At 34.5% G+C, this 130,669-nt stretch overlaps 1 protein-coding gene across 3 annotated transcripts; it reads left to right on the top strand.

The window, feature by feature from the left end:
- Positions 1 to 19,004: 19,004 nt before the first annotated feature.
- On the top strand, positions 19,005 to 125,265 carry Micu2 (mitochondrial calcium uptake 2). Of its 3 annotated transcripts, none has more exons than XM_076872488.2 (12): positions 19,005 to 19,232; positions 56,690 to 56,831; positions 76,244 to 76,275; positions 76,516 to 76,591; positions 83,883 to 83,930; positions 85,031 to 85,074; positions 98,726 to 98,791; positions 115,747 to 115,844; positions 119,139 to 119,310; positions 122,695 to 122,803; positions 123,393 to 123,550; positions 124,439 to 125,265. In XM_076872488.2, the coding sequence occupies exons 1-12, from the start codon at positions 19,023 to 19,025 to the stop codon at positions 124,541 to 124,543; spliced, it is 1,260 nt and encodes a 419-aa protein (XP_076728603.1). In that variant the 5' UTR covers positions 19,005 to 19,022; the 3' UTR covers positions 124,544 to 125,265. The 3 variants fall into 3 exon arrangements, with proteins under 3 accessions (XP_076728603.1, XP_076728602.1, XP_076728604.1); XM_076872487.2 differs by having other exon boundaries at positions 84,992 to 85,074; XM_076872489.2 differs by lacking the exon at positions 83,883 to 83,930 and having other exon boundaries at positions 84,992 to 85,074.
- Positions 125,266 to 130,669: the final 5,404 nt, after the last annotated feature.

Here is a 130,669-nt window from a genome sequence, read left to right as displayed (position 1 = left end):
TCCTTCCTATTTTCTTCGCTTGTTTTTATGTCTATATACTGATAATAACTTGTCATACATTCTACTGTGTGTTATGGAAATGAATAAGACAGAATGGAGGATTTGAGAAAACTGGTTCAAGCAAAATTTGGCTGGCATCAGACAAAAGAACTTGACAAAATCTGCCCCTCGGTGAGTTCTAAGAATGCTTTATGAAGTTTGCTGTGTTTATAAATGATAAAATTTCATGAAGTTCCAGAACCCTAATAGTGATATGCAGATGTCTTTTGGAAGCCCTTTGATTGCATAATATATTTCTTGCTTGCTTTGAGGCACAAAGAATGAGGATGACAGAAAGTTAGAACAGAAAAACAGAAGGGAAGAGGACAGAGAAAAGAAGAAGTTGTAGGGAAAGGCAGTACAAGAAAATAAAAGGCAGAAGAAGCAACTTAAAAGCACTAGAAGTGATTTATAATCTGCTGGGTGTCCAGCATGTGCATCACTCTGCCCTCAGGCCCCAGGTTGTCTTTGATCTTCCTCACAGCTTGTCTCATCTGTTGCCTGGAGGAGATGGAAGGACCAAGAGTCGGATGTTATTTCTTCTCTTGTTAAACCACAGGGTCTCTCGGCAGTCCTGCTTCCTTACTACTGGAATCCGAGCTAAAATTGATGGCCTGCATATACATGTTTGTGTGTATAGATTTAAGGTGACTGGGAAAGTAGCTTAGTGACAGAATGCTTGCTTAGCATGTACAAGACTCTGGGTTCAATTCCTAGCACTGCAAAAATATATGGAGAAGGAGATTTGAAGGAACTGTTGCAGGTTGACTTATCTCCTCCAAAAAGGCATGTTCAAATCACAACCCCCAGTACTAGTCAGTGTGGTCTTATTTGGAAATGGGTCAAATGTCATAAATTTTGCAGATGTAATCAAGTTAAGATGAGATCATACTAAAGTGGACCCTAATCCAGTGATCAATATCTTTATAAGAAAAGGGAGAAGGAGATTTTACCATACACACACACACACACACACACACACACACACACACACACACACACACACAGTCATGTAATGATGGGGACAGAGATCAGGGTGATGCAGTTGTAAGCCAAAGAGCATCCAAGGACTGCCAGACATCACTGGGAATGAGAACCAGCAAGAAGGATTCCTCCCTAGAGCCCTCAGAACCAGCTCTGCCCTTACTTTCAGACTCCAGAACTATGAGAGAATATACTTCAGTTATTTTAAGCCACCCAGTTTGTGGTAATTTGTACAGCAGCCCTAGGAAACTGATATAGGGACTAAGGGTGTTGAGTAATCAGAGATCTTAGACCAGAGAAGAAAACTATACAAGTTCTCTCCTTCTGAGATAGAAGTTAATCCCCTTTGGCCCGGAACACTAAACAATGTGGTCTGCTCTACTTAGAAAATATTTTGTAATATTAAGTTCTGGCTGGGCAATTTTGTTTTATTAATGTTTGAAATCCTAACCAGAACAAAGAAGCTATCACTGAAGAGAAGAAAGTAGAAGAGTCAGCCAATGCTTGGCATCCAGTAGGTGTATAATAAATACTTGTTGAATGAATACATGGAAATAGAATTATCAGAAAATGTCATAAGACTTAAAAACAGAACCTCTGATCCCGATCCCCAGAGTATGAGGCATCCATAGTCGGAGCTGAGTAACTCAAGAACATAGGCCTACCACAGAGGAGCCACGAAATTCAAGACACAATGTGTATGAAGCAATATTGTATGTGGCATTGGAGCAAGCACTATATGCTCAGGTAAATAAAGAATTTTCCTAAGCAGGTGGGTTCTAGGTTGGATCTGTGTGGTAACATAGTGTGTACCCTGTGCTCATTGAAAACAAAAAGTAATGAAGTGAAAGAACTGGTTATGATATGAGTAAATAATATTCCATATCTTTGTTCCCACACTTCACCTCTTCGGTATTCATGTGTTGCCTCTCTAAAGAGAAAGTATGTATTTAATTGTCAGAAGGCTCTGTATGAGATGCTAGGACATTCATTATACCTCACTGGCAGGCCTTTGAGTTCTCCTCTTCCCTGTACTCAAAGATCTGCACCACCATGGCTATATTTGCCCATTCCATTTCTTTCTCCTCCTGTTTAAATACTATCATAGAGCAATCACAGTTTAAAGATTCTCCTTTGATTCCAGCCATCACTGGAATCAAGCTTACACTTTTTCTATAACTATTGAGTAGCACTGTCCCACAGAGTTTTCTGAAATGATGGAAATGTTCTGTCTATATTGTTCAATGCAGTAGACACTAGCCACGTGTCACCAAACACTCAAAATGTAGCAAATGCAGCTATAGAACTTGATTTAAACTTTTTACTTAATTGTAATTAATTCCAATTTAAATAGTCACAAGAGAGTCTTGCCTACTGGATTGGACAGCACTGCGCTAGACTATTTTTGAGAAAAGTCCAGACTTTTTCATTGTCCCTTCACCTTCTGTTTCCTTTCCTGCAGATATCAATGTGACCAAAGATAGTTTAGAGACATCAATCTACACATACTCAGTCCATTGGTCTTGAAATCTGCAGAATGTCCCAGGTGTTGAAGCATTGTTGCCCCTACTCTACCTAGTGGAAAATATTTGGGGAATTTATAAAGTTGCAAAAAAAAAAAAAAAAAAAAAAAACACCATCAAACCATTTGGATAATCCATTGCTGAAAGGAATTTTATCACAAGTATGAATTATCCTGACTCCACCTGGAATTTTCATCTGATATTCCAGTGGCCTATGATAATGTCAGTCAGTTGGCATTTCTTAACAGCCACTGTGTACAGAGTAGATTTCTAAATTCTAAAAAGAAAAAAAAGTACTGATCAGGAGGGGCTTCCTCTAATTGGGAAAAAAATCCATCACTCACAAAGACATAAAAATGAAATATTCAGAGTGTATTTATTTGTCATCTTACTTTTGCTCATTAATTTCATCCCCATAAACTAAGCTTTAGGTTAGGAGGCAGACTCCATGCCTTTATAGAATCTTCTATTCTCAGTCTAAACCCCTGCTACATTTGTCGGAGCTTCTTAGAAATTCAATCTCCACCTTATTCTTACAGAACCTGAATTTGTATTTGAACAAGGTGCCAAATCACATGTATGTATATTACATTATTAAAAAAAACTGATCTAAACTCTTCAGAATTGTCCACAATGATTCCAGTAAGTATGTGTGCTTGTTAGAAAGGTAGTGATAAACTGGTCTTCAGCTTGTATTATATTTTATGGAATATTTAAATTATTTGTAAAAAGCTCATCAATTAACTGATTAGTTATAACTTAAATTTTAGAAGTAATGTATTGGATGGAAAGAAAGCTAAATTGAGACTAGTAAAACCTGAATTTTCTAGGGGACTTAATCATTATCTATTCATGTAACTTTTGAGCATGCCATTCATTTTGTTAGGTTTCAGTTATTTTTTTAAATTTCTATTAATTCATGAATATAAAATGAGGGTTTTCTACTAGTTTCTCTCAAACTAGGTTCCACGACATTTTAGAATTTCACAAAAGTTATGATAATTCCTCAAATCATCTTTTGTATATAAAAAAAGCCCAACATTGGAATTATACATTTAACCATGATGAAGTTACCCAGAATTGTCTTTTTTCTTTTTGTGGTGCTAGGGATTGAACCCAGGACATTTTTTTATTGTTCTAATTTGTTATATATGACATCAAAATGCATTACAATCCATATTACACTATAGAGCACAATTTTTCATATCTCTGAGCCCAGGGCCTTATGCATGCAAGGCAAGCACACTCCCAACTGAGCTATATCCCCAGCCCAAATTGTCTTTTTAACTCCCACGTTTTCATTGCTTCACCAGATTCAAATAAAGTTTACATTGTTTCAGACATAGGAGAAATTCTCTCATTTTAAGACTTGTAGAATTAATATGGAACTGATATTTAATAGTCCTGATTGTAAATGAACCTAAATCCCTGGATTGTTAAACTGTTGTTTGAGCCTGAGTCCTCTCAGTCAGTAGAGATTAGGAACAGCAAGTCACCCTTTTCTGAAAAGAGTCTTTTATACAGACTTTACCATGGATTTGTTATCAGTCAGCTCCAGAGAAGACCCTCCAGGAATGGTACACAGGCTACTTGCAGGGAATGTAATAGAAGAAGAAAGTAAAATATAACTAAAAACAAAGGCAATCCACTTCACAGTATTGCCTAGAGTCAAAGTCCTTTCCAGTCAGACAAAAAAAAAGGAAAATGGATAGTTTTTCCTCTGCTTACATCTTTGCCTAGCTTATTTCTTTCTCGTAATCTGCTTATGAATGTGAAGCTTTTTTTTTTTTTTAAGTTTACCAATGCTGAGGATGCAACCCAGGGCTTCATGCTTGGCTCTGTACCCTGAGCTATGCCCTCAGCCCCCAACCTCCTTTTTCTGTTTGACTTCAGTGACTTCATACAGTCACTATTTTGTAAAATCAAAAACATATTTGTCTCCACTAGGAATACCTGAAAACATTCCAGTCCCTCAATGTTCTAAGGTCTTAGTAAAGACTATATTTAAATACCACACTGCATTTCATAGAAAATGTGACTTTCCTTTAAGAGTTTGTTCCCACATCCCCTACTTACACCAAACATACTTTCAAGTTTAATAAAAGCTTTACCTGCCAAGGCAGCAAATCTGGCTATAATTAAAAGGGAAGAAACATTTTATGCAAGAAAATGTGTTATTTGGTTAAAGCACAAATATGAAAAACCATGAAAGGTGATAACAAGATATAATTTGTGTTCCTGTTTTTTATTTACTGAACAAGCTGTTAGAAGAAAAATTGTTTTAACTATGAACTTACTGTATTTGAATACATTTTTAATGTTTCACATAGTGACTGCTGTGGAGCCTGTAAAAATAACTTCAAATTCCCATGTCAAGTGGAGCGTGAAGATTTGGTTTCATTTTCAAAACTGCTCTGTTGAGAAAAATGCCCTAAAAAGCAATTCTCATTTTACTCCCAACAGCTGCCGGACGAATTATAAAATGTATTTAACTCAATCTGAAATTTAGAATTTTGATCTCTGAAGAAAGTGTTTGGAAGAGTCTCACACATGCTAGGAAAAGGATTTAAAACTTAGATAAAGCTTCAGAAAGTGAGAAGCTCTGTGAAATTTTAACAAAGGGTCACTTCCCCCACCACCACCAAGAATGCTTCAGATCTATACTATACAATTTAATTCTTTATATACTGTCTTATACATGGAAGATCAGTCCTTTATTTCTGAATTTTAAATCTAGGATCATGACAAAAAGATACTTAATACAAACAAATTCAAGTAAATATTTATTTTTCCACACATATGCAAATGTTACAAACATACATATATGGGGCCATATATATTTACCCATTATAATCAAGCTTTTGAACATAGTGTGTCTTTCTGAAGTTGCTGACAGCCCTTTAGGAGTTATTGGCTAATAAGGACCCAGAGCCATAGTGATTTTTCAAAGCCTATCCCAGGGAGACATCACAGATCCACAGGAAAGTATGCAAATGATCTAGTCTAACAGCACCTTCTGTCTGAACTGGTGGCCTGTAGGATACATAGCTACCTTCCCATCTAATACTGCCAGGCTTCAGATAGGGCTAATGCCACAGCCTTATCTGCACTTAGAGTGAGCTGTAATTCATCACTGTCACATCTCTGAAAAAAAATCACAATACAGTGTTGCAGTAGTATCTTTTTTCTGCAGCGTTGATAATTTTGGTATTTGCACCAGGGAAAAATGATAATTTGTATATTAATAAAATATGTTCCATGTGCTATCTCTCTGACCTATCTCCTTTCACTTCATCAAAGATTTTCAATGAAATTGGTAAAAACTATACATTTTTGGAAAGAGAACTAAATTGAATATCTACAGGGGATTGACTGCAGGTTTTCTTTTCTCCACAGAAATAAATGTCTGCAAACGCCCATGTCTCATAAAAAATGACAAAGTATTTGCCTATAGCCTTTGCATATCTTTCCAAATACTCCAATTATCTCTAAATCGCTTATATTACCTAGTACAATATAATATAAATAATAATAATAATAATAATAATAATAATATAAATAGTTGTTATAGTATGTGGTTTAAGGAATATTGTCCAAAAAAGTCTATATGTTCAATATAGTTACAATTAAAAAAATTTTTGATTTATGGTTGGTTGGATTTGTGGGTTCAGAACCCACAATATAGACAACCAACAGTATTCTGCCTAAATAATAACATAGGTTATTATGCTTCTCAATATCTGTGTTTGAGTGAGATATAAAATGTTTCTTTCAGTCAGGAATGGTAGTGTGAGCCTGTACAGAAGTGATATGTATTCACTAGACACTGTACTTGGGATTTTGAGTTTGGGTCTTTTCCAGAGCTAGTGCTGTGTGGTCTGATCTTCCAGTCTCTTGATACTTGGTAGCAGCAGTGATTGTCAGCGCTATAATCATGAGGGAAAGCCACTGACACTCTACAGTATGCTGTGCTGCTAATCTGTGAGGTTCCTTAGATTAGGTGCATTAAGTACAATTTTGAATTAATGATATTTTCAATGTATGAAGGTTTTATTGGCATATAATCCTACTGCAAGTCAAAAAGCACCTGTATATTATAAAGCTTATCTGGTTACTAGACATGAGCCACAAAGTTGGCCCTGAGGAAAACATAATTGGTTACAAGATTCAGAGTGTCCATGAGATAAGAGCAGATCAAGAACATAAGTAAGTGATTTTTTATTATTAATAGAACTAAGAGAAATTTCTTCTCTGAATTCTTAATAGGGATACAATACAATTTACCAAGCTACAATCTCTATGATAATCTTTTCAAATATATAATATTGAGTTTCATTTTGCTGTACAACATTCTTCAGAATAATAACAATGAAATACAATAAATAACTGAGCACTATACATTGGAGAATTTAGATAAGACATATTAATAGATTACCAATATATCATGGTAATTCATGACAGCTGCTATAACAACCAAACACAAAGTTTTAGTCTCTTAAAGCCAGAAAAAACAGTAAAATGCAGGCTGCGTGTTTCTCCTTGGAAGTTCTCCTCCTGTAGGCAGCTTCTACTCCAGCTATACTGTCTGGTACACATGGCTACCCGATATCAATGCAGCAGATGAAGAAGCAAAAGTTGGAGGAAGTTACACTGGCTCTTGACTCAAGGATGGTTACCAACCAATTGTCCATACACACCATTGGCCAGCAGCACATGATGACATGGCTACTCATTACTTTAAGGGAAGCTGAAAAATGTCATTTATGTGTGCCCTGGCAAAGGTAAATAAAATGGGATTTGACAGGCTTATATTATTTTCTCATTAGCCAGGCATGGTGGCGCATGCCTATAATCCCAGAGACTCTGGAGATTGAGGCAGGAAGATCACAAGTTTGAGGTCAGCCTCAGCAACTTCACAAGGCCTTGTTTTAACATAAAAAAGTAAAAAGGACTAGGGATATAGCTCAATAGTAAAGTGCTCATGAGTTTAATCACAGGTACCTAAATAAATAAACATTGCCTCTGCAACAACTAAGAATGCCAGTCTGAGAAGACTGGATGTGATCCACTATACACTAGCTCTGTGGTTCTCAAAGAGGAGTGTACATACCACACAGAATGCACTAGATGTGATACAGGAACAGTATGTTAGAATTTGTATGGTTATATTTGAATACAACAAAAGGAAAAAAATACACCTGGATAAGATGGCCTCATGTCACAAGAAGCAAAGTGTTTGGACCAAAGAGTTCTATGACCCAAAGGAGTTGCAAGAGATCTTCTTACTTGATTGTGAGCTTTCAATGTATTGACAGGCGTAGTAGTTTCTGAGGGTCTGGTAAAGTGGATTCACTGGTTATATTATCCAGTATTCATGAAAATAAGGCTGACAATGATGGATAACTGGTTTTGAAAAGAGTCCTGCAAAAGCACTGCAGACTGAAAATGATACTAAAATATCACTGAGCAAGGATAAAATTGCAGGGCTCCTGCTTCATTCTCTAGTTTTATTATGAGATGAAGTCAATTAGCTAATCAGACAAAGTTCATTTAAAAAAGATAATTCTCAGGATTATTTGAAAAAAACTGGAGAATTTAGATCCACTATCATTAACAATGAAAAAATGCTAACTGTATATTGTGCTTTTAGATATTAGCTATTAATGAAATAGAGCCATGACAAGAATTCAAGGTAAACAATCCACAATACAAAGATAAAGGCTCTTCAAATAAATTTTCAGCAATACTCAATCCAGTGTTTGATAAAATTTTACTAAACTTTAAATTTTCACAAGCTGCCTTTTATATTTGTTACTAAATTACAAAGACAAAAGCCATTGCTTTTCCTATCATATTAAAAATGATAAAAGGTAATATTTACATTCACTCATTCTTCATTCACTCATTCAAGAAGCATTTAATTAAGTGTCTTTATGGGTTGGGCATAGTTCTAAGCATCAGGAATTTAAAGCACACACAAAACAGGCAAAATCCACTGCCTTCATGGAGATGACTTTTCAGTATTGCAGTTCTCAATTGGGACTGATTCTGTCCCTGGGGCCTATTTGGCAACAGCTGGAGACCCTTTCACTTTTCACAGGTGAGATGTGGCAGGGTTGGGAGATAATATCAGTAGCTAGTATCTACTGGGTAGAAGCAAGATACTCTTTCAAAAAGCCTTTTTGTACATAGGGCAGCCCCTTACCAAATAATAATGAATATTTACATATATGTTCTGGCTCAAAATGCCAATAGTGCTGAGAATAAGAAATCACCAATGCTTAATTTCATAAGAAAAAGATATTTAAAGATATTTAATTTATTGTAGAAGCTTTAATATACTATACAATGAGATAGAATGTGACCATGAAACTTCTTTGGAACATACAGTAATTACCCAGTCAACAACTGTCCCATTGAAAAGTGAGTTCTGTGACTTTCTTTTACAAAATAAGTGGCTTGTATATGTTGCCCATTTCTATGACAAGTAGCTGTTAGTAATATACTTACTGAAAAAAATGACTATCTCTTCAAGGCCAAGGTGATGTTTCACTAATGGTTAAGAAAGTTACTGCTTTTTGAAGGAATTTGTGTTTGTGTGTATCTTTGAGATATTTGGATCCCTACAAGGTTTCATTGCCAAAAAATGATGTAATTACGTGATCTAAAAAAGCTCTTATTCTATACTTTTATAAAATCTGACCATGATCTTACCAGATTGCAGGCTGGACTCCAGGGCTCAAGTGATCCTCTCGCTTGAACCTCAATTTGGATTACAGATGTGCACCACCACACCCACTTAGAAAATATTCAAAAGAAAGATCTTGGGTGAGTTTTAAGTCTAATCAGTCTAAAAGAACAAATGGATGATGTCAATTAACCTGGAGACTTTAGGAAACAAATTCCAACAAAAATGTCTCCCAACTGGTAGATGGAACTGTTAATACAGTAGCTCCTCCTTATTCTTAGGGGACACATTCCAAGAACAGATGTCTAAAACTTCGGATAATACTGAACCTATTACTTAATGCCTTTTCCATATTGACTCAGCAGTTATAATACACTGTGGTCATAACTTTGCAATTTGGGGTGTGACAGCAAAACTATCATTATTTTCTTTTTCCTTCTTCACAATTTCACATATAGAAGATTCTGTCTTAGCAACTTCAGTGTTAAATATTTTCATTCATTATTAATTCAAGAACTTTCACCTGTTCACTTAAAGGAAGCATTTTATATCTTTGATATATCTGCATTTCTAGATCTCAAATGATATAGTTTCTATGCAACTTCTCTTTGTCTCTGTCAAAAATGTCCTGGTTGATAGGTCTTTTCTCTCATCTGAAACTTCTCATTCTCACCCTTCAACATCCCAAAGTTGCATTTGAAGCCCTCACAACTGAAAGAGGTCACCATGGTCATGACCAGAGGATGTGGTCCTTTGATGAGCCAGACTGAATCAAAGCTACTTGCATCATTTATCTGCAAGCTAAGTAGGTAGCAGTAATCAACACCCCCAGCCACCGACTTGCTTATACACAAGGTACAGACTACTTTGTGAGTTATTAGAGGGTCACCTGTTGCACTGAGACCTCATCTTCCTTGTCTGGTGTTCAACATCCTTCCTACCTTGTAATCATTGTCATTTCTGTGACAACCAGTAAATGGTGACCATTTCAGCATATTTCTCTGAGTCTCTGAAGCACAAAACAAAATTAGGACAACCAAGTCAATTGGAGAGTAATTTCTGTGGGAATTCAGATTCTGCTGTCAGATACCAGCATCTTTCCCTGTCCGCCTCCATCAGACAAATAAACTCAGGGCAGTGGTACTACCTTAGAGGAAGCCAAAAGATAACTAAATGGTGGACCTGCTTTGGGGAGGAAAGGAATGAACAATGACATGCAATTTTTTTTCTTTTAGGGAATGATAAACAACATAATACCAAAGCTTTTGCACTAACTAAATAACTTAGTTTTTTGCACAGTTAAGAATAGCCTATGATATTCTGGATGTCCTGATACTACGAATACATATCATGGACTTGAAATTTTATGCTGAAATCTTGGCAAGGAACACTTTGTTAGATTTTTTTTAGTTCTGATCCCCTCTCTTCCCCTTGCTCACCTGGATATGCTATCTTCCCTAACTCTTCTCTGGTCACCATCATTGATTTGCTTGAGATATTTCTTTTACTTGGAAAAGAAACAAAGAAAAGAAATTTCTTTCTTGGTGAGCTATCCAGAACTTTGGAGATATTATGACTGACTTGAAAATAATCAAGTTCTCCTGAAATACACATTTGTTTCTTAAATGTTTTTTCAAAAACATCTTTTTGCAACTTCAAACATTATGCTTTTACTATTTTTTGTAATTATACTTAATTACAAAACAGATCCCTCTCTCCCTGAAATGTGGAAATGTTATGCAACATTTATACAATAAACTTTTAATCTCCTTCCCACAACTTTGGTGTTACTCTAACTTCCTAGCATTTTATTCAATTTATATAATTTTTTCGTGAATAAAGTTTTATGTGTCTATTTAAGAAATACAAAAGCCAAAAAAATGGTATATAAGTTTTCTTTTTTTGAGTTCTCATCTTGTAAAAATGCATGATGAAATATGTCAAATAAGATTATGTGATTCTGGAGATTGCTTCAATATCATCTAGTTGAGGTAAAAAGGAGAAGGTCTAGATGGAAGATTAGCCATGAGTTGGTGATTGTGGAAGTTGGGTTAGATGTATAATGCATAGATTTTCAACATTTTTATCTTTCTAATTTTGTCTATATTCAGCATTTTTCATAATAAAAAGCAGAAATTATTCCCTATTATGATTTCATTACTTCAGTTAACAATTTACTCCTTGCATTTGGATTAATGTATTTTGAGCTATGACAGTCATTCGAAACTAATGTCTAAGTTAATTGAACATAATATGAGACCGCTGTTTAACTATCTCAGAAAATGTTTCCAAGCAAAAGAAGCCAATTTGATCACATTGATCTCACCATAATAGTATTAACATCGTTAAAGAGAACAAAACATTAATTGAACCTCTAATGACAAATTTAAATTTTATTTTGTGAAAACAATTTCATCTTCATATAAAATTTAAATTTTTGTGCTGAGAGCACTTGCCCTGGATTCAATTCCCAGAACTAAAAAATACATAAATAAATTTTTACTATGTTTTAACATTTAGTTGTAAATGTATAGATTTGAGGAACAAATAAACATATATAAATAGAGACTACATAATTTTGGGGACAAGCAATGCTGGGGATTTAACACTAAGCAAGTACTCTACGACCCAGCTATATTCCCAACCTGAGACTATGTACTTTTTAATGTTTTAAACAAAGGGAGCACATTTCAACATGTGGGACCGCATCCTAGAACTGGGCACCATGAGGGGAACTCAATCTTATTTCTCTTTGCATCTTCAAGGCATGGCACCATGCCTAGCACATATTTCACACTCAATACAGTTTGTCAAATGAAAAAAGAAAAAGCAAAGCCTCTTTGGAGTGGCCCAGAATAAGAATTTTAGAACTGGAAAAATAAACCGAAACCAATCCTCATTTTCTGACAAGAAGACAGAGACTTAGGAAGGTGAAATCACACAGTTAATGGATGTGTGGTGAAAGAAATGTTTTAAGAAGACTGAGCTGACATCCACCTATGGAATGCTTGGGAGGAGAAAAAGACAGGAAGTAAAGGCACCTGTTAAGAAACACTTGCAATCATCACAGTGCAAGGTAATGAGAGTGTAAACTGGGATGATGGGAAGGGAATGAGAACCAGAGGAGGATCTGAAAGACACAGAAAAGCCTCCTCTGGGCAATTCTGTTTGACTGTCAGTGAGATTTCATCTTGACCTATTTCTACACATGCTGGTATCAATCATGATCCCCAGATATTTTTACCCATGGCCCCAAACTGCACAGAAAGACATAATTAGCAATTCTTTTGACTCATCTAGGGCCTCTGAGAGTGATTCATACCTTCCACTACACAATTATCCACCACAAATATAGTTTAACCTCTGTCTATTCTAAGCAGTGGCTCTTTATAGTGTCCATTCATGTGCTGATTACTCCATTAATTCAGGACTGAATTCAATCTCCAAAACATATCTTTCTGAGATTTTTTTTCCTCCTCCACCAAAGATGATCAATCTTAATGTACACTCTTCCATACTATAACAGTAAGCAATCTTTCAGAATCAGACTATAAATTTGTTTATCTTCCCCACATATGCTAAGATAAAAACACATTTGAATTCATAACTTCTTTTAAAATGGAAATACAAAAATACTGTCTTAGTAAGAACTAGTTTATCTCTGTTGTTTAAAACCAGTAATCCTCAGGGAATCAAAGTGTTGGTTGCCCAAAGATGGGAAGATAATTTAGAGAAGCCCATGAATAGTGTATAAGAAAGGCCAACATAAAGTCTGGGTAGGCAGAAGACAAACATGGAACAGAATGTGTGAGATGCAAAGGAGCTCAGCCACAGGTGGATGGGAATGCAGGAAAGGAGACATCAAGAGTCCAAAGTCAAATGTGCAAAGTGTCAAAGGAACTGACACCTGTTCCATATACAGTCATGTACATGGATATTTCAATAATGGACCACACGTACAACAATGGTCCTATAAGATTGTAATGGAAAAATTCCTATCACCTAGTGATGTTGTAGCCAAATGATGCTATATTGCCCCACATTATCCACATGTTCATGGTGATGCTAGTGTGAACAAGCCTACATGCTGCTGGTAGTATAAAAGTATAACACACACAATTATGTACAGTACACATTTGATAATAAAGTCAACTATGTTACTGGTTTATGTATTCATTTTTTAAAATTTTTTAGTTGTTGATAGACATTTATTTTATTTATTTATTTTTATGTGGTGCTGAGGATCAAACCCAGTGCCTCACACATGCTAGGCAAGCGCTCTACCACTGAGCCACAGCCCTAGCTCCTATGTATTTATTTTATTATATTTTCATTGTTATTTTAGAGTGCTACTCCTACTTAGAGAAAATTTACTGTAAACAGTATGCCCTATTACACTGGCAGAAGCTTCAAATATCTTGTACTTCACACATCTCTTCATTGAATCATTTTCTCTTGCATATGATTTAATCTCATTTTGTTTTGTTCATCATGACATTGGGAGCAACAGGCTATACCCTGTATATATTATATAGCCCAGGTATGTAGAAGACTAAACTATCTGACACTCTTGATGCTCACATGATAAAATCGCCTAACAATGCATTTCTCAGAATGTGTCTCATTTTTAAGTGGTGCATGACTGTCCCTGCTGTGAAAAATCACTGCACGGCACCTTCTGGCTACCAAGACACTCCAAGCCTGGTAAACACACACCATAACTAGCCCTCCCCACACTCTCAGCCCTATCTCTCCTCCTGTCTTGGAACCTCCCATGAACTCCACTAAGACCCGCATCAGATTTGCTCTTTTCCCTACATGCTTTTTTCCACTGCTCTAGCCTTCCACACCCTTCCTCCTTTGTGCAGCCCAATAGTTAAAGACTACCTGGCATTGTTTCGAAATTCAGACCTAGTCCCTCCAATAGGAATAAAGCTCCTTGAGGGTAGTTTTCTTGACATATCACTTTTGTCCTCCTTTCACAGAAAAGGGCACAGAGTCAGTGAATTAAGACTGATATTTTGAAATTATCCATGTTTCCATTCTGGTTTTCTTTAATTAATATTTAAAACAGCCTAGATAGATCTTATAGCTTTCTTGAGAAGCAGCAGCTCCTTATTTGGGAATTAGTTTATAAACTGCATGGTTGAAAATACATCCCAGCCCAGGACTTTCTCTACAGCTGGTAAGGAAGAAATGAACAAAGCCAGAGCCCCAAAAGACCAATATAGTCAATGTGCTTAGACAAATGTCAGCAGCTGTCAGGGAAATTTTCATACTTAGAATGGTTAGCTGGCTAGAGATTGGTTCTATTAAAAGATTTATTTCCTCTGCAGAAGAAAAGTTTGAAAAAATTAAATTTTAAGTGGGACTTATAGAAGAAGCCTGGGCACATAACATGAAAATAAATTACAAAGCAGTTTTCCAAGTAAGTTCAAAGATTTTCAGCAAAAGACAATGATTTAAAATGAGGCTTTGGTCTTGAAAAATAAATTGCACCAAAGGAATAATATATTTCTTTACATATGATGCCAAAAATTTGGAAATGAGTACCACAGAGTTTCTCTTGTGCTATATGTTTATTCATATAGTCATTCATTGGATATCTAACATGTGCTGGGCATTGTGCTTGGTAGGTGCTAGAAAAAAAGAAAAAGACATTATCATCCACAAGTATGTCAAACTGAGGGAGAATGTATGTCAAATGAGCTAATAGGAATATTCATCTATTTTGAGCTTGGGATCATGACTGAATGTTAGATGTTGGGACTCATTAAGTGGGTAGAGGAACTGTGAATTACACAGTTTGAATTAAATAGGTAAAGACTGTAGTTTCTGGAAGCCAAGAATAAACTACAAGATAAGACATCCACAAGGTATCAAAACATATCCAGAAGTCCTATAATCACCAGAGGACAGAAACAAGCTAGATTTCAATAATCCAGAAAAACAGAACATATGCCAACAATTACCAAAGTCAGCAGAGATGAAAACAGACCAAAGTCTACACAGTCAGGATAGATAAGATACAGCAGGGGGCTGGGGATGTGGCTCAAGGGGTGGGGCTCACATGCCACCCGGGTTCGATCCTCAGCACCACATACAAACAAAGATGTTGTGTCCGCCGAAAACTAAAAAATAAATATTAAAAATTCTCTCTCTCTCTCTCTCTCTCTCTCTCTCTCTCTCTCTCTTTAAAAAAAGAAAGAAACAGCAGGAAGTGTCAAGTAAAGGTGGGCTAGCAGCCTGGAATCCTGAATATTCACTCAAGCTCATCTGTGAGCACAGAGAAGTAAGCCAAACCTTGAAAAAGATAAACTTTTATCTGTCATGAGCACCACCACGTCTCAGGTATTTGGCTAGTCACTTCATATAAATTATGCCATTTAATCGCCTCACTCCTAACTCTGAGAGGGTTGTTTACAGATGAGAAAATTGAGACTCAGAGATTAAATGCCTTGCCCCAAATCAGTGATCATCTCCCAAATTGTGAGAGAGCTGTTTACAGATGAAACAATTGGGACTCAGAGAGATTAACCTGCCCCAGATCACAGTGATCATCCTGGTAGAGCCAGGATTCAAATCTGGAAGTTTGCTTTACAAGTCTGCACACTGCAAGTTGAGTCCATCTACATCCTGGCTGGAAAGAAACACTGAGAGTAGTTTCATCAGCTGGGAAAAAAGTGAGGCATCTCTGACTCCAGATAAATTTAGATAAGCTGGCCAAAAAGAAGGCAGCAATGATTCAGGATAGAAAATAACGATGTGATCCAAGGAACTTCCATTAAGTGGTCAAATTAGATTTAGTGTGGCAGCCTTTTGTTGTCATGTTGTTGTTATTTTTGCTTTGCAAGACTTCAAGATGGCAGTGATTATATGACCGGAAGTCTTGGCACCTTTGACTTGGGTGGGCTCCACGTTACTACATTTCCTAGTAGGGACTGTAATAGCCTGGAACCTTTAAAAGACTGAACAAGGAGTTAATTAAATTTCCTCAGGAAAAGTGAAGAGCAAAGAATAAAGGATCAGACGCTACAAAATGAAGCCAAGTTGTCTGTCTCACCAAAAGAACAAACAAGACTGAGGTATTCATCCACACCTGCAGTAAGGAAAACATCTGGGTTCCTGGTGATAAAAACATGGAGAAGGTGTGCTGCTGCATCTGATGCCAGCTTTCAGGCCAAAGTGGGATAATAGCTACCATCAAGCACCGTTGGAACAAAATTTAAATTGAGCATTTGGCAAATAGTGATTGTCTGAAATCAAGTTCTTTGTCAGGGAGTTCATAAGAAAATCAAAGTTAAAAGGCCAGGATAGGATTTGATTTAGCAGAAATGAAAGAACAGTTAGGACTATGAGTATAGGAAGGAGTGAACAAGACAGATGGGGAAGAGATCATTTTTAAAAATGTTTACCAGTTTTGCAAGATGAAATAAGTCCTAGAGATGGAGTTGCACAATGAAGTGATTGGAACTTACTGACCCTGATCTTAAAATGCTTAAAATGATAAAGTTTTGTATATTTTATTGTAGTTAAAAATAATTTTTTTTAAAGAGAGAGGTGAGAAAGACAGACAGACAGAGAGAATTTTTAATATTTATTTTTTAGTTTTTGGAGGACACAACATCTTTGTTTGCATGTGGTGCTGAGGATCGAACCCGGGCCGCACGCATGCCAGGCAAGCGCGCTACCGCTTGAGCCACATCCCCAGCCCGTTAAAAATAAATTTTAAAATTTGATTGCTACAAAAGTGGCATAAATAGAACACATTTTTAAAAAGTAAGCGCAATAGCCAGGCACAGTGGCACACCTCCTACCAATGGCTTGGGAGGCTAAGACTAGGGGATCCAGAGTTCAAAGCCAGCCTCAGCAAAAGTGAGGCTACTAAACAATGCACTGAGACCCTGTCTCTAAATAAAATACAAAATAGGGCTAAGGATGTGGTTCAATAGTTGAGTGCCCCTGAATTCAATCCCCGATACAAAAAAAAAAAAAAATAGTAAGTATAGTTTATCAGAGGCTAGGCAAGCTGATTGATATTACTTAAAATGGGCTTTAAAAAGGTATCTGCAGGGGCTGAGGCTGTAGCTCAGTGCTAAAGTGCTTGCCTTATATGTGTGAGGCACTGGGTTCAATTCTCAGCACTACATAAAAATAAATAAATAAAGATACTGTGTGTTCATCTACAACTAAATAAATATTTTTAAAGAGGTATCTGCAGCTCATGTAAATTTCTGAATAGCATGATATAAATCCTGATTGTCAAGAAATTCTTAAGCTACTATGGAAATAAGTATGAAAGTTCCTCAAAAAATTAGAACTATCATATGATCCAGGTATACCACTCCTGGGTATATACCTAAAGAAAATATAATCAGCACCCCAAAGAGAGATACCTGCATACCTATCTTTATTGCAGCACTATTCAAAATAGCCAAGTTTTGAAATCTGCCTTAGTAACCATAAACAGATGAATGGATAAAGAAAATAGTGTGTATATACCAAATGGAATATTATGCATCTATAAAGAAGAATGAAATTATGTTATTTGCAGGAAATGGATAAAACTGGAAATCATCATGTTAACTGAAATATGCCAGACACAGAAAGACAAATATCCTATGTTTTCTCTCATATGTGGAGACTCCAAGAAAGGCCTGCAAACAGAAGAGAGACTACTATTATTAGAGAAGGGGGGGGGGGCTGAGTGGATGGTATTAAAGCACAATATATGGGCTGGGGATGTGGCTCAAGCTGTAGCGTGCTGGCCTGGCGTGCGTGTGGCCTGGGTTAGATCCTCAGCACCACATACAAACAAAGATGTTGTGTCTGCTGAAAACTAAAAACTAAAAAATATATAAAAAAAGCACAATATATGCGTGTATAAAAATGTCATAGTGAAATCCACTGATTTGTACAATAAATATGAGTTAATACTTAAAAAGAAGTTGTTCTTGGGCTGGGACTGTAGCTCAGTGGCAGAGCACTTGCCTAGCATGTGTGAGGCACTGGATTCGATCACCTTAGCACCACACATAAATAAATAAATAAAATAAAGGCATGCTGTCCATCTACAACTATAAATTTTTTTTTAAGTTGTTCTTAACATAGGCAGGTTTGTGGAGTTGGAACAAATAGTGTTATGAAAGGTGCAGAATTTTTCAGTTCCACAACCCAACCACATCAATGTGATTCTACTATAAAGATTATGCCCGTCGTTGATCACAAATCACTTACTGTCATAAGTGCCTATCTTATACTGCAAATAAATGTCCTCTCCAACTTCCACAGTGCCCAGCAAACACAGCATTCTCCTGGGACCAAAGGATGACTAGCTTTCCTTTAAGTAGGTCAAAGGTGCCAAGTCTATGGCCATTTAATCACCGCCATCTTCAAGTTTTGCAAACAAACAAAAAAGGTCACACTCTACATCAGAATGACTACTTAATGGAAGTTCCTTCACTGTAATTATCAACCCTTAGTCCTTGATTCATTTTCTCTTAGCCAGATTATCTAATCTACACAATGATGGTATTACCTTGTTTTGCTTGGATTAGGAAAGCCTGTCAGAACTGTTTTGACATTTTGAGCCAAAGAATGCGGCCCCTGTACCCAGGACTGCCTCTCGCTGCTCCCAGCGTTGCTTCCCTAGGTGCACCCAAGGGTCAGAACCCAGAGACGAGGCTGAGGCCGCCTACATCTCGCGATAGCTAAGCAACGCGAGAGTTCGCAGGTCATCAGAGGTGGGGGGGTGGTACGGTGCGCAGCGCTCTAGTGCTTCCGCAAAGATGGCGGCGGCTGCGGGGAAAAGCGCTCGGCTAGCGGCCTGGGGCGGAAGATTGCGGCGGGGACTCGCTGCCAGCCGCCGAGCCGTGCCAAGCCCTGGCCCCTTGGCAGCAGCGGTGGCCGGCGTGACCCTGGCAGGGGCAGGAGCGGCCTGGCATCACGGCCGCCTGAATGTCGCGGCACGAGACAGCAGCCTCCCCGCCTTAGCACAGGTATGCGACGGGCCTTTTCAGCTAGGCTACCTAGGCTCTTCCCTCTGACATCCCCGCGGGGTCCCTCGATAGGTGGGACTTGCTCCTTTCTGGCCATGGCCCTAGAGAACATTCGAGGCCGGTGGCAAGCTATACACAGCCATGCTGGGGAGGATTCCAGGGAAGGTGAAGACAACCGACTTCAAATCCATCACCTTCAAACCCATGAATTTGGTGAATAGAAGTGTGGGCGTGTCTTAAGTCCAAGGTTCTTATAGCAGGATTTCTGGGTGCGTCGCGCCCTTCACTCCCTCCCTGGTCAGTGAAATGACATTCGAATTTGCAGGTGGTGTGTTTGTCATATACCCCACCCGAACATAGCTTATAACTTTATAACTAAAAATTTTAGGGTCGCTCTTTTGTAAAGCATGAAGTTGTCTTAGTAGATGACTTTTTTCAAATATTAACCCTAAAGATTAGCTGGTTAACAATTTCCAGGTTTCATTATCAACTCTTAAGAAATCCTATTATATTTTTATAAAACTTAATGTTTTAGTGGACCGTGAATGTTAAGCAGAAAAGACCTCCATCTGTTAAAGGTAAAGATCAAGTTCCCTACTTGAAGGTAAATGATATTGCTGTGTAAAACATTTGAAACACTACTATTTTGCTGATACCATATAAAGTGTAAGTGTATATATGTGAAATTTTTGGAAATTAAAAGTACTGTTTTATTTTTGTTATGTTTACATTGTGCCTTTCTAATGAAAATCTTAAGGAACAAATATAACAAAAAGAGGAAAGCAGAACTTGTAAACTAGAATTAATTATTGGCTGATAATATATTTAAGATACCAAATAGCAGGGCTAGGGTTGTGGCTCACTTGCCTAGCATTTGTGAGGCCCTGAGTTCTACCCTCAGCAGCACATTGAAGGTTGAAGAATCCGTCTTGTAGTTTATCATAGACTTCTTGTCAGCTAATCTTGTGTCAAGCAGTTCTGTTTATGATTCATCCTTGGGTTCTCTGCTTCCCTTCTCAATCTCTTAATTCACCCTATTTAGAACCCTTGGATTAATCTTCCCCACAGTTTAATCCTACAATGTATCCTTCTTCAAACCATTATTCCCCCTTTTTGCCTAGAATAAAATCTGCATTTTTTTCTAGTGCTGAACATTGAACCCAGGGCCTCATGCCTGGTAGGCAAGTGTCTCCCTCTGAGCTACATCCCCAGCCTTCAACATTTCTAAACTTGATTGCTTAGAACCCCTAGAGTCATATTCTGACCTATTACTACTTAGATACCTTCCAACCAAAGTGATTCAGACTGTCCCCAGAAGATGAGTTGAATTCTCCTCCCCCTTTTAGCATTTGTACACTGATTTCACTCCATTTATCTTGTATTGTTTTCTGACACACTTCTAGCCTATTTTTGTTTTAAATTCCTGACTTGACCCTAAAAGTTCATGCCATCATCCATAGTACTTTGTATTCTTTCTCTTTCTCTCACCCCTGCACCTTTGTGTCTTTCAGCTTAGCTAAAGTGATACAGAAACCACTTTTATCAATTGTCTTGTAAAGTCTTGTGGCAGAACATTTTTGCCTTTTTTTAAAAAAAATATTTTTTTAGTTGTTGGGGACCTTTTATTCTGTTTATTTTTTTATTTATGTGTGGTGCTAAGAATCAAACCCAATGCCTCACACATGCCAGACAAGCACTCTACCACTGAGCCACAACCCAGCCCCAAGAACATTTACTTAATGTGCTTATTGGATCAGTTTAAAACAATGGCTCTCATCCTTTGATTGCCACAGTAGACATTTCCTCTCAACAACAGTGACTGAATAATGGGATATTCAGTATATCTATAACGAAAACTCTATCTACCTCACTGATTTTGATAGATATCCCTAAGGGAGAGTCCTCTTAATTAATCCTTCACCACCACAACTTTGGGAGCATATGTGCATAGTTGAGATAGATATTTTTGGTTTTGATTAATAATCTTTCATTTCTTGATACAATTTTATTTATCAGTATTATTATTGATTGTTATTTTATTATCATATAGGGATCTGTAATAATAGTGATAATGTTCTTAACTTTCAATCATCATACTAAATAATTTTTCCAGTATAAATTGTGAATATATAGAAATAGAGTACTACACTTTTTTGATTCCCATGCAACCAGCAGCTTGCACTTGTGAAGGTCAAACAGAAATTAAGGGTATAATTCCAGGTCAGAAAAAGTAAATAAGTTGGAATTTCCTTCCTTTCTTCTTTCCACAATTATTGAAATCCTACTATGTGCCAGGCTATATGAAAGAAGTAGGAATTAGACAGCTTATGTGTTTTCAGTTAATGGGAGAGGACAATTTTATTTATTTATTTTAATTGGTTCGTGTTATACATGATAGTATAATCCATTTTAATATAATTATACAGGATGGAATATATTTTATTCTAATTATGACCCCAGGCTTGTGGATGTACACAATGGTGAAATTCACTGTGGTGTATTCATACATGTGCATAGGAAAATTATGTCTGATTCATTCCACTGTCTTTCCTTTTCCTATCCTTTCATTCCCTTGCCTACTCCACTCTACTTTTTCTTCGCCCTCCCCCACATGTGTCTCTGATAATGTTAGTTTCCACATATATACACACACATAATGGAGTATTACTCAGCCATAAGAGAAATTACTTTATAACATTTGCCAGTAAATGGCAACACATATCACATTTTCTTTATCCATTCATCTGTTGAAGGGCACTTAGGTTTGTTCCATAGCTTAGCTATTGTAAATTATGGTACTATAAACATTGATATGGCTGTATAACTATAGTATGCTGACTTTAACTTCTTTGGATATATATTGAGGAGTGGAATAACTAGGTCAAATGGTGATTCCATTCCTAATTTTTTGAGGAATATCCATACTGCTTTCCAAAGTATTTGCACCAGTTTGCAGTCCCATCAACCATGTCTGAATGTACCCTTTCCCCACATCCTCACCAACATTTATTATTACTTGTATTGATAAATACTATTCTGGCTGGAGTGAGATGAAATCTTAGTATAGTTTTAATTTTCATTTCTCTAATTGCTAGAGATGTTGAACATTTTTTTTTCATATATTTGTTGGCCATTTTTATTTCTTCTTTTGAGAATTGTCTGTTTAGTTCTTTGGGAGAGGGTGGTTTTAATACAGTGTCATAAATGCTGTGGTATGTATAAGTGCTGGATGCTGTGGGTATGTACTAGGAAAGCACCTAAAAGTCTTGGTTTCCTGAAGGAATGATATGTAAATGGTTACCTGAAGGATGATTGGGAATTTGCCAGGAAGAAAAGAGAAAGAGTGTTGCTAGCACAGGGGATAGCTTTCCAGAGGTCTGAAAGAAAACCTAACTCAGCAGGAAGTGAGCTGCAAAAGATGGATATGAGTAATAACTGGGAATCGCCATGTGACGATTCCCAGTTATTTTTTACCTTTAGAACAGTAGGGAACTATTTCAGTAGTTTTAAAGCCTGATGGAGCCCCACCACTACCATCTCCACCTCAGATCCAGGCATAGAATGGAAGGGATCTAGGAGCTTTAAAAAAAATTGCATTTTTGTTTTTCATTCACCTATAATTTAAAGTTTTCTTTAATAATGAATGTAGGCAACAAACTACCATAGTATTATAGTGACCAACTTTGTCATCAATAGAAGTGTCAGATATCTCAAAGTATCACTTCTAAATTATTTTAAAACTGCCACCATACCATGTTATTTAATGCATGAAGAAGTGGTGTACACCTTTGATCCCAGCGGCTTGGGAGACTGAGGCAGGAGGATCCTGAGTTCAAAGCCAACCTCACCAAAAGCAATGAACTAAGCAACTCAGTGAGACCTTGTCTCTAAATAAAATACAAAATAGGGTTGGGGATGTGGCTCAGTGGTCGAGTTCCCCTGAATGCAATACCCAGTAACCCCCCACTCAAAAAAAAAAGAGAGAGAAGTACATGTATTACAAATTTGTTTTTGACCTTTGGAAACAGTATCAAGACTTTAGGAAAAGGAATGAATTAAGAACTGGAGTTACAGAGCTATTGGAATAATACAGGAAAGTTGATGGAAGATGAGTAGATGAATTCAAAAAGATAAATTTATAAGAAGTCTGAGTTACAGAAGTCTTATACAAAATGTATTGTTTCAGAAAAATATAGTGGGCAATAAACTGCCTCCTATAAAAAAAATCCTTATTGGAACTTACTTTAGAGCTCATCAGCATTTCAATTACTCTGTGTAAACCACCTCTAAAACATGTAATAATGTTTGAAAATTATTTTAAGATTTTAATATACTGTTATTACAATATTGTCATATGTGATTCATGCTTAGTAAAATCTAATAAAAATGGCAGAAGGGATGAGACAAAGAAAGTATCATTTAATCCATTCTGCTATGAAAAGATAGCATCATTCTTGACAAACTATGTTATATTAAAAAGATAAAAAAATTATTTCAGTAGGGGAAGGATTACAATAGAAAGTTACAACAAAGTTGTTATGGCTATCATTGTATTTTGTTGTTGCAAGCTAGAAAAAATACATTGGTAAACCAAAACTAAGGAAAACAAACAAAGCTCCTTGTCATTAAATAAACCTTCAACAGCATTTAAGGTCAGAGTAAAAATACAGTTTTTCTGAACCATTTGTGTTACATATAAATCATTGTAATAATAGGGCCCAAAACTGGGGGGATGGGGGAGAAAAGAAGAAAATAAGGCCAAAGTAAAGTATAATATAGTTCACAGTTGATGTAGTTTATAGTTGACAGCAGTGATAATATTTTATTTGTTCTTATTCACTTGTTAATTTCATTTATTCCCCAAATTCTTTCATTTTGGGCATTAGTTTATATGTACTATTGAATACTGTAACTTCATGATTTCATGAGAGGTTTTTGTTTATTTGCCTTTCTACAGAAAATTGGTTGACTGCTATTAAAAAGGTAAAAATATTTTGCATATCTTAGTGTATAATGCTGTATTCCATGTTCTTAATAAGTCCAAATTCCTTATTATATAAATTCATTTGTATTCAATTCCCTTTGATAGGTTTATTTACACTTGTATGTATAACTCCTTAACATTTTTTGTTGTTATTTAGTTGGGCTCATTGGTTGGTTGGTTGGTTCGTTAGTTCCTTCTTTCCTTCCTTCCTCCCTTCCCTCCCCCTTACTATTCTTCGGAATTATTTTAGCTACTCTTCTATTTTGTCTTCCCCAGAATGAACTCTCATCTCTTTTTCATGCCAGTATTTTGGTGTCTGGAACAGTTGCCGTCACATAATGGCACATAATAAATGTTTAGTAAAATAAATGAACTGGACTTATTATTTAACAAAATGACCTTGTCTATCTTCAGTTTGTTTGGCATTTATGGAACTACTAAACAATCAGTATATAAGATCATTTAAAATCAGCTAAGCTATTAACTGTCTTAAATATACTCAGTTACACACTTGGAACTAGACACACCATGCCCAGTAAAAAAACAAAAGAGAGAGAGACCATGCCCTTTTCTGCTGTATTCCAAAGGACTACTATGTATTTGCTACATAGAAGGTATAGTAAATATTTACTAAATGAGTAAATGAGTTAATGAAATCTTAATTTTAATAGTAGTTATTACTGTTGTCTCAAAAGTTTAAAGATGGGTCTATTTCCCTGGGTGCCATGGCGCAAGCCTGTAATCCCAGTGGCTCAGGAGGCTGAGGCAAGAGGATCCTGAGTTCAAAGCCAGCCTCAGCAAAAGCAAGGTCCTAAGAAACTCAGTGACACCCTGTCTCTAAATAAAATACAAAATAGCTGGGGATATGGCTCAGTGGTCAAGTGCCCCTAAGTTCAATTCCCAGTACCAAAAAAAAAAAAAAAAAAGATGGGCATATTTCACATATTAACTCCAGGTGAGGCTGAATTTTTAATTAATATTATTAACATTTACATGTATCTTTATATAGCAAGCCTTGTCCTTGACTATCATTAAAAATACTAAATATCAGTTTTAGAGCATTAATAAAATCAGTTGCATTTTTATTCCAATTATTGAGATGCTTCAACTGGTAAACCTCTGACTGATTTATTTTTAAATTTGGAGAATAGTCCCAACATATGGCAAAAACCAACTGCACTAATAAATACTGTATTTTCATGTTGTAGTTAAATTCATGGTACATACTTTGTATAATATTGCTTACACCAACTGAAGATATAAATATAACAAGGTCTGTGCCTTAGCAATTCACTATAAATTCTCTTAGGGAGAGAAGGATTTTGATTTACTATGAAAAGTATTTTTTAGGTAAAGAGTGAGCCACATTAGAATCTGAATGTGGCTGACTCAGGCTTTAAAGGTAAGGAAGTGAATTGTAAGAGTGGAGACAGGAAAGAGAGGCAAGATTGGAAAGGCAGAGGAAAGAAGGGTGGATTAAGGGCTGAGAGTTAATACACGGATAATTAGTATAGTCCAAGAGAGTTTCACCTTGTGGAACAGGGAAATCCCCACTTGACTACTTACATATAATAAAGGGAATAAAGTAAGCTTTTTTCATATTTGCATTATACGAAGAATTAGAGATAGGTGGGCACTTGATATGATCCAATTTGTCCCTTGTATTTCTGCAGTTATCAAATAATTCTTTTACAGCCCAATAAAAGGAACTTTTGCTGGGTGTGGTAGCATGCATCTGTAATCCCAGCAACTTGGGAGGCTGAGATAGGAGGATCACAAGTTCAAAGCCAGCCTCAGCAACTTAGTGAGACCCTGACTTAAAATAAAAAATTTAAGAAAGGGCTAGGAATCTGATTCAGTGGTAAAGTGTTTCTGGGTTCAATCCCTGGTACCAAAATAAATAAATATATAAAAGGAACTTTTCTTTAGTTCAACACTTTAACATTTGGACCTTTAGGGAGCATTCAGGATCCAAATTATAGCAATATTGATGAAATTATGAATTTTTATGGTTATGAGACATATCTTTATTGATGGCAGGAAAGTCGGTAAGTTCAGTGTGATAGCTAATGTTAAGTGTCAGCATGGCCAGGCTATGGTATCTTATTGTATGATCAATCACTAGTTTAAATTTAATAACTGTAAGAATACTTTTTAGTTTGATTAGCATTTAATCAGTAGACTTTGATTAAAGCAGATTGCCCTCCATAATGTAGGTGGGTCTCATCCAATTATTAGAAGGCTTTATGAGCAAAGACTGGGGTTTCCTGAGGAAAAATGTATTTGACCTCCAAAACTGCAACATAGAAACCCTGACTGGATTCCCAGCCTTCCCTGCCTGCACTGCAGATTTTAGATTCAGTACTGTAACATCATTTCTTACTCAAGTTTTAACCTGCCAGCCTGCCTCACAAATTTCGAATTTGCCTATCTCCACAATCATATAAGCCAGTTCCTTAAATATCTCTTTCCTTTATTCCCCCCCACACACTCCCTGCTCTACCATATGTCTCCTCTTGGGTTGTTGTTTTTTCCCCTGGGGTGGGGGGTGGGCAAGACTATACGTATCTATCTATCCTAAGGGTTCTATTTCTTTGGAGAACCTTTACTAAAACAGATTTTGGTACTAGGAAGTAGTATGCTGCTGTAACTGACTATTATTAGGGGTTTCTGGTGAGATCTCAGATGGAAATGAGGAACAATTATTGGAAACGGGGAAAGACAGTCCTTGTTATAAAGTAGTCAACAACCTACTTGCATTATTTCTTGTTGTGTAAAAAATATAACTTGTAAGTGGTTGAATTAGATATTTAGCAGAGGAAATTTCTGCCTATTTTTATCCTTGCTCAATGTAGTAAAATGTGAGCAGAGAGAGAGATTAAAGAATTGTTACACAAAAAAGGTAACAACTTGAATATTTGGAAAATTATTGACTTGTACAAATTATTTAAAAATGAGAAAAGTGTGACCTACACATACTATAGATGTGTTTGGATACCTTTTTTTCTGTAGAGATTAAATGTGTGATTCACAGATTCAACCAGCTCAGCAGAAATGCTGCCAGATATAACTAAAGGGACACAGAAGAGATGAAATATGAAAGAGTGCAACTTCAAAAATTCTATAGAAAGAAAAAGGAAGAATGACTGAGGGCAGGCCACCACCCTGATGAACCCTCAAGGAAATATAGAGCCACAAGAGTTGTTTGTTATCAAGCCTTAAAATAATGAAATTTGCCCTTCTGGATTTCAGACTTGTGTGAATCTTGTGACTCCCTTTTTTCCTTTCAAGTGTCTCCTTTTGAGATGGGAATGTCTTTACAGTGTGTTTTGCCATTGTATTTTGGAAGCATAGAACCTGCTCTTTGGTTTCACAGGTTGACAAAAAGGAATAGAATTTTCCCTATAGCTAATTTGGATGATGTAGATTATGAGATTTGAGACTCAGTTGATTATAAGTAGCTAAGGTTTTGAACTTCAGATGCTGGAATAATTAAGACTTTGGGGGATATTGGGATGGGATGAATGTATTTTGCATGTGAGAAAGACATGAATTTGGAGCACAGCAGAGAATAAACTGTCATGAATTTGTGTTCCCCCAGAATTTTTATGTTGAAATCTTAACCCTTATTACCTCAGAATGAGACTTATTTGGAAATAAGATCATTGCAAATGCTTTAGTTAAGATGGAGTTATTCTGGAATATATTGGGCCCCTGATTAATTATGCCTGGTGTCCTTAAAAGGGCAGTTTAGGCATAAACATGCATACATAAGGAAAACACCCTGAAAAGATTGAAATTGTGCTACCACAAGCCAAGAACTATCAGAAGCTAGGTGAGTGGTCTAAGTCAGAGTCAGAGAGTCTTCAGCCCTTTCTTAGACCCTTCAGAGGAAACATGTTCATGGGGATACCTTAATGTTAGACTTGTAGCCTACAGAAATGTGAGATGCTAAATTTCTGTTGATAAACCACTCAGTTTGTGGGTTTGTTGTTGTTGTTGTTTGTTTTTTTAAATGGCAGATCTAAAAAACTCATAGGGTCAGCTGTGGTTTCCAGGTCTATTCTATCGAAGAGTTTTCTTAAAATCTAGAACAAAATTGAATAGTCACCCTTTAAGAAATCCCATTTTTATATGTTTTACATATAGAAAATGCTAATAAAACTTGAAAATAATATTAGATTATAAACTAGTGATCTTTGCCCCAAAGTTCAGTACACATCAGGTATTACAATAAAATATAGTACAATATCATCTTCTAGCCACTGTCTCAATTTTCAGTAAAACTTAGTGAGAAAATTTAGTAAATCACTAATTCTTTTATGACCAGAAAGCATTTCAGAAAACATGCTTTAAAACAATACTTCGCAAAACTTACACTTTCATACTTTATGAAAATGTGGCTTGTTGTGGGAGAATCACTTTTGATATCCTAAGAGAAGGTTACTTTGTAAATTGAGGTATTGTGTTTTTTTCTGAAGTAAATAAAATTATTTTTGTCTGTAACTGCAATTCCACTTTAGTTATCAAGTTTAATTTTAATGTTTGGCATGTAATCTTTGTTGGCATTTTATGTTTGCGTGTTTTTTGATGTTTTAATTTTGCTCGCTTTTATTTAAATAAGAAGAAAGAAGAAAAATATTTTTAAAGTGAATCTATGTAAATATTCTATATGCATAATAAAATGCCTTCCATGTGAACATACCTACTAACATACCTAATGTGTGTTAGTGTAATTTTTGTTTTTATATTTTTATATTTAGATCACATATTTCCAAATTGACATTTTTGCCCTTTAATCCCATCTCATCTTTTATTATAATTATTTTTAGTAGACTTAAAATATCTCATCTTTTATTAAACATTTTAATAGGTTTGAGGCAGACTGTAGCAATATTAGATTATTTATTAGAACCTTGTATTACAGCAACAGTCATAACTCTTAGAAACGTTCTAATGTTTTCATCTCAGAACAACTTCATTTTTCTTACTTTTAAGACTGACATCCATGTTGACTTTTGGTTTCTGTTGTTCTCAATTACTGCTTATCAGCCCTCTCTGAAGAGAGTCATCATCCCCTTCTGACCATCCTAATCACATCCATGGATCTGATCTCCATGAAGCCTTCTTAATCCTCTTTAACTTTTATTAGTATTTTGATTTGTGCCATTAATTAGCATTTTTGTTTTTCTTATGAGGATATCTAGTGTCTCTACCAGCATTACTAGCCTTTCAAAACTATTTCTAATATTCTGACCCATAGCATTTTGCTGAATGTTTAAATACTATTTATAAAAATACCAAATAACTCTTAAATATTGTTTTAAAAGTAGATTTCATTAGAGTGTCACAGTTTTACATTTCCATTCATTTTAGGATATTTCTACCAAACACATAACATTTTAAACATATCTGAAATCTCAATACATTACTGCCCAGTGGCAGGCATGACCTTGTTCTCATTGTCTGAGAATGTGAGAACTCAATTATAATTTTTTTTTATTTTACTAATATTGATATACATTCGTTGTTTAACAAAATCTTCATCCTTAGGAGAAGGGAAATCACGAGCATGGACATAGCTCTCAAAAAAGGAACAGCATCTCCCTTAGAGCAAAAGGAGAATTCCTCAGTGCCCAGGAGAAAGAAAAGTGAAGATGGCCAAGAGTAGTCAAGAAAAAGTGCTATTTTTTCATGATGGTCACATCATGGTAGATAAAATACCATAATTAGAGGATTAATAAATAGTATTGAGCTCTTTCTGATTATCAAGACTGACTTAAAAGTCTATTGAGTCTTCTTATATTTTACTTATTTTTATAACCTGCCTAGCTTTTGGATCTGAGGCTTTTATAAAGGAAAAAAATATAGTAGAATATCATCTTCTAGCCACTGTCTCACATCATTAATTGACATGTTTAGATTAATTTTTAGTGATAATTTATTTAGTTAATTCTGTTATAGAAATCAATTGTAAATGCTGAATTTTATATTATCATATTTGAGTTAAATGTCTTCATACTGAGAGAAAATCAGTTGTCTCCCAACTATACAGTTCTAAGTCTGGCTTCATTATATCTGTCAAAAAGGAAAGTCAAGATCCAGGACTCATTGAAATCCCATCTACCTTAATCCCACATTTAGTTATGAATATCTTACAACTACCATTGTAAAATTCTTACACATCACTATTTGGCTTTTTTATTTTTTTATTTTATTAATAACACTTAGAATACTTCCTGATATGAGGTACTCAGTAAATAATTGTTAAATGAGTAAGTGAATGGATGAATGAATGAGTGGAGTGCTTAGCTAAAGTTGTGCTTAAAATGACTAAATTCGGTTCAAATCCAATGTACCTTTCCTCCATTTGTAAATCTTATGCATGCTTACAGTTTTAAAGAATTTTCACCTATCGAACAGTGGCTAGTTAGTTTGTAGAATGTCTCAATTTAGGATTAGGTGATGTTTTCTTGTGGTTTATGTATTTTACTGTATTCTTTTAAATGCATTGTATCAGGAGGCACACAATGTAAATTTCTACTGGTGATATTTACTATTATCACATGATAAGATGGTATCTGCCAAGTTTCTTTTTTATAAAGTTAATAAGTATTTCAGAATCATTGATTAGTAAGAATTCTTGTAGAAATACTTTGAGCCTTTTTTTCTGCACTGTTTATTCATTTATATCTGTTTAGACTCATGGATTGCAGTTTTACCCATAGTGCTTCAATCCATTACCATCACGATGTATTTTAATATTTGATCTCTACATGCAACCACACTTCTGCGCTGTGCCCTGCTCCCCTTGTCTTTGGCAAAGGGGATTTAGGAAGGGAGGGTACAGCCAACACTTTATTAGCTGAGCTGAAAGAAGAGGGATTTTGGCTTAGGTAACACAAAATGACAGATATAGTAATAAGATTCAGTAAATCATAGTCTCTGAAACATCAAACAAATAATTGGAAAGAGGAGAAAAGATGCCTGGAAGAATAGCTACTGGGAAGACAAAAGTAAATATCATCCCTACTAACTACTAATGCTGGCATTTCCCTTTTACTATGTTTGAATGTTTGTATATTTATGCAGACCTTAGTATTAGAAAAATTTAGAATGTCTTGAAAAATTTCTGATTACACTTCTTAAATGGGAAAATGAGAGTAAAAATATAGGCCATACAGAAGATTAGAATATATGCTGTAATATTCTGATTATGCTTGAAGCAAGTCATAATTTGATTTTAAATTTAGCAGCAGGTTCAAAAAGGGGAACACACTCTTTGCATGCTTCCTAGTAGCCAGTTGCTCAGAAACATAACTGATTCTGTGAATAAATTCTGTGATTCTATTTCATATAATGAGTATGTTGTAGCAACTTTGAAATAAATATAGAAAAAGTCGTATATAGCAAATGTCTCATCTCTTAAAGTGTGATATTTGCCTAACCAAAAAACATTAGATAGGGGCAAAATGATGTGTGTAATATTATCATATGGTCATGGGAAAACTTGAATGAGGGAGTGTTCACATCTGCTGCCACTCAGATGGTGATAGGAAAAATTGAGCTTTGGGTATGGCAGTGGGAAATTGTTGGTGACCTTGACAAGACAGGGGCCCATAAAATGCTGGCAGCAGAAATCTAATTTGAATATTTTGAGGAGAGACTGTGAAGTAAGCAAAGTAAGTGAGTAGAGATATTTCTTTATAAGAAGTATTGCTGTAAAGGATTTTTAAAGCAAAAATGGGCAAGAGGTAAGAGACCAAGGACAGGTTATGTTTTGTTTTTATTTCAAGTTAACAGATAAAAAAGAACATTTGAATGCTGATAAAGTGATGTCAAAAGAAGACAAATTATTACAAGACAAGGGAGAATAATAACAGGTTGCTTTGTTTGAGAAAGGAGATATATGGAGTCAAGGCCACAAGTAGAAAGGTTTGATATTTCTTAGCAGCAAGGATACTTCTTCCATTTCAGTGGGAATGAAAGTAGAAGGTATAGTTAGTTAATCCTAGAAGCTGTCTGTAGACCCATTCCATATTTTCCTTCTATTAAAAACAAAACGTAATTGTGAATTGCTATGGAAAATAAGGCAGTAGAATCAGGGAAATTTGGCCATTTCAGAGGAATCTGTAATAACTGCTAATGGAGAGTGACCCATAAAGTTAGGGAACAGGGGATAACTTAGGAGCATTCATGAGTTATAGAAGCTTGGATGCAACAAGTATGATAAATGTAGTGCAACTGTCACAACTTCTGATGGCTTTTTTGTAGTACGAGTCAGCTGGTTTGGGCTTTTTTTGGTGAGCTGGGGTTTTTATATTTGTTGGGATGTTGTTGTTTTGTTTTACAGTGCTGGGGATTAAACCAGGAGCCTCACACATGCCAACAAGCACTTGAGCCATATCCCCAGCTCCTATTGTTTTTGTTTGTTTGTTTTTAAATAAGAGTTTTAGTTGTAGCCATCTACACAATACCTTTATTTTGTCTATTTTTATGTAGTGCTGAGGTTCAAACCCAGTGCCTTATATGTGTAAGGCAAGTTCTGAGTCACACCCCCAGCCCTGTTTTTTTTTTTTAAATATTACTGTAAAGTATTAATATAACCCATTATTTTTCAGTAATCTTGGTATTATGAATTTAATGCAAGTAATATATTGAGGCATTAAATTTTAAAATTATTAAAATTCTGAAATATTAAGAGAATACCAAAGATGATTTTTTTTCTTTGATGTTATTTAAATTCCTATTTTGAATTCATATTTTGCATTTTGTGACTAAAATAAATTGTCACAAATTTTGAATAAAAGCAAGGAAGGCTGACCATCATGTTTAAACAGTCAAAACAAAAATGTATTCACTTAGGAAATTCTCTTTTTCTATTACATTTCAGTGAATATTTAAAAATTCTAATTAGTAAGGTGGAACTTTTAATCTTCTGTAAGAACCCTAAACGTTATATGGCATTGCTTTCTTTTATTTCAAGCTGCCTATATTTGTGGTGATTATTTTGGGGAAAAAGATGTTAAAACATAAACAGTAGGTAAAACTTAGGTACTTATTGGGGCATACTGCTAGGGTATTTGTGTGCAGTGCACTGGGTTTAATGATACTATATTTAAAAGTGGTATGCCAAGGGCAATAAACTTTATAGCAACATACAGAAGTTTAATAACCATGAAACATTGTAAGCCAAATGAAGACCAAAGCTTTCTTACAACACTAAAGCAAGAATGCAGAGGAGTTATTTTTTTAGCTTTATTGCCTCAGGTAAAAATGTCTTTGGAAACAGATAAGTGATGACAAAGCTTTGATGTTAATAAACCCAAATGGAAGTTAAAAATCAAAGTGTATAAATGGCTAGATTATGAAAAAGTTATACCTTGTAATTAGACGTAATTTGTGCTTTTGGCATAACTATTTGTCCTGCATGAATGAGAGACTGTCTTACTTTCCTTCCTTATATAATAGGAGAGTACTAATATATCCAATTGTAAATCTGTGGAGGTACTTTTCAGAGGGGACAAGGAGAAAAGAAAAACAAACTGTCATGTAAAAGCTGGAGAATATTTAATCTTCCTTTTGCAATGATATTTATTTAGTTGAACCCAAGTAAAAATTTATTATTATTTTATCTTATTCTATAAACCATTTGTTTAAGTAGATAATATATCCAAATAAGTGCTTTTGTTACTCTGAACTTTGGGATTTTATGAATTACAACTGTATAAATATTACCTAAACTATTAATAGTAATCACATGTAAAATTTAAATTTATATTCATAGTATAAATTGAGTAAATAAATACCAAATATATTCTCCTAATAAGATTATTAAATGTTTTCAGCTTTCAAGACCATTGCAATATAAAAGTAATATTTAATGAATTATATTTTTACTATAGCCTAATCATTGGTATTCATGAAAGTTCCATGAATGTGTGGTATGTAGAGTAAAAGTTGGAATTATTATTAAGAAATAAGGCCTTATAAAATCTTAAAACTCTCCCCATATATATTATATATGTTATGTGTTATTTACTAGAAGTCTCATATCTTAAGATTTCAAGCATCTTTGTCCTCATCATTTGACTAGTGTGTATCCTGGAAACGCAAACAATTTTTAAAATTAGGAATAATGAACCTTAAATTTGAAAGCACAGGATTTTTTCACAAGCTGTTCTAGATATTATTCTAAATTCTCTGGATTCTAAAACAAAACATAGATGATTTAATATATCTATTGTTTGGGATTATCACATCATTTCCTCATTCCCTAGTATATACAATTAAAACATAGTACCTAACAGGAAGCTATTCATGGGTTGGTTCCTGTGTTTTTATTGTGTAGTGTAAATGCCAAGAGATTGAATCACACTGTTGGATGTTTTAAAGACAAAATCATTTTCAGTTTAATTTGGTCATAATTGCCCAGTTAAGAACTACCTTAAGCCAGGCTCAGTGGCACATGCCTGTAATCCCAGCAGCACAGGAGACTGAGGCAGGAAGATTGCAAGTTCAAAGCCAACCTCAGCAATTCAGCAAGGCCATAAGCAACTTAGTGAGACCCTGCTTTAAAATAAAAAGGGTTGAGGATGTGGCTCAGCTCAGTGATTGAGCACCTTTGGATTCAATCCCTAGTACAAATAAAAAAAGAGAGAGAGCGAGAACAACAAGAACCAGCTTAAATCAGAAGCAGATCCTTAGTAAGGCTTCTCTGCCTCTGTTCAAACCCATGGTCCTGTGAATTTCTAGAATTGCTCCAGGACTGAAGAACAAGTCAAAAGAACTTCTCTTTGTACCTAGCCTCAGTGGGTGCCCATAGATGGAGCTGAAACTGCCATACTGCAAAGGAAAAAGATAACAGCAAACAGCTGAGCTCCTCCTAAAGGCTCATTTAATTATCACAAAATAAGTGATCTAGTGTCCTGTGCAAGTTGAGATATATGTGAAAGGCTTATTGATAAGTGTAAGATACTTTGACAGCAAGTCAGAAAAGAGTGATAATAAGAAAGCATTGGAATTTAACAATGAAACCATTGTAATAGAATGAAGACAATCATTAGTCTGTACCAGAGACAGGCTTTTTCAAAAACTCATTTCTCACTAATCATATTTTATCAGTGATAGAAGCTTGAATTATTTATTTAATACTACTTTTTTGTCTTTTTTTTTTAATTTGGTCTTTTTTTTTAATTTGTTCTTTTTAGTTGTACATGACAGTATAATGTACTTTGATAAATCATATATACCTGGAGTGTAACTTCCCATTCTGATGGTTGTACATGATGTGGAGTTACACTAATCATGTATTCCTATATGAATATAGGAAAGTTATAATTTATTCATTCTATTGTCTTTTCCAATCCCATCTGCCCTCACTTCTGCCCATTTCCCCATCCAATCCAGTGAACCTCCCTCCCCTGCCTATTGTGAGTCAGCATCCAAATATCAGAGAGAACATTCAGCCTTTGGTTTTGGCTTATTTCACTTAGTATGACAGTATTCAGTTCCAGCCATGTACTGGCAAATGCCATAATTTCATTCTTCTTATGGCTGAGTAGTATTCCATTGTGTATATATACCACATTTTCTTTATCCATTTATCTATAGAAGGGCACCTAGGTTGGTTCCATAGCTTAGCTATTGTGAATTGAGCTGCTATGAACATTGATGTGGCCACATCACTATAGTATGTTGATTTTAAGTCCTTTGGGTATATGTCAAGGAGTGAGATAACTGGGGCAAATGGTAGTCCATTCAAAGTTTTATGAGGAATTGCCATACTGCTTTCCAGAGTGGTTGTACCAATTTGCAGTCCCACCAGCAATGAATGAATGTACCTTTCCCCCCACATCCTCACCAACATTTATTGTTACTTGTATTCTTGATAATTGCCATTCTGAATGGAGTGAGATGAAATCTCAGTGTAGTTTTAACTTGTATTTCTCTAATTGCTAGAGATGTTAAACTTTTTTTTCATATATTTTTTTGACCATTCATACTTCTTCTGTGAAGTGTCTGTTTGGTCCCTTGCCCATTTATTGAGTTATTTGGTTTTTCAGTGTTAAGTTTTTTTATATATCCTGGAGATTAATACAGTATTGAAGGTACAGTAGCAAAGATTTTCTCATATTCTGTAGGCTCTCTCTTCATGTTCTTGATTGTTTCCCTTCTGTTAAAAGCCTTTTTAGTTTGATAAAGAACTGCTCTTTGGTGGTGTAACACTCCTTTGTACCTAGCCTCAGTGGGTGCCCATAGGTGGAGCTGTAATTGCCGTACTGCAAAGGATACAAGTTTGATACAAGCCCGTTTATTGATTCTTGATTTTACTTCTTCGCTTTAGGAGTCTTGTTGAGGAATTTGGCTCCTAAGCCAACATGATGGAGATTTTGGCCTACTTTTTTGTCTAGTAGGTGCAGGCTCTCTGATATAATGTCTAGGTCCTTGATCCACTTTGAGTTCAGTTTTTGAATTCAGGGTGAGAGATAGGGGTCTAAATTCGTTTTATTACATATGATTTCCAGTTTTCTCATCAACATTTGTTGAAGAGACTGTCTTTTCTCCAATGTATGTTTATGGTACATTTGTCTAATATGAGATAACTGTATTTATGTGAGTTTGTCTCTGTGTCTTTTGTTCTGTCTTCATATCTGTTTTGGTGCCAATACCATGCCATTTTTGTTACTATAACTCTTTAGTATAATTTAAGATCTGGTATTGTGATTCCTCCTGCTTCAGTTTTCTTGCTGAGGATTGCATTGGCTCTTCAGGGCCTCTGATTTTTACAAATGAATTTCATGACTGCATTTTTTATTCTTTGAAGAACATCATCAGAACCTTAATAGGAATTGCATTAAATCTATATAGCACTTTTGGCCATTTTGACAATATTAATTCTGCCTATCCAAGAAAAATGGGGTATCTTTCCATCTTCTAAGGTCTTTCTTCAATTTCTTTCTTTAGTGTTCTGTAGTTTTCATTGTAGAGATCTTACCTCTTTTGTTAGATTGATTCCCAAATCTATTTGACAGGATATTGTGAATGGGATAGTTTTCCTAATTTCTCTTTCAGTTAATTCATCACTGATGTATAGGAATGCAGTTGATTCATGGGTGTTGATTTTTATATCCTGCTACTTTGCTGAATTATTTATGAGTTCTAGAAGCTCTCTGGTGGAGTTTTTTTGGGTTTTCTAAATATAGAACCATGTTGTCAGCAAATAGGGATAGTTTGCTTTCTTCTTTTCCTATCCGTATCCCTTTAATTTCTTTCTTCTAATTGCTCTGGCTAGAGTTTCCAGGACTGTGTTTAATAGAAGTAGTGAAGGAGGACAACTTGTCTTATTCCAGTTTTTAGAGGGAATGCTTTCAGTTTTTCTTCATTTAGGAATTATGTTGGCCTTGGGTTTAGTATATGTAACTTTCATAATATTTAGGTATTTTCCTACTGTCCCTAGTTTTTCTACTGCTCTGAACATGAAGGGGTGCTGTATTTTGTAAAATGCTTTTTCTGCAGGTATTGAGATAATCATGTGGTCTTGTTTTAAGTCTGTTGATGTGATGAATTATGTTTATTGATTTCCGTATATTGAACCAACCTTGCATCCCTCGGATGAACCCCACTTGATCATGGTGCACTTTCCTTTTTTTTCTTTTTTAGTTGTAGTTGGACACAACACATCTATTTATTTATTTATCTGTATCTATCTATCTATCTATCTTTATGTGGTGCTGAGGATCCAACCCAATGCCTCACACATGGTAAGCAAGCTCTCTACCACTGAGCCACAACTCCAGCCCAATGCATCTTTTTAATGTGTTTTTATATGCGATTTGCCAATATTTTATTAAGAATTTTTCTGTGTATGTTCATTAGGGATTTTGGTCTGAAATTTTCTTTCCTTGATGTCTTTGTCTGGTTTTGATATCAAGGTGATGCTAGCTTCATAGAATGAGTTTGGGAGGGTTCCCTTCTTTTCTATTTTATGTAATAATTTGAGGAGGATTGGTGTTAGTTGTTTTTTCAAAATCTGGTAGGAATCAGCTGAGAATCTGTCAGGCTTGAACTTTTCTTTCTTGGTAGGCTTTTGATAGCATCTTCAATTACATTGCTTGGAATTGATCTGTTTAAATTTTGTATGTCCTCCTGATTCAGTTTGGGTAGGTCATATGTCTCTAGAATTTTGTTGATGTCTTCAAGATTTTCTATTTTATTAGAGTATAAATTTTCAAAGTAGGTTCTGAGTAGCATCTGTATTTCAATAGTGTCCATTGTGATATTTCCTTTTTCATTGTGAATTTTAGTAATTTGAGTTTTCTCTTTTTCTTTGTTAGCTTGGTTAATGGTTTATTAATTTTATTGATTTTTTTTTCAAAGAACCAACAATTTGGGCTGGGAATATAGCTCAGTTGATAGAGTGCTTGCCTCACATGCACAAGACTCTGGGTTCAATCCCCAACACCAAAAAAAAAAAAAAAATTGTCAATTTTTTGGATTTTTTTTTTTTTTTTTTGGTTCAATTTCATTGATTTCCACTCTGATTTTCATTATTTTTTGTCTTCTACTCCTTTGGTGTTGATTTGTTCTTCTCTTTCTAGGGCTTTGAGATGTAATGTTAAGTCATTTATTTGTTGACTTTCTCTTCTTTTAATGAATAAGCTCAATGCAGTGAACTTTCCTCTTAGCACTGCATTTAGAGGGTCCCAGGGATTTTTATATGTTGTATCACTGTTCTCATTTACCTGTGTTTTTTTTTTTTTTAATTTCATCCCTGATTTCTTTTGCTATCCATTCATTATTCAGTAGTGTATTAGTCTCCAGGTGTTAAGAGTAGCTTCTATTTTTTATTTTATTGTTGATTTCTAATTCCATTCCTTTATGATCTGATAGGATACAAGGTATTATATCTTCTTTTATTGTTGTTGTTTTGTATTTTTTGAGTTACTTTGTGGCCTAAGATAAGGTCTGTTTTAGAGAAGGTTCCATGTGCTGCTGAGAAGAAATTATATTCAGTCACTGATGGATGAAATATTCTATATATATCTGTTAAGTCTAAATTATTATTATTATTATTATTATTATTATTATTATTATTATTATTATTCTATAGCTTCTTTATTTAGTTTTTGTGTGGAGGAACTATCCAGTGGTGAGAGAGTTGTCTTAAAATCACCTAGTAGTATTATGTTGTGCTCCATTTGCTTCTTGAAATTGAGAAGTGTTTGTTGATGTACGTAGATGCTTCCTTGTTTGGAGCATAAATATTTATGATTGTTATGTCTTGTTGATGTATATTTCCCTTAAGCAGTGTGAAATGTCCTCCTTTGTCCCTTCTGATTAACTTTGGCTTAAAATCACTTTATCTGATACGACCATAGAAACCCCTACTTGTTTGCAAGACTCATGTGAATGATATGTTTTTTCCCATCCTTTTACCTTCAGTCTGTGGATGTCTTTGCCTGTGAGATAGCATATTGTTGAGTCTGCTAGTCTGTGTCTTTTGATTGATGAGTTTAGGCCATGTACATTCAGTGGTATTATTGAGATATGATTTCTGTTCCCTGTCCTTTTGATTTATTTCTGATTTTTAATTTGTTTGTTCAGTATAGTTTCTCCCTTTGCTGATTTTTACTTTAAGTTTTCATTTCTTCTTCATTAAATATCTTATTGAGTAGATTTTGTAGTACAGGCTTTCTAGTTGCAAATTCTTTAACTTGTATTTATCATGGAAGGATTTTATTTCAACTTCAAATCTGAAGCTTAATTTTATTGGGTATAGTATTATTGACTGGTATCCAATTCTTTCAGAAGTTTGTATATATTATTCCAAGACCTCCTAGCTTTGAGGGTTTGGCTTAAGAGATCAGCTGAGATCTGGATTGGTTTCTCTCTAAATGTTACCTGTTGTTTTTCTCTGGCAGCCTTTAAAATTCTATCCTTATTCTGTAAGGCATTTTCATTGTAATGTGCCTTGGTTGTGGGTCTGTTGTAATTTTGTATATTTGTGTTCTTATAAGCCTCCTGTACTTGATTTTTTTTTCCATTTCATTTTTTAGTTTGGGGAAATTGTGTGATATTATTATTTCATTGAAAAAATTGCATTCTTTCGGTTTGTGTCTCAGAGCCTTCATCTATCCCAGTAAATCTTAAATTTGGTCTTTTCAAGTTATCCTGTATTCTCTGAAGTTTTATTGATGGTCTCTTAACATCTTTTCTCCACAGTCGACTTTGTTTTCAAGATTATATATTTTGTCTTCATTGTCTGAAACGCTATGTCTTCCAAGTGATCTAGTCCGTGATGATGTTTTCAAATGAATTTTTAATTTGGTTTTTTGATTCCTTCATTTCAAGGATTCCTCCTTTTTTCTCTCCAGAATCTCTTATCTCTTTATTGAAGTGATCTTTCACTTCCTGTATTTTCTTTCTGATTTCACTCCTTATACCATCCTTTACTTCACAAATCAGTTTAACTATGTACGTTCAAAACTCCTTCTGACATTTCTTCCACTGTGATGTTGAGGCCTTCTGTTATTGGAGTATCTTGGTTAGTTTGGGGCATTTTGTTCCCTTACTTTTATGTTATTTATTTACTATATTGATTGATTTCATTTGTTGTTTCATTTCTTATTTTTATTTATTTATTTGGTGCTGAGGATTCAATCTAGGTCCTCTGAGCCACACTCCCAGCCCTTGAAATTATTATGTAGCAGTGATTTCCTTTAGCATTTTGCTTTATTCTGGCTAAACAGTAGTTGTATTTATTCTTAATTTTAATTAACCTGCTTTAGCTGGTGGAAAATATAAAACAATTTTAGAAGACCTGAAATGAATAGATTTCACATTTCCTACTTAGTCATGTTGGAAGCTTTTTAATATTTTAAAAGAGATCTCTACTATTACAAATCTAAAAGGGTTTGGGTCTAATATTTATCTGTTATTTAAAGCTATATACAGTATTCAGATATGCCCAGTGTTTAAAATTGAGGCATTTTATTTTACTAATCATTATTGTATTTTACTATGCTGTCACTCATATTGCCTGATTCATTTTGTCATCTTTCTTAATCATTGAATAGGTAGTAAATCTGTTTGATAATATAATAAAAGTTATATGTCCTCTCTTCAAAAAAATGCATATATGTTTCCCATATGATTTCATAAGGTTGTGAACACTAGAAGTACAATTATATAGTGTAAGGTTGAGAGTCTCTGAACTTAATTGTTAGAATACATCCTTGTCCCTTCCTGGTTCTTAATATTTATCTTTCTTATATGAAATTATTTTCCACTTCACTGTTTTGATCACATCACTGTGTTACTCCTAGGTTTTGGATGGTATTTCCTTCAGATCAGATAATTTGTTATGTTTGCCTTTTATCCCTTAGCAGTTCTTCTCTTCTATTCTGACTGTACATTCACTATTCTAGCCCAGTGCACATTCTGTGAGCCTTATTTTACTAGCTTGTTCTGTTTACACCTTAATAAATAAAAGACATCTTTGTTTGTTAAAACCAAGCCTCATTATTCAAGTGAACTTTTTCAGGTTTTATCTTGTTTTCAGTTTAGCGTCTGAGTTGGGTTATTCAAGTTCTCACAGCCTAAGGAGTAAGTCTGCCTATATTATACATTCTCAGAATCATTGTTGATATTGGCCATGTGTATGTACATATACATATACTACTTTCATAAAGTTTTATACAAATTATAAATTAAGAAAATATCTAAATAGTAGCTCATAAATGTTTAGAAACTAATTTAAACTACACAAAGTGATAAAATCTATCCAAACTTGCAAATATTCAAGTTACCTTTTGATGCTTCCCTGGCAATTCAGATTTGGAGCATTGAGTTGCCTGAATTATTTCAGAAGTGACTCTACTAAGCTACAGATATGTGTTCTACTCTCTTCGCAAACTCTTGGATTATTCTCTTGATTATATAAAACCACAGGAGTAGATTCACAAAATAAATTTTAAAAGAAAAATACTAGCTGTCTGTGCTTACCTCTAACATAAGTATATAACAACTTACAAATTACAGGTTTTCACTGATTTTTTTCTTGTATAAGAAGATTTTAATATTCAAGGGGGTCAAAATAAAGATTTTTATTTAACATACACCTAAAGAACATTATATTTGGTACAGACCTCATGCTGCCTGGGAACATGCTTAACTTGGTATGTGATTCACAGAGTTGTTAACATATAGAACTCGCATTTCCCCATTTTATACCAACTATTATAAAAGACAAAAGGGCAGAGACAGTTGAAGAGAATAAGTGACTCAGGGAATTAGTAGTGGGAGCAGTTAAAAGCTATAAAGTAGAAAATTCTATTTCACTGAGTCAGTAGTTGTACTTGGTGCTACCTTATTAAAGCAAGCAAACAAAAAAACCCATCTGTCTGGATTTTCAGTGATTATACAGCAAATGCTGATATGGAATTTTAAAAATTTTCATTCTTACAAATTCTTTAGAAACTACTAAATGAGAGTATGGGCATCTTATCATGAAATACTTTGTGAAGAATAAAGTATCAGGCTGGGATTGTGGCTCAGTGGTAGAGCGCTTGCCTAGCATGTGTGATGCACTGGGTTCAATTCTCCACACTGTATATAAATAAATGAATAAAATAAAGGTCTACCAACATCTTAAAAAATATATATATATATATTTTAGATGTATATATTTATATATGAATAAAGTAAAATATATATATATATATATGAATAAAGTAAAAGCAGACAGGATTTGGCAAATGGTTACCAGGTCTTAAATGATTTCTCTACGTTTGTTCATAAAAACAGATAAAAAACAGAGCTTGCTTGAACAAAAAATTAATTTTCCTAAATATTATATAATCCTATCTGTGCGTTACTCTTTGAATTATGTATTTATAGTATGTAATCTTTGTATTACTTCATTTACTAGTGATTTAATTTACAAAAGAATATGAATGGCACCCATCTTAGCATATTTTTTTTTGCTGGTATACTGTGTATTTTGGTAAAATACTTGTCACATCTATTGCTCATTTCCTACAAATATATTTTGATAGCAAAATTTTATCTTAGCAATATTGTATTTCAGTCTTTCAATGAACTCCAAAATGAAGCTGGGAAAAAAATCTCTTAAAACCTAAACCAGCCATGGTAGAAGGCCTGAAATCCATCAGATAATTCATTCAGATTTACAGGAGAGTGTGAAACAGCTGGTGTAATCTAGTTTCAGAGCAGATTCTGTTTCTGAAAGGTTCATGCCAGGCGAAAAACAAGGCAATATCCTTTAGTACAGTTAACACAGCCACCTGTCGATAGATTTACCTCTTTCCTCTTCTTATGAAGGCATTTTTTAAACTCTAAAATAATTAGCAGTGTGCAGTAATTTGTGGTTGCAATAAAGGGAAATAAAGGGTCTTTGTGTTCATGTGTGTACTTCTTGGTGAAATTGCACATAACAGAGGATGTAGCTAGGTATCTGAAGATTTTTAATGTTATTGATGAAATTTAAAATATAGAAGCAACAAAACTTGCCATTGTTTTATAATATCACACTATGAGTTTGGAGTTGATTCCCTTTTCATTTGTCCATTCATTTGTGGCACACTTTTTAAGAACTGTTTGATAGTGTTAACCATGGGGACCAAAAAAAAAAAAAGATACTTTCTGTTCTTGAGTAATTCAGTATAGTAAGGGACAGACAATTCCAGCAGAGTGTCATTAGAGTGGATAAAAATTTACTGAGATTCTGTATCTTCAAGGGAAGCAGCTAACTCAAATGGGTATTTCCAGGAAGGTCTCCTAGAGAAGATAACTATCAGAATTATCTTTTTAAAATAAGTCTAATTGAAAAGGGGACAAGAAGCAACTAACTATTTACATGTTTGTTGTAGCCTTGTAAAGTGTCATAATTGCAATGAGAAGCAAGTAAGTGGTTAATCTGTCTTCTGGAAAAGTTTACTAAAGTTGATCAAAGTTAGCCAAGTGAATCCTGAAGCTAAGGACACCCCAGAAATTCAGATCCATTTCAGGAAATGAGCAATAATCAGAACTAAGACTGTCACTTTAAATTAGCGTAATGTTTATTTTGTATAAAGACCAGTTGAAAAATAATATTACCAACGAAATTTTTTTAAAAATAGTTTTTGTTTTTAATAAGAATTTGCAGATCTGCCTCTGCATTCAAACTTTAAGTATCTTTCCATTTATCTGAAAGTTTTATAAAAGTGTGTTCTGTTTGTTTCAGATAAAATTCTCATTTATATATAATCAACATACATTGCAGATTTATCAAAACAATCAGTCTTTAACCAAATTTTGTGTAGGATTATTGCAAAAGGCTTGGAGATTCGTTTTAAGAGGGACAAACTGCCATTACTATTCAACAAGCTTTAAAAAGCCATTTTTCTATGCATTTCCTTTAGGCTGAGGGAGTAATTGAGGTGCCAACCATTTTCTGAGGATAGGGATATGACAGTCTGAGTAAGTCACAGAATGTGAGATCATGGGGGAAAGCAGGACAAAATAACCTGTGAATAAATTGCTTTCTCTCTATAGTACCTATGAAAGACAGCTATAGACTGTAGCTGTTCCTCAAGAAGAGATGGGAGGAAAAGAGGGATCCTTTAAGGCATCCCTTCTTTGCTTCATACTGTGTCATACTGTATGATATAATGTACTAAATGTTGTTATTCCTAGTACAGCCTCCATTTATGAAGTCAGCCCTCTAATAGTAGCTCTTTTTCCAGGCTTCCTTAAAGTTCTGTTTCCTGGAAGTCTTTTTGCTTGGGTTATATAGATTCCTGAAATTAGATCATAGCTTCTATCACAAAAGTTCCTTGTTACTTCTCTGTATCTACTTCTCAGTTGCCCAAAGAGGGGAGATTATAATCCAGATAAGTTGATTGATTCCAGATCTGTTATTCAAATTTAATTATATAATCTTGAAAGGTATTGGTCTGGAGCACATCTCATTGTGAAAACTAAGAAATCAGAATGTCATGGTTGATAAATAGCATAGAAAAATAATTATCAGAGTTAAGCATTTATCCTTCTGGGATATACACATTTGCTAAATGCTCCTTGCTTCTTTTATACTTCTACTCTTAACACCACCTTCTGTAATGCCTTTCCAGAAAGCAAATGCTCTTTATTTATCATTTTATCTCTATAGGATTCTTGGTCATAGGAGAACACATAATGTTTATTAAGTAAGTTAATGTTGGATAATTGCAGAAAGAATTCACAAAGTAGTATTTACCTTCTCCTGTATAGGGAAACCAGCTAAAGTAACTGAAACCATTTCTTAAGAAAACTTAGTTAAGTTTGCAGTAAATGATACTGATGATGCTTTTGGGGGAAAGGGATGTTGAGAGACTTTAAATTAAAGCTCTAGGTTTTTTGTTTGTTTGTTTGTAATCACTTAAAACCTAATTCTAACTTTTCATTTAGAGCATAAACAAAAACATGTAATTATGACATATCTTTTGGTAGCAATGCAGGAAGGGAAAATGAGTCTTCTGCCTAGTGAGCTAGTTAGGAAAGAAAAAGCAGTTACTAAAAGAGTGGATATTTATTTCCTAATTCATCAGCATCTTCTGACAGTGGCCACCCTTCTAGAGAAAGAAGCTCTATGGGATTTTTGAAAAATACTGTATATAAGCATATACCGTTTCATCTTACCATACTTATCTAAGAAAAGCCACCCTTCCTCCCTTCCAGCCTCTGGAAAGATGTCTAGAATGGACCATCACTATATCAGACAGCATTCATAAGTCAAGAGAGAATAGTTTCCAGAGCTGCCAGGTTTCCCAGGAAATCTTTGTCTCCTTAGCTAATACTGTGACATTTTGTAGAATTTATCATAAGGCATAGTATATGCAGTGAATATTTCTAATTTAGTCTAGCAGTCTTTTGTTTCATATAGAATAAATCTCCCTCGGTCAGAAAAAAAGTTGGAAAGTTCTGTCTAATGAGTGAAAATTTCCATTTATAAAGTTTTCTTTAAGAAGAAAAGATATTCTTTCAATCACACCACAGAAAGTTCAAAAACAAAGCAATTATATTTTATCCAGAGTATTAGAAATTCCAAAATAAAGACCACAAATGTGAAGGTCTTACTATATTTTGTCTATATGTAGTGAACATTTTGAAGCCATAATATAAAGAAAGCCCTTTCTTTTTCCCACTTTCTTCCTGAGAAATGCAGAGACAAAAGAATGTTCAACAAAGAACAGAGAACTAATTTTTTCCAATTTGTCACTTCATGGATAAAAAGTAGAGACAGAATGGTGAAGCACCTGTTGCTTTAAAGGCAATAAACTAGTGAAATGTTTTAACAGAAGTCATCAGCTTTCAAAGATCTCTTTTATCCAATTCACATCACTCACTGCTCTTAATTCCTTTGTCACATTTTTTACTGCATTACAAGTAATCCTTGAAATCCATGGAGCATTTTATATATAACTAGAACCATGTGGATGGTTCTCACATGTTCAGTGTAGCCTCAAATCCCAACATTTCTTCTGTTCCTCCTTTCCCACATATTAGATGCAGGTTTGAGAAGCATATCGTTGTCGTAATAGGAGGACTTCATCCCCCAGTCACCACTTTCCACCTAGGAAGGCTCTAAATGCAGTTTTGGGTAGGCTTAAGGTAACAGAGCCATCAACAGTCCCTTGGCTGCTCTTTGATCTCAGCCACTGCATTCCATACCCTTCCTCTCTTCCTGAGGAGCTAGTTCCTCAAGCAGCTGCTTCTCATGCCAGTCCATTGGTTATTTATATGTAACTGTATACACTAGCCAACAGAAAAGATTTGTAGAAATATTTTATGAAATCTTATTCAGATAAAAGTTAAGATTAATAGTGTTTATTTCATTCCTTCTGGAATAGTACTGTTTACCACAAACAGGTTGGAGTGAGAGACAAAAAATTTCTCTCCCAGTCTTTTAAGTTGAATAGCTTTAATGCTGTTACCTCTCAACCCACACTACTTTTATTTCCCCACATAATATATAAGGATAAATCTTCAAGTAAAATCTAATTCTCTACTGTTTATTTATTGGTATTAACTCCTGAGAGAACAGGTTTTTTAAAGGTTGAATACAGCAATATGAGCAGCATTGTCCAAAACTAAAAAGAGACTAAAATTGATTGGTCTCTCCTGAGGTTCAGGATTACCCAAACCTAAGATGCGTACACATAGGGCAGTGACAAATTAATAGATGTTTTATTTGCTTTCTCTTTCTAAAGCACAGCAGTTACTCATATATTGAGTCTTTAGGGTCAGTTACACGGTGAATGTTCTCCCTAATTGCTTTTCTTATGCAAGTATATATTTTCAGATGGTACATATATTTTCAGATATATATTTCAGATGGTACATATATTTTCTGTAGTGTTGATTCTAATCTTTACAGTTTATTTAGAGTTTTATAGTGGTATTTATCTTGGACAGCTCCCTATTCAAATATTTCTCTTGCATCTTTGCTCTCTGGTGTTAAAAAAATCCATTGTCTCTTTGATTTTTTTTAATTTTTCCCATTTTCTTTTAGAATGTGGTTTTTATTGTTATTTGTTGCATCTTGTTCTTGCCTTTGTTTTCCCCAGAAAATTTTGCATAGGCTTTTAAACACACATTCTAGCCAAAAAATAATGTGAATATATATTCTTTACTCTTTTCAGTTTTAATCTGAGTGCTCTTTTTTTATCTATTAAAATATTAACTAAAGAAGAAAGTGTTATATCAACTGTTCAGTCATTCAGCTGCCTAAAGGATTTGAGAGAGTTGGGAAGAAGTCTGTGGCCTACATCTACTGTTTGGAAATTCTGTCTGTTCTACAAAGTTAAGATTTATCCCATCCCATGGGGATGGGCTTTTAGTTTCATTTTGTTCCTCCGTTTGGGGGTACCTTCAAGTTCAGGGAAATATCCTTACAGTTTTAGGTTTATATAGTCATAAATACAGTATTTTGCACTGCCCAATCAAGATATAACTTGCTGATGCTGGTCAGCAAGTTTAATGAATGATAAAAACTTCAAGTAAGACATTTTTTTACTTTTCTGTGGCTTACCCAGCCCCTGCACATTAGGAGGTATCAGTAACAGCGCTACCTTAACCCATATGGTCCCTTTGTACAAATTAGAAACAAATACTCATTCCTCAGTACATCCTACTGCCATTTGCTAGATGATCATAATCACTACAGTCTCAGTGGTGCTCCTTAGAATCATGCAGTGCACACCACTGTACATGGTAGCCCTAACCACTAAGGCATTTCAGAATTTTATCTTCCCTTTCATTATACCACATTGTTCTCTCTGGAAGAAGAAACTGGTTTTCAGTCTGGGTGTTGTCTTACAGTTTGGTCCAAATTTTCAGTACCCAAAAAATCCTCTAGAACAAGTTTAAAATTTCAGCATGACTTTTTAGTTCTTTTGGATTTTGTTGTTTTTTATTGTTTTTTTCTTGTTGTTTTTGCCAGGTTGTGGTAAGAGGGTATGTTTTAAAAACTTTCAGTTACTGCTCTCATACATTTGTTGAGAGCTGGCACTTACCTGTCATCCTAGGAGACTGAGGCAGGAGGATGACAAGTTCAAAATCTAGCCTCAGCAGTTTAGCAAGGCCCTAAGCAACTTGGTGAGACCTTGTCTCAAAAAATAAAAAGGGCTGGGGATGTGTTTTAATGATTAAGTGCCCCTGGGTTCAGTCCCTGTAACCCCCCACCCCACCCCACCCCCCCAAAAAATAAATAAATAAATATATATATATATATATGTATGATCTTTTGATTTAATTAAGAGATAACTCTCTTCAGGAAGGTACATAATGTTGTTTATTTATTTACTTATTTTTGAGAAACCCAGCATAGAAAAAAGTTTTTCCAAGATTTTATTTCCAAGTGAGTTTTTATATATTCTTATATAAATTAAGAGTAAAAAACAAAAATCCAAAGGGCCAATGGGATAAACTAAAAACTTGGTTTATGCAGCAAATCTTATAATACCTGGAGATTCCAGCTTCTTCTAGTGTTGATACATTCTTCATAGCCTTGAAACAATCCTTGGTACTTAACAAGGATTTTAAACATAAGTAGCAACATTTATACTGAAATTTGTATCCTTGATGTATTGCTTAAAATTGCAGTTTGCCTTATGGTACTTTTTAGTCTTTGTAAGCAACTGATTTAACCCTAGAAGATAAAAGATAACAACAATCATTTTTCTTGAAGTCCTGAAATAACCAAATCTGTGTCAGCACATTGAATATAGATGCTTTTCCTATGGTGTCTCATTATGACTAGGATTAAACTAGTGGTAAGCTCTTTAAAAAGTGTGTGTTGATGTTATTGGAAAGATGAAAGCATTTGCATCTTGTGTTTTAGTTTTATTTGACATGTAATAGTGTTTATAACAACTCCAAACTATTTAAATAAAATCTTGGGGAGGACTTCTTGTGAAGTTCTGGTCTTAGGAATCAGTAATAGGACACTGGATAACATTTGTTTCATTTTTCTTTCTGCGTCTCCTTTTATAGAAACCTAAATTGTTATTTTTTTGAACCATATATAAGTTTTCTCTGCCTACACCCTTTATTAGTGATGAACTGAGACAAGGAAATATTTCACTATTTTGTGGCTTGGTTCAATGTACCATACAGGATTCCCAGTTTTCAAAATGTGTGAGTCTGACTCTCAGGACATGGAGGTCAATATCCTGGAATATTGCAGGAGATAATGAACCTCTAGATATAAAAGCCGTGCTTTCCAAAAAAACATGTTCTGACCAGAAGAGAATAAGCATTTATAATTTAATGTTTTAATATGCTGGGTTTTTAAACTAAATAACCAAGTTAATATAGATTGAGTAAGTGCTGAACTGTGGTGTCAGATATCCTATTTCTGTATTTCTTACATATATTGTGGCAGTTGTATGGATTAACAAGAGAAAAGGTCAAAATCCCTGATGATCTCTGCAGTATTCTACAGTTCACTTCCATCCATTTTTGTCTTACACCCCAAAGACTGTCTACATCATGAATGTGGCTACTCACATCTCAGAACTAATTTTAGTATAGTTTGCTCTACTATTATTCTCTATCTTAGCAGACTCCTATTTATCCTTTGAAATCCTGTAATGATACTATTCTCATAGAATTTTTTAAAATATTTTTTTAGTTGTAGTTGGACACAATACCTTTATTTTATTTGTTTATGTGTTGCTGAGGATCGAACCCAGGACTTCGCACATGCTCGGTGAGCACTCTAATGCTAAGCCACAACCCCAGCCCTCTCATAGAATTTTATACACACACACACACACACACACACACTATATATATATATATATATACATACATACATATATACACACATACACTTTTTGTATATATCTTTTGTAGAACTTTTGTTAATGTTGTTAATGATCAACTTAATGTGCTGGCATTATGCAAGGGTTGTGGGTATTATTTTGTTGAAGGCTTTTTTCAAAAAAAAAAAAAAAAACACTCTGAGATAGATACTATTTATTTTCTCCATTCTACAAATCACTTAACTGAAGGTAATAGGACTTGCCCAAGTGAGAGAGCTAGAATTTAAATCTAAGCAGTTTTATTCCAGCTTACTCATTTTTCATGAGTCAACCGATGTAGAGAATCATTGATCCAAGGTTGCATACCTAGTAAATGACAGAAGTAAATTTTAATCCCAAGCAATTTGACCTCAGAGCTAGGGTTCTTAACAGTTTATTTGTTGTCCAACTCTCTTTTTGTAATTTCCACAAGAGCTGATACTTCCTGGTATCCATCTAATGATTCCCAGAACAATAACACATGATAGATTCTTAAATGTTTGAAACTGAATCAATGAACTTCTCTGCCTAAGTTAGGCATTTGTATTTGTTTTAGATATATCTGATGTTTTGACATTTGATATGCCTTCTCATCGTCTCCAAACTACTTTCTGATTGTATTAAGACTACAAACAGTTTGGTTGTTGTTTTTGTTTTTGTTTTGCCTAGCTCAATTTACCAAACCCAGCCTACCACAAATATGCCACTTTAAGAAAGAGAAGGCAGGGGTGGAGTTATAGCTTAGTGGTAGAGCACTTGCCTAGCATGTGTGAGGTACTAGGTTCGATTCTCAGCACTACATATAAATAAAATAAAGGTACATTGACAACTAAAAAAAATTTTAAAAAAGAAAAAGAAGGCAAGAAAAGGCAGAAATTAGAAAAAAAAGGAAAGCAGTATCCCCAAAAACGATATGATTAGTTTACAGAATATGAAAACAGCAGCAGCAATAATGAAAAAAAAGTCACCTGAAACCTATGAGCAAAGGAAGGAATGAAACAACAGAAAATTAAAAAAGGAGAGTGTGCACACATGTCATCAGGAAAAGCCTACAGATGAAAGGAAAGAAGAAACAGAGAAAGGAAAAGAAAAGGCTAAGACAAAGTTTACATTTTCCACCAAAGGCTGGTTGTAAACTGTGCTTTTTAATTTTGCATTCATTACTGTGTGCCATAAACTCGCAGCATTTGGACATAGCCACTTGTTGTAAACTAGTTAACTCAAGCATAGAGTGGAACTCAACTGACTTCTGATCCTTTGCCTAGAGCTATTGAGTAGAAGATCTCCTCCCTTTTAACTCTTAAAATCCCATGTTAGTATCACTTACACTCCATTGTGTGCAAAGCACAGTATGATGAAACCAAAATGTAATGTATGCTCTAAGGGTTTACAGTCTATTTGAAAAATAGACAAAAATGACTTGGTTTTTATTACAGTACATTCCTAGAGATGATATAATACAGCATCTTTTTTCCTTTAAGGAATAATGTCAGGGTTATTGCATTCTTGACCATTAGATTCATCCAGTATATCTAAGATTTGATAAAAATGGTTATTAAAATGAAGTAAAGCAAGATAAGGCCTACAAAGGATTTTAAATATCATTGGCAAATTAATTTGCCAAATTCTATAAACCATAGGTATGTGATAAGCATAAATATATAAATACATATTGACTATTCTTATTGTCCTTTAATATACACTTTTAAAATTCAAGTTCTGTGTGATAAAGATGACCCAAATAAAACTATGTTGGTTCATTAGCCTGGAATTAGAAAGGTTTTGGTAATTTCAGAACAATGCTTTTTTCCTCTACATAAATTTTGTTGTGGTGGCAAAGAAACATATTCAGAACATCCTACTTATCCTAAATTTGAATGGGAGAAATAATGCATACTGTTTAGGAAATGGACAACACTTAGTCCAGGACCTAAATAATAGCTAATTCTGATTCTACTCTTTGTTATTTATTCTCTAGAGTCTAGCTTAAATCCTCCTATTTTCACGAAAACATCCTCAACTGTCAATACCCACACTGCTTTTTCTGTTTTTCGAATTTATATCTTTCTTAGAAACACTAGGGTAAGAAGTGGACGAGACTGGGGTTAATGTTATACTACCTGTTCTGTCATTTGGTTTGGTGTCGTGTACTTGCTATGTTAATCTGGCAAGCTAGTTAACCTTAATAATCTTTATAAAATGAGGTTGATAAAAACAGTGTCTGCTCCTAGGGCCATTGTGAAGATTGAGAACATTTGTATACAGCTGTTAGCAATTTGTATTATGTATACTATATACTTAATAAACATTACCTATTACTGTATGTATTTACTACCATACAGTTGCCTCCTTAATTCATATGTTTTGTCTCTGCCTAGAGTGTTCTGAAATTTGTAAATAGTTAAGTACACATGTTTTACTACTGAGGATGGAGGTTAAAGAGGGAAAGGTAGTATGGTGACATGAGGCATCTACTACATATTTCATAAGGGAAGTGGTATGATTAAAATCAACTATGGAAATAACCTCTGGGGGATTATTTTGTATTCAGTAATAAGAGTGTGAGGAACAGTGGAGAGGATTAGGAAAAGGTGAGATATTATTGATGCTGGCAATGGAAGTCAGAAGGTTTTAAGGTAGTAGAAAAGGTTTGTTTATACCAGGGAGCAGGAGGAATTAAAAGCTGCCCTATTAAATGGAATTGAGAGAGTACTGGTAGAAGGGTTGAAGTTAAGGTTTTATACCACACCATCTACTAATGGTATAGTAGATGCAGACTACAAATTCATGGTCTTCAATTCTGACAGGATTCATCTTAGAAATTAACCAGTGAAAGGGAGCTTTAATTTCACCTTCTCCACCTTCTCTTATTCACTAGAGAAGAAATTGAAAAGGATGACATACCACCCAATCATCTAAATCAATAAAATGACAATTTGCTGAACTGTTTACTCTTTTCATGACTCCTCAAGAATATAATCCTACATGAGTTACAAATTCCTATATATAGGCATATAGGAAATAACAGGAGATAGAGGAATTTTTAGGGCCTAAACCTTCTAGAAGGAAATAAAAGGATTTCTTTCAGAATAGTTTTTATATGTGACATCTATATACACATATATGTAGATAGATACATCTATATATATACATACATGTAATTGAGTAGTATTCAGTTATAAAGAAGAATGAAATCTTGTCATTTGTAGCAAAATGGATAGAACTAGAGAACATTATGTTAAATGAAGTAAGTCAGACACAGAAAGACAAGGACTTTGTGTTCTCTCTCATATGGAAACCAAAAAAAGTTGTCTTAAAGATAAAATAGTGATTACTGGAGATTGTGCTGGCAGGGGAGAGGCTGGATGCAATCACTGTACTCTGAATTCATATGTGAAATGCACATTTGTTAAATAAAATGGTATATCTGTGAGTATGTACAGTTAACATGTATTAATTTTAAAATGTTTTAATGCTGTGTCATAAAGCTTTCCCCTGTTTTCTTCTTCAGTTCTATACTTTTAGCTTTTATGGTAACTTCTTTGATCTACTTTATATTAATTTTTGAAAAGAAAGAAAACAATTTTCATGTCTTGGTTTAAGAGAATGAGAGGGGGCTGGGGTTGTGGCTTAGTGGTAAAGCACTTGCCCTTGTGTAAGGCACTGGGTTCAATCTTCAGCACTACATTAAATTAATTAATTAATGTTAGGTTTTTTTAAAAAATGAGAGATGAGAGATTTGTGTGTTTACTTCTTGGTGGGGGTGATATATTAAGACCAGGAAAGAGTAAGATTAGTACAAGGTAGAGGACCGTGTGAAAACCAAACAACAACAACAAAAAAAACAGAGTCAGTGATTCATCTTGTTATGAGACCACTAGAAGAGGGGTCTCAAATGAGTAGTTGATCCCTTTAGTTGGTTGAGGTTTGGAAAGAAGAATTTATTTATACAAAAAGAATTCCGTTCTTTTTTTTTTTTTTTTTTTTTTTTTTTAAAGTCTTGAACTTCAACATTAGAAAGTATATAAGAGCCAACCTTTAAGAATTTGAGATAGATTTGCATAGATTTTCAATTTTGTTAATCTCTTAATAAGCTGTATATTAACATTAGTATAATAAATATAAACAGTCTCTAAGCTAATAATGTTCATATAATAATGCCCATGTTCATCCTCTTTAATTTTTTCTAATATCTAGGACTTTGCACATTCTATGACCTTTACTGAAAACACTCTAACCCACTCTTTCTTCACTATCTTAGCCATATATGTTCTGTAAATTCACTGCTAAAGCACTAAGTACTTTCTCATAGGAATTAATTTTTGTCTTATTTACCATTGTTATTCTGCAGATGCTTAATAACGATTAAAATACAATCTTTTGTTTCTTTGTGCAGATATCAATTTTTACTATGTACATATCTACCTCATGTGTAAAATATTCAGAAAATATTAATAAAATTCAGTTTTCCAATTGTTGGGATGAGTATCGACTCTTATAATTAAAACGTGCCTCTTTAGTTGTTTTCTAGTGATTTTTCCCCCCAAAGGGACACAGGGAATTGATCAGGGGCACTTAACCACTGAGCCACATCCCGTAGACGTTTTATGATAAATTTAAGGGGAAAAAGAAACAAAAGCTAAAGATTTTGAGTTTGGGTACAGATCTTTGCAATATTATGAAATAACCTGTATTTGTCCTATATCCTGGTAGAGAATGTGTATTCACAGAATGCAAAAAGGTATTAAAAAATGACTGCCAACCTATTGTCTAATTCAGAAGAGAATTAATATTAATTAAAAGACTTAGATCAGCCCAAAAGGAGCTGTTGATGGCTTTGAATTTGAAGAGCTTTACGCAACTGAAATTCATCTTTTTCTCAATTTTATTTAATTAGCAATCACTAAATATTGCATGTGTCAGGGTAGATCATAGGATTAGTTCTAAATGTGAGAAGTAGGTCCAGGAAGAATGTGTGGTCCAATTTAGAGCAAGCATTGCCTTAGGAAAGCAACCCATGATGAAAGTCTGCTTTTGGATTTCACAGACATTTCATAATACATTCTTGTGTCAGGATTCCTGCACTGACATTGGTTTCCATGTTAACTGCTGTATCATCTTCCTCCAGTCTGTCTAGCCACAGTGCCCAGTCATGTTTGGGAGGATAGTGTGGTGGCTCAAGAGATTGAAACCCCTTTGAGTCAAACAGACCTGATATTTTAGCATGGCTCTGCTATATCTACTGTATCAGTTTACATATCTACTATATATCTATTGTCAGAGTTATTATGAAGATTAACTAATAATCTGTATAAAATGCTTAATTAGTAAAAGTGCCTAGCACGTAATAAGTGCTCAATGAAAGGTTAGCAAGAAAGATTTCATTATTGTTCCTTTCAGTAGTTGGTCAAGATCTATGTCCTATTGCCTCAGATAGACTCTAATACTAACAATATTTTATACATCTTTGGTCTTCTAGCATTTTCTGTGTATGGTTTCTCCCTTGTATTTCTGAAAGCAGAGTTGTTTATTACAAATGATATAGTTTTTCCTTATGAAAACACAACTTTACATGATCTGTTGCCTTACTGTTTCTCTGAACTTACCTTTTGCCATTCCCTTTTTTCCTCTGGTAACATTGGTCCCCCTGCTGTTTCTTGAGCACACCAAGTATATGCCTACCTCGTGGACTTTTGCTTAGAATGTTCTCCCTCAAGAGAGACCCATGAAACTCATGATTCACGAATCCCACATCATTTAGCCTCTTTAAATGTCCATCACTTCAGAAAGAGCTTCTATCTAAAGTATTACCTTTACACCTACTTTACCTCTTTGTTTCTTCATATCACTTTTCACCATCTTAACATTATTTTTTGCATTTATTCCCTGTCATTCTCCCTTTCTGTAATGTAACTTTCCTTAAATTAGTCTGTTCACTGCTCTACCTCCAGTGCCTAAAACAGTACAAAGTAGGCACTTAGTGTTTGTTAAATGAATGATTTAAAGGTTTGGGGGTTGTCAAACCTACACATGAAAATTACTCTGTAAAGATTATTCTAGAAGTAACTGAATTATTTCTTTTAACTAAAAAAAATCTTAAAAGTTTTTTTTTTTTTTTCCTTTAGAAAAATGTTGACTGTGGAGCAATAGAAAAACTGTCTCTTCGTAAACAGCGGTTCATGCAGTTTTCTTCACTAGAACATGAAGGAGAATATTATATGACACCACGAGACTTCCTCTTTTCAGTAATGTTTGAGCAAATGGAACGTGAGTTTTTGCTTTTTGTTTTTGCATTTAAAAAATAAATTGCAGAGCTAGAAAACCTGCTTTTCAGAATTGGTAACAGCTTTTCTTTATTTTAATTGTCATTCTTTGTACCATGCATTTACTTATTATGGATTTTTCAAGTGCAAATGTTTATAATCTATCTTAGAAATGTTGTTTTATCTATGGGTTTTTCTATGGAGGAAAAAATACATAAGTTTTTAAAAGCCTCTAAATTTATTCTTAATAATTAACATTTTATATATGAATGATCTAAATAATCATTTTATATATGAATGATCTAAATTTATCAATTAAAAAATGTAGGAATGTATCTTAGTGGTATAGTGTCCCTGGCTTTCATCTCTAGTACCAGGACAGGAGAATGGAAGGATGGAAGGAAGGAGCCAGCCAAAGTAGCTATAATTATTTTAAGATAAAACAGATTTTCTGAGCTAGGAAAATTATCAGCAATAAAAAGGGGCATTGCGAAATGATTTTAAAAGGGATAGTTGTCTAAAAATACATAAGAATCCATAGTATGTGCACACCTAACAGCAGAGCATCGAAATATATTAGGTAAAAACTGATAGAACTCTAAAGAGAGATAAACATATCCTTAGAAACTACAAGGGCTCGCTCTCTCTTTCTCAGTAATGGGCAAATCAAGCAGAAAACCAAGGATATATCTGAACAAAACATCACCTCCAATCAACTGGATCTAATCCAACAATAGTAGAATATACATCCTCTAACTAACCTGGAACCGTTTACCAGGATAGACCATAGATGGGAACTTTTGCTAGAATAGGAATCATGTGTAAGGATCAACATCCTCAACAAGACCCCTAAAGCTCAAGAAATAAATCAAGAATCAATAAGTGGGATGCCATCAAATTAAAAAGCTTCTGTACAGCAAAGGAAAAGATTAAGAGTGTGAAGAGAGAGCCTACAAAATGGGAGAAAATCTTTGCCAGCTGCTTCTCTGATAAGGGATTAATATCAAAAAGCTTAACACACACGCACGCACGCGCACGCACACACAAAACAACCCAATTAATAAATGGGCAAAGAACTAAACATTTTTCAAAAGAAATACAGATAAGCAATAAATATATGAAAAAATGTTCAACATCTCTAGCAATCAGGGAAGTACAGATCAGAACTACACCAAGATTTTATCTTATTTCAGTCAGAATGACTGTTATCAAGAACACAAATAGTAACAAATGCTGGCAAGGATGAGTGGGGGAAGTATATGCATACATTGTTTATGAGACTGAAAATTAGTACAACCACTCTGGAAAGCAATATGGAAATTCCTCAATAAACTAGGAATGAAAGCACTTTATGACCCAGCTATCCCACTCCTTGGTATTTATGCAAAAGAACTAAAATTAGTATACTATAGTATACTACTATAGCCTTTTCAATGTTTATAGTAGCACAATTTACAATAGCTATTATGGAATCAGCCCAGATGCTCATCAATAAATGAATGGATCAAGAAAATGTGGTATGTATATACAGTGGAGTTTGACTAAGCCATGAAGAATAACAAAATTATGGAGTTTGCTGATAAATGGAAGGAAAAGAAGCATATCATGCTAAGTGAAGTTAAGCCAGACTCAGAAAATCGAGGGTTGGATATTTTCTCTCATGTGAAGCCAGAACAAAGTAAGGGAAATAAAGTGAAAGGAGGGCAGAGGGATGGGAAAGGGGAGAAAATATGGAATTATTTAAACAAAATCATGTTATATGCATATAGAAATATACCACAAGGAATTTCACCTTTATGTATATTCAGAAACTACCAATCCATTAAATAAACAAGAAAAGGAATGGTCTGTAGAGTAGAAGAAGAGTAAGGGAAAGGAGGAGAGGAGGGAAAGAGAGGGGAAGAACAAAAATTGTAATCAAATTCCATGCAGGTATAATTTTGTCAAAATGAACCCAACTACTGTGTATAACTATATAACTATATACTATAATAATAATATAATTCTAATATAAAAAGAATAAAATTACACAACATATGGCCTTAGACCATAATAGAATTCAACTAGAATAACAACTGAAAAATCTTAAAATATTTGGAGATTAAACAACACACTTCTGAATAACACATAAGGGAAATTTAAAGATATTTTAACTAAGTGAAAAATGAAGATAATATCTTATCAAAATTTGCAAGATGGAATGAATGCAGAACTTAGAGGGAAATTAAATATATAAATGAGAAAAAAACACATTTCTATAAACATGAATGAGCCTAGAAACCCTAGTTTTTAAGCTCTTAACTGTAGACTAATTGCAGTTTCATTGATAATGCAAGTAGGGTGGGTGAATGTGTGTGTTTGTGTTTTTTGACAAGCTGATTTGAACATTTGTATGGAAAAACAAGGGCCTGAACCAGCTAAGAAGTTACCCTCCCAGCCTTATTATAAAGATAATTAATATCATGTGACATTGGCACAGGGGTAGACAAATTTACCAACAGAACAAATTAACCAGAACCTACAAGCATAAATATAACTTATATAATATGACAGTGATGGCAAGTGTAAATCTAAATCAGTGGAGAAAGGAAAACTAGTCAATAAATGATATTAGGACAGTTCGATATTAATATGGAAAAAAAGAGTGCTTTAAAAATTTTAAGATAATTTAAAATCTGTCTCTATGAGTTATGCCTTCTTAAAGGCATGAAAAACACTAACATAGAAGATTGATAAAATTCAACTATATTGAAATTAGAACTTCTGTTTATCACAGGTTGCCATATAGAAATTTTTGAAAAGACAAGCCAAAAACTGGCAGAATTTATCATAACACATATAATTGTCAGGACAACATTTATATATAGAATTAAAATTTTAAAAAGACTGGCAAATGAAGGATTTAAGGACATGATGTCTTAAGATATGCTGAATGTTATATTAATTATTTCAAGCTGAAATCACTTGAAGAACTAACTACAGGAAGGGCTGTTGGCCTGTTTTTTCCTACATGCAGCAAACCATAAAAGAGTCTTAGAAGAGGTGTTCTTCACAAACCAAGCCCAGAAAATAGCCTTGATCACCAGACTGGTAATTGAGGTGATTCATTGCAGCCCCTATTAACAGACTCCTTGAATTTCCAGACACCTTTATTTCCACTAGCTTCTACATCAAATCCCCTCCACCCCCAATATATCTCTTTGTGTGTGTGTGTGTGTGTGTGTTTTAACTAACACTTTATTATTCACATAGCATAAAATTCATCCTTTAAAGTATACAATTCAGTGGATTTAGTATGTTCACAGAGTTGTGTAATCATCATCATTACAAATTGAGAACATTTTCTTCACTTCAAAAAAGAAACTCTGAATCCATTAGCAGTCATTCTCCATTGCCCATTGCCCCAGGCACTGGCAACCACTGACCTATTTTCCATGGATTTGTGTATTCTGGATCTTTTGTACAAATGGAATCATAAATATTTGGCCTTTTTGTGACTGGTTTCTTTCACTTTGCATATGTTTTTGAGTTTATCCCTGTTGAATCATATATCAGTAGTTCATTTTCTTGCCAAATAATATTCCATTGTATGGATATTTCATTTTGTTTATTCATTCATCAGATGGTGGACATTTGGATTGTTTCTTGCTTGTTGATTGTTATGAACAATAAATTTGTATACAAGTCTTTGGATGGACATGTTTTCATTTCTCTTGAGTACATACCTAGGAATGGAAAGATAACCTATAGGCCAGGCATGGTGGCATATTCCTATAATCCTAAGGCTGAGGCAAAAGGATCACAAGTTCAAAGCCAGTCTCAACAATTCGGTGAGGCCCTAAGCAATTTAGTGAGCCCTGTCTCGAAAATAAAAAGGGCTGGGGATGTGGCTCAGTGGTAAAGCACTCCTGGCTTCAATCCCTATACCAATAAAAAAAAAAAAAAAAAAAAAGAGATGTCTCCATAGATATACAAAAGGACAATAGGCACATGAAAACATGTTCAACATCAGCAGTAATTCCATTCCTAGGAATATATCTCTTAATGACCTTGGTCCAAAGATCCATTTGTCCTGTCATTCTTTCACAGATTCATTATTCTTTTTTTATTTAATTGATTTTATTTTTTTAAGTACATGACAGCAGAATACACAACAATTCTTATTACACATATAGAGCACAATTTTTCATATCTTTGTATATAAAGTATGTTCACGCCAATTCATGTATTTATACATATATTTTTTTATTACAAGTAGGTTGACACACCATTCGTATCTTCATACATGTACTTTGGATAATGATGTCCATCACATTCCACCATCCTTGCTAATTCTCTGCCTCTTCCCTTTCCCTCCCACCCCTCTTCCTTATCTAGAATTCATCTAATCCTCCCATGCTCCCCCACCCTACCCTACTATGAGTGAAAATATATCAGAGAAAACATTCGGCATTTATTTTTTGGGGATTGGCTAACTTCACTTAGCATTATCTTCTCCAACTTGCCATCCATTTACCTGCAAATGCCATGATTTTGTTCTTTTTTTAATGCTGAGTAAAATTCCATTGTATATATATGCCACAACACTTATTGTTGTTTGTCTTCATAATAGTTGCCATCTGACTGGAGTGAGATGATATCTTGGAGTAGTTTTGATTTGCCTTTCTCTGATTGCTAGAGATGATGAGCATTTTTTCATTTATTTGTTGATTGATTGTATATCCTCTTCTGAGAAGTATCTGTTCAGGTCCTTGGCCCATTTGTTGATGGAGTTAATTTGTTTTTTCGGTTCTTAGCTTTTTGAGTTCTTTATATCCCCCCTTGGTCCAAAGATCCATTTGTCCTGTCATTCTTTCATAGAGTCATTCTTCTTTTTTTTAAATTTCTGGGTGGTTTTTTTTTTGTTTGTTTGTTTGTTTTTTTGTTTGTTTTTTGGTGGTGGTGTTAGGGATTGAACCCAGGGCCTTGTGCATGTGAAGCAGACACTACCAGCTGGGGACTGGACATCCCCAGTCCCTACAGATTCATTATTCTTTGTCTATAAGCTATAAAACTACTTTGCTTTGGTCACTTCAGATATCACTTTGTGAGGATCTCCATTCAGTACATGTAAATTTAGTAAAACTTGATGCTTTGTCTTAATCAGCTCTTCTATTATTAATTCAATTCCTAGATCCAGACAAAGAGCCCATGTAAGGGCTGGGGACTATAGCTCAGTGGCAGAGTGCTTGCCTAGCATATACAAAGCCCTAAGTCCAGCCCCAGAACAATAACAACAGAAAAAAAGTCTACATAAGAACCAAGTAGGGAGATAAAGAGAATCTCTTCTCTATACAACCTAATTTTTTTAAAAAAAAATTTTTTTGACAGAAGAGACTATTTTTTGCACAGAAGAGGCAACATAAGAACAGTGAACATAAACTTGTTTACCTGTATTAGTGACTACAAAAAGGTAGAATTTTACACCTGTTAGAATGGCAACAATTAAGTCTACTAACAAAGGCTGATGATGATATAAATTATTGATGATGACATCATCAAGGATTTCTATACACTGTTAGTTGGAAATATAAATTGAAGCTACTTTGTTAAGTTAAACATTACCACAATTTTTTACCTTGTTAAGTTAAACATTACCACAATTTTTTACCTATGTTCCCATTCCAAAAGGAACACTTGCCCCTTGTATAGGAGTACATATGTATAAGAATGCTCATAGCAGCAGTGTTGTATTATTTTATTAGCAAAAAAAAGGAAATTGTTCAAATGTCATTAGTAAAAGAGTGAATAAATAAACTTCGGTATATTCATACCATGGAATTTTACTTAGTAAAAGGGAATAAATGGAAGAGAATGATTTTCCATCATGGCAGCATGAGACGCTCTATGGATCCGCTACCCACTGAAACTGGTGGGAAAAAAAAACTTAATAATATTATTTAAAGTCTCTGGAAATGATTCTAAGGTTATACAGCAAATTATAAATGTCTTTTCAAAAAAATCTAAAATCGGGTAATAAAAGGGAGAGTCTGGGATATTTGAACTAAGTCTGACCCTTCTCAACCCCATCCCAGCTCAGTGAGGTGGAAACTCATTCCAAACTGCAGCAGCCAAAAACACAGGGTTTCCTCTCCACGAAGCCCCAGTCAGTGGGCTTTTCTCCTGGGAGGAACAGAGCTTCAGAAATTTTTTATCCTCCCCTAAACTACTTGTTGCAGCAGCAAAGTTCTGAAGAATGCAGCTGAGAAGAGAAAGTTCCCTTCTTTCACCAGTCCTCACTTGTGGAATGGAGGTCCTGCCTTGGCTCTGTGCCACTGAGAATACTGGGGACCTAACTGCTCTTGTCTCAACTCATAAGGCAGTGTTTTCACACTAAGTAAGGCAAGTCAAGAAGACCTGAGATTAATGCCAGCCACCTCGTAGAATGGGGTCATCACTCAAAAAGAAGTGCACTGTTATCCACACTTCCAGCCCCAGACCCCTGGCTTCAGAGATTTTGCATGGGAGAAACAAATAACTTTGCATGGGTAAAACAAATAACTCCTCTCTCTTCCCAAAGAAACTGACCTCATTTTCAACAGAAAATGGAGAAATTCAAGCCTAAATCTCCTTTCAAAAACAGGCATACATTGTGGTAGAAGGTAATTGGGAGGACATTGATAGATTGAGTAGGATAATAGGCTAAATTGTAGACAGGCTACTTTACAGAAGCAGGGAGACAGCTGTAAGGAACCAGCCTTCGATCATAACAAATATTAAACACCAACCACGGGAATTATTCCTTCAGAGGAACCCACGTTTGATTTGATTATCTTTAGGGCACTTTATGTCCCAAGACATTAATGAAAACAGTGGGATAATCAGACACTTAGTGGAATTCAACATCTTGGACAGAAAAGGAGACCTAGAAAGCTTCCGAAACTGTCATCCTATGGTGACTGTAGGCATACCCAAAACTATGCCGTCTTGAAGAGCATCCTCAGAAACTTTAACACTTCCAGTGGGTAGGATCAAGGGTAGTTGTCACTAAAATAAACAAACAAGCAAATAACATGAATAAACCCCAGGGGGAGGGAAAAATTAATTCCCAGAGTTACCACATTATCTGAAAAGTTCAGTTTCCAACAAATTTATGGGACAAGCGAAAAAAGTATGACTCCACTGGACAAGTGCAGGAAACAGAAACTACTTGGGACCGCAACCAGACATCAGATTTAGCAGAAAAAGACTATTGCCTTTATAATTATGTTCAAAGAACTAAACTAAATCATGATTAAAGATTATAGCATTTTCTGCTTTTATTATTCATTGGAATGCAATTAAACTATCAGACGATATTTAGCCAAATCAAAAATTCAGTAATTTTGCAGGCTACATAATACATCCTTTATGCATATGATGTATTTCATCTTCATTTTTCATCATGGATAAGAAAGATAATAATCTTGGTTGCATTCCTACGGATCATGATGAACAACAAAACAAAGAAAAACAGGGCCAACCCAGTGACCCATGGTCTTAGTGTATGAACAGAAAGATACAAAACAATCTAAGAATTATTAAATCTTAAATTCATTTTTACCTGGTATTTATCTTTTTGGCCTTTTGCAAATAATACACTTTATTAATAGCAAAAGATGTGGCTATGTAAAAACCATCTCTCCAAGGTACTTTCAAGTGGGTAGTGGCTGGTCATTCTCCCTGGTTCCTTGATAGGCATTGGAATCCTCCATTGTGTGCACTAAAAACCATAGAAACATGCTCCTTTGAGACTTTGGTTATCCAGCTAAAACCATTTTCCCTTCGTTTAAGTTTTTTTTCTACTGAATTCCTTTATCTTTATAGGCTATAGTTAAATTACAGTGACCTTCATTCTTTAACCATCCACATTCCATGCTCATCAAAAAGGATGTCTGGGGCTGAGGTGTAGCTTATTGGCACAGCGCTTGTCTTAACATGTATGTATGAGACACTTTTCGATCCTCAGCACCACATTAAATAAATAAAGGCGTGCTGTCCATCTACAACTACAAAAAAGTTTTGTTTTTTTTTCAAAAAAGGATGTCTGATGAGAGTATGTAAAAGTTGTTCAATCTTGTTTCTTTTTCTTTTTTTTCCCCAGTGACATGGGAAGCAGTCATCAGCTGAGAGTAAGAAAGGGGAAATACTGCAGAGTTACAGAAATAGCCTTCTAAAGCTGTAAGAGTTGATAGACTGAGAAACATAATGTTTGCCAATAGATTCATTAAATTCTGCTTGAGATTATTAGTTCTGAATATAAAATTATATTCAGAACTTCAGCATGATTGTGGCTATTTTTCAGCTGCACAGGTGTCAGCATGGATTAGGCAGAGTTTTGACTTTTAAGTAGGGCTGGGATTAGCCAAGAACCTGTGAAAAAAGGAAAGATAATCTTGACCATGGAAACTCAGCCAGTTGGGAAATTATGACATGAGGAAGTAAGGAATAATGAAAAGATGGTAGAATCATATAAATCACAGCACCCAGTAGGATCAAAGAATGGTTAGACTCACCCTGTGTAAATGAGCAAAAAATATAATGGGTATAATTAAATAGTATCATTGAAAGCACAGGTCCCAGAGTAGGACATAAATTGAGTTTGACTACTGGCCATACCTCTTTGTACTAGTGTGTCTGTGGGCAAAGTTATCTAAGCATTTCAAGCCTGGGTTTCCATCCAAGTAAAATGAGAGTGCTAATAGTACTGTCTAGTAATAGTGCTATAATATTCAGTAATATAATACAGGTAAAACATGGGGGGGACTTGCACATAAGAAACTCTGAAATTTTACCTAGTTTTATGTAATTTTTTTATTAGGAAAAAATGCAAAAATATTGGCAGTTATTGAATTATTTAATTACGAGTGATTTTAGTTTTTTAATTATTTTCTGTGTCTTTTAAAGATGTCACAATGAGCAATATTATTTCCGTATTTGAGGCACAAAAACAAGTTTTTGTTTTGTTTTGTTTTTGCATTCTGGGGCTCAGACCTAGGTCCTCAAGCATATTAGGCAAGCTCTAGATATACCACTGAATTACATCCCCAGCCCAAGTACTATTTTTAAGTACAATTCAGCCTAAGTTTGAATGATTAAAAGCTGAAAACAAAAAGTTAATGAATTTATGTAACTTTGGAAAACAAAAAGTATCTGGGTGAAGAAGAGTAGGTTTTTGCCTTAACTATTTTCTTTTTTTTTTTTAATATTTCTTTAGTTGTAGATGGACATAATATCTTTATTTTGTTTATTATTTTTTATGTGGTGCTGAGGATCAAATCCAGGGCCTCACGTATGCTAGACAAGTGCTCTACTGCTGAGCCACAACCCCAGCCCACCTTAACTATTTTCTAAAATAGAACAAGCAGATGTTTGTAGCTCCTGTGTATGCCACTAAACCTTAATGTCATTATTGGTAATAATGTTAAAGAGAAAACTTAAAAGACAGTGCTACCCCACCCTCTAAAAAACTGTGTACTACTGCCTATTAGGCTATTTTAGTTTCAGTTCTTTGAAAGCTTTTTTCCCCCATCCAGGATCCCTTTCATAATTTTTGTCCCCTAGAGTGAGGTCATAGTTTTAAGCCTCTGTTAACTTTAATTACTAGCCAAGTGTGTAAGCAAAAGTTGCTACAGAATAGATGTCAGTGAGTGACTGGAAAGAGAAACCCAGTCTAACACATACCCCTATTTATACTTGCAACATGGGATATTTTATTGGAAGTAAGCAAGTAATTAACAAGTGAAGAAAGCAAGTCAGACATCACATTCAGATTAACCAGTTAGCATTAACACTTGACTCTGAAAAGGGTTAAAATTATGCACAGAAGACCACATATTGTATGATTCTATTTATATGTTATGTCTGGAATAGGCAAATCCAGAGAAACAGAAAGTAGATTAATGTTTTCTTAGGAGTACTAGAAGAAGAGGAGGAGTAACTGTTAAAGACTTTTTCATTCTTTTGGGGAAGATAAAAAATATCTTGAAATTAGATTGTAGTGATGGTTGCACAACTCTTTGAATATTCTAAAAACTGCTGAGCTATACAGTTTAGATGGATGAATTTTATGGATTATAAATATATTGCAGTAAAGCTACAAAAATACTAATCTTTGGCTAAGGGTGTAAGCTCAGTGGTAGAGCACACTTAGAATGCCTTGAGGCCCTAGGTTCATTTTCCAACACACACACACACACACACACACACACACACACAGAGAGAGAGAGAGAGAGAGAAACAACCTTGATCCCAATGGAAAATGTTCATTTTAAAACTATTATACTTTAGTCATATGTGGTAACACACCTGTAATCCCAGCTACTTGAGAGGCTGAAGGACGATCAGAGTTCAAGGCTGGCCTGGGCAACATAGCAAACCTATCTCAAAAAAATAAAAATAAAAATTGTTATACTTTAGAAAATAAATGGAGAATGACCCTAAATAAAAACATGATTCTTTATATGCTTTTCTAATATCTGAAAACTCATTGTGGATCTAAGCAGATAGGTAAACTAAAACATATATGTAGTACAATTCAAACAGGAAAGCAACTAATGTGTAGGAGCCAGATAGTTTTTACATATTCAGAAGTTTTAAAAGCACAAATTTGTGATAAATTGATGACCTCTCCCTACCCCCCAAAAAAAAATTTAGCCGTGTAGGCCTCCAAGAACACTAAGAAATCCCATTTTCCCCTTCCTCCGGTTGAACAGAAAATTAGTACCTGGATAGACCAGTATCATGGGCATCATTGGCTTTCTCACAGCATTTGAACACTATACAGAAGTATCCAATTTTCTTGTAAACACACACACATACACACCTGGCATGGAGCCCAAGAAAGATTTTCTTATTTGTCAAACCACAGGGTGGCAGATAACTTAAAACTTAATTGTCCCTGGCTCATCACTAACCTACCCCCAACTGGAAGGTATGCATATCCCAGTTAGAAAAGAGCAGGTTTTTAAAGCGCATAGAATCTCATTTTCATTCTTGGAGGTGGACTTTACCACCACCACCCACCTAGGGGAGATTTAGAAAGAATCTGCCTCTTCTCTTCTTGTATTCATCAGACACACTTCTATTTATCAACTTACTCATTTCTGCTTTCACCGATGAGAGACTTCTGCAAAGGTAAGAAGTTCTAACCCCGTGCTTTCCTTTCTGAATGATATAAAATTAGGCACAGAAGACTGTGTATTATATGAATCTATTTACAAAATCACTAAAAAGAACAGATGAGTTACAGGAAAGACTGTAATAGAATATTAGTTTTTAAATAATTATTATTTTCATAGTCTAACCCCAAGACACATTATTACTTTTCCAATAACCTCTATGGAATAATTCTAAATTTGAGATTCTTTGGGATTCCATCAAGTTTAATCCTCCTTTATGAGATTTATATATAACAAATAAAAAGTAAAACAAGATAAAGCATTTAATACCAAAAAAATGATTCGGGGCTGGGGATGTGGCTCAAGCGGTAGTGCGCTGGCCTGGCATGCGTGCGGCCCGGGTTCGATCCTCAGCACCACGTATAAACAAATATGTTGTGTCCGCCAAGTACTAAAAAAAAATAAATAAAAAATAAATGTTAAAAAATTCTCTCTCTCTCTCTCTCTCTCTCTCCCTCCCTCCCTCTCTCTCTCCCTCTCTCTCTCACTCTAAAAAAAAAAATGATTCATCTTCCCAATTTCAATAGGAAAAAAATAAAACATTTTTTTTGGATTCTTCTTTCTAATAGTCATAAACATATGGCTTCTATTTTTTTGTGGGTTTTTTTTCTGTTTTAATAAGAAACCAAAAGAACTGTTTACTATTTGTTTTTTAAAGATCATTAATCTATACCAGTTTATACTATTTTAGAATATGGCATCAAGAGGCATTTACCTAAAAGATTTATTTAGTGCCAAAAGCATATCAGCCTCTCCTCTTCCACAGTTGAAGCATTTCGTTTAGTTCCCAGTTAATTCTATAATATATTTATAAAACAGAGGCTGCTACAAAAGTAACATGTTCTAACTCTGTGCTTTACAATGGCTGGATTTTGATTGGAGTTTGTAGATATGTAAACATATCAGATATAACAGATAACTCAGATCAGTCTGGTATTTATAAAAAATACCCTGGGATATAAGCAATAAATAAGATGTGGGCCCTCGAGTTTCTTTAGTTTTAGAGATAAAACTTATTCCTGTCTTGGGGCTGGGGTTATGGCTCAGTGGTAGAGTGCTAGCCTCGCACATGCAAGTCCCTGGGTTCAATTCTCAGCACCACATAAAAATAAATAAATAAATAGGTAGATAGATAGATAAGTAAATAAATAAAATGCAGTTATTGTGTACAACTACAAAAAATAAAATTTAAAAAAACTAATTCCAGTCTTTATTTAAAAGTTAATTCTTAAGGTTCTGTCTTCATGCAGTCTTCTTTCATTTTTTATTGTCTTCCTTAATGATCTTATCCACATCAGTGATATTCCTGTTCCCCAAACACTGATATCTGTATCTTTTTATTTCCAGACCAGACTTCTCACTTAATCACCAGACCCATGTATTTGCCTCTTTTCGGCATCTCTAGGAAATACCTAAGGCATCTCAAGTCAGCAACTTGAAATAAACTGCAGATGCCCTATTCCTGCCACTGCCTTAACACACACACACACACACACACACACTTGCTTTATGTACAGTTTCTCTATTAATGTATAACAGCATTGGAACCTGTCTTATTTGACACACTACTCAACCAAGCACAATTCCTGGCACAATTGAGTAGAATAATAATTAATAATAAATATATCAGTACAAATTATTAAAATTATAATTTTATTATAATTTTTATTGGTCTCACTGTCAAGCCTTGGGTACACAATGGTGAATAAAACAAATACTATTATTATATTAAATAGAATTCACAGTCTAGCATAAGATCTAGGTATTATACTATCTTAAGGGTAGTAAGGTTTCATCAGAGAGAGCAATGAGAGTCAGGACTTCAAAGAAGTTTGAGAAGAATAGATAGAATTTCATTAGAACTAAAGGAAGAATATTCCATATGAGGAGATAAATCAGTTAAATGCTATAGTAGATTGTATTTTCAAAAATGACTAGAGTAATATTTCTGGCCCCACATGTTCTTCCAGAAATTTGTCATTTTCCATCAAGAAGTAGAGCTTGTGTTTCTTCCTCTGGAACCTTTTTGACTACCTCAACTTATAGATTATGAGTAGAAGTGACTCTTATGGTTCTTAAGAAACTAGGTCCTAGGGCTGGAGTTGTAGCTCAGCGGTAAAGCACTTGCCTCACATGCATGAGGCACTGGGTTCAGTCCTTAGCACCACATAAAAATAAATAAAGATATGTGTCCATGTACAACTAAAAAAAATTTTTTTAAAAAAAACTGGGTCCTAAAAAAGAGTATATATATGAATCCAGTTGCCAATATTATTCTTAATAATGGAACATTGAATGCTGTGTGCTTAAGATCAGCAACTAAGAAAGGCTGGATGTTCTCACTAGTATTCAACATTGAACTGGAAGACCTAGCCAGGACAGAAAGGCAAGAAAAAGGTAAGATTTGCAGATATAAATAGAAGAAATAAAGCTGCCTTTATTTGTAGACAGCATGATTGCTGTGTAGCAATTCTTAAAAGATCTATAGATAATAAAGCTACTAGAAGTACTAAATACTTTATGAGAGTCACAGGATACAGCATCACTATACAAAAATCAAAATCAATTTATTTCTTTAGAGTAGCAATCTCAGATCCATCATGCTGAGTTTCTGAAAGTCTCTTATCCCTATGCCTATCCCCACTTTCTAGCAAATTACCAACCCCTTACTCCCCAGGAAAATAGAAATCATTAAGAGGATTTACCTCAGCATCTTTCTCATCACAGAAAAGAGTGGCAGGACCTACTGTCCAGTCCTACTAACTCTTCAAATCTTGACTTAAGCAACCCTTACTTGGAGAAGCTTTCCTTTATCTATTCCCCCCAAGAAGGAGAAAGCGATGTAATTTCTTAGCTTCTGTATTTCATCTTTAGGTAAGGTTGGGGTTTTGCTTGTTTATTTGTGATACTGAAGATTGAACCCAGGGATGCTATACCACTGAGCTACATCCCCTCCCCTCTTTATTTACTTATTTATTTTATTTGAGACTGTCTCACTAAATTGTCAAGGCTGGCCTCAAACATGATCCTCTAGCCTCAGAGTTGTTAGTCACTGGGATTACAGGTGGGCCACCATGCCCAGCTTTAGATCAGTTTTTAAATTATAATTAATTTGCTGTGTCTAATATTGTTTGTATTAATTGTTTCACATTACTTACAGTTGCAAAACAGGGTCTCTTTTTTATCTCTTGAAACCATTTAAATGTTATTTCAAGACCCTACTTGGCAAGGAAGCCAGTTTTAGGCATTTTAAGAGTTCACCATTTGTCTTCCTCTAGAAAAAAAAAAAAATACAACTGGAGAATGCTTTTGCACTTTTTTAAATATTGCAGCAAAAATATGCCATGTATTTTGTGTAAAGAAAGTAGCACCATTAAATTTCCCTCTTTTTTTCCCTATTTGCCACTTTTATTAATGATACAAGGAAGTTGAGATGTTTTGTTAATGCATCATTTCTGCCTTGGTTTCCACAGTAGTTATGACTGAATAAAAACAAGCATTGGAGTAATCAACTTTTACACACTAATTCTGATATTAATGTCAAAATATTCCATATATTTATGAAAAATTTAGAAAATGATGAAAATATCTCTATTGTTGAATGTTTATGGGTCAAAAAACTATTTACCTTAGCATAATGAAATTGAATTAAATACTTTTGGTAGGAGTTGGGGTTGTGGCTCAGTGGTAGAGTGCTTGTCTAGCATGTGTGAGGCACTGGGTTCGATCCTCAGCACCACATAAAAATAAACAAAATAAAGGTCCATTGACAACTGAAAAATATTTTTAAAAAATACTTTTGGTAATAATTTTATAATTATGATTATCAAATGACTATTTTGACTAGAGGCAAGGCTTTGTTTGACCTATAGCAATACCTAATATATACAAATACAGTATTATTTTCAGTATTAAAAGGGCTACTTGCCTGTAACAAGCTATGTATACATAGTTTTTATATCTAAAATCCTCTGTAAATAGGGAAAAATACATGGTGGAATCTCTAGAATAAGTGGACACCATTAAAAACATTCTACTTGATGAGCCAAAATTTCATCATAATGCTTAAAGCTTTATGGCCCCCGTCCTGCAAAAACATAAATAAATAATCAACCAACCCACAATGTATTTTTATTATTTCATATCAATACAATAAAATTTTATAGCCTCAGTTTTATATCTACCTTTTTTGCTATTTTTCCCATTCTAGATGTTTCCATATGAGTGCACAAAAAGAAAGAATATGAAGATGATGACAGAATTTTTTTAATGTGTGTGAATATGAAAATAACCAAAAAAAGAAGCAGGAGTTCTTCCTCTGCCCTGCACACACACAAATTAAAGTATGAAGATGATTGAATTTTTTTAATGTGTGTGGATGTGAAAATAGCCAAAGAAGCAGAAATTCTTCTTTTGCCCCCCCACACAAAAAATTAGATTGTTTACAGATGGATTTTCTTCTTAAATAGAGAAAGTGGCCCCCAAATACTTATGACCTTGCCTTGTTATTGCTGTCAGGAGGGCAAAGATCATGGGCTCCTGGTGTAGTGGATCAGACTTTGGACCACTTATTTTGCTGCTTAAGTTTCCTTCCTGAACAGGTGGGATAAAAGTAGACAACCATCTACCAAAAGACCCTCCCAGACCATTCTGGATTTGAAACACCACATCCCTTCTTCTTACTTTGGGGAAAGTGTATTAACTTAGGACAAAGAAAGATAATAGGTATTTTCTGCCATTTTTTCCCCTTAATCTAAAAATGAAGTTCATGTAAGAGAGTGCTGCCAAACTTCTTACTAACATCATTTCTCTAATTGATTTCCACTTGAAAATGCTTTTCACAAACTAAGCTGCATTATGTAGTTTCTCCATTTTTTATAATCAGATTCCCATATGTAAGTATCAAACATCTTGTAATTGACATTGTTACTATTTTGAATTATAGTTTAAAAAAACCCAGCAGGACCGACTTTATAATATCATGCTTAATTGGCTCTCTTTAGAGTTGAAAGTAAGTACAAGAAGCTGAAATCTACTTTCATGGAGCTCAGTTGCTTTTTTGAAAAATCTATATGAGAAAACAAATCCTCCAGTGTTGATATCATGACCTAACTCCTCTTGTTATTTTTTTCCCTAATGTAAGATGAAGTTAATAATCACCAGAAGGCTAGAATCCAGATAAGAAGATACGAAATCTTTTTAATTTTTTTCAGTTATTTATTCAGCAAATGATTAAATGCTAAACACTGTATTGTATAACAGTAAGAGATATGGAATCAGCCTCAGTATGTTTTATAATTTATTTCTTACCTACAATCCGGCATTATATTATTTTGTTAATTTATGGTTTTATTGTTGTATGACATTTACATGATATTGAATTTTTTGGCTTTTTTTTATTGTTGTTTGTTTGTTAACAGGGATTAAACCCAGGGGCACTCAACCCCTGAGCCATGTCATGTCCCTAGCCCTTTCTTGAATTTTAAAATATAAAATATTTTACATATTTTAAATATTTTATATTATTCAAGGTTTTTCTGAATTGCTTAAAGCCTCACTAAGTGGCTGAAGCTGGCTTTGAACTCGCCATCTTCCTGCCTCAGCCTCCTGAGCCATGGCTTAATTATTTGATAGCTGGCCTTCTAGTTGCAAAGAAGCAAACGTTACCTTCTTTCCTTGCTCAGTTTCAAGGAGAAGGATTTTTTTCTTTTTAAGCACAAAGATTTTTAAAAGACCTAGATTGGTTTAGCAAATATAAGACCTCTTAGAAATCATCTTATTTCTTAAAACTCCCTACAAACCATCTATATTGCTCTCTCAAATTCTCAGTCCTCCTCTGCCTTCAAAATGTCAATTATTGCTTCCTGACATGCCTTCTGAGTAGTGTGCAAAGATTAATCTCTCTTTAAAAAACTGATAAGATTAGCTGTGTCTCAAAGTAAAAGTGTGCATGATAATTACAGAAGGGTGATATAACTTTAAGAAAAGCCTTATGAGGCAAATGATCTGATCAATTTCTTTTAAGTTAATAGAATACATATACATCTGTATATAAAGATAGGTAACATACCTCTCACACAAACACTTAGATTTGTAAATTAAATAGTATTTTTTCTATCTGATAATCTAATAATATGATAATGCCTAACATTAGAGTTGTCGTGGATCCAACCTAGATGCCCTTCAGTAGATGAATGGATTAAAAATGTGGCATTTATACACCATGGAATATTACTCAGCAATAAAAGAGAATAAAATCATGGTATTTGCAAGTAAATGGATGGAGTTAGAGAAGATAATGCTAAATGAAGTTAGCCAATGTCAAAAAACCAAATGCCGAATGTTTTCTCTGATATAAGGAGGCTAATTCATACTGGGATAGGAAAGGGAAGCATGGGAGGAATAGAGGAACTCTAGATAGGGCAGAGGGGAAGGGAGGGGGCATGGAGTTAGAAATGATGGTGGAATGTGATGGTCATCATTATCCAAAGTACATATATGAAGACATGAATTGGTGTGAATATACTTTGTATACAACCAGAGATATGAAAATTTGTACTCTATTTGTGTAATATGAATTGTAAGGCATTCCACTGTCATGTAAGTTTTTTTAAATTAATAAAAAAAGAAATTAGAGTTGTCATTGGCTGGCACATAATAGTTTAACAGTTAATAAAAAGTGTCCTAAAATAGTTAACACCTTAGCTCACAAACATGGTCATAGATATTTCTAAAAATTATATAGTTATGTTCACAACTAGTGTTTTGATGAATGTAAAAACAAAATCTTAACAGGTAATGAACAACAATTGTAATAGAATTCATCCCTAGTAATTTATAGTCTTGAGTTAAGCAACCAAAACTACAGAAAAGTATAAGCAACTGAAACTACAGAAAAGGCACATCTAAAAGCACTCATTTTTTTAACTTATCACCTGAATTTTTACAGATCTTGTAATTGTATAATAATTTTGAGAACAAAATCTCTGGGTACAGTTGTGCACACCTATAATCCCAGTGGCTCAGGAGGCTGAGACAGGAGGATCTTGAGTTCAAAGCCAGCCTCAGCAAAAATGAGGTATTAAGCAACTCAGTGAGACCCTGTTTCTAAATAAAATACAAAACAGGGCTAGAGATGTGGCTCAGTGGTCAAGTGCCCCTGAGTTCAATCCCTAGTACCAAAAAAATAAAAATTAAAAAAAAAAAAAAGTTAAGGGCTAAGGTTGTGCTCAGTGGTAGAGCACTTGCCCCTGAGTTCAATCTCCAGTACCCAATAACAATAATAACAATAATTTTGAGAACAAGAGGTGAAGTTTGTGATGCCCATGACTTCTGTAAAAGACAAAATTTTTAATACTGTTCTATATGTGTAAAAGAAACAATGTAGTTATTTTGGAATTATAGTGCTTTATGGGGTGGGGATGTATCTTAGTAATAGCATACTTACCTGGCTTGCCTGATGCCCTGGGCTCAATCACCAGAACTGTGGGAAGAAAAAAAAAAAAAAAAGTTGTAGGCAGAGGGGGAAAAAAAGTGGCTAAAAACGTGAAAGAAATCTCTGTTATCCAATAGGAAATTGTGAAAAATAATATCACCTCAGCATGGACAGTCATGTTGGCTAGCCTTTTAAATTTGACTGGCAAGGTATTAGCATAAAGGATTTTTCAGGTTTCCAAAAAGGCAGCTTTCTAAAACATAAGTGTGATTTTTCTTTTTTAATCGATGAAAGCAAAAAGAGATTGATTTAATAATCATGTGAAGAAAGAAATTATGTGTGGCAAAAATTAATGTCTGAGGGGCTGGGGTCATAGCTCAGTGGTAGAGTGTTTACCTCACAAGTGGAAGGCACTGGGTTTGATCCTCAGCACCACATAAAAATAAAATAAAGGTAGTATGTCCATCTACAACTAAAAAAAATACTTTAAAAAAAAGGATTAATGCTTGATGCAGACAACTAAGATAAGTCAAAAGAAGATTTTATATGTATGAAATAGGATGGTTAAGGAATTAACTTGTAAAAAAAAACTATAGCATCTTTGTGTTTATACTTAGACTAGACTTCTTTAGCTCATAATTTTGATTTAAGGATATTGACTAAAAATTGCAAACTTTTTAGAAGCATTCAGTTGTTTGTCTTGTGAATCATTAATGCCAGTTGAGTTTACCAACTTGAGTAACTTTACTTTGAGTACTAAATACTGTTTCTTCTTTGCTCCAGGTAAAACTTTAGTCAAGAAGCTGGCAAAAAAGGTAAGGAGAAGGAGGGGAAGTGTTGTTTGTTTTTGGTAAGATAGTGAACTTTTGGGGCTGGGGTTGTGGCTCAATGATAGAGGGCTTGCCTAGCGTGCATGAGGCACTGGGTTCAATTCTCAGCACCACATAAAAATAAAATAAAGGTATTCTGTCCACCTACAACTAAAAATATATTTTTTTAAAAGATTGTGAACTTTTATAAATCAAATTGGAAGATTTTAATATATGTATTTATAGGATATCGAGGAGGTACTGGCAGGAATCCGTACAGCTAATTGTGGATCAACTTTTTTTAGAGACCTTGGTGATAAAGGTAATTTTAATTTGCTGTTAAGTTTTTGGTTGCATGTATAATTTAACTTACGTATTATTAGAGAACTAAGGTATGAGATTTGTACCATGTTATTTAACAGGTGTTAAAAGTCCATCAACAACTACAAATATATATATGTATGTATGTATAAATAAATAAAATTAAAAATTAATTTAAAAATAAAACCAAATGAAAAAGTTATTCTCATTCTTTGAACAATTTAAGGTAAATTATTAAAACATCATTGTTAATTAAAAACTGGAGAGAGGAGATGAATGAGGTGGAATAAGAGAAGTAAGAATAAGACATGAGTCTAAAGAAGATGAGAAGTCCTCAGAGGTGCACCAACATATAAGGGAATAGATAGCGAAAAAGTGCTAATGAAAGAAACCAGAGCTAGGAGATCCAAGAAGTAGAAGAGAACCAGGAGAATTTTACCACAGAGGCCAAGAGGAGAACATATTAAAGAAGGAGCTGTCAAATAAGTAAATATCAAGTAAATTAATGAAGTTGAATAAGCTAGGACAGCGAACTGCCCATTGGATATAGCAGCTGGAAGTGCTTAACCTGTTAGCAAATACAGATCAGTAAGGGAATGGTATCTGAAGCCATATTTCAGGATTTTGAGAAAGTGAGTGGGGATGTTAAAAAAAAAAAATTAAATACAGACCCCTTGAGAGACCTATGAGCAGAGGAGTTGGAGGGTAGGTGTTGGTGTGGAGCAGAAATCTGAAGGAATGTTGGTTTGGTTTTGATGATGAGACTTGATTATCATTTGCCTTTTTTTTTTTTTTTTTGGTCCTGGGGAGTGAATCCCAGGACACTTAACCACTGAGCCACATCCCCATTTTTTTTTTTCATATTTTATTTAGAGGCAGGGTCTCACTGAGTTACCTAGAGCCTCATTAAGTTGCTGAGGCTGGCTTTGAGCTCGCAGTCCTCCTGCCTCAGCCTCCCTAGCCACTGGGATTACAGGGGTTTACCACCATGCCCAGCTATAATGTTACTTCTTATCTAAAGACCCCTGTTATGGTTTGGATCTGGAATGTCTTCCCAAAAGCTTGTGTGTTGAAAGTATAGTCCCCAATGCACAAATGTTCAGAGATGGGGCTTTTAGGCAGTGATTGCATTATAAAGGCTCTGAACTCATCAGTCGATTAATTCATTTGATAATCAAGTGGATTGATCCATTGATAGCTGAATGGTCTACTGGGAGGTAGGATCTAGTAGGAGGAAGTTGGTCACTGGGGACTTAACATGAAGGGTTTGTGTTCTCTTTGGCCTATCCCTACCCTCTCATCCTTCCTTTCTTTCCTCTCCCCCTTTCCCCGTCAATCCCTTTCTTCCCCTTTGCTGTGCCCTGAGCAGCTTTCTTTCACCATGCCATTCTGTCACAATATTTCTGCCTTGAAGTTAGCTGACTATGGATAGAATCCTCTGAAACCATGAGCCAAAATAAATCTTTCCTCCTCTAAGTTGTTTTTGTCAGGCATTTCAGTCACGGTGGCTAAATGCTGATTAACACAACCTCTCTTTATTTCACAAGTATAGAAAAGGTGTTCACCTAAGGTTAATGATAAAGCAATAACAGGTAACAGTCTCTCCTGTTGTCTGAAGAAGGAATGAAGAGTTAAGAAACAAAATAATTTCTAAATCAATGGTTCATAAGTCTTTATTGAATGTAGACAATTTTTACAGCTATTTCAAAGATTTACCATGTTCTCAAATCAACAGTTTTAAAATGAAAATATCACATAGTGCTCTGTAGAGAAAGAAAACAATGACAAAATGTAAAACTCCATACTTAAGACAATTAATTACAGTTCTTGTTGATAAATAGCCATTTCTTTTATTCTTCAGTGCATCATTATTTAGTGAACTACATAGAATACAATTATATTCTACATGTATTATTTTCTTTCAAAAACTAATCATTTTTACAATCCTAGCACCAGAGTATCACTATATACTGTAAGAGTTTGACTCCTAAATTGTTTACAATAGGAATTTACTGGGATTTAGTCTGGGATGTAATGATGAAGACTAGGTAGGTGTTTTAGAGTCAGCAATTTAATAAGGTATTTTAAATATTAGTAATATCTGATACATAGCCCTAAAAAATATGATTAAGTAGATGAGCTTTAAGCCTGATTTGTATTCTCAGCATTATTACCTATGTAACCTTGGGCAAGTTAGTCTTAGTTTTCTTACCATGTGTCTAGCACTTTACAAATAATTTCTATTGTTTTTTTGTAAGACTTAATATTTACTGGACCATAACCTTTTGTTAGTGAATTTGTAAACTAAAATATGTAGTACCTTTTAAATCTCTGTTGCTAAAGATTTTGTAAGGCTTTGCTCTAGGAAGTTCTTATTAATTTGGCACTTCAAAGTAGATTTGTAGCACATTCTTTAAATCCAAAATTCTAAAGCTATGGCTTTGAGGTATTATTTCATGACTTTTCTGACAATGTTTTGAGATTTTAAGAAAGATATTTACTGGTTATGAAAGCTTGAGTAATTTCTATGGAAAGAAATATAAACAATCATTTGTTTTATAATTATTTGATGTTTTTTTTCCTGAAGGAAGGAAGGACAAGGAGAGCATTATGATAATTTTCATCTAATGGCAGAATATTAGAACTGGATGTAGTTATTGTATAAAACACTATGTAAATACAATAAGATTTTAGAAATTCTATTAAAAATTATTTTCAAGAAACGTTCATAAAATAAAAACAAAGTTGAAATCATTTTAAGAAAAAAGTATTTGAGGTATGTTAGTCAGCTTTTCATCTCTGAACAAAATACAAAGCGAGAACAACTTAGAGAAGGAAAGATTTATTTTGGCTCCTGGTTTCAGAGGTCTCAATCCATGGTTGACTGTTAACAGGCATAAAATTGATAGCAGAAGGGAATGGTGGAGAAAAGCTGCTCAACTTTTCATGGTGGCTCAAAAGTACAGAAAGCAAGAGAGGAAGAGACCAAGGACAGATATAGTCCCTAAGGCCACACACCCAGTAACCTACTTCCTCTAGCCATGCCCTACCTACCTACAATTATCACTAGGTAGTCCATTCAGATTATTAATCCATCAAATGGATTAGTCCACTGATGGATGAGGTTACAGTCCTCACAATCTAAGAATTTCGCCTCTAAACATTGCTTGTTGCCTAATACATGAGCTTTTGAGGGCTATTCCATATCCAAAACATAACATGAGGTAAGTGATTAAGAGACTTTAGAATCACCCTTTACTCAGAAAAGAAATACCCATGCAGCCCTCTCCTGTGCCTTAACCTTCCTAAATACTGGTAGTGCCTTTTTGTGCTGCCTGTCACTTTTATATGGAACACCATCCATACTCCCATCACCCATTAAACACCTTCCTACTCAGTAGCTACCCTAGTCTTTGAAACTGATATCCAAATCTACTAGAGTTTGTGCTCTTTCTCATTTTTGCATTTTGTTATACTAATCTTTGCTAATTAAATCATAAATTCTCAGAGGCAAAAAATTTATGCAGTCACTTTTATATTCCCGGTTGCCCAGTATCTTGCCTAAATGTTCTCTAGAAAATAATGGATACTCATCTAAAACTAACTATATGCTAACTGTAAACTATTCTATTTTCAGAATACAATTTTAGTTAGGGGTTCTGTGTAATGAAACCATAAGGACTAAATTTAATTTTAATAGTTTTCAATTAAAGGTTTTCAGTAATTTATATAGATTTTTCCCAGGTTAGGATTAATTGGTATTATCAACAAAATCAAATCCATTTAGCAGTAATGTTTTAGTAAATTTTGGAAGTAATGCATCACCTGTTTATAACATCATAATAAAACATGGATTATCATCATCTGATTTTTATTTTTTATCAAAACACTTCCTTTTGACAACTTTTTCTTTTTGGGATGCTGGGGATCAAATTACATGCTAATTAAGCAGGTATTCTATCACTATAGCACTGAGATACATCCCCAACCCCAAAACACTTGTATGTATGTGTGTATCTATATTTTTTTATTAGAGCGTTATAGGTATACATAATAGTTTCATTTCAACAATTTCATAGACTGACTTTATATAATATTCTCTGTTTTTATCCATTTTCCAGAAAATGCCATAATTTCATTCTTCCTTATGGCTGAGTAAAACTCCATTATGTATATATACAAGTTTATTAATCCTTTTATTTATTGATGGGCATTTGGACTGATCCGTAATTTGGCTTATGTGAATTGTGCTGCTATAAACATTGAGATGGTTTGTAACACATACTATGGAGATTTTAGTTCTTATTGATAAATACCAAGGAATGGGATGGCTGGATCATATGGTGTTTCCATTCCTAGTTTTTGTTTCTTGAGACAGGGTCTCCCTAAGTTGCCGAGATTGGCCTCGAATTTGCCATCCTCCTACTCATTCTCCCAAATTAACCGGAACTATAGGCATGCTCCACTGTGCCTGACCCATTCCTGGTTTTGTGAGGAATTTCCATATTGCTTTCCAGAGTGGTGGTACTAGTCTACAGTTCCACTAACAATGTATGAGTTTACCTTTTCCCCCACATCCTCACCAGCATATTATTATTATTTGTGTTCTTGGTTATTGCTGCTCTAACTTGAATGAGATGAACTGAGTGTAGTTTTGATTTATATTTCCCTGATTGCTTGAGATGTTGAACATTTTTTTCATATATTTTTTGGCCATCTCTGTCTTTTGAGAAATGTCTGTTTCATTCTTTTTGCTTATTTATTCATTACATGTTTTTTTAAGTATTAAAGGTTTTGAGTTTATTCTTGATATTAATCTTTGATATATATTCTTGATATAATTTTGTACCATGCTGTATGCTGTCTCTTCACACTCTTGTTTCCTTTGCTATACAGAAGCTTTTTAGTCTGATGGCATCCCACTTATTTATTGTTGGTTTTATTTCTTGAGTTTTCTTGAGTTTCTCGTTAAGGAAGTCAATGCCAGCACTCTATGTTTTCTTCTAATTGCAAGGTTTCTGGTTTAATTCCTAAGTCTTTGATCCATTTTGATTTGACTTTTGTGCAGGGTAAGAGAGAGAAAAAAAATCTCCAGTTTTCTCAGCTCCATTTGTTAAAAAGACTAGCTTTTCTTTTTTTTTTTTTTTTAATTAGTTACACATGACAGTACAATGATCTTGATAATTCAAACATTTGAATCAAATGGGGTATAATTTCTCATTTTTCTGATTGTACAGGTTGCAGAATTACATTGGTCATACAGTCACTGCAACATTTGTGAGACCTCATCTCAACAAAAAAACCTTTTTAACCCATCTTCTCTCCTCAATTGGATCATTCAAAGATTACCTTAAAAATTAGTTCCTCTACAGTATCTATGATTATCTAAATCTGGAAATGATTTCACATTTTTTCTTAACTGCTAACTGTTACTATCAGAACATGATTTGTGTTAATGCAGGAGTGTTCAGAAGTAAAATGATTAGATGATTATGAGATCTGTACTCTAATCCTAATTTGAACAGACTAAGTGAGTGGGAACTATAGGGAGGTGGAGCATAGCTGAAGAAGTGGGTCTCTGTGGGTATTCTCCTAGAGATTATATTTTGGGTATTCTCCTAGAGATTATATCTTGTACCCCTGGCTCCTACCTTTTTCTGCTTTCTGGATACCATGAGATGAGCAGCTTTCTTCCCCCATACCCTTCTGCCATGATGTTCTGCTTTAGCTTGGACCCAAAGCAATGAAGTAGGCTGACCTGACCATGGACCTCTGAAACAATGAATCAACACAAACTTTGCTTCTTCTAAGATATTTTGCTTAAAGCAATGAAAAACTGATTAACACAGTACATATTAGTGGTATATAGCATTTTCTGTGTTTTGGTCTCTTAATGGAAATATAAATTATCATCTCTGAAGAATTGTTGCCAAAAAGAATTCTTACTGGGTATGGTAGCGCAGGCTATAATCCCAGCAACTCCCAAGGGTGAGTCAGAAGGATCACAAGTTCAAGACCAGGCTTAGCAATGTATCAAGCCCCTGAGCAACTTAACAAGACCTTCTCTTAGAGTCAAAAAGGATTGTAGGTAGCTTGGTGGTAAAGTGCTCCTGAGTTCAGTCCCCAGTTCAAAAAAAAAAAAAAAAAAAAAATCAAACCTGAATCTCAGGAGCTGTGGCTTAGGGGTAGAGCACTTGCCTGGCATGTGTGAGGCCCTGGGTTTGATCCTCGGCGCCGCATATAAATAAATAAAATAAAAGATCCATTGGCAACTAAAAAAATATATTAAAAAAAAAACTGAATCTCAGCATACCTCTGGATCTAAGTGTCAGTTTGTAGGAAATAGAGAAGTTTGAGAAATGTGTAAAATTTTATGGAGGACATGTAATCATCAAAATTTCCTATAATGCTGGAAACTATAGGACAAATGTGAAAACCTTATTCAGGCCTGCCAATAAAAAATGACTACATTCTCCTTTTTGAAATGCTGGCTTTGTGGCAGTTTTCAGGTACTCTTTTCATCTCCTCAACATTCCCAAGTTTAGGAACTTTCTTACATAAGTCAGTGATCTAGCATTCTCAACAGAAATCCTACCTCTGAGTGACCCATCTTAGATCATGGCCTGTGCCGAAACTAGGCCCTGGCACCAGGCTGACGTACCCTGCTCGCTAGCTTGGGCCAGAGCTACTTACCTGTTTCTGCATTACAAGAATCAGTGATTGACTTAGGCCAGTCAACACCTACCTCTAAAGGGGAAAAAATAGAGTCATCCTGAGACAGCTGGATGTGTAGCTTAGTCCAAGCCAAGAGATCTGAGAATCAGGGGAATTTATAGTGTAAACCTCAGTCTGAGCTTAGGAGAGAAAAAGTTGAATTCCTTCTTCCTCTGTTTTTTTGTTGAACAGATTAAATAATGCCCACCCATATCTGGGAGGGCAGGCTACTGTACTGAATCTACCAATTTAATCATATGCTGATATCAACCAGAAACACCATCATAGACATACTCAGAAATAGTGTTTAATTGAGCACTGCTTGACAGTTCTCACATCCTCTGTACTAGTAACTTGATAAAACAGGTCTTTCCCCCCCCTTTCCAAGCAGGAGGACTGTATTTCAACTCTATTATAAAAATTTTCCTCTATGTCTAGGAGAGTTAAAGTAAAAATTATGGGAGTCTTGTTGTTGTTGTTGTTTTTTACTTGGGTGAAGTTTCATTATTAACACCTCCATGAGGATACTATTAAGCCATCTAAAATGTATTTCTTAGTATGTTTTTACTTTCTTTCAGGGCTAATTTCGTATACTGAGTATCTTTTCTTGCTTACAATCCTCACTAGTAAGTATCCCATAATTTGTACAGCAATCTTGTGAATTCTCTCTTCTTACCAAACAGTATTTTTGAAGTTTGACATTTATGTCTTAATCATTAAAAAATACTGGTGCATTAACTTTAGCTTCTATATCTACAAAATTTAAACACTATATTAGATTATTCCTTCTACCTCCCGTGCACCATGGCATCCCAGAACTTTATTTCCTAAATAGAAGCCTTGTTGAACACACAAGTCATAGTTAACTTTCACTTGTGAACATTAAAAACCCTCACCTGACATTACATACAAAATTCCTGACCAGTACTCTTCAAAAGTGTGAAGGTCATAGAGAACAAAGAAAGAATGAGAAACTTCTACAGATAGAGAAGAGTAAGGACAAATGACAACCACATGCAGCATGGTATTTGATCCTAGAGTAGAAAAGTATCATAAGTGTGGGGAATGGGGCAACATGAAATTCAAGTAAAGTCTTTAGTTTATTTCATATGGCATATCAATATTAATTTCTTTATCTTGATAAATGTGCTATGGTTATGTGAGATGTTGGCTTTAGAAAAAGCTGGGTGGCAAATCTGTGAGGACTCTTCTACTATCTTTACAATATTTCTTTGAGTTTGAAAGGATTACAAAGTTAAAAGATTTTTTTAAAACTACTCTTGAGAAAGAGAAGTAATCATCATTAGTAATATAGCCAAGAAAATATAAGAATATAAGAAATAAAGTTCTTATAATAAATAAGTAAATAATAATAAACAAATAGATAAGTAGATAAATAAATCCTTAATAAATAAATAAGCTAACGAAATAAAGTTCTCAGTTAATTTTGCATTGAAGGGCAGAGCTATGGAGCAGAAGCTCCCATGAAAAAAGTGCTAGACAAAGCAGGGGCAAAGCCTTCACACCAAATATCCACCTTTGAAAATTGAGAAAGAGTACATTGTTTTCTCAGTTTAAGCACTTACTCATATAGTCTCAGGTGGCTTGTTTCAGATTTGAGCATTAACTGCAAATAGCTTGCATTTCACCAACATTTACATAATTACTCATTTTTACTTCATTGCAGAACCTCATACTGGGTTTCATGTTGCTTTTAAAATGCTAGATGCAGATGGCAATGAGATGATTGAGAAAAAGGAGTTTTTTAAGGTAAGTAAATAGCTGCTAGTTATTTTAGATTTTCATAAAGCACTTGATACTTGTACAATAATTTTTCATTTCTAAAATAATCAAAATTATGGTTGCCACTCTGACTGGAGTGAGATGAAATATTAATGTAGTTTTGATTTGCATTTCTCTGACTGCTAAGAATGTTGAATGTTTTTTCATGTATTTGTTGGCCATTTGTATTTCTTCTTTTGGGAAAGGTCTGTTTTAGTTCATTTTCCCCTTTATTGATTTGGGTTGGTTTTTTTTTCAGTGTTGAATTCTGTAATGTATTCTGGATATTAATGCCCTATATGAGAAGGAAGTGCAAAGATCTCTCATTCTTTGGATGCTCTCTTCACACTCTTTTTAATTGTTTCCTTTGTTGTACAGAAGCATTTTAATTTGAAGTCATCCCACTGGAGAGGATAGGGGGGAAAAGGTACATTGTTGATAGTACTGCAAATTTGTACAACTACTTTGGAAAGCAGTATAGAAATTCCTCAAATGACTAGGAATGGACTGACCATATGACCTAGCCATTCCACTTGTTGGTATTTATCCAAAAGACATAAATTAGCATACTATAGTGTTACATGCATACTAATATATACAACAGCTCAATTTATAGTAGCCAACTTATAGAACCAGCCTAGGTGTCTCCCTTAATAGATAAATAAAGAAAATCTAGTATACATACAGAATGGAGATTGCCTCCACCATAAAGAATAATTAAATTATATTATTTGCCAGTGAATGGGTAGAACTGGAGAACATCATGATGTGTGAAATAAGCCATTTTCAGATAGTCAAGAAAATGAATATTTTCTCTCATATGCATAAGGAATTTTAACAAAAGAAATCTCACGAAAATAGGAGAACACTGAAGTAGTTTAAAGGGGATTGAGGGGGAGGGAGAAGAAATAGGAAAGGGTAGGAACTGCATTCTGACCAAATTATGCTGTGTGCACACACGAATATATCACAATGAATTTCAATTTTATGTGTAACTGTAATGCAAAGCAATCTGAATGTAGACTCCTATATTTTTTTTCCTGCCTGTATAATCTTACCCTAACCAATTAGAAGCACTTTTTTAGCAATGTACCTTTATCACACAACTATAATGTTCAAGAAATACCTCTCTTCAGGGCTGGGGATATAGCTCAGTTGGTAGAGTGCTTGCCTTGCCTGTACAAGGCCCTGGGTTCAATCCCCAGCACCACAAAAAAAAAAAAAAGAAAGAAAAAAAAAGAAAAGAAATACCTCTCTTCAGTCTCATTTCTCAGAAATGTAAGTAGTTGTGTTACTTAAGATTGGGCTACAGATAGGAAGAAACTAAAATGCCTCTTATGCACACACACAGAGGTGGGACAAGGGAAGGATTGAAAAATAGACACAGAACTTTCATATTTAACCAAGAAACATAAACTCAGTGAAGCACGATGTTGCCCCCTAAAACAGGACCAGGTGCAGAAATCTCAGCATGTTCTTTGGCACTGCAGAGTGGTCAGGCAGGGCCAGATGATAATGCTGTGCTTCTCTAACATAGAGCCTTGCCAGACCTAAGAGACTTAATTTTATTTATTTGGAGTTTATATCACTCTTCAAAAAAAAATTATAGTCTCTCTGCTTAATACTTTCATTTCAGGCTCTTCTGGTTTGTGTAAGTATCAGGTGGTTTGGGGCTTTTTTGTTTTGTTTTTTTTGGTTTTGGGTTTTTGGGGTTGGGGGGGGGGGTTGGAACAGGAGTTAGGGGGTACCAAACCCAGGGCTTTGCGAATGTGAGGCAAACACTTTGCCACTGAGCTACATCCCAGCCCTGCTCTGGTGTAGGTCACAAAAGAAATCCAATGTCTCAATGTCTCCAAATAGTTAAGTTCTGCCTCCAACTTTCTAGTGTTTCCAGAAAAACATTATTTTACAGTAATAATAAAATCAACTATTATAAGAGCAATATTATAATGGCAAATTCAGTAAGCATAATTGGTGTACAAACACAAAACTTACACAAATATTAAGCTTAACTGCCAGGAGCCAGAGTGCAAACCTGCTTGAGATTAGCCAACAGCTTTAAATGCACAGAGCCTTTTAAATGAAGCTAGTATGGCTGAAAGAGTTGAGTTTTTAATTTTTTAATTAATTTAAAATTTAAATTGAAACACTGACATTTACTTTAGTTATTGGGAAACTTAGTATGAAACAAGTTGGGTATGTGAATCTACTTTTTCAATTGTAAATTTTATAAAATCTAAATAAAGATTTAAGTTTTTCCAGTGGAAATCTGAATTGAGACATCCTATAAATATACAATATATATTGACTTTGGAAGGAGGAGGAAAGAAATGTAAAATATTCTTTTTTTATATTAATATTTGATGAAATAATAATCTGAATTAATTAGTTTCACCCTTTTGTTTGTTTTACTTTCTTTTCTTTCTTTTTTTTTTTTTTTTCAGAGGGAATGGTACTGGGGCTTATGGGGGCACTTAACCACTGAGCCACATCCCCAGTCCTTTATTTTTTAATTTTTTATTTAGAGACAGGGTCTCACTAAGTTGCTTATGGCCTTGCTAAATTGCTGGGGCTGGCTTTGAACTTGGAATCCTTCCTCTGTAGTATAACTACTTAGAAAACTTATATTTCTTTTGGTCAACACTGCTTCAAGATTATAGACTGACTGAGAAAATTTTTTACACAAATTTTATTACATGCCCTTTATGACAACCATTCTAAATGCTGAAAAGATTTTTGTACTCCTGGGTTTGCAGCTTAAGAAAGAAAGCTTAAGAAATTCCAGTGGATTGAAGTTACATGAAATATACCTCTGGATATATGAAGTTTCACTGTACTATTCATATAAAAAAGGTAGTAAAATATATATATATATATATATATATATATAATTTTAGTTGTAGATGGACATAATAACTTTATTTATTTATTTTTATTTTATTTTTACTGATGATTGAACCCAGAGCCTCACACATGCGAGGCAAGTCCTCTACCACTGAGCTACAGCCCCAGTTCCCCCCAAAAAGGTAGTAATCTTATTACAGAATTCATTCTTTCAAAGTGGTAGAAGTTAAATTTAATAGAACGCTATAGAGAAAACCATACTGTTTAACTACTTGAAGAATATGTGAATGTATTCAAAAATATATGTAAGAGATGTGGTTGTGAAAATATTTGTTTCATTAGAAAATCAGTGTGAGCAAATACTAGCAAATATAGATATTGCTAAAGAAGCAGTGTGAATAAAATTTATCCTAAAAGCAGCCTAGAATTCCTCCAAGGGTTGAATATACTTATATGAGTAGACTAAATGGAAAGAACCAAGAATTTCGGATATTATGGCTTTTACTCAGAACTACAGGTAAAAAAAAAAAATAATACTCAAAAAGTAAGGAGGAAAGGAAATACTAGACAGACATAAGTTTATCTTTGAATTCAATTGCATTCATGCTAAAGAAAGCAAAAAAATATGAAGAGTGATTATTATTATTTATTTATATTCTCTTGGGGACTTTAGTGTTACAAAATTTGAAACTTTTGTAGCAGCATTGCTGCTGTTGTAGAGCATAGCTAAAGTGTGAACCTCTTTCAGGTGTTTATACCTAAGAAGTAGGATCTCTCATGTGAACTGTACTGTCAGGAAAAACCAGCAGACAGTTATTACAGACTTAACAATAAAGAGTTAATCACACTTTTGTTAATATTTTAACAATTAAGAATTAATCACAGTCTTCCAAAATCCATCTCTGGCTGCAGTATGGAAAATGAATTAAATGAGATTGAAGGCAAGGAGCCTCCCTATGCTATTGAAATAGTAGAGTTTACAACTTTGGGGAGGATGAAATACAATTAGGAGTTATTATGGAATAGCTTCTGTAGGACCTGGCTTCCATTTAGATTAATGAGGGGAAAAGCAAAATTAGTAGGCAATCCTTTTCCCAGACTACCTACTAGGAATAATGATAGCACTCATTGATCAAAGAGAAGAGTCATACTTGATTGAGGATTGGTTGTATCTGACATACACAAAATAAAGATGAGCAAATTGATATGCAGTCAATATTACAGCCATAATTTGAATCCAGGGCATCCAGTTTTAGAACTCTGCTCTTTCCTCAATGTCTGCCTGCCTCATTTGAAGGAGAATTCAGAGAAACACTTGGTTGAGAAAGATCTTAACTCTGAACTTGGAAATGTTAAGCTTGATAAACTAGTAGGACATCCCTATAGAGAAACAAATGTAGTTGACTGACTGGAGATTCACCAAGAATTCAGCCAGGACTGGGAAACATTTTCATAGAGGTGGTAATTAAATCATGAGACTATGTGGCCTCAAAGTCAGAGAATGTACAATGAAAAGGAGTAAGACCAGTCCTGGAACAATATCATTTACAGGTTCAAGCTGAAATCGACAAGGAACAAAATAGTAAGCAGAGTGAGGGTAATCAAATCTTGGAAAGAAAAGAGTAACAAAAAAAAAAAAAAGAGTGTTTAAAAACAAACTGTTTTTAGGGTTCAATCCTCAGCACCACATAAAAATAAACAAATAAAACGAAGGTATTGTGTCCAACTACAACTTTAAAAAAATTTTTTTTAAACTAAACTCTTTTAAAAGTGGCTTAATAGGATAGAGACTGAGTAGAGAGCCCCTTAAATTTTGTAGGTCAGTAGGAAGCATTACAGAATCATTTCAAAAAGAGTGGTAGGGATGAATACCAAGAAACAAAGAGCTGAAGAGGAGTGAATGGAAGTCCAAAACTGGTAGCTGTAGATAAAAAATACTCTTTTGCAATATCTAATATTAAAGGGAGTTATTTAAGTTGAGTCTAAGGAAAAAGATGTGTTTGCACAAGCTGAACCTGAAATACCAGTACCATTACTTTCTAGTTATCTCAGGGCTTCAGGGACAAGAAACAGATTTTTGTCATTATTCAGGTAGAGGTAATTCATATGGAAAGATCATAATGCATAAAGGTGAGATTCTTTTAGGTTAATTAACCTGTTAGAATTTGCACATACCATTAATTTCCCTAGACTTGGGTGAGCTTTCTGGTTTTATTCCTGAGAAAGACAGGCTTAGGGAGCGAAATCTTATATCCACAGACTAATAAAATTAGAGGTAATATTATAAAGTGGACTTGGCAGAGCCCCAGATATTTCTGCCATACTTAACTAAGACCACAGTTTATTGTTTTTTATTTCTTTTTTGTTTTTTATTGGTTGTTCAAAACATTACAAAGCTCTTGATATATCATATTTCATACATTAGATTCAAGACCACAGTTTTGATGCACTTTACAAATGTTTTGGTGGGAAGAGGAGGCCACCTATAGATAAAAGAGGTACTAAACATTAAACTGAGGAAAAAAAAAAAAAGGCAGTGGAGGGTATGTTGTTTCCGTGTTCACACAGCAATGTTAGTGTGCCTTTTCAGTACACCATCTTTCCTTAGTGTATAGCTTCTGCATCTGCTCATACCCACTTTAAGATTTTTCAAAAACCTTTTTTTACATAACAGTTTAATACAGTTATAGAACAGTTTCTGAACATTGCTGGTTTCTCCCTAAATGTTTGAAAAATCTCAGGATCAGCTCATAATTAAGAAAATAATATGTTAGGATACATGACTGATTTTTTTTTGAAGTTTAAAATTATGAAAGTCAATCTTGTAAGCCTGTAAAAGGTTCTTTTTGCTGATCATAGAAATGAAACACTAAGCTTGATAACTCATAGAGTATGATATGTATGTCAGGGTTTTTTTTTTAAAAGCATTGAGAAGAAAATTACATTCATATTAGTTACTTGAATAGTGATCTCACTTCCATAATCCTTATATTAGTAAATTAGTAAATTAGCATCTTATATTTGAAATGTTTTTGAAAGAAACAGTTCATTTCAGATCAGAAAAGCATAAAGAACAGGGGGAACTGGGGATGTGGCTCAAGCAGTAGCGTGCTCGCCTGGCATGCGTGCGGCCCGGGTTCGATCCTCAGCACCACATACAAACAAAGATGTTGTGTCCGCCGAAAACTAAAAAATAAATAAAAATTCTGTCTCTCTCTCTTTAAAAAAAAAAAAAAAGAACAGGGGTTATATAATATATCTGAATGCTTCCCCCGTAAATTTTACTTACGTGTTCCACACCATAAATGCCAAAAAAGTCATAAGAACTACTTTAATACTCAAAACATAAATGGAAGCTGGGCGCAGTAGTGTGTGCCTATAATCCCAGTGGTTTGGGAGGCTGAGGCAGGCAAATCGGTTGTGAGTTCAAAGCCTGCCTCAGCAACTTAGCAAGACACTTAGCAACTCAGATCCCTGTCTCTAAATAAAATATAAAAAAGGTCTGGGGATGTTGTTCAGTGGTTAAGCACCCTGGATCCAATCCTTAGTACCAAAACACACACACACAATAAATGTAACAAAGTGATTTGAACAGCAAATGTGAAAATAATGAAATGTATTAATGCAAAGTCCCATGATATTGTCCTAAAATACAAACTGTCTCAGTTTGTTATTTTTGTATTTTGTGGTTACATATACATTTTATTAATATCCACATCTAAAAACTACATTGCAAGTGTATTGCTTACTTCTTTATCCCAAGAACTCATAAAATAATAGCAATCTGCATGAATTTTTCTCTGTCAGGTAATAATAAACGTAGCTGACAGTGATCAAAGCTAGTAGTAGTTAACCATTTAATCTTTACCTTGATAGATGGTTCATCTGCTTATGTGGGATGAGTGCCAGGGTTTAAATGCAGCTTCTCCAGTATGGAGATTTCTTGGAAAGCTCGGAATGGAAACACCATTTGATCCAGCTATTCCACTACTCGGTCTATTCCCTAAAGACCTAAAAAGAGCACACTATAGGGACACTGCTACATCCATGTTCATAGCAGCACAATTCACAATAGCAAGACTGTGGAACCAACCTAGATGCCCTTCAATAGACGAATGGATAAAAAAAATGTGGCATTTATACACAATGGAGTATTACTCTGCATTAAGAAATGACAAAATCATAGAATTTGGAGGGAAATGGATGGCATTAGAGCAGATTATGCTAAGTGAAGCTAGCCAATCCCTTAAAAACAAATGCCAAATGTCTTCTTTGATATAAGGAGAGTTACTAAGAACAGAGTAGGGAAGAAGAGCATGAGAAGAAGATTAACATTAAACAGGGATGAGAGGTGGGAGGGAAAGGGAGAGAGAAGGGAAATTGCATGTAAATGGAAGGAGACCCTCAGGGGTATACAAAATTACATACAAGAGGAAGTGAGGGGAAAGGAGGGAAAATATAAGGGGGAGAAATGAAGTACAGTAGAGGGGGTAGAGAGAGAAGAGGGGAGGGGAGGGGGGAGGGGGGATAGCGGAGGATGGGAAAGGCAGCAGAATACAACAGACTCCAGAATGGCAATATGTAAATCAATGTGCAACTGATGTGATTCTGCAATCTGTATATGGGGTAAAAATGGGAGTTCATATCCCACTTGAATCAAAGTGTGAATTATGATATATCAAAAACTATGTAATGTTTTGAACAACCTACAATAAAAATTAATTAAAAAAAAAAATAATAATAAAAATAAAAAAAATAAATGCAGCTTCTCTAAACAATAGATTAGAGACAAGTCTATTTACAGTTATAAATTGTTCCTTAGGTGGTCCTTTTGGGTAGGAAAGGCTATATTCTTAATATGATGGTGTTTTATAATTTTATCATGTTAAATATATCTGCTAGAGTTATTACTAAATAATATAAAAACCCTCAGTAGAATTTATTCTTTTTGATTTTGTATCTTATTCCAAAGATTAAACTCTACATACTTCATTTTCAGCCTGAAATTGAAAATAACAACCAACACAAATTTAAGTAGTCAATTTGGCAGTACTTTCTAAATCATTCAGAATTTGTATTTACAAATAGATACCCTCCTGAATCTTTTATAACTTCCATATAACAACTTCATCATCTTTTTTGTTTGTCTAACATAACACCCCTATTTCCACCAGAAACATTTTCTTCCTTTACCCACTCCTTTAATAGTTTTTAATCATTCATATCTCAGCCCCAATGTCATCCCCTCAGGAAAAATACCTGGAATAAATCAGTCTAACAGTAACCCCTCCTCAGCAATCTCTCAATCCAGTTACCCTGCTTTTATTTATTTTAGTCATAGCACTTGAGGTTATCTGAAATGACTTCGTTTACTTGTTTATTTTCTCTAGCCTATTAGAATGTAAGTTCAGCGGGAGCAAATACATTATCTATCATTTACCACTATTTTCCCAGAACAACACTGATCACATAATAGGCACTTGGTAGCTTATCATCTTAAATCAGTGTCATGTACCACCATTTTAAAAAGAACCTTAGGAGGGGATGGGGTTGTGGCTCAACAGTAGCAAGGCACTAGGTTCAATTCTAAGTGCCACATAAAAATAAATAATCAAAAGAAAGGTATTGTGTCTAACTACAACTAAAAAAAATTAAAAAAAAAAAAACCCATAGGAGATCAGAGAGACCTTTTGACCTAGGTCTCTAGAGGAAAATCTTTATATGCTTTTTCTAATGGAGATTTAGTACAGAACTGAATGTACAACACTATACCCTTCATAGTACAAAAAGAACCTTGAAGGAACCCTCACTTTGAGTCCAGACTAAAATGTTATAGAAAGATCTGCCATGGCAAGATTTATCTAGGACAGAATCCACTTGGATAGAACAGACCTTTTGCTGCTCTGAATTTTTACCGTGTTGGAATAAACCTCCTTAAAAACTCTATTTCAGCACTCTTGTAATCCCAGCAGTTGGGGAGGCTGAGACAGGAGAATCACAAGTTTGAGACAATTTAGTGAGACCCTACCTCAAAATAAAAAATAAAGACTGGGATATAGCTCAATAGTAAAGTGACCTCAGTTTTAATCCCTAGTACCAAGGGGAAATTTTTTCTATTTCAACAAAGTAATTCTATTTGCCTTTTTGTTTTATTTTATTTTGTTTATAACTATTTGACAATAAGACTAATGATTGTAACAACTACATTAAATATCTTATAAAAGCAAAACATTTTGAACTTTCTATAAAAATTTGTAATTAGTATTTTATGAATAATATCATTTTTAAATTGTTATTTATATGATAAATTTTACTATCAAAAACATGGAGGAAGAGAAGGATCCAGATTACCATTAAGAGTAAAAAAGGAGCCGGGCACTGTGGCGCGTGCCTATAATCTCAGTGGCTTGGGAGGCTGAGACCAGAGGATCGAAAGTTCAAAGCCAGCCTCAGCAAAAATAAGGTGCTAAGCAATTCAGTGAGACCCTGTCTCTAAATAAAATACAAAATAGGGCTGGGGATGTGGCTCAGTGGGCGAGTGCCCCTAAATTCAATCCCCAGTACCAAAAAAAAAGTTAAAAAGGAGATAATGCCACAAATTCTACAGATAGCAATAGGTTCAAAATGTAGTATTATAAACTATTACAATTAATTCTTTCATGCCTATAAGTTTGATAGCTCAGATGAAATGAACAAATGCCTCATAAAACAAAACTAATTAGTTATGAAATCTAAATCTGAATAGTCTTTGTCAAAAGAATCAAATTTATTATGAAAGAAATGCTCAGTGGGCTGGGGCTGTAGCTCAGAGGCAGAGTGCTTGCCTAGCATGTGTGAGGCACTGGGTTCAGTCCTCAGCAGCACATAAAAATAAACAATAAAAATAAAAGCATTCTGCCCATCTACAATTACAAAAAAAAAAATTATTAAAAAAAAAAGAAATGTTCATGTCCAGATGGTTTCATTGGTAACATCTGTCAGTCATTTAAAAAAGATGTAGTGCCAAATTGAAAATTCACAAGAAAGGAAAACTTCTTCTCGTGTTATAAGACCAGTATATCTCTGATAATTAAATTTTGACAAGAAAAGTAAATTGTATACCAATTTTCTTCATGAACAAAAGTATAAAAATACTTTACAGAGAAAATCTAATCCAATACTATATAAAATAATAAGTGAGATTTATACCAGGAATATTAAATGAGTTTAATGGTTGAGAAAACAGTGCAGTACAAGATATTAATAGAATAAAGGAAATACCAGTAAGGTCATGTTAATGCACAAAGCATTTGGCAAAATAAACCCTTTTATGATAAAACTCAGTGAAGGAGAAACAGAAGAGAACTTCCTAAATCTGATAGCATTTATAAAAAGTTTAATGAGGAGCTAACATTATAGCTCAGTAAGTACACATACACAAGCCCTAGCTTTAATCCCCAGCACTGACTAAATGGGATTATATACTACAGGGTGAAATACTTATTCCTTAAGACTAGGAATAAGGCAGAGATTTGGGGGGAGTACCAATAATTGAACTCAGGGGCACTCGACCACTGAACTACATCCCCAGCCCTATTTTGTATTTTATTTAGAGACAGGGTCTCACTGAGTTGCTTAGCACCTCACTTTTGCTGAGGCTGGCTTTGAACTCATGATCCTTCTGCCTCAGTCTCATGAGCCACTGGGATTACATGCGTGTGCCACCACACCTCACTCTTTGTTTACCTCTTTTCTCAACACATTACTGGAAGTTCTAGAAATAAAAGCAATTCAAGAAAAAAAAAAAGTTAAGTTTAAAGATTAGAAAGAGAGGTAGAACCTTAAGGAAATTCTAATGAACCAACAAAAAAAAGTCAAAGACTTCTCAAACTATAACTGAATTTAGAAAGATCTCAGGATAGATTAGTATGCAGAAATTAAACATATTTCCATACACTAGTGGCAAAGAGTCGGAAAATTAAGATTGATTTTTGGGCTGGGAATATAACTCAGTTGGTAGAGTGCATGCCCAAGGCTCTGGATTCAATCCCCAGTACCACACACACACAAAAAAAAAGAATACAAAAATAAGACCAGTTCTTAATTGAGTAGAGTATCAAATATCAAAAATAATTAGAAACAAATTAACAATGCATTGAAAACTTCAGATGTTGCTGATAGAAACTCAAGGAAGCCTAAATAAAGAAAGATACATAGCATGTTAATAGATTAGAAGATTTGGTGTGAAAATGTCATTTCCTCCCAAATTAGTCTATACATTAAACTTTCCAAGCAAAATTCCAGCAGGTTTTTTTTTTTTTTTTTTTTTTTTTAGTAGATGTTGACAAAGTGATTTCAAAGATATATATAAACATAGAGGGCCTAAAACAAATAATATGGATAAGTAAGAACATGCTGGAGGGCTGGAGTTGTGGTTCAACAGTAGAATGCTCGCCTAGCATGTGCAAGGTCCTGAGTTCAATACTCAGCACCATATAAAAATAAATAAGTAAAATAAAGGTATTGTGTTCAACTACAACTAAAAAATAAATATTTTAAAATAAAATACGAACATGCTATATAACTCCCACTAGCTGAATTCAAGACTTATGAAGATATGGTGATAATCAGTGACACTGTACTACTGTCCTAAGGGCAGATAAGTAGATAAGTGGAATAAAGTCTATAGGTCCTGGTCACTTTATTTTCAACAAAGGCACCAAATCAGTAAATTGGGAAAGAAATGTTTTTCAACAAATACATATGAAAAAAATTAGCCTATGTAAAAATATATTTGATACAGATTCTAGATCTAATCCAAAAAACTAAAACTACTAAGCTTTTGGGTAAAAACAGACAATATCTTTATGATCTAGGGGAGGCAGAGTTTGTTTGTTTTAGGGGTATTTTGGTTTTTGCAGTTCTAGGGATGAAAACTAGGGTCACTAACATGCTAGGCTAGTTTTCTACCACTAAGCCACATCCATATCCCTGAAAGCAATAAAATGAAACTGATAAATTAGTCTTAACCAAAATAACAAATGACAAAGGATGTGAAGGAACTGAAAATCACTTTGGAAAAAAGTTTGGCAGTTTCTTAAAAAGTTAAACAGAACTGTTACCCTATTAGTATTTATCCAAGAGAAAGTTCAGCTTAGTTGTAGAAGAACATTTATAGCACTTTGATGCACAGTAGCCAAAACATGAAGACAACACAAACACCTGTCAACAGGTAAATGAACTTACAATGTAATACAGCTTAACAGTGAATCAAATAAACTACTAATAAATGAACAACAAGGATGAATCTGAAGACCATGATGCTGAAAAAGAAGGCAGACACAAAATAATATGTAATATGTGATTCCACTAACTTGAATTTCTAAACTAGGTGAGGCTAATTTAGGAAGAAGCAAAATCAGAACTGCCTTCATGGGGATACAGGGAGAAAGGATTGATTGGAAAGAGACAAACAAAACTATGAAAATTATGTGGCTTAAGATTTGTACATTTTAGTATCTCTAATTTTTTTCTGAAGAGTGAAATAACTGAATGGAACAAAGTGGGTAGAAGTATAGATAAACCAAGAATGTATTGATAGTCACTGAAGCTGAGTTATAATTGTATATGATTTATTATAAAATTCTGTTCACTTTGTATTTGAAATTTTGCATAGTAAAACTTCATGAAGAAGTAGGAGCAGTAAGTAGAAGGAGAAATATTTGGGTATTGAACTTAGTGTTATATCATTTGATTGTCAACTTAAGAAACAGTGAAACAAATATAAAATTTTTCCATTCCTTTCCCTAAACTACTTAAGTAGGGAGGGGGCATTTACAAATGGGTAAAAGATTTAGAGAACTGAACATAAAGCATTTGGCTAAAACAAGTATAATTAGGTGGCTAAATTTGAGATAATTTGGAATTTAATTGCAGAAATTTAATGACTATTAAATAACCTAAGGGAAAATTTGTCTCCTAATTGATTTGAATTCACAGTTAGGGATTTTGTCTGCATCTGATTTTTTTAAATCTTTTTTTTTAATTTGCTTTCCATATGAAGATTTATACAAATGATTCTGAAAGGTAGGTGGGTTTTTTAATGTACTCAGTTTTAAGGCTTTTTTTACGGCTTTATAATTAATAAAAATGGCTTAATGCTTTGTAAGTACATAAAAGGAGAAGGAAAAACACACTGTGTGTGTTTGAGAAAATATATAATATATGTTTACATATCGCTTTTTAATTTTTTTTACTTGTTTTAATTAGTTATACATGACAGTAATAGAATGCACTTTGATATAAAGTATAATTTCTCATTCTTCTGGTTACACACGATGTAGAATCCCACCATTCATAAAGTTATAAATGAACATAAGGTAATAATGTCTGGTTCATTCTACTATCCCTCCTACCCCCTACATATATAGCTTTTTAAGAGATATATACTTGAAAATGTGGCTATAAAGTATCAGTGATATAAAATATTGTTATGAATAGAAATTCTCTTGAAAGTAGTACTAGATAATCTTAAAAATTTTTTAATAACTGCTGACTTTAGAACATGTATCTATTAAGTAAGCTAGCTTTCTTAGAAGAAAATTATTACTAATAAATGCTCATGCTTTTGTTATTCATTTTCTCCTTTGATTCCTACATCCTACATGGTCAAAAATGTCTTATAATGTAAAAAGTATTTTAATTAATATTTAACAAATAGCTAGTATATACTTTATAATATCAACATCCAGTTTTTTAGATTGTTTTGAAAAATCCAGTAAATACATATGTAAACTCATGTTTGCAATCTTTTTAGCTACAGAAGATCATAAGTAAACAAGATGACTTAAAGACAATGAAAACTAATGAAATAGACTGTCAGGTATGTACATTTATAATCTAAATATTTACAAACAGACAATATTTATAGTAGTTGCTCTATTGTGTTGTTCAAATAAGTATTCACAAATAGTTGATAAGTTGTAAATAATAATATTTTAAATAGTTATGCTATATTAACATGGGGTCCTAACTCCAAAAGGTACACAAGAATATATAAATAGAGTGGTATTCCCTCTGCCCCTTTCTGTCCAGTTCTTCCTAAGGAGAAGAGTGCTATAAATTTCCTGTGTATTCCTCAGGAGAAATTTTATACATATAAACCACATATGTAAAATTAGTTTAATAAATAGATCTATATCTGTTTTTCATGTTTATAAAAGCAGTAGCATGCTATACATTGCTCCACACTTTTCTTTTTTTTGCTTAATATATCTAGATATCTCATTCTTTTTAATGACTATATTTACTTTGTTGTATGGGTGTAGCAGTTTCATTCCTCTTTTAGAAAACATTTAACATGTATTCATCTTTGCATATTAAAATAATACTAAATAAATAATCCTATAATTACATCATTACATATGTGTTTGTGTGTGTACCTAAGGGATAACTACAGAAACATAGTTGCTGAATCAAAAGGTATAAGTATTTCTAAAGTTATTGACACACTCGCTCAAGATTGACTAATAAGTTCTATAGAATATGAACCAATTTTCATTCCCAATGAAATGCATGTAAACAAATTTTTAATTAATAATCTTTCAATTAATCGTAATTCCATGTTATGCTTTTCATGAAATTTTCTTAAATTTCCAGAGTATATCATCTTTTGGAGAATGTCTGTTTCAAAATTTGTAAAATTATTAGCAGTGTGGTTTTTGTTTACATTTTATTCCCTTTGAATAATCCTATACTGGACTTCTTTGTCTCACATCTAAGTTTTTAAATGCTGTATCCTTTTCCTAGATGTATATAACTTATATTTTTCATAATACCCTGAATGTCTCCAATCATAGCACATTGTCATTTAATATAATAGTTTGTTTAATGATATGTATGAACTCGTGACAACTAAGGAAGCCCGCTCAAGCCTTGATGTCCAAAGATGTTACTGGAGTCAACCATGTAAACCTAGTTGGCTGCCAACATACTTGAACCTTAGTATCCAGCCCATCCAGAAATAAGGCTGAACCCCTTTACCCAACATCCCTACCCTAAATCTCCTTGTTAGACTATCTGATGTGGTTCAAGGCCCCAGACACCCTTGCCTTAGGAACCACCAGCGGCCCTGGACAAAGTCTAGACCTGTTCTTATGTAAGATTAATTCTTTATTTACACAGGTTGTGTCTATGTGGCCTGGTAAAACACAAGTCATATATCATATGCTCAATTAATGTTTTTTTGTTGTTGTTGTTGTTGTTGTTGTTGTTTTTTTGCTGTGCTGGGGATTGAACCCAGGGTCTTATACATGCTAGACAAGTCCTCTACTACTGAGCTACATTCCCATACTCTATGTTACAGAATATTAAGATTGTTTATGGAATGAAGGTATAGCACAGTGGTAGAATATGTGCTTCGCATGTACAAGGCCCTGGATTCAGTCCACAGCACCAAATTTTAAAATATATATATATATATATATATATATATATATATATATATATATATATACACAGTATTGCTATTAGAAGTCATGGTGCTACTCAGGAAGCTGAGGCAAGAGGATTGTTTAAGTCCATGAGTTCAAGACAATCCTGGGCAACATGCAAGACCCCATCTCAAAAAAATAAAGCTGAGCACAATAGCACACATCTGTAATCCCAGCTACTCAGGAGGCAGGAGGATCACAAGTTCAAAGCCATCCTCTGCAATTTAGAGAGGCCCTTAAGTAACTTAGCAAGACCCTATCTCAAAGTATAAAAAGGGCCAAGAATGTAGCTCAGTGGTTAAGTGCCCCTGGGTTCAATTCCTGGTACCTAAATAAATAAATACTAATAAGTGTCTATTAAACACATAAATTTAGGATAGAGTTCTAAAAGTGAAATTCTCGGATCAAAAGGCATAAATATTTTTGAAGGTTTTTGATACCTATTGCCAGATTCCTTTCTGGAAAGATTTTTGAACAATTGACAGTGCCAGCAGAATTCAGTGAGCCTGCCATCTCTTGACAATCTCTCTAGGATCTATCTCTTTATTTTGTTTTGTTTTTAATCTGTGCCAGTTTGGTAGGAGGAGAAGGTATCTCACATAATCTTTTTTTTTTTTTTTTCCCAAATAACTATAGATTGTTTGTACTTCCTATTTTGCAAGTTTTCTTTTTCTGTCTTTTTGGGGGAAATTTTCCTTAGGTTTTTGTTTCACATATACTTTTACAAGTATTTTATATTTAAAGATATTAAACTAAGATCTGACAAAAGTATTCAGATATTTTTCAGATTAGTTTTAAGAATCATGTTTTGGCTATGGGTTTTTTTTTTTTTTTTCAACTGTAGTTCTGTTTTTTTGTTTTTGTTTTTGGCAGTGCTGGGAATTGAACCCAGGGCCTTGTTCATTCTTGGCAAGCACTCTGCCAACTAAGCTATATCCCCAGCTCTCTGTGGGTTTTTTTATCCAGTTATTTTCACTTCTTAAAAGTGTATCCTTGTCAAAATTCACTATAAATACTAACCTATATTCTTACTTAGTTCTGGTTTCATTTCTTTACATTTAATTTTTCCTTCATCAAAATTCATTTCGTAAGGGTAAACCTAGGGAACTTTGTATTGTTACTGTTATGTAGACTCTTTTTTCCCTCAAGGGAAAAATTATTACTACTAAATAGGAAGTCTATTTGATTTTTAATGTTTGTGTTCTGATGGACCTTACTGAATTTTCTCATGATTTCGATTTTTTTCTAAAGTCATAAAGAATAAACATGAGAGAACAGTCACAAACTTTCTGAAAAATACAAGTACCTCTCATTAGAGGTACTTATCCAAATAAAGTGGTATCATGAGAAATAAAAGTTAAAAATATAAATGCAAATACGTACAATTATTAGTATATGTAATATAGGTAGCACTTTAAATTGGTGGGAAAATACTGTGAAATTACTTGTTGATAATCCAGAAACCTAGAAGTTATTCTTGACATCTCCTTGTTCCTCCTATACAGCTAAGTCACTATGTCCAATCTCTTCTGCCTCTTAAATATTTCCAAATTCACGTTTTTTTCTTCTTCTTCCACTACTGTCATTTGAGAAAGCCACTATCATTTTCTCACTTTGATTATTACAGTGGCCTCCTAACTGATCTCCCTGTATATCACTGTCTTTGCATTTTCAGGCTGTAGCCAGGGATGACTAAAGCACAAATATAATGTGACTACTACTTAATTCTTCAATCAAACACTACATATTTCATACATGGATCAGAACATCACATGGTACCCATAAATATATACATTTTAGCCATCAGCAGTAACATAATAAAAATTTTTCAACAGTGTGAAAAATCCTTTTTTTTTTAAAGAGAGAGAGAGAATTTTTTAACATTTATTTTTCAATTTTTGGTGGACACAACATCTTTATTTTTATGTGATGCTGAGGATCGAACCCAGCGCCCCACGCATGCCAGGCGAGTGCATTACTGCTTGAGCCACATCCCCAGCCCCATGAAAAATCCTTATAAGCCTATGTCATCTGTCTCTGACCTTCCTCCAGCCTGTTGCTGTACCACTTCCCTCTGCAACAGAGTATGTGGTCTAACTACCCAGGTTCTAATGCTGCTTTCAACATTTAGTAGCTATGTGACCCTGGACATACCTGTCTACCAGTCTACTCCATTGGGAAATTTGGGAGATTAAATGAGTTAATACATTACAATCTCTTAGAATTGTGCTTAACACCCAAGTAGATAAAGAGTTTGCTGTTATACTTACTTTTGCTTCCTACATCAGCCGTAGAGCACCATGCTTTCTGCACATTTAGGCCTTTATACATGCTCCCTGTTTGGAATGTTTATTCCCACTTCTTTCTTACTAAACTTTGCTAAGGTTTCAAATCATAGTTTAAATGGCATTTTCTTAGGGATACTTTGCCTGAGCTCCTAAGGAAGTCCTATCTCCATACTCCCATAACTCCCTATACATCTTCCTAGTACTTTCATGCTGTGATTACTTTGTGTGGGGGTAGGAGGGAGAAGGGGTGTGTGCCTGCTCCAGGGCCTCAAGCATGCTAAACTTGTGCTCTTCCACTGAGCTATACCTCCAGCTCCTGTATGTTTACTGTTTTTAATAACTTGCCCACCTGTCTCACAGTAATAGAAAACCATGGTGCTCTACAGCTGAGATGTAGGAAGCAAAAGTAAGTATAACAGCAAACTCTTTATCTACTTGGGTGTTAAGCACAATTCTAAGAGATTGTAATGTATTAACTCATTTAATCTCCCAATGGAGTAGAATCCTCAAGGACTATTAAAATGCCTGGTACATACTGGGCCTTCACTACATCCTCGTCTGTGACTGATGGACTAACTGACCAAACAATACTGAGCTAATGTCACTTTTTATTTCAGAATAAATTCCAGATGAATCAGAGATTTAAATGTCAAAAATGAAACTATAAAAGTACTACAAGAAACTAATGTTTTTAGATTGTTGAGGTAGGAGGTTTTTTGTTTTTGAGGCGGGTAATGTTCTAAAAACAGAGAGGAAAATTCTGGTAGATGTGACTATTATTATTTTTTTTAATGACTAACATCTCAGTGGAAAAATAAACATGAATAATCAAAGAAAAACCAAGTTGAATTAATAGTGATTTTTTTAAATGTGTTTTCCTACCAGATTGGCAATGATAAGAAAAATTACTAATCTATATTCTCTAAGGTAAATGTCAGTGAACACTTTTTTTTTTTAATTTTTTTTTAGTTGTTGGATCTTTATTTATTTATATGTGGTGCTGAGAATCGAATCCAGTGCCTCACCCATATGAGGCAAGCACTCTTCCACTGAGCCAAAACTCCAGCCCCATTGGGCACTCTTGACAGGAAAGTAAATTGCAAAGATATCTAATAAAATTTAAGTGCAAATGCCATTTGACCCAGAAGTTTCATTTCTGTGGACTTAAAATTACAAGTACATAAAGATAAAGAACAGTATTTCTCACAGCAGTGTTTATATTTTTTAAAAAATGGAAATAGTCTAAATATCCGTTAGTAGAAAATGAGTTCATTACATAATGGCAGGCATCTTTGGCTAAGTTATATGTCAAAACATCAAACAAAAAGATATTCATTAGTCCTAAATCTAACCCAAATGATAACTCTCTACAGAACTAACATCTTTTAAACTCTGATTCTAAAAAAAGACTACTTCTGCATTATGTATTCAAATGCTTCCCTGTCATGTTGTCTAAAACACACATTTACTCTGCTTCCTCCTTTTTTTCTTAGGAGGAAAAGTTCTGAATATAGAGGTTTCCAGTTTGAGAGCTGTATATTATTTGAGAATACTTGACAGAAATCATATTTGTTCCTACAGAGCTTCAAAGGCTATTTTGATGTTAACTTTGCTTTCGGCTAAATGTATTCTCCAACAGATCATACATTTTGATTTGCAGTTATGTTACTGATCAATAAACACAGGAAAACAAGTGGTTGATAGAACATATTAGATCACAGATATCCTGTGGGAGAATAAAAAGGCTCATTTAGAATAAATCTTCCTTATCATTGCCAATCTGGTAGGAAAACACATTTTAAAAAATCACTATTAATTCAACTTGGTTTTTCTTTGATTATTCATGTTTATTTTTCTCATCAGAAACCATGGAGACCACAAAGAAGTACCACAATATTTTCCAAGTGCTAAAGAGGAAAAAATTGTCAAAACAGAATCCAAATTCTAGCGAAAATACTCTTCAAGGGGCTGGGGATGTGGCTCAAGTGGTAGCGCACTCGCCTGGCATGCATGCGGCTCGGGTTCGATCCTCAGCACCACATACAAACAAAGATGTTGTGTCCGCCGATAACTAAAAAAATAAATATTAAAAAAAAAATTCTCTCTCTCTCTCTCTCTCTTTAAAAAAACAAAAAAATACTCTTCAAGCCCAGATATGGTGGCACATGCCTGTAATCCCAGCAACTCAAGAGGCTAAGGCAAGAGGATGGCACATCAAGGCAGCCTCAGTAACTTAGTGAGGGAGGCCCTAAGCAACTTAGCAAGACCCTATCCAAAATAAAAGAAATAAATAAAAAGGTCTGGAGAGGGCTGGGGTTGTGGCTCAGTGATAGAGTGCTTACCTAGCATGTATAAAGCACTAGGTTTGATTCTCAGCACCACATGTAAATAAAGGTCCATCAATAACTAATAATTTTTTTTAAAAGAGCTGGGTATGTGACTTAGAGGTTAAGTGCACCTGGATTCAGTCCCTCCACCACCACCCCACACACACCCAAAATATATTCTTCCAGAGTAAAGCAGCAGCCTGGGAATGTAGCTTAGTAGTAGAGCATTTACCTAGGATATGTGAGGTCCTGGGTTCTATACCCAGTACTGCAAAAATGAATAAAGCTGAAATTAAGGCATTCTTAGATGAATAAAAACTGAGAGAATTTGTCAGCAATAGATCTACGCTAAATGAATGGCTAAATAAAATTCTCTAAACGGAAAGATGACAATAAAAGAAGAAACCTTGGAGCATCAGAAAGGAAGAATACACTAAGCAAAAATAGGAGTAAATACAAAAGACTTCTCTTGAGATTGAAGCAAAAATTATAACATTGACTAATTTGACGTAAATGTCTGTAGGGGAAATATTTAAGGCAAGGAAGGTAAAGGAACTTAAAGTATAACTTTTCTTACTTTGCTCAAACTGCTAACATTTATCACACCAGTAGACTACATTTTGATTTGCAATTATATGTCACTGATCAATAAACACAGGAAAATAAGTGGTTGATAGAGCATAATTAGACCACAGATATCCTGTGGGAGAATAAAAAAGAAGGTAAAAGATACAATAATACAATAGCTACAGTAACCACAAAAAAGTCTATCCAAAAACTTGTTCTCAAAAACACTATAGATAAAATTCAAATTCTAAAAAATATTTAAGTAGTCCAAAGGAAGGCAGGAAAAAGAAAGCAAACTAAACATAAAAAATAAAATGGCAAAGTTAAACCCTTAATATGTCAGTAAAAACATTAAATGTAAGTATTCTAAATGTACCAATTAAAAGATAGAAATTGGCAGAGTGGACTAAAAGACATGACCCAACTATATGCTACAATAAATTGCTTCAAATATAAAGATATAGGCACCTGTACTTTCAAAGTAAAAGATGAAAAAATATATAAACATTTATCAAAGAAAAATAAGAGTGGCTAATAACAGATAGAGTAGACTTCAGAGCAAAACAAACTGTCAGAGACAGAAAGTGACATAACAATAAAAGCATCGATATATCAAGACAAGATAGCTACTCCTAAATGTGTATATAACCAAACAACAGAGCCTTGAAAAAATATGAAATGCCAAAACTAATAGAACTAAAAAAGTAGACATAAACAAATTTACAATTACAATTGGAGATTTTTTTTTAGTATCTTTTTAATTGTCCATGGACCGACCTTCCTTCCTTCCTTCCTTCCCTCCCTCCCTCCTTCCCTTCCTCCCTCCCTCCCTCCTTCCCTCCCTCCCAGTTCTGAGAATCGAAAGCACCTCATACATGCAAGGCAAGCACTCTACCACTGAGCCACAGCCCAGAGATTATAACAACTCCTTTTCAATAGTAAGTAGAACGACAGAAAATCACCCAAGACAAAGAACTAAACAATACCATCAACCAACCAGATGTAATTGACATTTTTAGAATACTCCTCCCAGAATAACCATTCTTTTAGTAACCATAATAATTCTTTGCAAGTGTTTATGGTACATATCAACAGAGACAGTAAGAATGTCTTGGGCCACAAAACAAACCTCAACAAATTTGCTAGAATTAAAACCTTACAAAATGTGTTCTCTCACCACAATGAAATCAAACTAAAAAAATCAATAACAGACAAGAGTAATGCTTAGACTTAGAAACTAAACACATGTCTAAATAAATAATCCATGGGTCAAAAAAGAAATTTTTTTTATTCTAATTTGTTATACATGATGGAAGAATACAATTCATTTCATATTACACATATAGAGCACAGTTTTTCGAGACACTGATTATACAAAAAGTATTTTCACACCATTCGTGTCTTATACATGTACTTAGGATAATGATGTCTAATTCAATTCTACCATCATTCCTACCCCCTAACCCCTTCCTTTCCCCTCCCTCCACTTTTCCCCATATAAAGTTCCTCTATTCCTCCCATCCTCCCCTGCCATTACCATTATGAATCAGCATCCTCATATCAAAGAAAACATTTGGCCTTTGGTGTTTTGGGGATTGTCTTGCTTCACTTAGCATTATATTCTCCAACTTCATCCGTTTACCTGCAAATGCTATGATTTTATTCTCTCTTAATACTGAGTAATGTTCCATTGTGTATATATGGCAAAGTTTCCCCCTCCATTCATCTACTGAAAGGCATCTGGGTTGGTTCCATAATTTAGCTATTGTGAATTATGCTGCTATAAATGTTTGTATGACTGTGTCCCTGTAGTATGCTATTTTTTAAGTCCTTTGGGTATAAACCGAAGAGTGGGATAACCAGGTCAAATGGCAGTTCGGTTCCTAGTTTTCCAAGGAATCTCCATACTGCTTTCCATATTGGCTGCATCAATTTGCAGTCCCACCAGCAATGTATGAGTGTGAGTTTTTCCCCACATCCTCGCCAACACTTATGTTGTTTGTATTCTTGATAGCTGCCATTCTAATTGGAGTGAGAGTGAGTTTTGATTTAGAGAGTAGTTTTGATTTGCATTTGTCTGATTGCTAGAGATGTTGAACATTTTTCATATGTTTGTTGATTAATTGTATATACTCTTCAGAGAAGTTCTGTTCAGTTCCTTGGCCCATTTATTGATTGAGTTATTTGTGGTTTTGGTGTTAGGTTTTTGAGTGCTTTATATATCTTAGAGATTAATGCTCTGATGTGCTTATGGTAAAGATTTGCTCCCATTCTGTAGGCTCTCTATTCACCTCATTGATTCTTTTGCTGAGAAGAAGAGCTTTTTAGTTTGAATTCATCCATTTATTGATTCTTGGTTTAAATTCTTTCGCTACAGGAGTTTTATTAAGGAAGTTGGGGCCTAATCCAACCTGATGGAGATTTGGGCCTATTTTTTCTTCCATTAGGCGCAAGTCTCTGGTTTATTTCCTAGGTCCTTGATCCACTTTGAGTTGATTTTTGTGCATGGTGAGAGGTAGAATTTCTTTTCTTTTTGTTACATGTGGATTTCCAGTTTTCCCAGCACCAGTTGTTCAAGAGGCTATCTTTTCTCCAGTACATTTTTGGTGCCTTTGTCTAATATAAGATAACTGAAGCTATATGGTTAGATTGTGTGTCCTCTATTCTATGCCATTGGTCTGTAGGTCTGTTTTGGTGCCAATACTATGCTGTTTTTGTTACTGTTGCTCTGTAGTATAATATTAGGTCTGGAATACTAATGCCACCAGCTTCACTCTTCTTGCTAAGGATAGGTTTAGCTATTCTGAGTCTCTTATTTTTTCAGATGAATTTCATGATTTTTTTTTATTTCTATAAGGAATACCATTGGGATTTTGATTGATTTTCATTATAGAGGGGTTTTTTTACCTCTTTCATTAAATTTATTCGCAAGTTTTTTTTTTTGTTTGTTTTTTTTTGAGGCTATTGTAAATGGGATGGTTTTCCTAGTTTCACTTTCAGCAGATTTGTCACTGATATACAGAAATGCCTTTGATTTATGGGTGTTGATTTTATATCCTGCTACTTTGTTGAATTCATTTATTAGTAAAGAGGAAATCTTTTTTTAATATTTATTTACTTTTTAGTTGTGGTTGGACACAATATCTTTATTTTATTTATTTATTTTTATATGGTGCTGAGGACCGAACCCAGGGCCTCACACATGCTAGGCAAGTGCTCTACCGCTAAGCCACAACCCCAGCCCCAAGAGGAAATCTTAAGAAAAACTAAAAAATACTTTAGCTGACTGAAAATTGAAACACAGCATATCAAAATTTGTAGAATACAACCAAAGCATTCCTGAGAGGAAAATTTGTAGTATGAAACGTGTACATTTAATATTGAAAATTAAGTAAATAATAATGGTAACATCAGAAATCAGTGAAATTTTTAAAATCGAAGCAGTAAAAAAGATCATTGAAACACATGTCAGGATCATTGAGAAGATTAGTAAAATAAGGGCTGGGGTTGTGGCTCAGCGATAGAGCACTTGTCTAGCACATGTGAGGCCCTGGGTTCGATCCTCAGCATGACAAAAAATAAATAAAATAAAGGTATTGTGTCCAACTACAACTAAAAAATAAATATTAAAAAAAAGATTAGTAAAATGAAGCTGGAGATATAACTCAGTGGTAAAGCACTTGCCTAGCATTCATGAAGCCCTGGGTTCAGTCCTCATATTGGGAAAAAAAAAAAAAGATTAATAAAATTGGCAAACCTCTAACAAGAGTGACAAACACTAATAACAGGAATGAAACTGGAGGTATCACTGCCAATCTTGCAGACATCAAAAGGATAATAGTTTTACATATAAATTTTTTAGTAGCTTTATTTTATTTATTTATTTTTATATGGTGCTGAGGATTGAACCCAGCGCCTTGCACGTGCAAGGCAAGCGCTCTACCACTGAGCCACAACCCCAGCCCTTTACACATAAATTTGACACCTTTGATAATGGGCCAATTTCTCAAAAAGCACAAACCACCGCAACTTACCTAATAAAATACAAATATGAATAACTTTTAAGGAAATTTAATTTTTAATTTTAAAACTCCCTAAAAGGAAATCTCCAGGCCTCCAGAAGAATTATTGAATTAAGAGAAATAGAAGGAAGAAGGAAGAACACTTCCAAATTCTTCCTGTAAATCTAGGATTACCCTGATACCCACACCAGAATGAGTCAGTTAAAAGGTGGGGAGCAGAGTGGACTGGGGATGTAACTCAGTGATACAGTACTTGCCTGGCATGCATGAGGCCCTGGGTTCAATCTCCTGTACCACAAAGTTAAACTAAGAAAGATGACAAACCAATATACCTCGTGAATGTGAAAACCAAAATCCTTAACAAGAATTAGCAAATTGAATTCATCAAGATAGTAAAAAAAATAATTATATATCATGATCAAGTATGACTTATTTCAGAAAGGTTCACTATTCCAAAAGCAATCAATGTAGCGTAGCATATTTAAAGGCTATAGAACAAAAATCACCCAATTTTAACAGTCTATGTAGAAAAAGAATTTGACAAAATTTAACAGTCATTCATGTTTAGGTTTTTTTATATTAAAAGGGCTCATTAAAATATAAATGGGAAGGACTGGAATTGTGGCTCAGTGGTAGAGCACTTGCCTAGCATGTGTGAGGCACTGGGTTCAATTCTCAGGACCACATAAAAATAAATAAATAAAATAAAATTTTTTTAAAAAAATGTGTGTGTATACACACACACACACACATAAATGGGAACTCTATATAGGCAACTTGATCAAGAGCACCAATTAAAAAAAAAAAAAACTGGGCTGGGGATGTGGCTCAAGTGGTAGCGCGCTCGCCTGGCATGCGTGTGGCCCGGGTTCGATTCTCAGCACCACGTACAAAGATGTTGTGTCCGCCGATAACTAAAAAATAAATATTTAAAAAATTCTTTCTAAAAAAAAAAAAAAAAAAAAAAAAACTAACATGATGAAAAACTTATTTCCTGTCCCCTAAGGTAAGGGTATTTATTTTCATGACTCTTACACAACAATAGTACTGAAAGTTCTAATCACTACAATAGGGGAACACAAAGAAATAAAAGACCTGTGCTTGTAGATGACATTGTCTTTCTAGAAACTCCTGAGGAATTTATTCCTATGCCCCCGCCAAATAGAACAGTAACTAATCATTGATTTTAGGAAGTTCACAGGATATAAACCATCTGTATAAAGAATCAAGCACAGGAGAGAATTGAACAACAGCAGATGAGGTAGAGAGGGAAGATGGGAGGGGAGGGGAGTGGGGATAGTAGGGGATAGGAAAGGCAGCAGAATACAACAGTCACTAATATGGCATTATGTAAAATTGTGAATGTGTAACTGATGTGATTCTGCAATTTGTATTTGGGGTAAAAATGGGAGTTCATAACTCACTTGAATCAAATGTATGAAAGATGATATGTCATGAGCTTTGTAATGTTTTGAACAACCAATAAAAAAAGAATCAAGCACATTTATGTATATTAGCAATGAATATCTAGACACCAAAATTTAAAATACAATGTTATTTACAATTCTAAAACAGTAATAAAGTATCTTCAGCAATAGCTAGTACACCTGGATATCTATATGGAAAAAAAATTGAACTCCTTCCTCACATCAAAAAAAGAAAAAAGAAAACTCAGATGGATCAAATATCTTAAAATAAGGACTACAGCTAGGGAATTCCTTTAAAAATATAGGCAGGAGCCGGGCACAGTGGTACACACCTGTGATCCCAGCAGCTTGGGAGGCTGAGGCAGGAGGATCTGAGGCAATGAGGCTCTAAGCAACACAGTGAGACCTTGTCTGTAAATAAAATACAAAATAGGGCTGGGGATATGGCTCAGTGGTTAAGTGCCCCTGAGTTCAATTCTCAGTTACCAGCCCCACCCTCACCCCCACATCCCCACACCCCCCCCAAAAAAATATATATATATATAATATATTTATATATGAGGGACTGTCATAAGATATTGAATTTGACAATGGCTTTTTAGATGTAGCATTAAAAACAAGAAACAGCACTTCTCAGAAGAAGATATACATTCCATCAACAAATATGAAAAAATGTTTAACATCTCTAGTAATTAGAGAAATGCAAATCAAAACTACTCTTAATATTTCATCTCACGCCAGCCAGAATGGCAGTTATCAAGAATACAAACAACAATAAATGTTGGCGAGGATGTGGGGGAAAAGGCACACTCATTCAGTGCTTGTGGTACTTCAAATTGCAATATGGAGATTCCTTAGAAAGCTTGGAATGGAGCCATCATTTGACCCAGCTATCCCACTCCTTGGTCTATATCAAAAGGACTTAAAATCAGCATACTATAGTAATGCAGCCACCTCAATGTTTATAGCAGCTCAATTCATAATAGTTGAACTATGGAAGCAACCTAGGTGCCCTTCAGTAGATGAATGGATAAAGAAACTGTGGTATATAAACACAATGGAATATTACTCAGCACTAAAAGAGAATAATGGCATTTGCAGGTAAATGGATGGAGTTGGAGAATATTATGCTAAGTGAAGTAAGCCAATCCCAAAGCAGCAAAGACGAATGTTCTCTCTGAAGTGGATGCTGTTCCATAATGGGGCGGGGGTGGGGGTGAGGGGGGGCACATGGGAAAAATGGAGGAACTTTGATGGGGCAAAGGGGAGGGAGAGGTGGGGAGGGAGTATGGGAGCAGGAAAGATGGTGGAAAGAGATGGACATCATTACCCTAGGTACATATATAACTATAAATGTGATATGTTGCCTTATCGTGTACAACCACAGAAATGTAGAGGTTTTGCTGCAGTTGTGTGCAATGAATTAAATGCATTCTGTTGTCATATATACCTAATTAAAATAAATAATTAAGATTAAAATATTAGGTTTAGTAGGAAAAAAGAATATATTAATATTAAACTGCAATTATCTTTTGAGAGACAAACAAATGGCTTAAGAATGAAAAAAAGAGGGCTGGGGATGTGGCTGAATTGGTGGCGAGCTCGCCTGGCATGCGTGCGGCCCGGCTTCAATCCTCAGCACCACATATAAACAAAGATGCTGTGTCCACCAAAAACTAAAAAATAAATATTAAAAAAAAAAGAATGAAAAAAAGAAACAGAAGAAAAAATAAGATATTGTACTTCGTCAAAATCAGAAGTTTTGTTCGCCAAAGGACACTATGAAGTATAAACAGACAACCTATAAAACCTTGCAAATCATATATCTAATAAGAGTCTAGTATCAGAATACTTAAAGAACTCTTGCAACTCAACACCAGAAAAGCAACCCAATTAAAAAGCAGCCAAAGGACTTGAATAGACATTTCTCCAAGGAATACACAGGAACAGAAACAAAACATGAGAAGATGCTCAGCACCATCATTAGGGAAGTGCAAGTTAAAACTGTAGTGAGATTATCACAACATACCTAATCCATATAACTAAAATGTTAAAATGCTGACAACACCAAAGATTATAAAGATGCAGAGAAAAAAAAATGCAAAGATACAGGTTACTTTTCTTTTGCTAGTGGGAAAGTAAAGTGATACTGCCAGTCTGAAAAATCCTGAGTATTTATTTCACAAAAATGAAAACCTGTGTTCACCCAAAACCTGTACACAAATGTTTTAGCAGCTTTATTTGTAGTAGTCTAAAATTAGAAACAATTCAAATGTTCTTCAACAGGTGAATGGTTAAAAAGTATGGTAATCCATACCATGAAATATTACTCTGCAATTAAAAGAAACCAGCAAAAGCCTAGATAATCTCCAGAGAATTATGCTGAGGAAAAAACAAAAAAATGCCAGGGTTGAGGATTTAGCTCAGTTGGTAGAGTGCTCATCTTGCATGCACAGGGCCATGCATTCAATCCCCAGCACCAAAAAAAAAAAAAAAAAAAAGGCCAACAATACACGTTATGTACTGTATTATAGCTTCTTGTTCTTTTTGCTGGGAGTCAAAGCTAGGGCCTCATGCATGCTAGGCAAGGCAAGTAGTTGTTCTATCCCAACCTGTTAATGTTTTTGAAATGATCATATTATAAATATGGGGAATTAATAGCCGCCAGAGAGGCTGGAGTTACAGGTCAGTGGTAGAGCATTTGCCCAACCTGTGCTAGGTAGGTCCTAAGTTCTATCATCGGCAACAGAAAAAAAAAAAAAGTTTTTAGAGGTTAGAGGGTGGAGCTAGAGGGAAGTTGCTGTAAGCTATAAAAGATTAAGTGAGGAAGGAAAGTCTGTTGACTATATCAAGGTGTGATATTATACTATAGTTTTATAAGATGTCACCCTTAGGGACTGGGGATGTGGCTCAAGTGGTAGCGCGCTCACCTGGCATGCGTGCGGCCCGGGTTCGATCCTCAGCACCACATACAAAACAAAGATGTTGTGTCCGCCGAAAAAAACTAAAAAATAAATATTAAAATATTTCTCTCCCTCCCCATTCATCCATATCTCTCTCTCTCTCTCTCTCTCTCTCTCTCTCTTTAAAAAAAAAAAAAAAAAATAAGATGTCACCCTTAGAAGAAACTGAGTAAATGATACCAGGGATCTTTGTGTATCATTACTTAGAATTTCAATAAAGAGCTAAGATTTTTTAATAAAAGTATGAGAACAAATGCATGGGAAGTATATATTTATTCCTTGGGTTGTGTGCTTATCTACAGCGAGTTTTTTCACCTTTTGCCTAATTTGTTTTTTTTCTGTTTCTTGCTATAGTGCCTTTGCTAAGTTGCCATGCCATATGTTTTTCCTTAGGCTTATACTCTGGTAGAACATGGATGAGATTCTCTTTGATACATTGCCCATATTACCTGGAACTAATTTATCTTTTTACCCCAGCCTGCAGGTACTGCATTTTGATCCGCTGTTGTGTGTAGACTGTAGGGATAGAGGAGTTTCCTCAGCCACATGCAGAGCTTGATTGAAAGGGTAGATTCATCATTATACAAAATATATGTAAGAAGATTTGAAGTTGGTGTCAACATACCTTATATACAAACAGAGAGAAAAAATTGTGGTATATATGTGTATTAAGAATTGTAATGCAAAAAAAAAGAGTAGATTCTGTTCTCTCTGATCCCATTAAATATCCAACACCTGCTCTACCCCTCCAAGGCATATTCCGCCCTGAGGACTTTATTCCCTTAGTTAAACAGTGATTTAGGAGCTTGTAAGCCCTTGAAGCCCTTCCTAATGCTGCTCAAGTCACTCCCAGCTGGGTAGGAGTGTCTACTGGAGGTTTTCCCTAACTTGTCTTAGGACTGTCTTCTCACCCCATTAACCTACTTTTCACTGAATTGAAGGTTTTAATGCAATAATCTCATGTTCTCTTCTATTAATGAGAAGTAGGTTATAGAGGTAGAATTAGGAGACATGATGGAGATTCTATATCTTAAATTAGTGTTTCTTTCTGACTGCTCTTTTTTCCAAAGAGCACTTAAAATTGTACCCCCTTTTGGTGTTTGTTTGCTGCTGATAAATTTATTAGTGGTTTTATTTTCCTTTGTTTCTTTCTTCTTCAGTTTCTTAATAAATAACACAATCTATTTCATTTATTACCTTTAATGGAATTTTCACCAATTTTTTAAATATTTTTTTTTAGTTATAGGTGGACACAATATCTTTATTTTATTTTTATGTGGTGCTAAGGATCGAACCCAGTGCTTCATGAATGCTGGGCAAGTGCTCTTCTTCTGAGCCACAATCCCAGCTCAAATTTTCACCTATTGATTTGGTAATTAGGAAAAACAAGTGTTTGCAAGTATTTCTAAGGTTCAGCTAAAGCTCAAAGACTCCTGCTTTAATTTTCAGTGATATTAGAAAATATCTAGAGATCACATTTTGAAATGATATTTACTTTTCTGATCTAAGATTTTGCTTCCTGATGAAGTCCATCTAGTATTTCTAGTCTTTACTATTTTTCTCCTGCTTGAACAAAGATGATAATGTAATAATGTCAGGCAAAGTAACATACAGAAGGAATGACTACATCGCTCTTTTTCACCTTTTATTTTTTCCTGCAAGAATCATTTCTGGACATTATACCAAAAGTTCTAGTCTACAGGTTTCATTTTTTGTCCTTGTATTTATTTGAAATTATTTAATTTTTTATAGGAACAAGTAATGAAAGAACCTGAAATTAACACAACCCTTCAGATGTACTTCTTTGGAAAAAGAGGAGAAAGAAAACTTCACTATAAAGAATTTCGAAGGTAATATAAATGTATTTATTTAGGAGAATGTTATGAAGTGCCGTGGCACATGCCTATAATCCCAGGGGCTTAGGAGGCTAAGGCAGGACCATCATGAGTTCAAAGCCAGCCTCAGCAAAAGCAAGACACTAAGCAACTCAGTGAGACTCTGTCTCTAAACAAAATACAAAACAGGGCTGGGGATGTGGCTCAGTTTTCAAGTCCCCCTGAATTCAATCCCCAGTACTAGGGGAAAAAAATGTTATGCATAAGAAATGAAGAAACTGGGGCTAGAGTTGTGGCTTAGTGATAGAGTGCTCGCCTAGCGTGCACGGGTTCGATCCTCAGTACCACATAAATGTAAAATAAAGATATTGTGTTCATCTAAAACTAAAAAATAAATATTAAAAAAAAGAAATGAAGAAACTGAATATATTCATTTCTCAACACTGCAGACCAAAAACTACTATATGTGGGTCTATATGGCATTTTGTCTCTGAGAAATGAACCTATGAAGCATAAAGTTACTTATGCTCAAAATATTCTAATCTATTATAAAAAGTAATCTGTTTTATGGAATATAATAATTCTTTTTAGTAATTTTGTGTTTGCAGCTAAGAGACATGCCCCTGGTGTCAGTTTATTCTTAATGCAAAACAAACCAACCCATCTTAAAACACAGACCATTTATTATGCCCATGAGTCCTCAGATCAGTTGGATGTAATTCCAGTGGGGGCCAAGTTAGGTTGGTCTTGACTGGACTTACTCATTTGCAGTCTGCTGATAGGTTAGCTGATAGTGATCTCCTCTAAGGTTACCTCTGCTGAAACAACTTAGCTGTGCTCCACATGGTCTCTGATTCTCTAGCACAAGGGCTGGCCAGTTTTTTCTCAAAGGGCCAAATGGTAAATATGGCCTCTGTCACAATTGCACAACTCTACTCTTGTAGTGTGAAAGCAGCCAAAAATAATACATTATCAAACAGACATGTCCAAATTTCAGTAAAACTTTACATGAACATTATTCTTAAACAACTTATTTAACTTCTCATTATCTGTAGAATGAGAATAATTTTAGATAGATAGATAGATATACATATACATATACATATACACACACATGAATGTTTAAATATAGGATCCAGCTTAACTTCTTCCCAATGAGAGTAACTCCATACAAAACAAGATACGTGCCTCCTTGTGCCACTTCATTAACCAAAGTCCTAAAACAGATATCAGAAAGCAGTACAGAATGCTAGGGAAAACACTGATTTGGGAAACACAAGACTTGCATCTTGTTCAACTCAGTGGAGTTTAACAAAGACTTATTGAGTGCATACTATGTACTATTTGTCAGGCCATGTTCAAACATTGAGAACAGTCCCTTATAGGGACATACAAAAACATTTAAATGCATTGTAATCAATGCTTTCATAGGTTAAGAGGTATTTTGATAATGCAGAAAATCATTCAGTGTTCTCTGTGTTGAAGTTTGGGAGCAAATGAGCAGGGAAGGACCCCATTAAAGAGGAAGACCGTGAATTTATACAGATACTAATATGTGCAGCTATTGTATGATGTTCTTCAAGTCAGTCGAAGAAGCCTATTAGCATCCCAAGGGGACATAAGCAAGAAAGCTCATACTGAGAATCTGAGCAAGAAAGTGGCTCAAACTATCAAAAAGTGAAGTCTGCCTGGGCTTAATTAATGAGGAAAATGAAAAGATGGTTACATAATAACCTCAGCACTGTTAGCAGCTACTGTTGAATACTTATGACATGTGTGGCATTTTTCTAAGCATTTTATATATATTATCTTGCCTGTCCTTGTGAGATAGGTATTCTTCCCTTTTATTACTGGAATCAGTGAATATGTATCACACCATTCATCAGCTCCATTTAGAAATAAGATGTTGTCTTTGATCTGTGTGTCTCTGTCACTCTCACTTGCACTTTCTCTCTCTCTCTATCCAGTCACCAAATACTGTTAATTCTTTTCTCATCAATAATCTCTTGGATTCTTCTACTTCTCTCTATACCCATTACTACTACAGTTCAATCACTATTACCTTTCCTCTAGTAATGCAGCAGCCTCTGACAGGTCTCTTTGCTTCATGTCTGATCTATCAGTGCAAACTTGAAATGCTTCCAGTTTTAGATAATATTCTGCTTTGACCCATAAATAAACATGGCATTTTAAAATTTGTATATCCACTACATCCAGAAAATGTAGATAACAGACTTTTGCCTACCACATAGGAAGAAGCCCAAGATAAAACAAGTTTTTAAGGTTTGGAGGGAATTTTAAAGCAAATAATTGTTTACAGTGACAAATTTTCTCCCACTGCATTAGAATGTACCTCTTTTTTCACCCCATTTATTTTTATTTAAATTGTGACATGACAGTAAAGAAATTTTAACATGTAGAAAAGTGAGTAAAGAGATCTGTAACATATTAAAACTCATGGAAATAATAATACTTTTCACATGATTTAGTAATAAAACAAGTGCAGCATTTCTGGGTCCTAATCAGATATCCTTTCAACTTGTACGTTTCCCAGGAAGCTATTGATGAAAGTTTCATCAATGTGCCATGTTGTTTTTATGAGAAAGGAATGTTGATCATATAAATATATGTTATTGTCCAAAAGATTGTCAATATCTTTAGGAACATCTTTCAATTCAAAGCCATTGGTTAATAAATTTTGATATCTGAAAATTTTTAGAAACTATTAATTATGATTAACATTCTAAAAGCAGTGCCCCTTAAACTTGTCTGATCATTGATAATGTTTCTATATTGGAAAAATTGTTTTCCATGGAATTTTATTTTCTTTGGATATATCAAAACAATTTACATAATTTTAAAATATTTATCAAAATGTAGATTGCCAGGGCTGGGGTTGTGGCTCAAGTGGTAGAGCACTTCCCTAGCATGTGCTAGGCACTGGGTTCGATTCTCAGCACCACATATAAATGAATGAATGAATGAATGAATGAATACATCCATCAACATCTAATTAAAAAACACACACACATACACACACACAAAATGTATATTGCCAGATATAATTTACACAAATAAATCGAGTATGGGAAGTCAGAGATTGAATGAAGCAGGCATTGAACCTTACCAACTTCTCTGCATCTTCTTCCCCACAACCCTTTTTACAGCACTAACACTATAACTGCTCACTATATCAAGACACCTGTCAATCAGGAGGTAATAATGAAGGCACTTTGAAGTCCTATTTACAATATTATGGTCGAATGCTATTAATTGCTTTTATCAATTTTTTTGTATTTTAATATTTAGATTTACAGAAAATTTACAAACAGAGATTCAAGAAATGGAATTCCTTCAGTTTTCTAAAGGTTTGAGTTTCATGAGAAAAGAAGACTTTGCAGAGTGGCTACTTTTTTTCACTAACACTGAAAATAAAGACGTTTATTGGAAAAACGTTAGAGAGAGGTTGTCAGCAGGAGAGGTTCGTATGCCCTTTTCATTTGCATGTGATGAAGATGAAATAAGTTAGCATTTTCTTTTTTATTAAAGTAACTTCTGAGTTAACCAAGATTGTTCTTTTATGGAACTATAAATTAAGTTGAAGAATATTTTCCACATACTGTTTTCCTATGAATGAACTATTAAGACAGAATTAGTATAGTAATCCTGAGTTTACATTACCACTAAAGTTAGGAACAAGAATCTCCTCTTACCACTGTTATTAAATATATGTTGGAAGACCTTAGCCATTGCAAATAAATAAGATTATATTTTTAAAGAGTATAAAAATTGGAAGGTAACAGTTGTCTTTCCACTTGATGTGATTTTGTGCCCAGAGAATCCAGTCAAAAAATCATTAGAAACAATAATTCAAGTAAATGCCTATTGCAGTGCTAATATATTAGAAGTATCTGTCCTAGATACAAATTTCAAGTTAGAAAATGTAATGGGGTGTGTGTGAAGTATAGAATGATGACCACCAAACTATTAGTAATGATTACTGTGCAGTAGTGAGATTCCAAGTGATTTTTACTTTCTCTCTTTATACTTTTATGTATTGTTCCAAAAACTATTTTGCGGCAGACATATAATTTTATATAACTTTTTAAAAAACACTATTTCTAATGTGAAAGAAAATATTAAACATAATGAAAGATCCCATTATAACTGAAATATAAATATATAACAATTAGAAATACATCTAACAGTGGCTGGGGTTATAGTTCAGTGGTAGAGTGCTTGTCTCGCACACATGAGGCACTGGGTTTAATCATCAGCACCACATTAAAATAAATAAATAAATAAAGGGCTGGGAACATAGCTTGGTAAGTGATTGCCTCACAGGTACAAGGCCCTGAGTTCAATCTCCAGCACCATAAAAATAAAATAAAAATAAAGGTATTGTGTTCATCTACAACTAAAAAAAAAGAAAAAAATGAAGAAAACTTTCTAATGTTGATGGCTATCAAAGAAAACTTATCTATATTATATATGGGAGATATATATGTATGTATGTATAGTATAGTATAACGGCCACTCTTCCTTTAATAGGTCTATAAATATAATGACTTTATTACTTAGAACATCCCAGATTTACTGCAGTTACAAATTAACTGGTTATTTTCAAAAATATTTTGTTTTAGTTATAGTTGGACACAATGCCTTTATTTTATTTTTATGTGGTGCTGAGGATCAAAACCAGCATCCCACATGTGCTAGGCAAGGGCTCTACCGCTGAGCCACAACCCTAGCCCCTGATTAATAGACTGTTAATAAAATAAAGCAAAGTCTAGAAATGTGTGAAGAGGATGTTCCCACTGTAAAACAAGATTTTGTGTATGTGTATGTACACGTGAAATAGTATACAAGTAGAATGTTTCTGGTAGGATGAACAGGTGTCAGTGCTTTATCTCTGGGGAAAGGAATTGAAGATTAGAAGAGTAACAAAACTTTTTTATTATTTATACTTTTTACTGCTTGAATTTTTATGATGTTCACAGCCAAATTGAGCCAGAACATTAGGGTAGGTTGCAGAAAGGCCAAAGAAAGTGCCCAAAGCGCAGCAAGACATATGTTTTACTGGGAAAAGCTTATGAGAGTTTAGTGACTGCTTCAAGAAGAGTTTAGTAGCAATTGGCTGAATACATAGCACCTCTATCCCTCATTGTTTTGCCAAATAGTTTCTCCTCTCCCTCATCCTTTTTTGTCCAGTGGCAGCCAGCTGGATGAATAATACATATCCTTTCCACAATGCCCTCAGTTCTATACTAGTTCTCACTCAGGGAGTTTATATGTTAGGGTATAGAAGCCACGACATAATCAGCATTAGCTTGCTTAGTTTGCTTCTATGACCAGTATCCCAAGGAGTAACTACCCTGATGTACATGCAGGCAAGTAGCTTTCTACAGATAACACTAACTTGCCCCAGTTCTCAGTATGCATAAGAAAAAGCCAGTGTCCTTCAAGATACTATGTATTTGGACATTAAGGGACATAGTGTTTTACCATCCCCGCTTTTCTTTAAGGATGTTACACGTTCATATTACTTCTTTAGAAACTTGAGTAAGACCACACATATGCAAAGAACATCATCCTGAAGTTCCCTACAAGTTCCCTTCACTTTTCTAAAAATAGTGAAAATGTTACTTTTAAGTTATGAATTTTTATACTTTTTACTTTTTTATAGTTGTAGATGGACAGAATGTCTTTATTTGTTTATTTTTATGTGGGCTGAGGATCAAACTCAATGCCTCACACATGCAAAGTAACTGCTCTGCCGCTGAGCTACAGCCCCAGCCCTATACTTCTTACTTTTAATGGAAAAATTATCTTTTAATTTTTTTGTTGTTTTGTTTTGTTTTGAGGGATTTCTTTGGGGTTTTTATTTGTCTGTTTCATAGTGTTGGAGATGGAATCCAGGGCTATACATGTGTTGGGCAAGCATTCTACCACTGAGCCATATCCCCAGACCTTTGTTTTTATTTGAAATACATAGATTTTGAAGTCAGATGGACGGAGGTCCACATCTAATTGTTCCACTTAATAGACCTGGTCCAATTACTTAACTCCTAAAGGATTACTTACCTAAAACTTTCGCTAAGATCAACAGAGTAAGTGGCAGAACTGGAATTTCAGCTTAAGTTCATCTCCAAACCTAAATTCTCTTATTCAATACTATGTTCACTAGTAAAACTAAGCAGAAGTGGCCACTTAACAGACTGTTAGTTTCCTTGAGCTACCATAAGAAAATACCACCAACTGAGCAGCTTAAACAATACAAATGTATTTCCTCACTATTCAGGAGGAAGTCAAAACTCCAGCAGGGCTATTATCTGGTAAGGTCTTCTCAGCTTGCTCACAGCGCTATCTCTTTTTGTCCTCATACGGCCATTTCTTTGTGCACACATGAGGAGACCTAGTATTCACAAGAGTGAATGAGCTCTGATATCTCTTCTTCTTATTGGACACCAGTCTTATTGGATTAGGGCTCAATTCCTATTATATATTCAGCTCTTTACAGGCCCTGTCGCCAAAATAAAGTTATATTGGGGATTAAGGCTTCAAAATATGAATTCAGTCCATAACTCAGAGCCACCCCAAGGTTTACACTGTACAACTTGAGGAGACCCCATTCACACAGTCTCCAGTCTATACAGTCACAGAGTGGCCCTACTAGTTATTCTCACACTGTTCTTAAATTCTAAAACCTTTAATTCTAGTATTATTCTGCGTCTTGAACTTTTTAATAGGCTTGCTTAGATATAACTTTATAAGCTTTATGATAGAAAAGATGACTCACAATTATATTCATAAGATTGCTTAATGTTTTTATAAAATTGTAATAAAACCTCTTTATTTTTATTAGAGCATTAGTTTGGATGAGTTCAAGTCATTTTGCCATTTTACAACCCACTTGGAAGACTTTGCTATTGCCATGCAAATGTTTAGCTTAGCTAATCGACCTGTCAGATTAGGTAAGATATATGAATCATTTAATTTTTTTTTTAATATTTGTTTTTTAGGCGGACACAACATCTTTGTTTGTATGTGGTGCTGAGGATCGAACCCGGGCCGCACGCTTGCCAGGCGAGCGCGCTACTGCCTGAGCCACATCCCCAGCCCCTGAATCATTTAATTTTTATCATCCATAAGCTATTTCTGTTTTCAACTAGATGATACCAACCAAGGAACCAGTTTTTAGCAAAATAATTTTCCTTTTATTTCTGTATAGTTATTCTAGATTTACAATATCAAAAGATTTATTCAACAGTTACTGTTTTGCTTTTGTTTCTCATTCTCCTAAAAAGGAAAGGAAATATTTAAATATGTGGCTAACATTTCAATTCAATTAAAATATCTTACTTAGACTTACAGTTACTCTTATGTCATTTCTAAACCAAATTCATTATTTGAATAAATTCATTATGAGTATTTTTGTATTTTAGTTCCCAAATAATAAAACCTTATATTTCTTTTTACTTCTCATATAATGAAAATTTAGATTAATTCCACTTACACTGTTTCAACTATTTGATGGGTTGTTTTTTGTTTGTTTGTTTAAAGCGGAGTTTAAGAGAGCTGTAAAAGTAGCAACAGGACAAGAGCTCTCAAACAATATTTTGGACACGGTCTTCAAGATCTTTGATTTGGATGATGATGAATGCCTTAGCCATGAAGAGTTTCTTGGGGTGTTAAAAAACAGGATGCATCGAGGTTTATGGGTAACATATTTTGAGTTTTTAAAAAACTACCTGTTACATGTTATTAATATTGATAATGTTATTATCAATGGGCAAATTACAGAGTCTTAAATGGAATTTTAATCATTTATAAAGCAATTATAAGCTATAGTTGAAACACTGAAATATCTTTTTCATAAAATGAATTTCAACATTTTTCTTTGCTTTTAAAAAAATTTGAATCTAATAGATACCACTATTCAGAAATCATAGCCTAGGATTTGACTTTGGGCTCTATAGTCATACAACCTCTTTAGATTCAAATCTAGCTTTATTGTTTATTAATTGCTGAATTTTGCAGAACTTAATTTTCTGAGCTTCCACTCATATTTCTCATCTGTCTAATGAGAATACTGATAAAATCTACCAGAAAGAATTATTAGAATTGAGTGTAAAATACTTAGCACAACTGAAACACAGTAAGTAAATATTAGCTATTATAATTATTCACTCATCTTCACCTATTGGTCTATAAAATAAACTTGGAATTTATTTAGATTAGTATCTGCTGGAAGCACTCATGAAAGATATCTGCAAAGGTTTCCAAAACTAGGTTCCAAAGAGAATCTACATGGTACATAGGGAGGTAGTTAGGCTGGAAGAAAGAGGATAATAGAATATACAGTGTCCAAGTTCCTGCAGATAAGGCTATTCATTTACAACTTAGAAAAGCAAGCTCACTTTTCTGCAACAGACATAGTTTGTGGAAAATTAGTAAATTTGATTTTCATTAGTAAGTTTTACAATATAATTCACCTTCAGTTTTTCTAGGGAGGAGTGTGGGAAGGAAATAAGCAAAACCATAAAGCTCACATGAAATAATGTTTATCCTTGAAGAAAATGACTGTATATTTTACTGTTGGTCAACAGGTGCCACAACAACAGAGTATACAAGAATACTGGAAATGTGTGAAAAAAGAAAGCATTAAAGGAGTAAAAGAAGCCTGGAAACAAGCTGGAAAAGGCCTTTTTTAAATTAAAATAATAATAAGGCAATTATATTGCTCCAAATGTCAAAATTTGATTTTTTTTAAATACTTGCTGCTCTTGCTTTTAAGTCTTCACTGATTTCCTTTGTAATATAGAGATGCCATATATTTGCTTTCTAAATCAATAATTTCTTGATACATTTTCAGAAAAGAACTTTTTAGAAAGGAAAATATTGTTTTACAAAATCAGATATTGGATTCTGTCCAAAGACCTAATTCCAAGTAACATTTAGTGCTTTGGGAAGATGGAAAAGCTTATTTCTTCACTGATTCTTTATACACAAAAGCATGATACGCTTTCTGGAAGAGTGGATAAGTGCTTATGGGAAAATAGTACTTGATTCACAAGGCCAGTGTTGATTTCAGAAGTTGTGATGTTCCTAATAGGGTAAATGAAGTTAAAACTTGAGACTTTTCTCATTTGTATCATATTTCATGTCTGTTTTATTTCAGTTCGCTGTACATTTGGTGTCTTTAAAATAACATGTAGGGCTGGGGATGTGGCTCAAGCGGTAGCCCGCTCGCCTGGCATGCGTGTGGCCCGGGTTCGATCCTCAGCACCACATACAAACAAAGATGTTGTGTCTGCCGATAACTAGAAAATAAATATTAAAATTAAAAAAAAAATAAAATAACATGTAAAAAATGTTTGTATCTTATATCTGGAAGCAGAATAAAATATTCACACATACAAAATATGCAGATGCTTTTTATTTTACATATATTTTTAATACCACATTTTCAAAATGTAAATACTTTTAATTCCTTGCCACTTTCACTAGTTTATGTTCTTAAAAACTAGTGTAGGGTTGGGGGTGTAGCTCAGCAGTAGAGCACTTTCCTGGCATGCTGGAGGCCCTGAGTTTGATCTCTAGCACTGGGAGGAAAAAATTAAAAAGTGTGGTTGGGGAGAATTTTGATCACAAGATCAGGATATCATGAAATATACTGGGTTGTGGGAAATGTTTAAAGTGATACTAGAAATTAACGGGCATTAAAGCAAATATAAAATTGTGTAAAATGGTTACTTTTAAAAATAAATAATCAATAAAATTTACTAAAAAATATGTGCTTCTTGCGGCTAGGGTTGTGGCTCAGCAGTAGAGCACTTACCTAGCTAGGTGCTGGATTTGATCCTCAATACCACGTAAAAATAAGTAAATAAAATAAATGTATTTAAAACCAGTTTTACCTCTAGAGAACTGCTCATTCCAGGGCCATGGCCGGGTCTGTAACGTCTTTTGTGAATTAAACAACTAAGCAACTTAGCACGTATCTCAATAAAAAATAAAGGGTTGGGGTTGGGGCTCAATGGTAGAGCACTTGCCTAGCGTGTGTGAGGCACTGGATTTGATCCTCAGTACCACAGAAAAATAAATAAAATAAAGATATTGTGTCCCATCTTCAACCAAAAATATTTTTAAAAATAAAGGCTGAGATGTGGCTCAGTGGTTAAGGCACCCCTGGGTTAAATCCCCAGTACCAAAAAAAAAAGGAGGGCTCATGAAGAAACAGGGAGTCAAATGAACAAAGCCAACTTGAAGGACCTTCCCAGCCAAATCTGGTACTGTTTGAGCATCAAAATAATTTAACGTCAGCCAGGCTCAGTGGAGCATGCCTATAATTCCAGGAGCTTGGGAGGCCAAGACAGGAGGATCACAAGTTCAAAGCCAGCCTCAGCAAGGGCAAGACACTAAGGAATTCAGTGAGACCCTGTCTCTAAATAAAATACAAAAAAGGGACTGAGGATGTGGCTCAGTGGTCGAGTGCCCCTGAGTTGAATCCCTGTACCAAAAATAAAAATTAATGCCAGTAATAGATTATAAGAATATCTGTCTGTATGACACTATCACACTGTTTTGATTATTGCAGTTTTCAGGGAAGTAGTGATATCAGAAAGTATAAGTCTCCAACTTTACAAATAGGCCTCCATCAATTTGCATTTAGAGCAAATTGATGTTTCTTTTTTTAATTTTTTTTTTTAGTTGTTTATGGATCTTTTATTTTATATGCAGTGCTGAGCATCAGACTCAGTGCCTCACACATGCTAGGCAAGTGCTCTAGCCACAACCCCAGCCCAATGTTTCCTTTATATATATATATAAATTTTTTTTTTTTATTTTAGTTGTAGGTGGACACAATATCTTTATTTGGTGCTGAGGATTGAACACAGTGCCTCACATAAATTAGGCAAGAGCTCTATCACTGAGCCACAAATTGATGTTTCTTTTTTTGGGGTGCTGGGGGTACCAGAGATTGAACTCAGTGACATTCAACCACTGAGCCACATCCCCAGCTCAATTTTGTATTAAGAGACAGGTCTCACTGAGTTGCTTAGGGCCTTGCCCTTGCTGAGGTTGGCTTTGAACTTGTGATCCTCCTGTCTCAGCCTCCCAATTGGCTGGGATTACAAGCATGCACCATCACGCCCAGCTTGATGTTTCTTTTTTTTTAGTTATAGGCGGACCCAATATATATTATTTTTTTAATATTTATTTATGTATCTTTAGTTTTAGGTGGATACATTAGTTTGTTGTTGTTTTTAACATGGTGCTGAGGATCGAACCCAGTGCCTCGTGCATGCTAGGCGAGCACTCTACCACTGAGCCACCATCCCAGCCCCTATATTTTATTTTTTATGTGGTGCTGAGGATTGAACCCGGGGCCTCGTGCATGCTAGGTGAGTGCTCTACCTCTGAGCCACAACCCCAGCCCCTTGATGTTTCTTAATCTGCAAAAGTTTTTGGTAATAATAGGATAAAAGCTCTTGGCCATTTGTCAGCCTAAAACATTATGCTGTAAAGGAAGAGTTTTCTCAATTATGCAGATTAACATATTTCAAGGGCTTAGCCTTTATCATCTGTAAGGGATGTTTCTCTTGCCCCATTAATTGATTGACTGATTTTCACTGTAAGCTCATATTCTTATGACCCAACAATTTCACTCCTAGGGACTCAAGTACTTGATGCCAGTGTTCATTGTATCATGCAATTAAAAAAGTGGAAAAACAAAATGTGCTATACACATACAATGTTATATTGATAGTCCATAAAAATGAATGAGGTTCTGTTACACATTATTAGATGAACCTTGAGAAGTGAAATAAGTCAGACACAAAAGGACTAATAATGATGATTCCACTTATGTAGGTACCTAGGATACATAAATTCCTGAGACAAAATAGATTCTGCCAAGTTGGCAAGGTGGAGAATTATTGCTTAATGGTTAAATAATTTTGGTTTGGATTGATGGAAATATTCAGAAACAGGAGTTGGTGATAGATGCCCAACATGATGAATACAATTTCACTGTGTAATACATTTAAAAATGTGAAAATGGCAAATATTATGTCAATTTTACTACAATTTTTAAAAATTAATAATGTAGTAAACCAAACCCACTCAATTATACACTTGAAATGAGTGAACTATACTGTATATGAAATACATCTCAACATAGATAAGAATTAACCAGTAGATGATTAAAATACAAAGTTTTTAGAAACATCAAAAGCCAACAAAAGGTTAATAGCTGAATTAACATTTCTCAGCCTAATGACACCCAATATCTTCCCCACAACTATTTTTAACAAAAGCTTTGTATTCTTGTATTAGTCAACTTTCTGTTACTAAAACAAATAACTGAGATAATTAGTTCATAAAAAGAAAAGGGTTATTTTGGCTCACAGTTTTTTTTGGTTCCAGTCTAAGATCAGGCAGACTCATTATTTTTAGGTCTTTGGGAAATGGTAATGATGGGGAGGGCATCAGGGAGAAAAACTGCTCACCTCTTCACCAGAAAGAGAAAGGGAGGAAAAGGAAAAGACCAGGGTCCCACAATGCCCTTTTTTTTTTTTTTTTTTTAATCTTAAAACACTTCATTGACAATACATTTATTTTTGGATACTTATTTTGGTCTTAATTTACCAAAATGGTGGTACCACAATGCCCTCTGAAGGCACACCCCAATGACCTAAAAGGCCTCCCACTAAGCACCACCTCTTAAAGGTTCCACCACCACTTAATAACACCAAGGTGAGGACTAGCCCTTTATAACACATGGATCATTAGGGGACACTTAGATCCAAATTACAGAAGTCCTTTTTACTATTCTGAAGTAAGACTCCATAGGTAAAATAAACTTCCTCTGCATTTATTTTTTTAAGATAAAACATGAACATACAATTTTTAAAGGAATTTGTATTGAAATAACTTGCAATCAATATGTTCTATTGCTTCTATTCTAGAAGAACCCCCAAAATAAATCCCTATACTAAAACTCTAGGGTCAGTGCCATCTAAAATCTATAATAATAAATAAGGACGTCTATAGAAAAATAATAGGTCAGGCACAGTGGCTCATGCCTATAATCCCAGCTTCTTTGGGAGGCTGAGATAAGAGGATCACTTGGTGCCAGGGGTTTGAGGCCAACCTGGGCAACACTATGAGACACCCTTCACCCCTATCTCAAAAAAAGAAGGGAGGAAGGAGAAGGACACAGGAGGGGAGCAAAGGGTAGGGGAGAGGAAGAAAGGAAAGGAGAGAAGATAAAAGGATAAGAGAGAAAGAACCAGGTTATACTATGAATTTGGATTATTCACCATGGAGAGGTGAGATAGTAGACAGGAGATTAATCTGAGTGACTAATAAAAATATTTGAGCTTATTAGTAATCAGAGAAGTGTGAATTAAAACAAGATACCAGTTCATGCTTATCAGATTGGCAAAAAATAAAATTCAGGTAATATCAAATATTAGTGTAGACTTGGAGAAAGAGTACCACTTGTGTACTGCTGGTTAGGAAACAATCTGATAATCTTTAATGAAATTAAGTATGTGTTCACCCTGTGATTCAGATGCCCCCAGAAAAATAAGTTCAAATCCCATGAGGTTCAAAGAAGTTCATCTCAGTATTGATTGCAGTAGAGGGAATTTGAGTAACTCAAATGTTCCTCACTAAGGAAACAGAAAATGTGATGAGTGCATGCTATGAAACACTAGGTATTCAACTGGAGAAGCATGGGTAAATATTCAAAATATAATAAGTTTAAAACATGTAAAACAAGATTTATATCAAATAAAATTTATGTCACAAATATAGCCATTCTTGATAATTAGAAAACATTTTGAAAATGTATACTCTACTAAAATAGAAAATATCAAAGACATCCACAGACTTCTAGAGACATATGACCTACCCAAACTGAATGAGGCGGTCATACATGTTTTAAACAGATCAATTTCAAGTAATGAAATAGAAAAGGCCATCAAAAGCCTAGGGGAGGGCATCAGGAAAAGCCAAGGACCAGATGGATTCTCAGCCAAGTTCTACAAGACCTTCAAAGAAGAACAAAGTATTCCATGAAATAGAAAAGGAGGGAACACTTTCAAACTCATTCTATGAGGCTAATATCACCCTGATACCAAAATTAGACAAAGACACATCAAGGAATGAAAACTTCAGACCAATATCCCTGATGAACATAGATGCAAGAATTCTCAATAAAATTCTGGCAAGTCACATAGATAAACATATCAAAAAGATAGTGCACCATGATCAAGTGGGATTCATCCCAGGGATGCAGGGTTGGTTCAACATATGGAAATCAATAAAAGTAATTCATTATTATTAATAGACTTAAAAACAAGAATCATGATCATCTCAATAGATGCAGAAAAAGCATTTAACAAAATATAGCACATTTTGATGTTCAAAACACTAGAAAAACTAGGGATAGTAGGAACATACCTAAACAATGTAAAAGCTATACTTGCTAAACTAAAGGCCAGCATCATTCTAAATGGAGAAAATTTTAAAGCATTCCTGTTAAAAAACTGGAACAAGTCAAGGATGTCCTCTTTCACTACTTCTGTTCAACATCATCCTTGAAACTCTAGCCAGAGCACTTAGACAAAAGAAAGAAATTAAAGGGATACAAATAGGTAAAGAAGAACTCAAACTATCACTACTTGTTGATAACATGATTCTATATCTAGAAGATCCAAAAATTTCCACCAGAAAACTTCTAGAACTAATAAATGAATTCAGCAAAGTAGCAGGATATAAAATCAACACCCAAAAATCAAACGCACTCCTACACATCAGTGATGAAT

Source organism: Callospermophilus lateralis, chromosome 12 (genome assembly GCF_048772815.1).
Source record: "Callospermophilus lateralis isolate mCalLat2 chromosome 12, mCalLat2.hap1, whole genome shotgun sequence".
Classification (NCBI taxonomy): domain Eukaryota; kingdom Metazoa; phylum Chordata; class Mammalia; order Rodentia; family Sciuridae; genus Callospermophilus; species Callospermophilus lateralis.
This window is presented reverse-complemented; position numbering and strand designations above follow the sequence as displayed.

Bases quoted from the DNA above. Each gene is read 5' to 3' on its own strand.
- Micu2 (XM_076872487.2), top strand. From the start codon at position 19,023: ATGGCGGCGGCTGCGGGGAAAAGCGCTCGGCTAGCGGCCTGGGGCGGA. The intron at 83,931-84,991 runs GTAAGTATCCCA...ACTTCATTGCAG, and splicing joins CTTGCTTACAATCCTCACTA to AACCTCATACTGGGTTTCAT. The intron at 119,311-122,694 runs GTTCGTATGCCC...TATTTTTATTAG, and splicing joins AGAGGTTGTCAGCAGGAGAG to AGCATTAGTTTGGATGAGTT.